General features: G+C 47.1%; 2 protein-coding genes across 2 annotated transcripts; both read left to right on the top strand.

The window, feature by feature from the left end:
* Positions 1–36,455: 36,455 nt before the first annotated feature.
* On the top strand, positions 36,456–101,519 carry RFX8 (regulatory factor X8; the record flags this gene model as incomplete). Its single annotated transcript, XM_082851239.1, is given in 20 exon segments — positions 36,456–36,506; positions 36,508–36,539; positions 43,282–43,405; positions 52,616–52,677; positions 54,123–54,209; positions 77,165–77,228; positions 81,254–81,349; positions 81,351–81,365; positions 81,973–82,055; positions 84,857–84,995; positions 86,040–86,165; positions 86,167–86,191; positions 88,266–88,282; positions 88,286–88,324; positions 89,930–89,933; positions 89,936–90,085; positions 93,430–93,524; positions 97,093–97,167; positions 97,169–97,208; positions 101,413–101,519. Coding segments are annotated over 20 exon segments (1,431 nt in total).
* Positions 101,520–106,405: 4,886 nt separating this feature from the next.
* CREG2 (cellular repressor of E1A stimulated genes 2) lies at positions 106,406–143,713 on the top strand (the record flags this gene model as incomplete). The annotated part of the gene is made up of 4 exons (XM_082851305.1): positions 106,406–106,813; positions 109,882–110,051; positions 140,552–140,665; positions 143,566–143,713. 4 exons carry the CDS (start codon positions 106,406–106,408, stop codon positions 143,711–143,713), a joined length of 840 nt encoding a protein of 279 aa, XP_082707431.1.
* Between the last annotated feature and the right edge of the window lie 466 nt (positions 143,714–144,179).

Genomic DNA, 144,179 nt, shown 5'->3' with positions numbered 1-144,179 from the left:
AAATGAGCAGATAAGCAAGTGTTTCCTTCGCCAGCGAGGGCCTCGTCCCCGCCACAGTGTTCATCGAAGGCCATCTAGTGGATCCACGTGGGAAAAAGGCTCAGAGCGGCGGCGGGGAGACCTGCCCCCAGGCACCTCGGGAGGGGAGCAGGCCCTTCAGGCCTCAGAGTCCTGTTTCCCCGCAGGAGGGAGAGCTGTAAGTCTCCCCAACTCCCGTCAGCTCCCACGGACTATCATTTCTCATTTCCTGGAGGAGGCGATAGGACTGATGCGGGTGTGTGGAAACCGGAAGGGAGCGAAAGAGTTGTTAGGCCTACTAGACTGCACAAAGTTGGGGACTCGGTTAAAGGTATGAATTTCGAACACACACACAACTACGATTCCCATAAATGGAGGTGCCAACGTTGTGAGTTTTTATTCATTCACCAAATATTGCTCGAGTTCCCGGCGTGTGAGCAGTGCCGTGCACGTTGATGCTGCTGAGACCTACCATCTAAAGGAAGGGAAGAGACTTCCCCATGGAAAGTTAGCTAATGGGAGAAGGCTGTGAGGTGTCAGGGGCGTGAGGTCCCCCTGCAATAGAGAATCAGAGAAGAAGCTTCCACGGGGAGGTGGAATTTTTTTCCTCATGGGTTTATTTTTGGTTATAGTTAAACAAAATAATACATACTTATAAAACTTGAAAAAAGCAAAAGTGGACGTTCCTCTCACTCCCCATGTACTTCCATTCTCAGCAGGTAACCACTGTTTAGGGTTTGCTTTGTGTAATTCCAGGAGATTTTTTCTGCACTGGGTCTTCCTTGCGGCATGCAGGTTTTCTCTAGTTGTGGCAAGTAGGGTGTACTCTTCACTGCAATGCACGGGCTCCTCATTGTGGTGGCTTCTCTTGTTGTGGTGGTTTCTCTTGTTGCAGAGCACGGGCTCTAGGCACGTGGGCTTCAGTAGTTGTGGCAAACGGTCTCAGTAGTTGTGGCTCGCGGGCTCTAGAGCACAGGCTCAGTAGTTGTGGCACACGGGCTTAGTTGCTCCGCAGCATGTAGGATCTTCCCGGACCAGGGCTCGAACCTGTGTCCCCTGAATTGACAGGCAGACTCTTAACCACTGCGCCATCAGGGAAGCCCTCCAGGAGATTTTAAACTGCGCCTTAGAGGATGAAAATGTTTGGTCAGTGGAAGAAAATGGGAGAGGGACGGGGTGGTGGGACTCTTTGGAATGGGAAGAGTTAACTCCAGATGGGCACCCACCCCATTATCATTGTGATATACTAATTTTCTGATGGTCTCAGGTCCCTTGAGTTTCTAATAGTACTTATAATTTTTTAAAAAAGAGAGAGAGAGAGAGAGAGAGGAAAAAGAACTAGTTAATTCATTCCAGATACCTGGCTTTTTTCAAATTCCCCAGATTTTTTTTTTTTCTTCCTTGGTTTGACCACAAAGTGAACCTAAGAGTATGAATCATAAGCCTTCACCTCATGAATGTTTTATTCCAAGAACGTTGACTTACAGAACTTTTTATGTTGCATTCAAATCCACAGGCAACTCAGTATTTTCCTGCTGCAGCTGGCCCTTGGAAAGAAGGGCTGTGTTTATCTGTAAGTGGGGCGGGAGGTTGTTCCCTCTGCAGCAGCAAGAACCTAACTCCCAATTCGGTTACCAGCAGCCTTGGTCTTTGCAGACCTCCTGGACTAGTTTCTGTGCCCTTCTTCTGGACAACCGGTACTTACCTCTGTCAGAGGACTTAAGAAGCCACGGTACATTGCTGTTAATTATTGGGCTATATGCAGCCCGTAATATCCGCGCAGCCTGTCTACCTCAGTGGTGGTCTCAGCGCCTCGGACCTCTGATATTTGCAGAAGGAATGTATGAGTGATGACCATAGAAGTTCTCTATTCAAGAAGGGGCCACAGGGCCAAGTGCATCAGTCACCAGCCACGTGGGATAAAGTGACAGCTCACCTGGGCATACTCCCCACACAGGAAGTCGGATTTAGCCTCCTTTGGGGGTATCCCAGCTTACTCACCCTGGAGGAGACTTAGAACTTTCCAGGCTCCAATTGTCCAGTGCATGACACACTCTCCCTGACCCTTTCCCAGCCACCACTTCTCCAGGCAGCGGTGACCCACAGTCAGGGTGTGCCACAAAATCCTCATTAGCATACCTCCTGGGTTGTGTCACCCCACGGCCTGTGTTTCCCTTCCCCAACCCCCCGGACCTTCAGAGGGACCCAGCCCGCCGTACAGAGTGTGGACAGCCCAGCATTCATGTCTCCCCAGACCCCCTTGCCACCAGCCTCTTGGTCCACATTTCCTGTCTCTTTCCCTTAACTCTTCAGCCCCTTGAAGTCCTTCTCAGCATCCTCGGGTTCTCTGTGTTACTAGGTGCTGCTACGAGAACAACCCCTCTAAAAATCTTAGAGACCCACGACAGTAAGAGCTGATTTCTTGCTTAGGCTACACGTCCACTCTGGCTTTTCGGGGGGAGGAGCTCTGCTCACTACGGTCATTAAGCGACCCAGGTGGATGGAGGTTCCCTCCCCACGCACTATCCCATGATCACAGTGGGATGAGGAAGGTGACACAGCAAATTATACACAAGCTCCCTAAGCTTCGGGCCATAGTTCATTGCCCAAACAAGCCACACAGCCATGATCATCCCAGTGGGTGTGCAGTACGGTCCTGCCATGTACAACAGGACAGCAGAACTGGAACATCTGCACGGCTTTGGAGACTGACTACCAGACTCTCCCTGTCCCGACAGTGTGGTTGGACTTGTTTGTCAGCCAGGCTGACATCGGCCATCCTGCCCGACTCTCAGCTTTGCCTGTGTCTGCCGTTTGAATCCACCCATAGTTGCAAGGGAATAAATCTCTCTGGCTGAGGAAACCAGGCCGCTACTTCCTGCCAGAGGAAGGAACTGATCATCATTCACGGGAGATCAAGAGGCGTGTTATTAACAATACTCCCAGAGAGTTTCCAAACACCTTCTCAGCCAGCAGTTTTCACGCAGCCAGCCAAGGAAGTTCCTCCAACATTGCTTAAGCCCATTTTCTGTGCCAAGGACTCTGGGAGGTGCTGGGGTTACACCTACCGACCACACACTGCCCCTGCTGTGAAAGAACTAAGGTACAGCAAGCAGATTCAGAAATATCCAAAGCAAGTCTTATCTCTTTACTATCCCAGAAGCACAGTGGGTAGGGATGGGCAGAGGAAGGCATCCTAGGGGAGCGAGTCTGGAAACCCAGCATCCGTGGGGTCAGCCGTGCTCAGGAATGAAGCTGCCATTGGTGGAGAGGGCTCAGCCCACACCGTTGTCTATGGCAGAGAAGCTGTGTCAGGAAATCGTGTCATTGCCCAACTTGAGGCAGGACAAACAGAACATAAAGTTGTTACTTCCAGCAAACCAAGGCTTTGCCAGTTAGTGAGGTGTCTAATGGCTTTTGTGTGGCTTCAAGTCTCGGCTTCTCCACCTACAGGAGGGCCAGTCTCTGGGCTGTTCTGTCATCTGTAAAGTGAAGTTTTTGTGAGGCTTAAATGAGATACTATATACAAAGCACTTACCGCAGTGCCAGGAAATGTCAGCTTCTGCTAACGTCACTGGAAGCGGGTCCAAGCACCTGCAGTGGGCACCCAGGGCATTTGACATCTGGAGTGGAGGGAAGAGTTTTTATCCCCCTTCCTCTTTTACAACAAAACAGTTTTCAGTAGTAATTAAAAAATGCGGTAAAGTTTTCCTTTTACTGAACTTTCTAGATAATGATGACAGCAAAACATAAAATACAAAAGCAACACCCTGTACCACAAAGGAAATAAATTTCCAGTACAACAAAGGAAAGAAGCAATGGATTAGTGCTTTTTAATTACATTAATGTATTTTTTTTATAAAGGAGGAAAAGGTATACCTAAAAATTAGTCCATTATGGTAATGAACAATACTATAGTTCCAGAGCAATTGAATAAAAAAGGAAGGCAAATACAAAAAATAAATTTGAACTTTAAATAGTCACATTTTCAAATATCACTTACATTTAATCACATATTTCATGTATGGAAAATTTGCACATAACAATTATACCTGGCAGTTTGCACGGCGTCATGGTTTTAAATTTTAAAAATAAACCCCCATGTGATCATACAGAACGCCAGAATAGCAGTCATATTCCATTTCGCCTCCACAACTGCTCTCATACTTTATTTCACATCTGCTGCTTCAACGCAGGAATATGCCGTTCCACAGAGGATTAGACATAAACTCAGAGTGAACTCGCTCAAAAGGGACGCAAGGGTGTAGCTGAGCCCAGGCTACTCCAGGGCCAACGGCATAACTGGAATCTTCTGATTCGCTTTCCCCTAGTGGACAAAGTTTACTCAGGATGGGGGTGGGCAGAATTCTAAGACAGCCCCGAGGTTTCCAGCCCCTGTGTCCAGGCACCATCTCCCATTAGTCAAACACTCATTGAGGCACTGCTGGGAAGGACTTTGCCGATGGAAGGACGGTCTCCAATCAGTTGGCCTTTTAGGAAGATTATGGAGGCGGACTTGGCCTGATCACAGGAGCCCTTCCAACCTGGGTGAAAAGAGACCTGAAACCCAGGAAATCAGAGGTTTGAAGCAGGAGAAAGACTGGACTCACTGGGGCTGGTTTGAGGATGGAGGGGCCGAGAGCAGGCCCCAGCTGGCCATCAGCAAGGACGTGGGAACCTCAGTCCCGCCACAACGAGGAACGGAATTCTGCCTCAAGAATGAGCTTGGAGACAGGTTATTTGTCCCCCGGAGCCTCCAGGTGAGGACTCAGGTTGGCTGACACTGAGCGGAGACCTGTCTGAGCATCACTGCGCCCGATGCTAAGTATCACAGCTGTGAGCTAAAGAGCAGGTGATGGGGTTGGTTTGTTTAGTCGGTTTTCAGTTTTCCTGAAATATAATCGAGGAGCAAAAGTCTGTATTTAAGATGTACAACTTGATGTTTTGAGATATGTATACATTTTGATGTGACCACCACCATCAAGCTAATTAACCTGTCGAGCACTTCACAGGGTTACTTTCTGTGTGTGCGGAGAACACTTCAAGTTTACCCTCTCAGCAAATTTCACGTATACAATATAGTATCGTTCACTATAGTCACCAAGCTGTACGTTAGATCCCAGAACACATTCATGCTGCATAATGGAAACTTTGTACCCTTTGACCAACATCTCTCTGTTTCCCTGACCCCCCAGCCCCTGACAACCACTGTTCTACTCTGTGCTTCTGAGATTGACTTTTTCTTAGTCTACATGTCAGTGAGCTCATGCAGTATTTGTCTTTCTGGGTCCGGCTTCTTTCATTATCTTAGCATAATGATCCTCTGGTTCATCCATGTTGTCACAGATGAATTGCTTTCTTTTTTATGGCTGAATAATGTCTATATATAGATATATAGATGAATATTTTCTCCGTCCATTCATCCTTCAAGGACCTGAGGTGGTTTCCATGTCTTAACTCTTGTGAGTAGTGCTGCAGTGAACAGGGGAGTGCAGGTGTGTCTTCTATGATGTCTTCTGATGTGTCTTCTAATCAGTCTATCTATACTGATTTCAGTTTTTTGAATGTATGTCCAGAAGCGAGAGTTGTTTTAAGCCACCACGTTTGTGGCCACGTGTTATACAGAAATAGAAAAACTAATATAATGGATAAGTAATACAAATGTGCTAAGGGTTACATAAATATTATTTAAAAATCTACAGTAATTGCGCCAATCATTTAGAACATAAACCAAAAAAGATTCTTGGGGGGAAGGAGTATTTTAACACTGATTTCATTTAGAATTGCTCAAGTATGGTGATAATAAAAAGATGATGGACTTCTAGTCAGTCTTATTATTATTTTACAATTATTTGCAGGTGGGGCATCCCCTTACTGCCGCTCCCTTTGCTCTGCTCTTGGTAAGCTACTGAGTACCTGGGACCCAAAGGGAGGAAGAACCTTCCAGATCAGGCAGCTACTCTGCAGTAGAGCAGAAACCCAACCCTGGGCTCCTTGACTCCCAACCCTCCCTCTTATTAAGGGGCCCTTCATTAAATTAAGGCTGCAGATGTGCTGGGCACAACTGTGCCAAGTCTTTTACAAGTTTTCTGGTAAAATTCTTAGTAAGATAACCAGCTAGGATCCATCAGTAATCACCAGCAAAAGAATGCAAACTTTTGTCCAAAATGAACACTTAATTGATTTAATACTACTTATACCAAATAGGGCTGCTTAGATTGCCATCTGTCTTAGTCTGCTCCAGCTGCTGTAACAAAATACCATAGACTGGGTGGCTTAAACAACAGACATTTGTTTCTCACAGTTCTAGAGGCTGGAAAGTCCAAAATCAAGGTGCCAGTCCATCTGTTCCTGGCGCGAGCCCCCTTCCTGGCTTGCAGACGTCCATCTTCTTGATGTGTTCTCATCTGGCAGAGAGAGGGACCTCTGGTCTCTCTTCCTCATCTTACAAGGGCACTAATCCCATCAAGGGTGTCCCACCCTCATGACCTCAGCTAAATCTCCAAATACCACCTCGAAATACCATCACCCTGGGGATTAGGACCTTGACATATGCATTTTGGAGGAACATTCATAACATCAGTCCCTAATACCATCATATTCCTCTCTGCTGTGATATGATTTCATACCCTCTGAAGGATGTGCTATTTCGGAATTATACAGCTGGAAAGGGCCCTGGAGATCTTACACTCCAGGTTTCCAGTTATGAGTACATTGTCCCTCACCGTGGCTTCTTTCCACTAAATCATCAGTCACACTGGCCACGTGAGGGTCCTTTATTCCACACTTGCTTCAGGGACCCAGAACAATGTCCAGAGAGCCAGGGGCCCAGGGCAGGCTGGTCACCACTCACACAGATCTTGGCCATAATTCCTTTACATTTAGAGACACCATGGCCACATTTATTGATATTTATGTCACAACTCATTGTCAAGGGGCAGCTGTGGCTTGGCAGTCATATGTAGTTCGTTGCCCATTTAGTATATGGCAGCATTTCTCAAATCTGTGAGCCTGGTGACACCTGTGGATATATCCCTGGCTCCTAGTTTGAGAAACCCTATAGTAAAAGTTAGGTACCATATCTTCCAGTAATAACTGTACTAATATGTTTCAGCCACAAACAAAAATGTGGCCAGTCACAGTACACGGCTTCCCACATTGAGTCATGGGGGGGCGCCACTGTTACTAATAATAGAAATCACTTGTGACCTGCTCACTGCGCGTTGTTGACTGTCTCATGTGCTCCTCATGGCAGCTCTAATTTGGTACTTTTCTTTCAATACTTCCCATGGGGAAGGTCTAGACAACAAAATGATTTGCTGTCATCACACAGCTAGGAAAGGGCAGGGCCAGGATTTTTTTTTTTTTTTTTTTTTTTTTTTTTTTTTTTTTTTTTGCGGTACACGGGCCTCTCACTGTTGTGGTCTCTCCCGTTGCGGAGCACAGGCTCCAGATGCACAGGCTCAGCGGCCATGGCTCACGGGCCCAGCCGCTCCGCGGCATGTGGGATCCTCCCGGACCGGAGCACAAACCCATGTCCCCTGCATCAGCAGGCGGACCCTCAACCACTGCGCCACCAGGGAAGCCCTAGGGCCAGGATTTGAACCCAAGGAGAGAGCAATGTCATGGGAGATAAATCTGCATGGGTGCAAGTGGGGAGGGTTCCTTATGACCTGGTGAACCCCAAGATTATACTTGTGGGAGAGGTGGAATGGTGGGGGGTAGAGAGAACCCCAAAAGGTGAGAGGGGGTTGAAGAGAAGGAAGTTGAGCTACCACACACATTTGCCAAGAGCAGGTACTAATTGCTTAAGATTCAAAGAAACAAATTGAAGATACTACATCCAAGAGGAAGTGAGAGGGGCAGGCCAGGCAGGGTGGGGATCCGGCTAGATGAGCATCCCAACTCCTCCAGGAGTTTTGTGTCTGGCCTTTCTCACTTAGCCCCATGTTTTTGAGGATCACTCTGTTGTAGCGTGTGTCAGACTTCATCCCTCTTCATGGCTGAGTAATATTCCACTGAGTGGTTGGGTGGATGGACGATGGATGGATGGATGGATGAGTGAGTGAATGGATGAGTGGATGGATGGGTGGATGGATGGATGGATGAGTGGGTGGATGGATGGACGAATGGATGGCATTGCTAGTTCTTTCTAAGCCTATGCCTGGCCCTTCCTGCCTGCTTGCCTGCCTTCCTATCTTCCTATCTCTCTCCTCCTCAAGGGCAGGTTTTCACTGCCCTGTTATCAGCACCTAAACAAACACCCAGGAGATAGTGATCCCTCTTAAGCATCTGCATCCTGACCAGCTGACTGATTTGTTTCCATCCCCTCCCACCTTTGTTGTTCAGCTTCCAGCCTTATTCAGCAACAAGTAATTAACCACCATCCCATCTTGGGAGGAGACTTGGGCCCCATTCAGTCTCCCAACAGCCTGCAGTGCAGTGTGGGGCACTTTCGTTCTATAGCTCTGTCACCATCCTTGGACTCAGAGGTATTTGCAGGCCCATCCGGAGTTCTGGCAGCAGGAGAGCTGCCCACATGGGGAGGCTGCCCGGGGAGCCAGCTAACCCTCAAGGCACCCTGGGCGGACTCGTGTGTGTGTGTGTGTGTGTGTGTGTGTGTGTGTGTGTGTGTGTGTGTGTGTGTGTGTGTGTGTGTGTGTGTGTGTGTGTGGCTGGCGGTGGAGGGGGGTGGACCAGGGGGACCGGGAAGGTATTGGGAACTGTCTGCGGTGAGCACCCCTCCCTGGCCACCCTCGACAGGCAGTGTTTCCATCCATCAGTGGAGCAAATTCAGATCCTCTCCATCTTCTGGGCTCTGTGCCTCTCAGACCTGGAGCACCCTCTCCTGATGTGGGGCACAGAACCTAGTCTCGTTCTTGCCACTTCTCCCAAGTATTTTTTCTGTGCCCAAAGCCAGGAAACCCCTTTGTCACCTGCTGACCAATCATGTACATCCCAAGGAAGTGAGCACAGGACAGCGTCTGTTTGAAGTTTGTGCATATAGTGAACTGCTTCAGGGGCCTTTTGTGAATGATATTCTGGAAAAAAAATGGTGACTAGGATCAAGTCCCCGCCCTTAGGAACCTCGGGAGCTGGGCGGAGTGTCTCTCTCGTGACCACCCATCTGCCCAGCTTTTCCATCCCATCCACCTGGCCAGGAGCCTGGCTGTTTGGCTCTGATGACTGAATTAGGCTTTCTTCAGAGGTGGGAGTAGCTTAGCCTCCCAGCTCCGATAACTGTTTCCAAACTTACCTCAAGTAACATTATTTCGATAGATGTAGCACAAAAGTGTCTAAAGTGCACTTTATAAAATAACGTGAAAGCTACTTCTACAAACAAACTAAAAAGAATTCTTTTTTTTTTTTAAAGCCAAAGTGTTCTCATTTTGCCATTCACAAGATGCCTGAGAATGACTTGCAGAAATATTTTTCCCAAAGGTTACAAAACGCCTTGCATCATAGGTGGCTCTTTGCTTTGGTAATAAAAAGTGATCACAGGGGCTTCCCTGGTGGCGCAGTGGTTGAGAGTCCGCCTGCCGATGCAGGGGACACGGATTCGTGCCCCGGTCCGGAAGGATCCCACATGCCACGGAGCGGCTGGGCCCGTGAGCCATGGCCGCTGAGCCTGTGTGTCCGGAGCCTGTGCTCCGCAACAGGAGAGGCCACAACAGTGAGAGGCCCGCGTACCGCAAAAAAAAAAAAAAAAAAAAAAGTGATCACAGTAGCCTATTCACTTACAGAGATACTTCAAGCCTGGGGATACAGTCTAGAATTTTGTAGGCAGTTACTAACAGCTGCAGAAAAAAACACCGTGAATCCTGGGGCGGAGAAGAATCATCATAAAAATTATAGCAATGGAATCTGCAAGGATGAAAGAGCAGCAACAATATAGTAGCAATCAGACTAATTTTAGCTTAGAAAACACATCATATAGCTGACCGGCCTCCCTGGATTTAACCTCAACTCAGGTGAGCTCAATTGTGAGCACCTATCATGTGCCAGGGATGTGCATGGGCCATAAAGACCAAGCAGCTGTGATAAGCTCCATCACTGAAAAAGTACCTTCCTTCTAGAAACACAGTGGAGGGAATAACTAATTTTCACCAGGAGTTGGGAAGATTCCTAGGAAGAAATCCCTTCTGTCCACCGTTTGGATCTAAGGCAGGGAAACAAGAAAGGAGGAACCCAAAATATCTCGAGGCTTTCTAGCCTGGCTATCAGGACAGGTGAGGCTAACTAGCCAGGGTAGGCTTGGAAGGGCATTGGGGCTGAGTCTGCACACCTGACATGGGAGGTGCCTGCGGGATTTTCACGTGGCTCTTGGGGAATTCAGGCAACAAGAGCAACAATATATTGTTATTTTCTCTTTTTTTAAGACTACAAACACAGTCCATTTCGTACTTTTTAAAAGGCGGGCTGCTAATCTTTAAAGGCCGAGGTTCTTAAATTATTCTTGGCTCTATGCTTGGATGTGTGTGAACTCAGAGCTCTCCTTCGTTTTCTCATCTCATGCCGGGGGAACCCAGATAATTTCTGGTCACAGCTGCAGATCTGGGGTTGTAAGTGATCTCCTGGAAAACCGCCGTAAAGTTGCTGAAATTATCCTTTAAAATTTTTTATTTCATCTCATGACATAAAATCCTTGAGCTTTGTTCTTGCGGCTCAATCTTGATTCCTGACATTTCCCCAGCCACGCTGTATTATCAAAGGGCTTCATGCATTTTTAAACAAAATGATCCTACTTCCCGGAGTCTTTCATTTCTTTTTTCAAGGCCTTCAACTTTTTAAAGATCAATTACACTTGCAAAAAATTCCAAAACATTACTAATGGTGGCTTCTATTACCCACATGTGAACTTTTAAACTTCTCCTTTAAATACATTCTTGGAAATTATTCAATCTTTTGTTTTTCTAGTAAAGTCATCTTTTTCTTAGTGTGCCATTGTTTATGACTATGCAGTTAATTTTTCCTTGCCTACCTAAATTTGTCGATGCTTAGAAATAACCCAACTTCCACAGCACCCAGAATATGGATAAGGATGTAGAATCAATCCCTACCTTCTAAGAAATTCTAAGCTGCAAAAGTATATATATTATTTGATCTTGATACTAGGATCACAAATTATATTTTTAAAGGTTAACTATGTAAAATATAAAACTTGCACATGGCAAAAATTCACCCAAACAATAAATTAATTAGCTATTTAACAAAGCAAAAGAAAGGTACAGGGAAATGTTTGCAAAATATCCAACTGAAATGATTAACATCCAAATTACATACTTACTATGTAAGAGGTCTTACGAATCAATAAGAAAAAACCAAAAACCCTAATAGAAAAACCGGTAAAGAATACAATGACTCTTTTCACAAAAGAAATTCAAAAGGCATGAACTGTGAAAAAGGACAACAACTTTAGTAATAATCAAGGAAATAAATATTAAAGTAGAAATGAGGAAAAACACATTGATTAGATTAACAACTATTTTTTTTTTTTGAATTGGCTTCCAAGACAAACCATAAACATCTGATGTTGACCGGGAAACAAAGACATGGGCAGGCGTTCTGAAGCATTGTGTGTTTCAGGAAAAGTAGGGACAACTTTTCCAAAAAGCAATTTGATGGTATCTATTAAAACTTTAAACATGCTTCTTAACCCAACAATTCCATGTCTAAGAAAACATACTAAGAAAAGAATCATCCACTTGTAGAGAGAACTCTGCAGAATTTTATTCATTGCTCTATTGTTTAAAATGAGGGGAGGGGATAAGATTTCCTATTTGTTTAATGACAAAAAATATTGCCTATTAAATAACAAAAATGAAGCCAGTATTACTGAGGGAGAAATAAAGCAAGTCTTTGAAGTTTTTCCAGAAATGAGAATTCTTTATTATATATACTGTGGAGAGCAGCAATAATTCCTCATTCACTTGACACAATTTGGGGAATCTGGAGGTGGCTGAGTGCTGGGGAGTGTCTATCAAACATTAAAATAAGGCAAAGGTCAATTTAAACCAGCATAATGTTAATAGCTAAGAATGCTCAGTTGGATCTATCATCATTTATGACAGAATCATTTGTAATAGATACATTAATTATTCATGTGAAAATAGCTCTTATAAAGTAAATTTAAGCATCTATGGAAAAAATTAATTTAGGTTTCTTAAATCCGTTTTTCCCACAATACAATGGTTTGATTTAAACCAGTGACTAAATTAATTAATGAATACTTACAAATTTATTATGAGTTTTGTTGTGACTTTTCAATCTATATATAAATTGAAAGAAGCAATAAGAGTTTCAGTGTTATTATTAAGTGGATTTTGCCAATAACCTAATCTTGGAGAAATTCCATTGAGTTTCTCTGACAGACTGACAATTTTCCCAATACCTACTGTATATTACTTATTTTCCTAACCTCTTGCATTGTCTCTTGTCTGTTTTTACATTTTTGTTGTATTTGTTATACGTGTGGGAAAAAAAAAACTATGCCAAATTGGGATTACGATAAAAGAGTGACTGCATTTCCTTTCACTATTATTTTGGGACATTGTTGAACAGGCCTGCTCAAAGTTTATTTGATTCTCTAGGGAACATACCTTTGTTTGAGTTATTAATTACTACTAACTATGGCCCAGATTCTTAATTACAGGTTTGTGTCCAGTAGATTTGCAAAGATTTCTGTCTGGTGAAGAAAGTTACACCAAAGGTTACAGTTTTCTTGCCCTATTAGGATAGTAACTAGTTTTGTCTCTGACACTGAGTCTTAGGGACTGAATTTTGTACCTCTCCCCCAAATTCATATGTTGAAGTCCTAACCCTCAGTACCTCAGAATGTACTTGGAGATAGAGTTTTAAAGAGGAAATTAAGTTAAAATGAGGTCATTGGGGTGGACCCTAATTCAATAGGACTGGTGTCCTTAGGAGAAGAGGAGATTAGGACACAGACACACACAGAGAGCAGCCACGTGAGGACACAGGGAGAAGATGGCCGTCTATCAGCCAATCAGAGAGGGCATAGAAGAAACTACACTGCCGACACCTTGATCTCTGACCTCTAGCCTCCAGGATCATGAACAACTAAATTTCTTTTGTTTAGGCCCGCAGTCTGTGGTACTTTGTTATGGTAGCCTTAGTAAACTAATACACTTAGCAAAATCATTTCAGCATGCCTTTCCGAACTGAATAAATAAATTCTTGAATTCTCTAAAGCAGCTTTAACGTCTTGCTGAATCTCTCACTAATGTGTTAAATAAACCTCCTATATTTGTATGAAATTCATGTTTTTAACCTTTTGAACATTATACTTTGACATAAAGCAATGAAATTACCTCCCTATTCTCCTATTGGACATTGATTCCAACTGAGTACTCATTTCCAAATGTCCTATTGTTAATTCTTTTGATATCTGATAACATATCAACCAGTATGTTGTGAGCCAGTATTTTCATCAGCTTTTATTTTTTGTTTTTGTATTTTATTTTTAGCATCCCACAGGGACTTCAGTTAGAATGCCCTGTGCCAGCCTTTTTCCAGTTCATCCAGAGAGTTCTCTTCCTTCTTTGTGTTATCTTAGGTCAATGGTTGCTGAAGGATTTTGGCCACTGAAAGGTCCAAGCCCTGAAAGGCTTTTTACAGAGGACAAGCAGGTGAGGGAAACTGAGGCTTTTCAGGCTTAAGAAAGCTGTTAGGGAGCAGTGCATCTGGCCTGTCACGGGGGAGGGGAGGCTGCTCTGTGGGGAGCATGACATTGGAGATTCTGTATCAGCTCCATTTCAGTGATGTTAGCAGACATACAGTCTAAGAGAGCCCTTTTGCCATTCATCTGGGACCTTATCTTCAATCTCACCCATCAGAATCTGACACTTTATTCACAGCAGGACACCCTCTATTTATATTACAAAAACAGCTATGCCACATCTCGAGGGTGGATTAAATTGGGGCCATTTACCAAAGACAGGGAACAGGCCTGATTCCTCACAATGTAATGGGAGGTAGTTTTTTCTATTTAGAAAGATACTCAGTAATTTTCAATTAGGAAAACATGTTTTAGCTTATTCACGGGACTTGGAAGCCACGAGGAAGCCCTTAGCCCAGGGTGGAAAATGGTATCAGGGTGTCTGGAATAATTAGTTATTAAACAACTATGTAATTACATAATTCACTTAAAATTAATGATTCACATAAAAATAAATAAGAAAAATTACATTTCAATTATAATTATAAATTTAGCAAAACTAGTGAGCACTAACGTAGAGGCCTGCTGGGTTGGGGAGGGCACAGGGAAGTAGAAGTCAGTTTGGAGGCTGGGGACCCTGGCCCTGAGTGAGTAGAGGCCCTGGGACAGGAGACAGAGAAACTACCACACTTATTTTCTTTCATCCCCAAGAGGAAAAAGCAGTAAATATTTTAAGTGTCTGTTTTCTGGAAAGTGCTGTGCCGTCCGCTGTCGGGGCCAGGGATGTACATGCTGGACCTGCCACTGAGCTCAGGGCTAGGATAACAAGAGTAAACACTGTCCACTTCAGGCACCTGGTGGTCACTGTCCTCACAACCAACCCTGAAGAGGAGCTAGTCTCCTCCCCTTTACAGATGAGTGAATAAAGATCACAGAGTTAGGATCCTCGCTCACAATCACATGGTGGCCAAGCTGGGCACTAAATTCTGAACTCTGGTCTAATCAATTCCCAAAATTCATCCCCTTTTAGGACACATGGGCACCAATAATTCCAATGTGAGTCATCAAATGAATTAGGCGTGACCTGGAACCAATAAGCATCTTTCTTAAATGTTTTATCTCGTCAGCCATAGTGTAACAATGTTACATAGCATTTTTAAAAGAAAATAATCATAATCAACAAAACCCTGTTCATCAACATTTGAAGGGTAACCAATGCATCCCTACCTCATTACCTTACAGCTTATGCCTTCTTCCTGTCTGTTTTGCCCATGGTTTGATTTTTTTCATTTGCCCTACTTTGGTATTTTTTTGCGTAGTTGTTTTATTATCTGACTCTGATCATGTCCCTAAAGTCTACCTTTGCTGTATTGTACAAATTTGATTTTGACATTACACAAGAGTTCTTCTGATATCTTCCTCCAGATCAGGAGAATGAACCCACTCCAAGAATGCATTCAATCAACAAATATTTAGTAAAAGCTCCTAAAAACTATGTCAGGCACTGACAGTAAGTGCCAGGTTCTGAGGATACAAAGAATGAAAACAAGGCAGCCCCTGACCTCAATACACCTTAGACCTGGAGGAAAGAGAAGTGAACACTTGCAGTACAGCTGATAGCAACTAGACCATTCAGACCAACCCACCTGCTAAAGACAATACACCTTAGACCTGGAGGAAAGAGAAGTGAACACTTGCAATACAGCTGATAGCAACTAGACCATTCAGACCAACCCACCTGCTAAAGACAACTTTAAAAGGTGAAGAAAACATTTTTTAAAGAAAACTGAAGCGCATCAAGGAGCTGATAATGTGACAGTGAAATGCTACCAGGCCAAGATCCAGGAAAGGTAAAAAAATCCAGAGGGATGAGCGATGCAGTTGGAGTTGCCTTGGTGTGGGGGTATTTTTGAGCTGGAATAAGTGGCTCAGAGGTTCCGCTGCATGTTTAGAGCCTCCTGAACATGTAGGGACAAAAGTCAGAGTCCAGAGCCTGCTAAGGGTGGGTACCCTGCTAAATTAATTCCCTACCTCAAGAAGGGACCACAAAGGTCTGATTTTGAGAAATAAGGGTAAGTCGAAAGAAAATCGGCCCTAGCATGGAAGAAAACCAGATTTTGAGTCCTTTTGGTGACTCAGAAAATCTCTACTACTGAAGATAGTTTAAGGTCATACCCTATTGCTAGAGTACCCACACATCTGACAGACAGAAATGAAAACCTTTTGTAAGGGAAGACAACATTATTCTAAACTTCAGATTATTTCTACATATCATTTCTCAAACATAATGTCAACACGTAATAAAAAATAATCAGGCACCACCTCACACCCACTAGGATGGTTATCAGAAAACAGAAAATAACAAGTATTGATGAGGACAGGATAAATTGGAACCCTTGTGCTCTGTTGGTGTGAATGTAAAATGGTATAGCCGCTGTGGAAAACGTTGTGCTGGTTCCTCAAAAAATTAAATGTGGAATCTTCACGTGATCTAGCAATTCCACTTCTGGGTATATAGCCCAAAGTTGAAAGTACCATCTCGAAGAGATATTTCTATACCCGTTTTCATAGCAGCATTATTCACAACAGCTAAAATGTAGAAATAACCTAAGTGTTCATCAGTGGATGAATGGATAAGCAAACTGTGGTCTATACACACAGTGGAATATTATTCAGCCTTAAAAAGGAAGGAAATTCTGACATACGCTACAATGTGGATGAAACTTGCGGTCATGATGCTGAGTGAAATAAGCCAGTAGCAAAAATACAAATACTAAATGGTTCCAGTTACATGAGGTACCTAGAGGAGTCAAATTCATAGAGACATGGAAAGTAAAATGGTGGTTTCAAAGGACTAGAGGGAAGGAGAAATGGGAGAGTTATCATTTAATGAGTGTATAGTTTCCATTTTGCAAGATAAAAAGTGTTCTGGAAATGGGTGGTGATGAAGGTTGCACAACAATATGAATGTACTTATTAGCACTGAATTGTACACTTAAAAATTGTTAACATGGTAAATTTTATGTTAGGTGTATTTCACCACAATAAAAAACATTGAGAAAATATTTGAAACAAACAAAAAAAATTACCAGGCATTCAAGAGACAGATAATATTAATGAGAATTTTCAAGAACAACAAGAATTGATGATCTTATTAAATTACACCCAGAAAGCAAAGATGATAGGCATGGAGGTTGTGAAGATGCTGTTCACTCTGGAGCCTTTGATGACTGATCTGATTTCTTTTATTTATGACAATGTTAGAGGCAGTTTTCTTGTACCTTGAGTATTACACATGAAAGTGCAAAAAGCTGTCAAAAAAAAAAAAACACCAAAACAGTAGAAACAAGGACTCCAGACATGGGAATTGCCAGATTATAAAACAACCATTCTCACTATGCTCAAAGAAATAAAAGCTTGAAAACTTTGGCAGGGAATCAGAAGGTGTAAACAAACAGAACCAAGTGTTTGTTAGGCATTCAGGGAAAGGGAGTGGAGGAATAAAAAGATGAAGCCCTGGGATTTTTAGGACAGTGAAATTATTCTGTATGATACTGTAGTGATGGGTACAGGGTGTCATGCATTTGTCAAAACCCATTGAACTGTACAACACAGTGAACCTTACAGTAAACATGGGACTTTAGTTAATAATAATGTATCAATATTGGTTCATTAATTGTAATAAATGTACCACACTGATGCAAGATGTTAATAATAGGGGAGTGGGGAGGGAGGAGGTATATGGTATAGTGTCTATACTATTGGCTTAATCTTTCTGCAAACCTGAAACTATTCTAAAAAATGAAGTCTATTATTTAAAAAAAAAAAGGAGAATCACCAATATTTTAAAAACCAAACAGAAATTTTGGAAATGAAAATTACAATAACAAAAATAATTCCACAGATGGGTTTAACAGCTAATTAGAAACAGATGGAGTGAAAACTGAATGAATTGGAAGATAGGTCAGAAAAAAAAGCTATTGAGAATGAAGCACAGAATGTGAAAGGGATGAAAAATACAAAAGAAGAGGATTAGTGGCATAAAGAATAGAGTGAGGGACTTCCCTGGTAGTTCAGTGGTTAAGAACCTGGCTGCCAATGCAGGGGACATGGGTTCGATCCCTGGTCCAGGAAGATCCCACAAGCCACAGAGCAACTAAGCCCGTGTACCACAACTACTGAGCCTGCACTCTAGAGCCCACGAGCCACAACTACTGAGCCTGCGTGCCGCAACTACTGAAGCCTGCATGCCTAGAACCCATGCTCCACAACAAAAGAAGCCACCACAATAAGAAGTCCATGCACCGCAACGAAGAGTAGCCCCAGCTCGCTGCAACTAGAGAAAGGCTGCGTGCAGCAATGAAGACCTGATGCAGCCAAAACAAAAAAAAGAATAGAGTAAGAAGATGTTACGTACATGCAAGTGGCATCCTAGAAGGAAAGGAGAAAGAAAATGGGGCAAAAATCAACATCTAAAGAGATTAAGATAATAGCTAATAATTTTCTAATACTGATGAAAGATATTAATTCCCAAATTCAAAATCTCATAAATTCCAAATAAGGTAAATGAAAAGAAATCTATCCCTAGACACCTCATAGTAAAATTTAACCCTAAAGACAATGAGAAAAACTTAAAAGCAGCCAGAGAATTAGAAATAGATTACCTTCAAAAGTTAGACAGCTGACTTCTCAGAAGTGCAGAAGTATGGACCAGAGGGTATGTTTTCAATGTGAAGAAGCGTATCTGCCAACTTAGCATCCTATAAGCATCTTCAAGAAAGAAGAACATTTCCAAATGAAAACTGAGAGTCTACCAGCAGCAGAATTACACTACAGAAAACTTGAAAATACTCATTAGACAAAAGAAGAATAATGGCAAATGGGTGGTAAAGAGGCAGAGGGAAAGAAGTACAATGCAAATGATAAATACATAGGCCAAGTTAAATGAATATCAACTCAAAAAGCAATGTAGATTAAAAAACACATAGAATAATTATGTATGACATCTAGGGCGTACAAGTTGGGAGGAGGACAGATGAGATTAAATTTTCAAGGTTAAATTGTATTGTTCAGGAGGATAAACGTACCAGTTATCATTAGACTCCGATAATCATGGCTGCCTGTCATAATTTCTGGAGTAACTACCGCAAGAATGACCAAAATTTGAATATCTTTCAAACTAACACTAGGAAATATGTAATAATAAAATAATAAATCAAAAGTTAGCAACGAAACAGAAAAGAGAAAGGGAGGAAAGATAAAGTACTAAGAGAGTAGATTTCAACTAAATTATATGAGTAATTACACTAAATGTAAATTTTAACTTTTTGAAATTAAATTTTAAATTAAATGTAAAAATTTAACATTTTAACCAAACGTTACAGTTAAAAAATAAACATTGAATTTCTTTAAAATACCCCAAGCATGTACTCTTCGCAGGAAGCGCAAGTAAAATATAAAGATGCTGGCAGGTAGAAAGTGAGCTGTAATTTACCTAGCACATCTTTTTTTAATCCACCCATTTTCTCTATTGATTGATTTACCAGGAAGATAAAAGACTTTAAGATCTCTACACCTAACACCATGGCATCAAAATATATAAGAAACAATTGAATAAGTACAGGGAGAAATAAATAAGTACACAGTGGTAGTGTGAGATCTTATGAAGAAGGAGATAGGAAGAACCTGCAGAATTCATGTCCTTTACAAGCACCCATGATTTACTATGCTATCAAGTAAGTCTCATCAAATTTCAAAGGATTGAGATGATTCATAGTGTATTCTCTGACACAGTGCGATTATACTTGAAAGAAATCACAAAAACACAGTCTCCATGTGTTTGGAATAAGAAACATATTTCTCATAAATCAAAATACAGATCATAACGTACGGTAGAAAATTATTTGAGCTATATGATAAAAAATACTACAAAAATAATAAAATTTGCTGAATGCAACTAAAGCAGTAATTAGATGGAAATTTCTAGTCTTGAATTCAAATATAAGAAAAGCCTGAATTTAGGGAGCTAAGGGTCAGTGTCAGGAAGATAAAGATAACCCTCTTAAAAGGTACAAAAAAGAAAATTATTTTGAAGTAGAAAATAAAAGATGAAAAATAGAAAAATACGATTAGAGAAGATCAACAAAGCTAAAAGTTGGTTCTTTGAAAGAGAAATAAAACTAATAAACATCTGGCAAGAGTTATTAAGAGAAAAATGAACAGGCACAAGTAACTACTATCAGGAATGATATAGTTCTCATAGTTATAGATTATTAATAGATCTTATAAATATTAAAATGATAAGAGAATATTTTGAAGCACCTTATAATTTAAAAATTACTAGGAAAATTCAATTTACCAAATTGGCCCAAGGGAAAAGAAAAACTAAATAACCTATAAGTATTTTAAAGTTGGACCTATAATTAAAACTCAAAAAAAAAAAAAGTCCAGGTTCAAGTGACTTCTAGAGTGAGTTCTATTAAGCTAAAGCCAGTATTGCACAAATGTTTAGGAGAATCCAAAATAAGGCAATATTCCCCAACTCAGTGTATGGCAAGCAGAACTTCATATCCCAATCCAGCAAGTATAGTACAAGAAAGGAAAAACATAGGGAATTCCCAGTGAAGAACATAGAAGAAAAAAAATCCTAAACAGAGTATTAGCAATTCAAGTTCAACAATATTACAAACTACCATATGAAAAGGATAATAGATCATGACCAAGTTGAGTTTATTCCAAGAATAACAATCATGATTCGCTACATTAACCAATTTAAAGGAGAGACATCATATGATCATCTCAATAATGCAGAAAAAGTGTTTGATAAAATACAACATCAGTGCATGATAAAACAAAAAAAATTATCTCAGTAAGTTAGGTAAAGAAAGAAACTTGTGTAATCTGGTAAGTATTATCTATTTTAAAACCACAGTAAGTATATTTAATAGCTAAAGCATTGAAATCTTTCCCTTTGAGATGGGAACAAGACAAGGATACTTGCTATCATCTGTTTTATTCAATATGGTATTGAGGTAACAGTGATGTAAGGCAGGAAATAAACATATAAAGGCAGTAAAGGAAGAAACAAAAACTGTCATTATCCTTAATATAATTTTATCATAGAAAATACAAAATAATCTATAGAGGAGATCTTAGAATTATAAACCAAGTTTAGCAGTATTGCTGGATAGAAAGTCAGCACATAGCATATGATCCAGCAATTCCAACTTCCAGGTAAATACACAAGAGAAATAAAAAAACATGTCCATACATTGGGAGACTGGGATTGACATATATATACTAATATGTATAAAATAGTTAACTAGTAAGAACCTGCTGTATAGCACAGGGAACTCCACTTCACTGTATAGTAGAAACTAACAGAACATTGTAAAACAACTATTTTTTATCAATAAAAAAAATGTCCATACAAAAACTTGCACAAGAATGTCCATAGCAGCATTATTCGTAATATCCCAAAGGTAGAAACAACCCAAATGTCCATCAAGTAATGAAGGATAAATAGAACATGATGTATCCATACAAAGGAATAGTATTCAGCAATAAAAAGGAAAGAAGTACTGATACATGCAACCACAGGGATGCTCCTTGAAAACACTGAGCTAAGTGAAAGAAGCCAGATGCAGAGAACCATATATCGTATGATTCCACTCATATTTGAAATATACAGACTGGGTAAATCCGTAGAGACAGACAGTAGATTAGTGGTTGCCTAGGGTTGGGGAGGATGGAGGAGGTGGGGGGTGACTACCAAGGGGTGCAGGTTTTCTTTTGGGAGTGATAAAAATGTTCTGAAGTTAATTGTGGTGATGGGTACAAAACTCTGGGTATACTATACTAAAAGCCATTGAATTTTACGCTTTACATTCTCTGCTGGATTGAATTTCCTGCCCGAGAGAGTGGGGGAAGTGTCCACTCAGGCTAGAATCTTTTATCTTTGACCACGTGGAGAAGCAGGAACCCTCCTCCGCTGCTGCTGGCGGTGAACACTGCTACAACCCCTTTGAAAATAATTTAGTATGCTGAATAAAAGCGACGAAATACATACCTTGTGACCTAGCAGTCCTACTGCTAGGCATTTCTGGTAGAACAGAAATGCTTGCACATGTGTACCTGAAGACGTTTCATAGGAACATTATTCAAGATAGTCCCAAACTGGAAGCAACCCAAATATCCATGAGGAGTAGAAAGGATAAATAAATTGTAGTATAGTCATACAACCATGTGGAATGCTATACAGCAAAGACAATGAATTAACTACAACTGGATGCAGCCACATGGACGAATCCTAAAAACATAACTTAAAAATGTCCTGATGCAAAAAATTAAGTGATTTCATATATAATATTCAAAACAGGTAAATCTATATTGTTTAAGGATGCACATTACTAAGGTGGTAAGGCTGTTTATAAAAGCAAAGATGGGGCTTCCCTGGTGGCACAGTGGTTGAGAGTCTGCCTGCCGATGCAGGGGACACGGGTTCGTGCCCCGGTCTGGGAAGATCCCATATGCCGTGGAGCGGCTAGGCCCGTGAGCCATGGCTGCTGAGCCTGCGCGTCTGGAGCCTGTGCTGCACAACGGGAGAGGCCACAGCAGTGAGAGGCCCGCATACCACAAAAAAAAAAAAAAAAAAAGCAAAGATGGGATCATCATAAAAGTAAATATAGTGATTCTGTTTGTGGGAGAAATTATGATTGAGAAGAGCCAAGAAAGGCAATATTTCATTTCTTAACTTGGTTGATGGTCACAGGAATGTTTTCATATTAGTATAAATTACTATAGAGTCAGCAAACTATGACCTGTGGGCTAAATTCTGCCTGCCACATGTTCTTGTAAATAAAGTTTTGTTGGAACACAGCCTCACTCATTTGTTTACATATTATAAACATATGGCTGTTTTTGCACTATAGTGGCAGAGTTCAGTAGTTGTGACAGAGACCACCATATGACCACAAAGCCTAAAGTATTTACTATCTTGTCCTTTACAGAAAACATTTGCCAACTCTTGGTTCATACTAATTTGTTAAGCTGTATTTTATATTTAATGTACTTTTTGTAGGTGCAGTATATCTCACCAAAAAAAAAAGATTAAAAAAGAATGTAGTGTGATAAGTACAATGATGGCAGTATACTCACGTGGACAGGCTTTGGGGTCACGGGGACAGGGCTTGGAGTCTCATGAGAAGAGCTAGGAGTGTAAGGAAGTACTCTGGGGATTTGATGCCTGAATGTGTCTTGATGGGTGAATCAGCCTCAGTCTTAAGAAAATGACAGAGGAACTTCTAATTTCTGGGAATACAATGGGCTAGGTTACTTGGAATAATACTCCTGCTATAAATCAATGAAAAATAATATATGAAATATTTTTAGATACATTAAAAGTACCAAAGAGCTGACAAGATAATAAGGAATTACCAAGACAAACATCTACATGGAAACCTGGACAGTCAAGTGAAGCTCTGTTGTTCCTTCCACCCTGGAAGCTTCTGCCAATCTGCTCAAAACTGAGCTTGGATTTTCTTGGCTTCATAGGACAATGGCAGAAAAATCAACACCCAGGGCATGATCAGGGTGGAGCTGGTCTTAGGGGAGACCCTCCCTCCATAAAGGTGGGACCAACAAAAGGCTATTACTTCAGTAAACATCCCATGAGAGAACAGATTATAAGGAAAATTTAATCGATACTGAGCAGAGTATAGGAAATAAAAATTTCCTTAGAGTCATAACCACAAGCCAGCCCTTGTGTGGATTTGCAGTCCATGACCATATCACCCAGTGGCCCAATAATACTCAAGCCTTGAGGTTAGTTTAAACATATCCTGCACTAGTAGTGTCCAAGACTGCTGACAAAAATAAGCAAAAACTTCTCTCTAGAAGAAAGCGCTTTCAGCCTAGGGCAGATAAAACTCCAAAGATAATTTTTCAAGAACAGTGGCCAACACATAGCCAGAGCAAACAAGCATGCAGAGTAACCAGACACCTTGAGTGAGAACTAGTGCAGTAGTAGATTAGAGAAACGGAACTGCCGAGATTTCAGATAATCAACTGTCAGATAGAATATATAGCAAATGCTTGCTATCTTTTTAAAAAGAAAAGCTCATAAAAATCTAAAAAGTTATGTTTGCAAGAAATACAAAAGTATAAATGTGATATAGCAGATATTAATAATAACCAAGCAGAACTTCTAGAAATGAAAAATACAATAATTGAAGTAGAAATTCAGTAAATGAATTAAACCAAAGAAGAAAAAAATCCATAAAGAGAAATTTAAAGACTTAGAAAATAGACTGTGAGAATCTAATGTCCATTTCATCAGAGTTCCAGAAGGAGAGAAGAGAATCAGATGGAAGAAATGTTTGAGGAGATAATAGCTGAAATGTATTCACAACTGATGGAAGACACTGATCCGTAGATTCCAGAAGCACCACAAATTCCCTAGAAGGGTAAAATATAAGAAATTCACATCTAAGCCCATTGCAGTGAAGCTGAAGAACACTAAAATCAAAGAGAACTTAAAGGAAGACAGAGAAAAAAGACAAACTTCCTTCAAAGAAAGAACAGGCTTACAACTGATTATTCGCTGTCAACAATGGAAGCTAGAAGGTGGTGGAATATCTTCAACATGCTTAAGGCAGTAAACACCTATCAAGAATTCCAAAACCAGTGTAAACATCTTTCAAGAAAGTGAGCAAAATGAAGATATTAAAAAAAAAATTTGAGAGAATTTTCCAAGAGCAGATCTTCAATAAAGATAATTCTAAAAGACAATCTTTAGGTAGAAGGGAAATGATGCCAGATGGGAGTAGGGTGATGAAAGAAGGAACAAAACAAACAACAAAAGAAAATGGAGAATATATTGGTAAACCAAGCAAAATTGGCTGTATAAAAAATATTAACACTGGGAAGTGGTAAAAAGATAGAATTCAAATAAATGACATCTATATATAAGTAGAAAGGTAAAAGGAATTAAGCATTTTAAAGTTTCTTTTAGGCTAAACAAATCGACTGATTTCGACTTTGAGAAGTTAAATATTTATGTTGTAATTTCCAGGGTAAGCATTAAAAAAAAAATAGAAGATATTACTTCCAAACTACTAAAGAATAAAATATGGAGTGACGAAAATAGTAAATCCAAGAAAGGAGAGAAAATGATTTTTAAATTTATCATGATAGGTGACGCTCAACAGATAATGAAACTAGTAACACAGACATCATGACAGGAGGTCACTATTAAATGAAAGGAAAGCAGGCATTCTTTCTCAGCAATTATCAGAGGGAGGCATAAGATAAGATCACAGACAGAATCTCTGTTTCACCACCTACACAAGCATGTGGGGGACTCAACCGCACCTAGCTTCCTCTAAAACATTTGATGACTTCATGGTGTGTGTTTAAACATGTGTATTGTCCAAAGATGCTATAACTCGTATTTGTTGTCCATCCCATCCTTAAAACTAAGTGAATCCATTCTCCAGTGGGGCCCTGACAGCCCCTCGTCCCTTGACCAGCCTATGGGTTTGCAAAGTCACTTGACCATCAACCTGTATTATGAATATTCCTCTCATTCCCGGCAAAGCTGCTTTATCCAGGAAGAAGAGTTGCCTTTCTTGGGTTTGAGGAACTCTCTTCCTTGTAAAAGACAAATAGTTTTTTCAGCTACACGAGAGCTGAGTTTGGGGGCCATTGTTTAAGCTTTCCTGTGCTGCATTTCGTGATAAATGGAGACTTTTGTTTTGTTTTGTTTTGTTTCCTTGCAGAGGAAATCAAATGCAGCAGAACTCTTTATGGTGGGCTGTGTCTGAGGCGGCAAAGGCAACCAACTCGGGAAGTTCCAATGATTCTCCTAGGATGGGCCCAAACGAAACAACACCACCCCCATCTAACAAGATAGAAAATATTATGCTGGAGCCAAAGATGCAAGAATGGTCCTTTAGAGAAACACAAAACTCATCTCTTCTTAGAGGACATTTCTCATTAGTCATTCAACAAACATTGCCAGTATCTGTCCACCACTATGCTAGGTACTCCCTGCCTTAGGGAACTCACTTTACAGAGGAGGGACTGCCCAGCAGGAGCAATGCTGGATGGGTATGGGAGGGCACTGGGAACACCCACTTAAGCCGGACAAGGGGAGATTAAGCTGAACTAGTCTGGACACCATTTAGCCAGGAGAAGATGAGAAGAAGTCCTGAGATTCCAGGCAGTGAGAGCAGCTTGTGCAAAGGCCCTGAGCCATACACATGTGCAACTCCTCACGGAACTGCTAGTTCTGTGCTTCGGGGAGGTGGGTGAGATGAGGCTAGAGCAGCAGTTGTTCAAATCTGAATAATTTCTGTAAGAATATTTGGAACTATAGGTTTCTCTCTGTGGAGAAGAAAAGAAATCCTCAGGTGTGTGGTCATGGACTTGTCACCATTTTTGGTAAACTGAGGATCCAGAGTACGACAGAAATGTGAACGACCAGGGCACAGATTTAGTTGCAATAAAAATTGGAACTGTATGATCTTGACCTAAATGCCCCACTTCTCTAAGACCTCAGTTGATTTACCTACAAAACAATAAACATATCTATTCCACAGATGGATGGACATGAAACTGTTTTGTGAGCAAATGTGATATGATGGTAACAATGATTGCATTAAGGGTCACTGGGTTTACCGTCAGTGTTATTACGATCGCAATCTTCATAATTATCATATGACTACCATAATCATCATCACGGCAAGTTTAATGACTAACTTCCCGGCATGATGAGTGATGGAAAGGAAGAAGCACAGAGAAGATAAAGTGAAGGGGGGAAGGAGGGGAGGTGCGGGGACTCCAGACCCCAGAGGCCCTGGGAGTGTCGGCAGAGGGAAGCCAGCATGGAGGGCCGGGAGGAAGGCTGTGGCTGTGGCGCTTGGGCTGCACAAGGGGAAGCGGCTCATTGTGCGGCAGGCAGATAAATTAAAAAGCGAGTCTGTGAATCGACATTCTGTGACTCTCAGCATATTTCTTGAGCAGTTATGACCACACTCTTTTTATCTGTTTTTAAATAAAATTTCCAGGGCAAGGAAATCCTAAACCGGTGGGTCTATTCAGGTTCCACGGGGCCTTCCAGTACACAGTCAACACGTGAGTTCAAGTGCTGACTAGCGGAAAATAGGAGAAAGTCTGTTTGTATCATAGCAGAACACCGAATGTATAAAACGTGACTCCATGTGTGTTTTCGACTCCACAGGTTACCTCTCCTTGGCTAGAGCCAACAGCTGACTTAAATCCTGCCACAGAAGCAGACTGAGCCATGTGCGATCGTGGAGGGCAGGGTGGGAGACAGGCCTTCACCCCAATCCCCAAGGAGAGGAAATGTTTCTAGCGCTTCTGGTTCACACTGCTCCTGTGGAAGGGGTGGGTGCGATGAGCTCAAGAGGTACCCCGCCCATCTCTGGGTGTGGAGTGGGTCCTGGGGAAGGAGAGATGGGAGCAGAGAGGTGGACACAGGAAGCAGGAGACAATGACCATTCGTTTAAACCAATCTACGCTCCTGGGACAGCCCACAAGATCTGACTTATTCTGCACCGCAGTTCATACCAGTGTTTCCCAAACTCGGTTCCGTGGAACCCCAGTACCCTTTAAGAGGTTCATCCAGGGTATCAGTGTCAACAGACAAGTAAGCCAAAAAATGGGGGAGGGGTGGGATTCTATAGACAATTAAACTTGGAAACACTAAGTCAAAGGGACTGAGTGAAACAGACTTATTTCCCACAGGACCTCTCAGATCCTGTAATATGATAATACACCCGGGAATCACCAAGCCAGAGATAGTATTTGGGAGTTTCAAAAAAAGAACCTTGTTTTTTTTTTCTGCAGAACATTAAACCATAGTCCTCATAATGCCATATTGATAGAACACTAGTGCTCATTATACTGTTAATAATGTATCATATTTGAGTATCTGACATGTTGCAGAGAGTTTTGAGGCAGATCTGAAAGTAGTGTGCGTGTATAAATGTCTTTCATGCATGATCCCCCAGAACACTGATTATATATATATATATATATAAGAAATAACTGAAATCATTTTATTAATTTTTTTTTTTACTTACTTATTTTTGGCTGCTTTGCGTCTTTGTTGCTGCACATGGGCTTTCTCTAGTTGGGGTGAGCAGGGGCTACCCTTCGTTGCGGTGCGCGGGCTTCTCATTGCAGTGGCTTCTCTTGCTGTGGAGCACAGGCTCTAGGCGCGCGGGCTTCAGTAGTTGTGGCTCACGGGCTCTAGAGTGTTGGCTCAGTAGTTGTGGCACACAGGCTTAGTTGCTCTGCGGCATGTGGGATCTTCCCAGACCAGGGCTCGCACCCGTGTCCCCTGCATAGGCAGGCGGACCCTCGACCACCGCGCCACCAGGGAAGCCCCCTGAAATCATTTTAACAATTCCTTTTCAAGGGCAGCTGGACATAGGCAACAGTCACAAGTTTATTGAGCACTTACTATGTGCCAGGCTCCATGCTCAAAGCTTTATCCACTTTCTTTTGGCCTCACAGCTACACTCGGTGGTAGCTACTATAGTGGCCCATTTCACAAACGAGGAAACTGCCACTTAGACCTCCCCCAAGAGTGGTTAAGCCTGTGAACCTGTGCGTGCGGCCACTTATACACTGTGTGGCTTTGGACATGGTTTCTATGAGCCTTCTTTTCCTCCCTGTAAAATGAGGCAAACAAGAAAATTCAACTCGAGTGGACTTACAGCCTCATGTATGAGACCCTAAGGGTGCTGTGTTCTCCTGCGTGTGCAGGGTGCCGGGGGAGAAATCTAAATTTTAGTGTGATCTTCTACAGTGAGCCCATGTAATGATTCATTCAGCCCTCTGAGATCATGCCTGGTCTCCTTAGGTAAACAGGATTTATCTCTCAGGTTCATTTCCTTCCCCTGCCTTTCCCCAGGATGGCCCTCGGCCACAGGGGGAGGGAGGTGGCTTGTGTGTGGGAGGATCACGTTATGTACAGTTTAGGCCAGGCCACTCTTGAGAACGGCAGAGAGCTAGAAACAGTTGCACAGGGCTGCAGGCGTACACCCACCTGACGTGGATCCCGTCAGGCCTTGCCCTCTTCCCTGGCCGCTGGGACTCAGAGACCATGGCCTTGTCCTCTGGTGGCAGCAGGGCCAATGTCTGCGGCTGGGCATGGCTGGACCTCAGTCACCCTCCGTGGGGACTTGCTGCCTCCCCCTAGTGAGGGCCCCGGAGGTCTGGCTGTATCTCCCCAACGCTCCCTGCCAAGAGCCCACCCTGGGACCCTGAGCTACGTGCCCGCTCGCTAGACCTTCAACCACTGTCTAATGTGCTCTCTTATACAGAATATTTGGGGGTAGTTCTGTTTTCATTCCTGTGGCTTTGTTAGGGGCAGTGATTGCTGTGGGTACCACCAGGGCAGGTACCATCGCAATGTGTCCTTCCTGAGGTCTCCACAGCCCCGAGTACGCATAGCTCATGTAAGTGCTTCATAAACATTTGTTGAGTGATGGCTCAAACCTAGCCGTCCCTCTGCTGAGCCATGATACACTTTGAAATGCTCACCTCCAGGATGGTGTGTGATCGACCTGCTCCTCCCAGAATCCTCCCTGAGAAGATAAAATACCTGACAAGTATTAGAAACGCATCCATTGGCCACAAGGAAATCTGCTCAAAGGAGCTCAAGTGTAAAGGTAGTTTGTTGGAGAACACAGAGGAATCCTGCGGGACTCAACTTCAGGAGGGACCGCTGAGCCACCTGGGGACTAGAAGGTTCTCACACATCCGCCCTCTCCAGCTCTCCCCACCTGCGTCCACGGCCTCTCACCTCAGCTCCCCTCGGCTCATCTGCTTCCTGGTCAAGGTTCTAAGAAGTGTTGCCCAGCTGAGCGGTCTGGGCGAGGGCGGGGTTGCCGGGGGTGGGAATTATCAGAGGCAGGTGGGCGGTGGATCTCCCTGGATGGCTCAACTGCACGTAGATGAGGCTGAGAGGCACTGAGCAAGCTTCTAAGCTTCTGGAACAGCGACGACACATGAAAATTATATTTGATGATGATCTTGACAAGCTGTTTAGGCCTGGGCCTGGCTCTTTGGGGTCTTAATGTTAGTGGTTTTTTAACCCAGGTGAAGACATGCTTCTTTTCATCAAACAGACTTTAACAATCTTTTGGCACGCATTGGGATGTTTACCTTTGTTCGGTAACAAAGCATCCAGGCAGATGTTCTTTATAAAGCAGCTTCTTGCCTCTCCCTGCTGGGGAATTCCAACTGTGAATTAGCAGGAGGGGGTCACACAACCCATTGAAAGGTGTCTACCATCCTTTAGCAGCTTTCAGAAAGATAAGTCAAACATCGACTTTGTTTGGGGATGCTTTAGTGAAATTCATTTCATGGTAAGGAGATCATGAGATAATTCCATGCAGAGCAGTGAGGACCAAGCAGCTGTCAGAGTATGTTTTTACCAAAGAATAATGTGAACTGTTAGGAAAGATGAAGGTTCGTCACGTCAGAAAGTCAGCTCATGCTACCATTTTTAAACTGCCTTAAAAAATGAATTCCTCCATGCTCATGAAAACCTTTAAAATAGTATTTCCAGAAGCCCAAAGTAATTACTTAATGTGCCTTTGCCCGTTCTCTTGGAAAGTTATTAAATGAATCAGGGTATGATTTATGATTTTGCACACCACCATGATTTGGACAAGTGCCTTTTGAGGCTATGTGACAGCCTAACAAGAGGACTTATTAAGTTCCTACTGTTCCTTTGCAAACAAGGAAACCACTTTGCATTTTTGTTTTCGCTTGGTTTTCTATCAGACTTCCAGAAAAAAAAAAATCCCACTTTTAATGTAACAGAAGAGTGCAAACGTGTTACTCTACAAGCATTCAGTGATGAATGAAGTCTGTTCTTTCTTATTCCACAAGTTCTCAGAGTTCCCAGTAGATAATACTGTCCGTCACATACCATGTGGCCCGCCTTTCACGTGACCTCTGCGCAATGGGAGGAAGGAAAACCGTGGATCGGTGGAAAACACGTTGTGCAGAAGGGGTGCATCCCTGCGGTGCTCCAAATCATGGATCTCAGATCAGGAAATGGCAGAGATGTGCTTGATGTGAAGCTGGATTTGCCCATCACTCACATGCCTGTAAATGTCGTGTCCCCGTCAATTTCAACTAGAACGTGAGCCAGACACTCGGAAGGCGAATCTAGACCAAGGAAAATTTTAACATATGATAGTGATTTGGAATCTCCCCAATGAGATCGTTTTGCTCCGGCATAGTCTGAAAGTCTCCACGGCTTATTAGTTCAGAGCCCAGTGATCTTAATAGGTCTCTTCCAAGCAAAAGTGGAACACACAGCTGTCTGTTCTCTGTAATTCCCTGTGCATACAGATGCTAACTACACTCTACATTCTTGACTAGATGCATCAGACTCATTAGCTGTATTTTAAAAAATACATCTATTGCCTGGAGACACCTGGTACATCCACAGAAAGTGACTAATTGCAAGGATTGAATGAAATTAAGCACCGCCGATCGAGATGGTTTTGTGTGAGGATAAGGCCCAGCTGGTGCCCTTTTAAAAGGTGAAATGAGGCTAATTGGATCATCTAGAAACCAAGTAGACTGAAGTAGGCGAAAGAAATTGATGTTCAGCTAAAAGAGATATATTCTCTGGAAGAGGGAGAAAAAGCTTTGTGTGTGCACAAAATGTGACATCAGGAATTGGAAACCTTTTGATAGAAACTTTAAGATTTCTTCTCCCTTGTAATGATATAGGACCTTTTGAGTGAAGATGCTGAATGTGAATTAGAGGGAGGCTGGACTTTTCAGGTACAAAAGAGCATATACCTGTGTCTGGCTGTCTCATGAAAATTCTTGTTAGGTCAGTTGCAATGAAACATGCTTTGAAAAGAAAATGGATTTTATACCTAATTCTACTTAGTAGTCTATGTGGCTATATGCTCAACCCAAATGAAAGCCTTAATTATGCTGCTAGTAGAAGAATCACGTGCAGAGGTAAACGTCCTTTGCACACCCAGCACATTAGGAAGGCAGAAGTTGTGAATAAATCTGAGAGTGTTATTGTGCTAGTATGTACCTACTCGGAGGCTGCATCTGTAAGAGGGCTGGTTAAACTAGGGACACCAGCTGTTACCTGCTACGGATGAAATTAACCAGTCCTTCAGGTGGAGGGTGTGAAATTGACCCAGTGGCCTCATTCTTATAGTCCTCTAACCACCAGACCTCAACAGCTCTGGAGCAAGGTGAGGTAATGTTTGCGTTTCATAGCATCTTATATTTGATGCAGTGAACAGCAGAGAGACCAGTGGTCAGCCAGAGGGTCCTGGTGTCCCACTGTATTTCCAGGGTCTGTCCCAGTGCCTCGTGCTGACTGGGGCTCAGTAAACATGCAAATTTTACATAATCAGCAGTGACATAACAGGACCACAGGTTGGCCTTAAATAACGGTAAGCGCTTCTCTTGTTTATTTCCAATCCCTGTGGAAATGGGTAGGCATCTTGGGGAGTTTCTTGGGTGGCAGGGAATTGCTGCAGGACCAGCAAGAGGGATGGAAGGAGCCATGCTTTCGGCTTCCACAGGCTACTGAGAAGGACGCCCACTGCTGGGGGGTGAGCACTCAGGCCAAAGCAAAGCCCATGAAGGGGCCTCACAGGGCTTCTGCCCAAGGCCCTGAGGACCCCGCCACCTCTTCTAGAAACAGCCAGAGAAGGGCTGGTCTCAAGAGAGCTGCCTTGGAGGACCTGCCGTACCATTTTACCTTGTGGCCTCCTTTCTCCATCACTGCGGGTCCTCCGTCACTGTGGCCTCTCTGCTTTCCGCAGCAGAGATCACTGCGGGTCCTCCGTCACTGTGGCCTCTCTGCTTTCCGCAGCAGAGATCACTGCGGGTCCTCCGTCACTGTGGCCTCTCTGCTTTCCCCAGCAGAGATCACTGCGGGTCCTCCGTCACTGTGGCCTCTCTGCTTTCCGCAGCAGAGATCACTGCGGGTCCTCCGTCACTGTGGCCTCTCTGCTTTCCCCAGCAGAGTCTCCTGGCACTGCCTGAAACTGGCTGCTGCTAACCTGTTTCTTACCCACGCAGTTGGCGTCCCATCCTTGCCGGTTATGAAGGAGTCTCTCCAGACATCGTTACCCTTGGTTCCTGGCTTGAGAGGGGCTGACGTGGGGTCAGCTGTCCCCTACTGGATGGCTTTTTAAAGCAGCCAGCCCTAAAATATAGGACATTCAGCTGAGAAGAGAAATAGGGCAGAGAGCAGCCGCCATCGCTTGTTAATTACAAGTCCTTCCCAAGTACCCGCCCATCCCACCACCACCCGCCCCCAGAAAAACCTCCCCAAGTTTCAGGACCAGGGTGATCCCTGGCACAGCTCCCCAGAGGAGAGCCAGGTACCATCTAGGGTTGGCTCCAGTGACCTGTCAAAACTCAAGCCTCAGGCTCTGCAGTGAACGTCCTGTGATGTCTCCTCTGGGACTGCCCTTGGAGCCTAACCCCTGATGCCCTGATGCTGGGGTGGACCTCTGGGGTCCTCCCTGACAACTACATCCCAGTGCTGTCACATGGAAGGCAGTCAACACTATTTGTGGACTGAATCTCTGCCCTGCTTCCAGAAGTGGTTGTCAGATGTGCATATGGTATTATTGGTGGCGGCTGGATTTTTGTTTTGTTCTGAGATTTTTTTTAATTTTGGTAAAATACACATAGAACATAAAATTTGAGATTTTAACCATTTTTTAAGTGTACAATTCAGTGGCATTAAGTACTTTTACATCGTGATGCAACTATTGCCACTATTAATCTCCAGAACTTTTTCATCATCCCCAACTGAAACTCTGTACCCATTAAACAACTCTCCATTCTCTCCTCCCCCCGCCCCTGGTAACCACCATTCCTTCTGCCTCTATGAGTTTGACAAGCCCGGGTACCGCATATAACGGAATCATCCTTTTGTATCTGCCTTGCTGCACTTAGCATAATGTCTTTGAGGTTGCATGTTGCAGTCTGTATCAGATTATCAGAATTTCCTTCCTTCCTAAGAGTGGATAATAACCCATTGTGTGTATCTACCACATTTTGTCTATCCAGACATTGGTTGATGGACAAGTGGGTTGCTTTCATCTTTTGGTTATTGTGACTAATGCTGCTATGAACTTGTGGGTACAAATTACAAGTATCTATTCAAGTCCCGGCTTTCAATTCTTTAGGGTACATACCCAGAAGTGGAATTGGTGGATCGTATGGTAATTCTATTTTAAATTTTTTTAGAAACTGCCTGTTTTTATAGCAGCTGCACCATTTTACGTTCCCACCAGCAATGAACACCATTCCAATTTCTTCACATCCTCATCAACACTTACTTTTTTGTTTTTCTTTTTCTTCCAACTTTCTTGACCCATAATTAACATACAGCACTGTATAACTTTGTGTCCAGCATAATGACTTGACTTACGTACATCATGAAATGATGACCACAAATGTAGTGAGTATCCATCATCTTATACAGATAACAAAATTAAAGAAATGAAAAAAAACCCTTTTTCCTTGTGATGAGAACTCTTTGGATTTGCTGTCTTAACTTTCATATATAACGAAGAGCAGTGTTAATTATATTAATCATGTTGTACATTACATCCCTAGTACTTATTTGTCTTATAACTGGAAACTTGTACCTTTTGACCACCTTCATCCAGTCCCCACCCCTCCACCGCCGGCCTCTGGGACCCACAACTCTGATTGACGAGTTTGTTTGTTCGTTTTTGAAGTATAATTGACTTTGAAGTACAATATAATTGTTAAGTATAACATAACAGCACTATGTTAGCTCCTGGTACAAAACATAGTGATTCGATATTTCTATACATTTCAAAATGATCACCATGATAAGCCCAACTACCATCTGTCAGCATACAAAGATATTACATAACGATCGACCACATTCCCCACACTACATTTCATACCCATGAAGTTCCAGTTATTTTGTAACTGGAACTTTGTACCTCTTAATCCCCCTCACTTATTTCTCTCCTCCCCCCAGTACCCTTCCCTCTGGCAAGCACCCATTTGTTCTCTGTATCTATGACTGTTTCTGTTTAGTTGTGTTTGTTCATTTGTTTTTAGATTCCATATACAAGCAAAATCATACAGTATTTCTCTTTGTCTGACTTATGTCACTTAGCATAACACCCTGTAGGTCCACCCACGTTGTCGCAAGCAAGATTTAATTTTCATGGCAGAGTAATATTCCAGTGTGTGTGTGTGTGTGTGTGTGTGTGTGTATTCCACATCTTCTTTATCATTACTCTTTAAAAAAAATTGCAACCTCAATGAATGTGGAATAGTATCTCATTGTGGTTTTGATCTGCATTTCCCTAATGACTAATGACATTGAGCATCTTTTCATGTGCTTATTGGCCGTTTGTATGTCTTCTTCAGGCGAACACATTCATTCGAGTCCCTTGCCCAAATTTTAAGTGGGCTGTTGTTGTTCAGTTGTCGAATGTGTTGTTGTTGTTTTTTTTAACATCTTTATTGGAGTATAACTGCTTTACAATGGTGTGTTAGTTTCTGCTTTATAACAAAGTGAATCAGTTATACATATGTCCCCATGTCTCTTCCCTCTTGCATCTCCCTCCCTCCCACCCGTGTTTTTAATCTAGATGAAGAAATCCTTACCAGAGGCTCTCAACCAGTCAGCAGTCCAAGTAACAGTGGCCCGACAGCTCGTGCTCACGCCACTTGCCTGTGTGTGAACAATCACATACCCCGCCAGAGAAGGGCGGTTAGGAGAGAATAAGCAGCTCAGTCTCACAGCAACGCATTAACTAAATAGCTCTTGAAGGCAAGGACCACCAAGGCCGGGCTGCAGACCTGGGGACTCATCTAGGGCAGGAGCTCTCACCCCGGCTCAGCCTCTCAGAAGTCCTGACCCAGCCACGCTGAAACTCCCAAGACCAGTGGGTCTCACCACCGGGCGCACATTAGCATCACTAACCTCCAGGGCAGCTTATAAACACGGGGTTTGGGACTTCCCTGGTGGTTCAGTGGTTAGGCCTCCGTACTCCCAATTTAGACGGCCCGGGTTGGATCCCTGGTCAGGGAACTAGATCCCGCATGCCGCAACTAAGACCCAGTGCAGCCAAATAAATAATTTTTTTAAAAAAAATCAGGTTTGTATAGGCCAAACCCCTCAGACCTCAGACCCTCTAGGGGTGGCGCTGGGGCAGTGATGTTTTTGAAAGGTGCCCAAGTGATTCCGAAGTGCAGTCAGGTTGGCGACCACCGCTCACCGAACACCGCGACCTGACTTAAAATGTGTGCGCCCGTTGGTTTTTCTTCGTTGTTTCCCTGTTGGACTGCTTGTAAGAGCGGCACTTGTGTTTCTGTCCTATGAGCTTTTGACCCTGTGAGAGAGGACGCCGCCTCCCAAACCCGCACGGCAGGTGCAGGGCGTGGCCCGACGCCATCCCGAGGCCCGCGTGGCCCCCAGGCTGCCCCGCACGCGCCCTAGCTCCGCCCCCAAACGAGCTCTGCCGCCCCCCTCCGACCCCGCGCCCCACGCCGCCACGTGGCCCTGCCCCGCCCCGCTCACGTTCGCGGCCGGTCCCCTACGCCCCCGTGCGCTCCCTAGGCCCCAGCACGCCCGGCTCTAAAGTAAACACCCAGGAGCGGCGGCGGCCGGACGGTGCGGCGCCTCCGCCCGTTCGCCGCCTCGGTGCCGCGGGCGGGTCCAGCCATGGCCGAGGGCGTGCCGGCCTCCGCATCGGGCGGCGCGGGCTGCCGGGCGTGGCCGGGGCCTGCACGGCGGCATCGTCCAGTGGTGAGCGGGACCGCGGCGGGACCGGGACCGCCCCGGAGGATGGGAGGGGCGAGGGGGGCGGGGGGGGCGGGGGGGCGAGGAAGGGGAGCGTGGCTCCCTCGGCTGCTGTCCCCAGGACCTCGGACCAAGTGCCAGGGGCGACCGCCTGCGCCCCCGGGGCCCTGGTAAAAGGTTCAAAAGGACAGCCGTTCACACGCAGGACCAGCGCTTCTTCATGCCGCCTGGGATGGGACTGGACACGCACACACACGCACACACGATGGGGCAGTGTGGGTTTCCCACCTTGGGGCCTCCCCTGTTGGTCACGCTTCCCGTGGGAAGCAATCCAGCCTGCCCTCCACCGAGGGGCTTGTTGGTGGGCCTGGGTTTACATATACATCTGAAAGCACGAGGGCTAGGCCAGGAGAGGAAATGTTTTCTCTCAGTGTGCGATCCAGAATGGGATGTTTCCTAACTTAAAGCAAAGCAGTTTTTAGCTCTAACAACGCATTCCACATTTGAGAAATTCACTTCTGGCCATTTAAATAGAGGAAGAAAAAGCTGGAAAGAAAACTATCATCAGCCCTTGGGACTGATGAACTCATGGGTTTGTAGCGCTTCATAAATAGGAAAATAATTGAAACCAGTCCTAAAACATTTCGTTTTAGAAGGTGAATAACTAGTAGATAGCTGATTACTTCCTTTTTTAAGTTTTAAGGAGTATTTCTCAAGAAAGAAATACTTTCTGAAAAAGTTCAATGAGTGAAATAGAAAAATGAAGGGGGAGTGTTTGTGATTAGAACCCAAGAAGGCCTAAATGGTCACCCCTTTCCTCCGAAAGAAAATTTTTGATGTATTTTCCCTTGCATAAGAGAAAAAAATCAAAATAAATATTTTTAAATAATTCTAAAAATACTTTTTTAAAAAAACAAAACACCACAGCACACACAGTGTTTTTAGAGCGTTGCACAGCAGGACTCTATTTCTTTCTCACTTATACCCCTCAGCATATCTGCACCTTCAAGTTTCAGGTCACCATTTAGTAAATTAGAGTTTCTAGGACTTGAATAAGTCGAGAGACTCGTAAGAATGGTTAGGGTTTCAGAAAACACCTAGATGTTCTCCTCAGGTCATTTGTGAACTGACGGTGCAGGCTGCCCGCAAAGCAGGTGCCCTCAATCACTTAGGATGGTACTCAAGCCCTGTGTCACAAACTCCTGTCCCTGCAGGCCTCGGACCCAGGGGGCCAGGTTATGTTCTTCAGGTGGGGGGGAGGCGGGGCCACGGAGGTGAGGAGGGGCAGAGTTTCCCTTGGAAGACTGCTCTTTAGGCATCCCATCTACGAGGTGCGATGCTTGAGAGGTCATTGTGCAACCCACCTGGGTCCCTGGACTCTTTAATCAATAGAAGTTGATAAGACTCCAGAGGAGGAATTCAGGCAAGGCTCTATTGGGACTCGAGCTACAGCAAGAGGAAGCGAAAACAAGTGACAGGTCTCCTGGCTTGCTCTCCGAGGAGGGCGGGCTGTCGGGCTGGGGGGGCGGGGCTTAGGCGGCGTGCCCACCCCCTTGGCGGTGCCGTGCGCAGGGGTCGTGCGCAGGACCCTGCTTTTGCTCCTAGCTCCTCAGAAGTGGCAGTTGGGTTTTGGCGGTTTTGAATCTTCTTGTTCATAGTTTGCCCCAGCTGCATGTGCATGCAGTTACGTGTAGTCCCTTATGTCAATAGTTTCTTTGTATTGATGCTCTGGGAGACGCTTGTCTGGGGCAAGCACTCTGGTAAAGGGTCCCAGGTCCCAGCCTGTCTCAATTGGTGCTGGTGGTTTGAACATTGGCATTAAAAATGCAACTGCAACCACTCCACGCTGGTTAGGATGGCCATTATCTGGTTAGGATGGCCATTATCAAACAAACAAAAATAGAAGATAACGAGCGTTTGTGAGGATGTGAAGAAGTTAGAACCCTTGGGCACTCTTGGTGGGAACGTAAATTGGTGTAGCCACTGTGGAAAATAGGATAGTGGTTCCTCAAAAAATTGAAACTGGAACCACCATGTGATCCAGCAATTCCCCCTCTGGGCATATGCCCCAAAGACTTGAAAGCAAGGATTGGAACAGACATTCGCATCCCCGTGTTCAGAGCAGCGTTATGCACAATAGCCAAAGATGGAAGTAACCCAAGTGTCCATCAGCAGATGAATGGATAAACAAAACGTGGTCTATACGTACAACGCACTATTATTCAGATATAAAAAGGAAGGAAATTGTGATACAGACTGCAACGTGGACGAACCTTGAAGACATTATGCGAAATGAAATGAGCCAGTCACAAAAGGACAAATAATATGTGATTTCACTTATACGAGGCACCAAGAGGAGTCAGCTTCATAGAGACAGAAAGGAGAGTGGTGGTTGCGGGGGGCTGGAGGAGAGGGAACGGGCAGTAGCGTTTCTGGCCGGTACAGAGTTTCGGTTTTGCGAGACAACCAGAATTCTTTGGTTGGGTGGTGATGCACCAGCAATTGCACAACAGTGAGAAGGTACTTAATGCCACTGAACTCTGCATTTAAAAATGGTGCATTTTATGTTACGTATATTTTACCAGAATTAAAACATGAACAATTTTTTAAAAACCAAACACAGCAGAGCCCCTCGGTTTGTAACAGAGCTTGGCGTCCTGGAAGGTGTTAGAGGATGGCCAAGGAGACCAGCTTCCTGGAAGAGTGGTGGTGGGTACCGGCGCGTGAGGTGTCCAGGTGCCCAGAAACAGCTCAGGCTTCCGAGTGAAAGCCCAGGGAGGGGCTGATTGTTGTGGCGTGAAAGAAACGCTCCGTTTTTAGCATATTCATTGTTTCATCTCCCAGTCAGTCCTGGTTGGGCTTCCCATGTTCCTTAGAGACTTCAGTGCCTCTGCCACCAACTTGTGATAAGTTCTCCAAGGACAAAGAAAGGTCCCGCAAGGAGAAAGAAAGACCCCGCCCCTGGAAACCGAAGGACTAGAAGTTTTCTGTTTCATGGACAGGAAGGATTGTAGAAATGGGGAGAGAAGTGGTCAGACCTCTGAGGAGCGCAGAAGGATGAAGTGACCTGATTTCCTCTGCTGCGGGTACAGATCCGGCAGGTCGGACAGGTGGGCCCCCTGGCTCAGACCTCAGGCAAAAAATCTAAATGTCACCTAAACCCTACGCACGCAGAGCCTGGCTGTAGACCAAGTAACTGTCTCCTGCATATAAGTACGGCTTTCGGATTTCTGCAGACTCTTGCGGTTCATAAGGTGGAAATTTACTTTGAAAGGTACAGAATTCGTAATAGCCTTTGATCAGGCTGAATCAAAGGGTACAGTCACTCCCAGTGTTACATTTTTCTTTATGAGGAAAAGGAGCCCTCAGAAATGTGAGAGCTGCAGGACCCGGTGTGGGTGCTCTGAAGTTGGCAATGATCAGATTGTCCATCACTTAAAACGAGGAGAGCATCATGAGGTTCTCAAGACCTTAGCTGTCAGCTTCGTCTGATAGTGAGACCTGGGGAAGGTGATTATGCACCCAAGCAAGGAACTGAGTGATCTGATCGAATCCAGCCTTGGACAGGCTTTATAATCATGTATCGCCAAAAACCGTATTGGTGGCTCCGTGTGAAAGCAAGCCTTGGCCCGTCTCACCTGCCAGGAGTCCTGGCCAGCCCTACTGCCTGCATATCCTCATCGCACCCCCCACCGGACCCACGTATAGTTCAAAGTCAGGCTCACCTGCAGTAGGTGCTTCTGTGCTGCCGGTCTGCCAACGTGGACACCTTTCTTGCTTCCATTCAGGATTTTGGAGGTGGACGTAAAAATGATAACAGTAAGAGCCGCCTGTGCTAGCCAGTGTACCAGCCACATCCCATGCCTGGATTTCTCATCACAAAAACTCCAAGAGATGTCTCAGAGTCAGAACCTACACCTGGGTCTGTGAGCTTTGAAGCCCTGGGTCAGAGTCATGGTCGTAAGTTCCTCTGGGCATGGAGACTAAATGCAAAAGCACGTACTCTTTAAGCCGAAGTAAAGGCACCATCTGAACATAGATGCTCTTACAGGACCTTCCACTTGTCCACTTAGTGTGTGCTGCCTCCTCCCACGGGCCATCCGTGAGATCTGGCTGTGAACTTTGGGGAGAAGATGAAAGGCCCTGGGCTGAATCTCCTGGAGCAGCAAACGCACCAAGCGTTGGCGCTGGGCTCGCGACCAGGAGGCAGCCCTTTCTCTGAGTGTGGGCGGAGAAGACTCTGCTCCTGGACCTTGGGGGGATATCACTGATGGTATAATTTGGTCTTAATTGTCCACTCAGATGGCCGTCAGACTCAGCAGTGTCATTTTGAAATAGGAGGACAAGAGGCCCGGAGCACATGAATTTCAGTGACAAGGAAGAACAACTGGCGAAAGTTCATGCCCAGCTCATTTTGGAGGGTATTTTGGGCATTTCTCTTCGAAGGAGGCCATTCCATGGCTACACCGGAAGTAGCTATGAATAAGCAAAAGTGAGCTTGTACTTAATGTTGGTCACGTTTTGCTGCCCCTCCCCAAACTTAGCCAGTGTTTCCCTGTGACACTTCACATGCCGGTTTTTTATATGTCAGCAAATGTCTTAATAAAATAAATATCAGTATCTCATGGATCTGTGAATTTGCCACTGCCCCACACACCACCAGTGACATTACCCCGTGTTCAACCGTGAAGCAAATAATTGGTGTCCCAGCAGCTGTAATTAATCCATTGTGAGGTGTCCAAAGTGTCAGGTTCCCACCCTGATGCTATGGGAGAGTCTCAGCAAACGCCCTCCTTGGGCTTGGACTGGGTTGAATGGTGCCCCCCCAAATGCATGTCTGTATGGAATATCAGAACGTGACTTTGTTTGGAAATAGGGTCTTTGCAGATGTAACCAGTTAAGAGGAGGCCCCACTGGATTAGGGTGGGCCCTAAATCCAGTGATGGGCGTCCTTATAAGAAAAGATGAGGAGGGACTTCCCTGGTGGCTCAGTGTTCAGAATCCCCCTGCCAATGCAGGGGACTCGGGTTCGAGCCCTGGTCCGGGAAGATCCCACATGCCGTGGAGCAACTAAGCCCGTGCGCCACAACTACTGAGCCCGCGTTCTAGAGCCCAGAAGCCACAACTACTGAGCCCACGTGCCACAACTACTGAAGCCCACGCGCCTAGAGCCCGTGCTCCGCAACAAGAAAAGCCACCGCACCACAACAGCGAGTAGCCCCCGCTCACTGCAGCTAGAGAAAGCCCGCGCGCAGCAACGAAGCCAAAAACCAACGCAGCCAAAAAAAAAAAAAAGAAGAGGCGAGGAGACAGCCAGGTGAAGGCGAGGGCACTAGAGTGATGCGTCTAGAAGACAAGGAGTGCCAAGGGTTTCTGGCAGCCACTGGCAGCCAGGAGGAAAGCGTGGAGCACATGCTTCCTCAGCGCCTCTGGAAGGAACCAACCTGGCTGACGCCTTGATTTGGACTTTCAGCTTCCAGAACTGTGACAGAATATATTTCTGTTGCTTTAAGCCACCTGGCCTATGGTGATTGGTCACCTGAGGAAACCAATACAGGGCCACAGCTTCCCCTCACCCCGCCGTCCACCATATGTTGACTTTTCCTCCTTCCAGGAAGCAGGTGGGGTTAACAACTGTGGTCTCTTGCTCTCGAGGAAAGTAAATGTAGGCCTCAGCCTGCCTCAGCCCAGAAAATAAGCTGTAGGTCATCAGTAAGAAAGGAGGAGGAGATGCATTGTTGGTGAATTCCCTGCTAAAGAATTCTTCGGTGTTTAAAAACTATGCTGGCTTGCTTTATGTATTTCTTTAAAAGAATGAGGAGAAACCTGCCAGTCTGTCCCCAGCCAGAAAAGGGAAGGCTGTGACTGGGCGTCAGAGTGGACCACACCTTCTGAGCCCAGTCACCTGCCCTACCTGCTCCCTCACTCCCATCCTGCTGCTGGGACAGGCACCTGGCGGTCCCCTCGGGGCTGGACTCTGGGCTGTGAGCCACGGGCACAGCCCCTCGTTGCCAGGGGACCCCACCTGCCCCGGGGCCAAGGAACATTTGGGCCATTGAAGGTCCCACCCCGAGCAGGGCCCTGGGGGCTGCAGATCACATCTGAACGCTACCGAGCTCTGCGCCCACCGGGAAGTAAAGGGCAGGGAAAGTGGCCTGCCTCTCTGTCCCTTGGTGTCTTCCATCTTCCATCTCATTACAATTTAAAGAATCAAAATGTAGTGGCCCCGCCCTAAATCACTCGGGTTTAACAGTTGTGCAAATGACGGCTTCGGGGGTGGGGGGAGGGGGGAGGAGCTGTGCACGCCTGTCCTGGGTCCTAGGAAGCCACATGGGCTCCAGCTGTCACCTGCGGGGGTGATCGACTCTACTAGTGGTGGGCGGGCGGCATTGTTTTGTGTTTTAGCGAGTAAATCTCTGCGTCACAGTGAGAGACCTTGGCTGCCACCTTTGCAAAGTTACATGAAGCAGCGTCTGCTGAGCCCAGTAATTTGGGCTTCTTTTTAATATGCCTGTACGCCAGAAAGATTGAAAAACAACAACAAAACCTCACCATAGTCTAAATCAATATTCGTAACTCTGGCCTGAGCACATTACAGATGCCGACGGGTGAGACCTTGCATTCGATAAAGTAAGCGTGTTTCATTTCGTTGGGCCCCTTGCTTGCGTCTGCCCCTCATCAAAGTGTCCCACTCGAGAAAAACTGAGGCCAACCTTCTCTTCCCGCTCTTCTTCCTCCCCGCCCCCAGGTTGGTTGACACCTTCTGCATCTGCGAAGGGTACAGTGTGCCTCGCTGCCTCACGTATGAGACTTACGTGGAGACCTGCGGGCAGAATGCTCAGAGCCAAGTCAACCCAGCCACGTTTGGGAAGGTAGGTTGTGAAGATACAAATACATGTCCACTGAGTAAAAAAAGCGCGCAAGTTAATGACGAGGAAATGCTGGGATTTATTTGGGTCTGATGGCTTCCCAGTGGATATAGCTGGCTTCACCCTGGGAACCAGCCTCATCTCCATCTGAAAGCCGTTCCGTCCTTTGTCCATACTTCATAGTGAGGGGCCAGGAAAGTTCAAGGGTGGGGTGGCATTCACCCAAGCGAATGCAGCTATGGCAGCCTCAGATACCCCCCATTCTCAGCCAGCTTGCTGGGCCATTATTCCCCGCATAGAAATGCCACAGCTCAGGACCCCACAAGCTCAAAGAGCCACTTTGTGGTGACAAACAGCTTATGCTTCCCACAATTCGGTTGTTCCCAGAGAATTCACGGGCACTCAGGATTCCTCTGGAGGTTAAGAACTCTGTCAGGGGTTTGTTTAGACCACGCGATACACAGCAAACGTTAGCACAAGGGTGGCCTATCTGAGACCCTCCACAGCTAACATATTTATTGAGCAGCTGCTATGTGCTGGCACTGTTTTAGGTGCTGAGTGTACAACAGTGAACAGAACAGAGAAAAATTCCTGCCTTGACTACACTTATTATATTATAGTTGAGGGAGATAAAGAAGATAAAGTATATAGTCTCTTACGTGGTATAAATGCTAAATGGAGCAGAAGGAGGAAAGGACCGTGTGTGTGGTTTGTTTTTTTGGTTTGTTTTTTGGGTTTTTTTGCGGTACGCAGGCCTCTCACTGTTGTGGCCTCTCCCGTTGCGGAGCACAGGCTCCGGATGCGCAGGCTTAGCGGCCATGGCTCACGGGCCCAGCCGCTCCGCGGCATGTGGGATCTTCCCGGACCAGGGCACGAACCGGTGTCCCCTGCATCGGCAGGCGGACTCTCAACTACTGCGCCACCAGGGAAGCCCCGTGTGTGTGTTTTAGGGGAGGCCTTGTAATTTGAGGGAAGGCAAACAGGGAAGGCCTCCCTGAGAAGTAACATTTGAGTCCAGATTTCCAAAAGGTGAGGCAGTGAGTATGGGGCTATATGAGCAAAGAGCAGTGCAGACAGAGCCAGCACAAAGGCCCTGAGGCAGGAGGGGGCTCAGGTAGCAAGGGGGCTGCAGTGGCTGGAGGGCAGAGACCAGGGAGACACGACTCAGGGAGGTGGGAGGAGCCCAGGCGTCCAGGGAGTGGACAGGGATGCAGCAGCGGATGTCGTGAGAAGGGGTCAAATTCTGGGTGTATTTGGAAGACAGAGCCAATAGGATTTGCTGATGGAAAGAATTAATAGAATCACGGGGCTTAATTGTTATTAAATTAACAATAATAACTTTCAGTCGTATATTGCATCGTATTTATTTTCAATCCGGTTTTCAGGAATAGACAGACATCCACTCAAAACAAATTAAAAGGAGAATTTTTTTAAAGGGATATCTCATTTAATCCAACTGCAAGAAGTTGGACTGGGCCTCATAGAATTTAGTCCAGTACTACCCAGTAAAAATGTAATAGAGGCTTCCCTGGTGGCGCAGTGGTTGAGAGTCCGCCTGCCGATGCAGGGGACACGGGCTCGTGCCCCGGTCCGGGAGGATCCCACATGCTGCGGAGCGGCTGGGCCCGTGAGCCATGGCCCTGAGCCTGCGCGTCCGGAGCCTGTGCTCCGCAACGGGAGAGGCCACAACAGTGAGAGGCCCGTGTACCGCAAAAAAAAAAAAAAAAAAAAAAATGTAATAGGAGCTATAGATAGAATTGTAAATATTCTAGATCCTCATTTTATAAGTTTTTTTAGGGTGAAATTAATTTTTTATAACTTTTAAATTCAACCCAAAATATTCAAAATACTGTCGTTCAACATGGAATCAGTATTTAAAAATGAACACGTTGTTTTTTGCATTCTCTTCTTCGTGCTAGATCTCAAAACTCCGACGCGTCATTTCACATGTACAGCCCGTCTCAGTTCACATGTACAGCCCGGCTCAGTTCGGACCAGCCACATTTCAAGTGCTCAGTGGCCACGAGTGGCTGGTGTGTCCCCTCTGAGAAAACCCATGACTAGATTACGTCACCAGGCATCTCCTCTCTCTCCCTCTGGTGTATCCGTATGTAAACCACTGGGACGCTGCTTCTCCGCACTGGGCCGCTCCCGGCCCCTTCCCAGAAGCCTGCTTCTGCCACCACTTCACAGCTTCCCAAGGTGGCTGCTTGTCCTGTGATTCCCGTGATGCTGTCCGTGACCACCTGCCCCAGGGCCCCACACTGTAATGGTCTTTAGGCGAGAGAGGCCCACAGGGAGGACAGGTGGGTGGGAGGAAACAGTTGGCATCTTTGAGGCTTTGTCTTGTGTCACAGCCATCAGCAGAGGCTGGTAGCATTAGAAGTCAAGGAACAAACCAGGAGTGATTACGGTGGAGGGTCCCACAGCCGGTTACAGTGCTTGGGCAGCAAATCTGGTCTCCTTCGTTACGGGTCAGTCCTCTTTCCACCTGCTGTTCCCTCACAAATATCCTGGACTTCCAAGAGAACTTGGAGGTCACTGGTCCAACTCCACATCCAACGCAAGAGCCCTTCAAAAGCACCTCTGGCTGGGAGCTTTTATGAGAACAAAATGCCCCCTCTGGGCAGAGACAGCCATGGGGGCTCGGAGCTGGGAGTGGGCAACGCGTTTCTGCAACAAGGAAGCTGCTCTTCCTCTGGGCAGACGCGGTCCCTCCCCAGGATCCATGCTTGGCAAGCAGAGCACAGGCGGATGGAAAGCCACCCGACTCCTTGCAGGCCTGGGGACAGCTCACAGCCTGCAGATCAGACCCCTGCAGGGGCCACCTGGCCGGTGCTGAAATGACCTGGGGGACAAGCCTGCTCACGGCCTCAGAGATGCCAGTTCAACCTCTTGCTCCCATCTTTCCTCCCTTCCTTCTTGCTCCCTGTTTCTCGGTGGTCATCAGTGGACAGAATGGAATCGGTTCATGACATGCTCTTACCTTAGATCCACTCACAGCCTGATTCCCTCTGGTTCTTTCGTTTTTTTTTTTTTGGCGGTACACGGGCCTCTCACTGTCGTGGCCTCTCCAGTTGCGGGGCGCGCAGGCTCAGCGGCCATGGCTCACAGGCCCAGCCGCTCTGCGGCATGTGGGATCCTCCCGGACCGGGGCACGAACCCGTGTCCCCTGCATCGGCAGGCGGACTCCCAACCACTGCGCCACCAGGGAAGCCCTCTTTCGTTCTTTTTTAACAATGTTATAAGCATCTGTGAACCCACCGCCCTGTATGAACCATATGGCCAGATCCCTGTATCCATCTCCCTGCCTTCCCCGCTGGTGGGAACCATCAACCCCTTCATCGTTATCTTTCCTTTCTAAAAAGAGTTTTAGTGCATTTGTATGTCTTTCTGTTTTTCTTTTTTTTGACCTTTGACCCCCTCCACCCATTTTGACCACCCCCATCCCCTACCTCTGGCAACCATCAATCTGTTCTCTGTTTCAGTGAGATTGGTGGTTTTGTTTTACTGTTGTTTTCTACATTGCATATATAAGCAAGATCATACCATCTTTGGCTTTCTCTGTCTGACTTATTTTATATAATGTATTTCTTTTAAAAGCCCATTTTTTATTTTTGTGGCTTAACTTTTTAAAAAGGAGGGTCATGTTATATGTCATCTTTTGGGACTTGTTCCACTTATTATTATATCAAGATTCCTCTACATTCATTGACTGTTGTGTAGTAGTTCAGTTTACCTACCTTCTCTCCCTTTGATGAGCATTTGGGTCGTTTCCCAATTTTGCTGTCGTGAACATTCACATGTGTGTCTCCTGCTATGCACGTGGAGATGTTCTCTTGGGCGTGTGTGTCCAGGGCTGAACTTGCAGGCTGACGGGCTGTGTGACTATGACGTCTGGGGATGGGACCAGATCGTTTTCTGAAATGATGGCTTCCATTGCCCTCCCACCGACAATTCTGTAGATTCCAATGATGTTTCCAAAACACTGACATTTTTAGACCCATTTCTCTAGCCGCAGTCGTCATCCCTGAAACACAGTCATTGGTGGAAGCTCTGCACTTTGGATAATCATAAAATAAGGAGTAGAATCTTCTAATACGGCAGCTGCTCAAATATCGGAAAGGATTGTTTAAACCTTCGTGTCTTCCCTTCTTCATTGAATACTCTTCAGTCCCAAATTTTTACTTCCCTGACTACTTGTTTCGTTTTGACTTCAATTTATTGGTGTTTCTCTTGAAAGGTAGGTTCCCCAAGGGTACAACCCAGTGTCTCAGGAGGGCTCAGAAGACGGGGCTTTTATTTTTCTTTTTTAACTTTTTGGGCTACTGTTCGCTTTCATGCTTCCATGCCACTCTGCTGGTTTCATTTTAAGCTTGTGATCCAAAAAAAGAAAAAAAAAACCCTTCGGTATTTTTTTCACACGAATTAAAAGTAAGCTAGCCCTCCCCAAACTGCTTTATAAACTGTAAAGCACTCCACGTAGATACAATATGTTGTCCTTGTTATCAGACTGTGGTCACTATGCCCGTGACCGTGGGAACCCAAGAGTGGCTGTTCCCTTATTCCGAGTTGCAGCTTCTTAGTGCCGACCTGCCGTGTCTTCTAGACTCACAGTCATCCAGTCGTCTCAGCCTGCTGAAGCTCACACGTGGGAATAGCACATCTCTTATCCCTCCTTCAATAAATCAAAAGCAATGTGGACACGTGCAAGGTGTTAGGCTCCGGAGCTCGCTGGGTGTCTCTGGAAGGTTTTCCAACCAGCCAGGAATTCCCCCGGCTGTCTTATCGCTCAGCCCACATTTGGTCCTTTCTTCACTAGGCACATTGGGGCACTTCCTCAAGGGCTTTGCTAGTCTGGGTATCCTGGCACTAAGCCGTTTTCTTATCTGGCAGCCTTATCAGATGGGAGTGGGGTGACGAGCTTGACATGTCTTGGTTCTAGATGATCTCTGCTTCCTTTTTTAAGAAATCAAAGGCTCCTTTTCAAAACCTCTCTCAGATTTTCTTCTAAGTGGTTTCCCCTCAAGGGCAGTCCTACTACAGGGTGTTCCAAAAAAAAGAGTTAAAAAGAGCCTCCGGTGCGTGACCATGGGCATTTGTCTAGCATTTTTGATCTTCCTACTTCCCTTCGAATCCATCCCCCAAGACACTGAGGTCCTGGCTTTCAATTCTCGTTGGGAATTTGCCCGAAGAATGAGTCAGTTCAGTGGTGCTGGTCTTGGAAAGGGACCCTGAGCTGCTGAATCTGTGACTCGGTGGAGAAGGGAGAGGAAGGGGAAAAGGATGTGATCCCAAAGCTTGTTTACAAGAGAAACAGCAAAATACCCACTTCTCATTTCCTGGCCCCCCCCTGGGATTGGGGTTGATTCCAGACTCCACACCAAGTTCCTGTGCAGATGTTGGGGTGTTTCATGCTCTGCTCAGCAGTCCCGGGTGTACGACAGGTCATCTCACTCCCAGTGCAAGTGATGCCTTATGTGGATGAGGAAATTTCCCAAAGGCTGACTTCCTTTTTTTAAAGTAACATTTCCTGATGTTTTTCTGATTATGAAAGAACACATTCCCTTTATAGAAAATGTGGGAATTCGAGAGAAGGGTATAAAAGAAGAAGAAGATAAATGCCGGCTACGACCTCACTGTCCAGAGATGCAAGCACGTGTGTGGTTTATTTGCAGGCCCCCGACACACTCACATACACGTGCCAGCAGGAGCGGGGAGTGATCACAGAGGCCTCTCTGTTTCCCACGTCCCTTCGGTCCTGCCCACGCGGTGGTGCTTCCTCCCTCCTGAAGGAGCATCTGAGCAGGCAGCCTGGCCTCTCTAGAACTCCTTGGGTGACACAAAGCCCCATTGTCCTTCTAGTTTACCAAACAGTATCTGTCTGACGCTTCGAATGTCCAGCCCCACATAACGTCCAAACTCTGAGCTGGGTTTGACGTGGAATCGCTTCCGCAGTCCTCCAGCGAGGTTTCTCGCCAGCAGAGAACTAGTTGCGGGGGTCTTCTCTTCCTCCCTCCCTTTCTTCTACCACCTTGCTGGGTGTTGGTTGGACCCTGTGGGAGGGGAAGGTTAAGAGTGGCTGCAAAGTTTCTACTGCACAGCTTCACACTTTGGGAGGCCAGGCAGACCCTTGTCTCCTGGTGCCTTTGTTGACTTCTGCAGGGCAGCCCTTGGGAATGTCCTAGAATGCATCCCTGGCCTTGGTGAATGACTCTGAAGCCTGACTGCCCATCCTGGGGGGCCTTGCTGGGCAGAGTCCAGGCTCTCCCACCTGTCAGCTCTTTATCACGGGTGACCAGTGTCTGGCCATCGAAACTTCTCAGCCACTCTTGGCCTGAACAGGCTGTGGGTGTGCTGAGCCAGGGCAGCAGCCGTGCCCCTCTGCCTTCCCCCCAAGGCCACTGGCTGGCCAGCCGTCTGTCATCCATCCAGAGTCCTCTGCCCAAGCCAGACACTGACTGCGAGGGCCTCACGATCAGCCCTTCAGGCAAATCTGTGAACCCCCTTCCCCTGGGCCCCAGGTGACTGGACCATCCCGTCCTGCACACCCTTCATAGGTCAGGGAGTGGTCTTGCAGCAAGAAACCCCCTTATACATCCTCCGTTTCCTCCTCTCTCTGTCTCATGGTGGGTGATTTGAGTCGAGGACTTTTTAGAGTTTTATAACCAAATTTTAGCTGAAAGCCTGAAGGTGTAAGTCCCCTGGCAGGGCGTGTCTCACAGTTCACCTTGCTGTCTGTCTGTGTCCTCACGCCCCAGCCTCTTGTGTAGACACCACAAGGATGGATGGATTGAAAGATCAATGTGTGGATGGATGGATGGACATGTGGATGGTCAAACAGGTGGTTGGACAGACAGACAGGTAGCCCTAAGCCTAGAATCAGACTAACTAGTTTATAATCCTGGGCAAATTATTTAACTTTTTTGTGCCTCAACTTCGTCATCCGTAAAACGAGAATATTCATAATGTTAATAACAGTACCTCCTTCATAAGAGGCTTTTAAGAAATTAACGCGAAAAGCACACGTAGAGAGAATTGGACAGTGCTGGCACGTAGAAAGCAACCAAAGGCCCTTAACTTTCATAATTATGTACATGCATATTTTCACTTAGAATGTCATGAACATTTTCACATGAAACTATTTCTAAATGCATGGTGTAGAATGGCTATGAAATATTTTTTTGGCTGTTCCAGAATCTATTTAACCGTTTTCCTCATTGGAAATTTATGAAGTTTATAATTTTTCTCTATTCTGAGGAACATGAGTCTCCACCTGTATCTGGTAATTTCCCTCCGAGAGATTCTAGACAATTGTAAGCCCACGTGCTAGTTCTTGATGTTCTTACCCTAATCCGTAATATCCTTGACCTAGGGAACTTGTTGGGTAAGAACTACATTTAGCTGTGTTTCAACTTGCGTTCATTGTATGGTTAGGGAGGGTGAGTCCTTTGACATGTGTTTTGGTTATGTGTATCCTTCGTGTATGTACATTATTATCCGATCACTTTCTCTTGGGGTGTTAGTGTTTTTCCTGTTGATTTATGTGAGCTCTATATACTAGGTAGATATGTTTTTTTTTTTTTACTTATTACATCTTTTGGAAATAATCATCTCAGTTGCTTTTTAAATTTTGACTGTGGTGTTCCCGATTATAAAGTGAAATCACAGGATAGTCTGGGGTTGGAAATACTCAGTAAAATAAGACGTGTGGATTACCGTCCTGCCGGGCAACTAGGAATTTGTTTCTGCTTCTCCCTCCACAACACCAGATGATACGCCAGGGCCCTGAATCTGAGCCTGCTGCGTGCTCGAGGATAATCCTTCTCGGTAGCACTTATTTTACAGCTAGACCTAGAGGGAAGGTTTTAAGCGATGTTCTCGAGAGAAGATGAAGTGGTCAATCTGCGGTTGAAAGTAGGAACTTCTGGCTCCGAATGCTGCCTTTAGACGTGGCTGACGTTTTCTTTTAACTCCTGTTGTCACTTGTTTTCGTCGTACGTTCTGGTTCTCCTTCCCTGAAGGAGCCTCCATTTGGCCTCGTGACCTCGATGTGCCAAGACCTGCCTCTCCATCCCGAACTTGTGCCTTCCCACCTGGGCTTGGGCGGCTTCCTGGAGGAAGAGGTGGGGCCTGGCACCAGCCAAGAGAAACGCTTCAAGACACTGTCAAATCCTGCTGCTTTTGGAAGCTAAGAATAAACAAAGGAGGCTGGCAGAAGCGGAGGCTGAGTGACTACGGAGCAAATTGTAGAAAATCACAGAAATCATTACATGACAGCTTGGCACATCCTGCCTTCCTGCTTTGTAGTTTGTAATTTTACCACAGTCCAGGATTTCCCTTTTCAACAGACACCCACTTGGATACCATGCTTGTCATGGACCTGTGAACGACCTGTAAACCTGTAAAAAAAACAGACTTCTATTTTTTTAAAATGTAATTGGTCATAGACATCATATCAGTGCTGTCTAACAAAACGCACATCAGAAAGATGGTGGGGTTTGGGACTTCCGTGGCGGTCCAGTGGTTAAGACTCCGCGCTCCCAATGGAGGGGGCACGGGTTCGATCCCTGGTCGGGGAACTAAGATCCTGCATGCCGCATGGCACGGCCAAAAAAAAAAAGATAAGATAACGGAGAGATGAAACGTTGAGTCCAGAAGTAGCTCTGTTATTCAATATTTAACAGCATTTGCTAACAAAACCTTTAAAATGAAAAAATTAGGTAAACAAATGAATAATAAAAAGTGAAAATGCCAATCACATTGGAAAAAAGAAACTAGTAAAACCATGGCACACTCACATGCTGGACTATTTTGCAGTGTTCGTATTGATACTTCCCTGTTTTCAGAGGATTTTTAATGACAAGGGGAAGTGTTTATGGTACGAGCTGGAGGGAAGAAAGTGGAAAGCAGAGCTGCAGGCGTGCTAATTGTGCGATGCTGGTATTTCCTATGTAGACCCCCAGAATCCGTGTACACAGTGAGGCTTCGGAAAAAGATGGGAATGAACCCCATTGAGGTCTACACGGCAGTATCCCTCTGAGTGGTGTGTTTCCTTCTTTATACTTGTCCGACTTTTCCAAATTTCAGTTACATATATTTTCTTAACGATCGGAAAAGAGGGAATACAGTTTAAACGTGGCAAGAGACGAAGCTGGAAGTTCTATTCCTAAATTTTCAAATTGCAGCTTTAAATCTGGCTTATTCTTTTAGCTCGTGCGCTTGGTTTTCCCTGATCTTGGCACCCGGAGGTGGGGCACAAGAGGAGGCACCAGGTAGGTTGATCATTTTTGTTTTATTATTTTTTTCAATGACACTTATTTCTTAAAAGTTCACATGTGCATAATAGGAAACCAAAAAACAAAAGAAGCAAAACACAAAGTCATCCATAATCACAAGCAGTTTGTTTTATTTTAAATGTTAAAAACACACATTTTGAAAAAAATCACAAAATGGGTGACCAGAGAAATGCAAAACTAAACAAACGATAAATATCACCTCTTACCAAAGAGTTCCTACAATTATATGAAATTCCCAGTGCCTGGTGTAATTCAGGTGATGCCAGGACCAAGTACGAGTCTCTACCTTCTTGAGAGATTTTGTTTAAATACAAAAGTCACAGTGTATTTTTCTGTTTCTGACACTTCCAACGTTTAGACATGTAAATGTCCAACTGTTGAAATAGTTAAGCAACTATATCCCTAGAACAATAAAACTGTTTTAGTTACTCCTTGAACTAAAATTTCTAAGCATTCATCTAATTCGCATATTTGGATTCTATTCTGGAGACAGAAGGTACCCGGGTGATATTTTTAACTTGGAAGGAAATTCCAGTGTTATCGGGTGCATCCTGTTATAATTGTCACTCAGTTATCATTGTTATTTGTTGTTTGTTTTAAATCAAGAAAAATCAGGAGAAATCAGTGAGATCAGGAAATCGGTAAGAAGGGATGGAAGCCAAACTAGGGAAGGAGCCTGCCACCCTTGAAGGAGTGGAAGGCATGGAAGAGTTTGCCAAGCTAAACACTGGGCAGCAGTTAACTTGAAAAAATTGTGTTGGGCTGCTAGGAGCCCATACGAGCTGCTGCCTTTCCCCAGCTCAGCAGAGGAGGAACCAGCCTTCCTACTGGGGGTCTGAGAACCTGAGTCCATTCAGCAGAGGGGACACTGGCATCGGTCCACCTCCCTTTGAGAAAGTCAATGGCGGAGGCAACCGGAGGCTTTCCCTGTGGCATCTCTTTAAGATTCGAGTGTCGTAAGTCGGGAAAGCAGAGGAGAACATCTGCAAGCCCGTTTCAAAGTTGATGCATGTGAAATAGTACAAAATTGTCCACCTGACAGAGCTTGGTCAGGCCGTATGACTGGTTAGCTTTTCCTAATAAATGGAGTCAGTGATGAAACCCAGAGAAGAACTCTGGGGCTTCCCTAGTGGCGCAGTGGTAGAGAGTCTGCCTGCCTGCAGGGGACGTGGGTTCGTGGCCCGGTCCGGGAAGATCCCACATGCCGCGGAGCGGCTGGGCCCGTGAGCCATGGTCACTGAGCCTGCGCGTCCAGAGCCTGTGCTCCGCCACGGGAGAGGCCACAGCAGTGAGAGGCCCGCGTACCGCAAAAAAAAAAAAAACAAAAAGAAACTCTGTCTTCCTTGGCTAGTCTGTTCTGTGTCTTCTCTAAAGCATGCCAGTGGTTTGACATCATCTTGAAGACACCCTTTATTTTTCAGGTATCATTACGACGGGATCCGTATCAAGAAAAGTTCTTTCTTCTATGCCCAGTACTGCTGCCTTCTGGGTGAAAAAAGATACCACAGGTTAGTACCTGTCATTTAGGTATTTTGGTCATAGGTCACAGCCTGATCAGTATTGGGACCGTTCGTACTTTGGTTGAACCTAACTGGCTTTTCGGCTGTTGTGCCATTCATCCTTCTTAAGGATGGAAGGACACACATCACATGACCAAGCCTCTGACACGGGCCACATCGTTGGCCAGAGAAATGCACATCGCGTTCACTTCCTCGGCTACTGTTCATTTTCATCCTCATCTCAGTGGCCAAAGCCGTTTTGCACAAAGTCTTTGTCCTTCTCCATCCCTCTGTCAAATATGACAGAATGAGCCACTTCCTGCACGAAACTTCCTCTAGCCCTCAGGCCTCTGCGTCATCCAGTTCCTTCCCCAGAATGAGCCCTTCTTGGTCTCCTTACCTCTCCCCGCCCCCCGAGGGCATGCATCTCCCTGAGATCCAACCCTTCGTAATCCATGATGCTCTTCCCACACTTCGGCCCCAAGACACCTCATCCCTTTCTGCCTTCCACCTGCCTCTCCGTCCGTGGATGACTCCTTCTCAATCACTCTCCCACCTCCTAGGCTTTTCTGTCTGGCTGTCTACTGGACATTTCCATCCAGAAGACCCACTGGTACCTCACACTGAGGATGCAGAAATTTAACTTCATCCTCTCCCTCCAATCACTTCTGCCTCTTGACGTCCCTATTTCCATCTGCGATCCCAATAGATACAACCTGTGCAGGGCGTCACCCGAAAGCCATCCCTGACTCCCTCGGGTCACAAGTCCTGTTCATTCTTCCCTTTCGGGTCTCCTGACCGCTCTTTATGGTTACTGATGTTTCCTTGAAGCCCTGGTCATCTCATAATAATCGGGATTATTTCCCTGGATCCCACGTGACCTCCCTCTCCTCAGCCTCACCTCTCTGTAAACACAGCCGTGAGTAAAGCAACTACACTCTGGTAAAAATTAATTTAAAAAATTAAATTAAAAGTATAATAATAAATAAATAAATGGAAGGAGTAAGAAAATAATGGATAATCTTGATTTGGCAAAACTTAAAACTTCTTTATCTTAAATAATTACAGGGAAATTCCATGTGTCTATGGGCCACATTCTTAGATATAATTTAACAAATATAATACTTAATAGCAGAATATTCATGTTAATTCATATGAAGGCTGAGAACCCAGCAGGACCAAAACCAAAAAGAGATATTTAAAAAAGAGAAATATGAATTCTGAAACATATCAAGAAACCTTAATACCTTAAGGAATTCTATGAAAACTGTCTTTGTAACACTACTCATTGATATAAATACAAACCCCTAAATTTCAAAAGAAGTAAATAAACAAACACAACTGTGAGAATAACCTCCCCACAATCCTGCATTTTCTTTGTCTCTTCCTTGCCCAGAAACACTCAGGAGCTTGCTCTTACCTCCTGCGTGAAGCCTACGCACCCCCCTTTCCCAGACTGGTGTCCGCCCCCCAGATCCTTCCTACCGCACTTTATGCGACCCTGTTGCCAGTTTCTCCCCCATATAAACTGCCGGTTTCAGCCATACTCACTTTTCTCTGAAAATGTCAAATGCGGTTCTGTCTTTGCTCCTATCATCCTGTCCTTGCATGATGCCATTCCTTCTTCTCTCTGTCTCAGTGGACCTTCCTGAATCCTGTCCCTTCCCTGGGACATACCTCAGGGACCACCTGCTCCAGGGAACCGTCCTCAGCAGCCCCAGCTCTAGGGAAGACCCCCTCCTCCAGTGCCCCACGCCGCTCACTGGCTGTCGACCCAGCCAGCGTCGCCTCTTAATTCATACATTGTTCATGGAGCCTTCATGTGGCATAAATAGAGGACCACATATCCAAGCAGCCAGGGTCAGTTTTACCTTTACTTCTAGCCCAGCATAAGGATTAAGAGGCCCCTTCACTCTCCAAAGGGTTCTAGTATGGACGAGAAACTGTAACGAATTATATGATCACCTTTTGTATAAGGTACCCTGTGTTGTAAGGCAGCGGCCAAGGGGGAGCCACGGGGAACCGCCGGTATGGGTAAGACGCGGACCCGTCTCTCTGATGGCTTCATAGAGGAACTAAATGTATATTTCGCTTGATAGCAAGTATAACGTGATGGGTGTCGGAAGTGTACACAAGGTCCCGCGAGAACTCAGAGATGGAGAGCGCACGTCTTGGGCCAGGGGATCAGAGGGGCCGGGGAGAGAGGCGTGCTTTGAAGGAAGCTGTGAAGGACAGAGCATTGACGGGTGGAGAGGGAGGCGGGAGGGAGAGGATGTCCAGGCTCAGGGAGGGAGGTGAGCATACACAGAGGTGTGACGACCATGCAGGATGCGGAGATAGGGTGGAACACCAGCCTGGGGAAGGGACTTGAATTCGATGCTGGGGGCGGGGAGTCTGTAAGCCTTTGGAGTCGTCCTCTGGGAAACGGGGTGGTGTCATCATGGGAACCTCTGCAAGGCCAGGAACCATGGAGCTTGTTTTATCCCCAACATTGCCTGGAAACAGTGTCAGCCCTGAAAAAGCTGTTGAAGAATGAAGAGCTTGGAATTAAGGTTTAAAGAGACTAGACTGGAAGGAGAGAGTGACAGTGGCCAGGAAATGGTCCTCAGTCGTCGTGATGAGCGCCTGGACCAAAAAGGAGGCAGAGCTGCAGGACCCTTTGGAGGCAGGGTCTTTGGATGATTGAGCCCGTGTCCACAGATGGTGGCAGGGATGACTCAGGCCAGCCCGTCCCACCGAAACCTCGAACTCGACCTCGAGTCGAGTCCATATTACCTTCTTCCCACCAGCTCCCCTCTTACATCTCTTATTCAGCCCTTAGTCACAAAGATGGAAAAATGAGAGCAGCAAAAATAGAGAAGTTAGGGAAGGGAGCCGGAAGGATGAGAGATGTGTTTCAGTCATAGTCGGACCTCTCCTGCGCAAAGGGGATCTGTCACTTGCTGACGTGTGTGTGTCTTTGTTTGCCCAGAGCACCCAGCAGGTGGTGTGGAGAGCCCTGCATGTGCCCCCCCCCACCCCCACACACACACAAGGAAAACAACCAACAGGGCAAGAACTGTGCAGGGGTGAGAGGCCATCAGTGTCCTGAGGCCTCTGCATTGATGTCACAGAGAAGGGGGCTGGAGCTGGTCTTTGTGGGTAAAAAATAGGCTTTACCCTCATCGAGGAAGAGGAGGGCTTCACGGGACAAAGGTCAGAACAAGGATGACATGGGCTTATTCTGGAGATCAGCCCAGCAGCAGGTGCTTTTAATGTCCTGCGCTCCTCACGTGTCTGATAATAGATAAACTCTAAAGTCTTGGCCAATTAAGAGATTTTTTTTTAAAGCATTAAGGTTTTTTTTTTTTGGAATTTTATTTTATTTATTTTTTTATACAGCAGGTCCTTATTAGTCATCAGTTTTATACATATCAGTGTATACATGTCAATCCCAATCTCCCAATTCATCCCACCACCACCACCACCACCACCCCGCCACTTTCCTTGGTGTCCATACGTTTGTTCTCTACATCTGTGTCTCAATTTCTGCCCTGCAAACCGGTTCATCTGTACCATTTTTCTAGGTTCCACATACATGCATTAATATACGATATTTGTTTTTCTCTTTCTGACTTACTTCACTCTGTATGACAGTCTCTAGGTCCATCCACGTCACTACAAATGACCCAATTTCGTTCCTTTTTATGGCTGAGTACTATTCCAGTGTATATATGTACCACGCCTTCTTTATCCATTCATCTGTCCATGGGCATTTAGGTTGCTTCCGTGACCTGGCTATTGTAAATAGTGCTGCAGTGAACACTGGGGTGCATGTGTCTTTTTGAATTATGGTTTTCTCTGGGTATGTGCCCAGTAGTGGGATTGCTGGGTCACATGGTAATTCTATTTTTAGTTTTTTAAGGAACCTCCATGCTATTCTCCATAGTGACTATATCAATTTACATTCCCACCAACAGTGCAAGAGGCTTCCCTTTTCTCCACACCCTCTCCAGCATTTGTTGTTTGTAGATTTTCTGACGATGCCCATTCTAACTGGTGTGAGGAGATACCTCATTGTAGTTTTGATTTGCATTTCTCTAATAATTAGTGATGTTGAGCATCTTTTCATGTGTTTTTTGGTCATCTGTATGTCTTCTTTGGAGAAACGTCTATTTAGGTCTTCTGCCCATTTTGGGATTGGGTTGTTTGTTTTCTTGTTATTGAGCTCCATGAGCTGCTTGTAAATTTTGGAGATTAATCCTTTGTCAGTTGCTTCATTTGCAAATATTTTCTCCCATTCTGAGGGTTGTCTTTTCATCTTGTTTATGGTTTCCTTTGCTGTACAAAAGCTTTGAAGTTTCATTAGGTCCCATTTGTTTATTTTTGTTTTTATTTCCATTTCTCTAGGAGGTGGGTCAAAAAGGACCTTGCTGTGATTTATGTCATAGAGTGTTCTGCCTATGGTTTCCTCTAAGAGTTTTATAGTGTCTGGACTTACATTTAGGTCTTTAATCCATTTTGAGTTTATTTTTGTGTATGGTGTTAGGGAGTGTTCTAATTTCATTCTTTTACATGTAGCTGTCCAGTTTTCCCAGCACCACTCATTGAAGAGGCTGTCTTTTCTCCATTGTATATTCTCGCCTCCTTTATCAAAAATAAGGTGACCATATGTGCGTGGGTTTATCTCTGGGCTTTCTATCCTGTTCCATTGATCTATATTTCTGTTTTTGTGCCAGTACCATACTGTCTTGATTACTGTAGCTTAAAAAGCATTAAGGTTTAAGGGTAAGTTTCTTACCGACACCATGTTTTAAGAAATACAACATGTATATTTTGAAGGCAGAATATAATAAATGTTAATACTGTTGTTAATCTATGAACTATGCTGGTGAAACTGTTTTCTATTTTATTATGTGACATCTTTTACATTAGGACCTCTGTGACCTTTTAAAAATTAGGTCTGAAAATAAAAACTTCATCTCTCTGCTTTCCAGGTAATGAAAACTATATCTCTCATCCATTCATTTATCTGTTCATTCAACAAATATTTAAGTTCCTACCCTAAGTCAGGCCCTGTTCTAGCCACTGGTGATGAAGCAGTAAGCAAGATAAACAAGGCCTTCCCACTGGTCAGGTTTATCTATTTTTTTAATTATTTTTTTTTTTTGCCCCAGCTTTTTTTTTTTTTGTGGCCGTGCCACGTGGCATGCAAGATCTTAGTTCCCCGACGAGGGGGTCGAACCCATGCGCCCTGCAGTGGAAGCGTGGAGTCCTAACCACTGGACTGCCAGGGAATTCCCCCTCTGGTCAGTTTTAGTTGGGGAGAAAGACAGTCAAAAAGGAACGATAGTGAGATTGATCTGAAGACCATAAAATGCAGTCATGGGAGGCCTCCCTGGGAAGATGCCTTTGGAGCAGAAATGTGAAAAAAGCAAGTGGCTAAGTGAAGATCTGGGGGACAAGCATTCCGGGAGGGGAAAGGGCAGGTGCAGAGGGCCTGGGGCAGGGATGAGTGCAAAAAAGAGCGAGGAAGTCTGAGGGTGGAGGTTGGCATGAACAGGAGAGTGGGCGGAGGGGGATCTGAAAACACAGGCAGGGCCCACAGGTCTTGGGAAGGAGGCAGGATGTTATTCCGAGTGTGATGTGAGCCGCTGGGGAGACTCAGGCTGGGGAGTGAAGCAGGCTGATTGGCATGTCAAGTGGAGATCCTCTGGCAGCTGTGCTAATTCTGGGCTGTAGGAGGAGATGGAAGAGGAGGGGGAGGGGCCCGTGAGGAGGCTTAGCAGCAGCCCTGGCAGAAATGCCCACTGAGACTTGTCACTGGAATTCCTTTCATTCTCTGAAAGAGGCAGCAGAATACCAAGCAACACTACACGTGGACAGGAGCAGAGACTCTAGGACAGACTCCCCAGCTCCACCTCTAGAAAGCTGTGTGATCTTAGGCAAGCCACTCAACCTCTCTGTGTCTCAGATTCCTCACCCATTAACAAGGATACTAATATCTACGTCACAGGGCTGTTGTGAAGATTAAATGAATTAATACAAGGAAAATGCTTAGAACAGTACCTGGCACATGGTAAACATTTAATAAGACTCTTCGGCATATTGCCCTTGGCTTTGATGTATTTATTTTAATATATCTGCATGATTTTTATTTTGGCTCTTGTGTTTTTCGATTCTGTCATTCCCACTTGGTTCTGTTGTGTAACTTCTGTTTCCTTGCAGAGGTTTTCTATTTTTTTAATCTGTTTCAAAAGAATTCATAATTACTTGGAACACTATTATAATGACTGTGTGAAAATCTTTGTCGCATAATTCCAACATCTGGTCCATCTCAGTGTTAGCGTCAGTAGATTGTCTCTTCTGATGCAAGTTGTGATTTACCTAACTCTTAGTATTATGGGTGGTTTCCTTCCTCCCTCCCTCCCTTCCCTCCTTCCTTCCTTCCTTCCTTTCTTTCTTTTTTTATTGAGGTATAATTGATATACAACGTAATATTAGCTTCAGGTGTACAACATAATGATTAGATATTTGTGTATATTGCAAAATGATCATCACAATAAGTCTAGCTATCATCTGTCACCACACACAGTGACAGAATTTTTTCTGGTCATGGTAACTTTTAAGATCTACTCTGTTAGCAAATTTCAAATATATGACACAGTATTAGTAACTGTAATCATCCTGCTATACATAACGTTCCCAGGACTTACTGATTTTATACCTGGAAGTTTGTACCTTTTGTCTCCCTTCACCCCTTTTGCCCACCCTCCAGCACCACCAGCCCCTCCATCCCTGGCAGCCACTGTATCTGTGAGCTTGGTTTTTGCTTTGCTGTTTCTTTTTAGATTCCACGTGCAAGTGAGATCATACAATATTTGTCTTTTCCTGTCTGGCTTATTTCACTTAGCATACTGCCCTCAGGGTCCATCCATGTTGTCCCACATGGCAAGATTTCATTCTTTTTTATGGCTGAATATCATTCCACTGTGTATATATACCATAATTGGCTTTATTCATTCACCTGTCAGTGGACACGTAGGTCGTTTTCATATCTCGGCTGGTGTAAATAATGCTGCAGTGATCATGGAGGTACATGTATCTTTGCAAGTTCGTGCTTTTGTTTTCTTCAGATAAATCCCCAGGAGTGGGATTGGTGGATCATATGGTGTTTTTACATTCCCGCCAGCAGTGCACAAGGGCTCCCTTTTCTCCACACCCTCTCCAGCAGTTGTTCTCTCCTGTCTTCTTTTTTTTTTTAACATCTTTATTGGAGTATAATTGCTTTACAATGGTGTGTTAGTTTCTGCTTTATAACAAAGTGAATCAGTTATATATATACATATGTTCCCATATCTCTTCCCTCTTGCGTCTCCTGTCTTCTTGATGACAGCCATTCTAACAGGTGTGAGGTGATACCTCACTGTGAAGGAAGTGATGTGCATTTCCCTGATGATCAGTGATGTTGAGCACCTTTTCATGTACTTGTCGGCCATCTGCATGTCTTCATTGCAAAAACGTCTGTTCAGATATTCTGCCCATTTTTAATTGGATTGTTTGGTGTTTGCTGTTGAGTTGTATGAGCTCTTTCTGTTTTGGATATTAACCCCTTATCAGAGATATGATTTGCAAATATTTTCTCCAGTTCCATAGGTTGACTTTTCACTTTGTTGATGGTTTCCTTTACTGTGCACAAGGTTTTTAGTTTGATGTAATCCCACTTCTTTGTTGCTTTTACTTTTGGGGTCAGATTTCAAAAAATTCGTCACCAGGATCTATGTCAAGGAGCTTACCACCTATGTTTGCTTCTAGAAGTTCTTCTAGGCTCAGGTCTTACATTCAGCTCTAATTCATTTTGAGTTAATTTTGTGTATGGTGTAAGAGAGTGATCTAATTCATTCTTTTGCATGTGTCTGTTCAGTCTTCCCGGTGCCATTATTGAAGAGACTGTCCTTTCCCCGTTGTATACTCTTAGCTCCTTTGTCGTAAGTTAATTGACCATATATGTGTGGGTTTATTTCTGGGCTCTGTATTCTGTTCCACTGGTCTTTGTATTTTAGGGGTGATTTTCTGTCGTATCCTGGGCATTCGGGTTACGTTAGGAGACTTGACCCTGTTTAAACCTTCTCCTTTAGCAGGCAGGCACTGATTTAGGCGTAGCATATAGGATCTGGTCTGCTTTTGTGGGCTCTGGTTCCAGTGACAGTTCAGTTTTCTGATCATGCTGTTCTGATCTGTTTCACTCTTCTGGCCCTGCTGGGGCTTGTGATCAGTTACCTGCTGGGCCACCTGCAGGGGCTGAACCCACCTCCATGGGCCACCTTCTCTGGGGAGCTGGGAGAGCCAGAGTGCTGGGCCTGCATCCCCTTATGCCACCTGGTGTAGGGCAGGGAGACACCAGTCTCTGCTGGTATTACCCCTGTGGGTAGACCGCCTGCCCTGCTGAGCTCCAAGTGTGGACTGGGCGTTGAACTGGCGAGGGGCTTCAATACTGTCCCTACATCGGTGTCCCGGGGGTGGTAGGGGGTGGTCAGCCCACCAGCACTCTAGAGCTGCCGCTGTGGGCATTTGGGGTGGCCAGCTCCTGCTGTCTCTGTCAGGCTTCCCTCTCCTGGTCCTCTTGGGATTCAGGTCTGTGCCTGTTGACAGTTCTGGGCTCCAGGTCCCTCCTGTGCGCAGTCCAGATGCACATGGGCGATCGAAACAAAACAGCGAACTCGTCACGTGGTTGCTTCTCCCGTCCTGTGCTCCCAGGCCGTCCACCATCTTCGTTCCAGCTTTCAGAGCCCTTTTCTCACGGGCGATTGAATCATCTCCAGGGTATCGGTTTGGATTCGAGGGCAGGAGCCAGGAAAAGTGAATCTACAGCCTGTTTCCTGGACATGATTCAAGCTACTCCAGAAACTTTTTGAAAAAGACCATATATACTTTATAAATCAATGTTAGTGGTGAATGAAATGCTTACTTATATGTTTGTTCCTCATCAATTAAAATATGACGATGGGGGACTTGCCTGGCGGTCCAGTGGTTAAGACTCCATGCTGCCAATGCATGGGGCGAGGGTTCGATCCCGGGTTGGGGAATTAAGATCCCACATGCCAAGCGGCCAAAAAAAAAAAAAAAAAAAGTATGAAGTAGAAATCTATAGTCCAGAGATCCACTTTAAGAATGAGACACTGGTTCATTGCAGCTCTATTTACAATAGCCAGGACATGGAAGCAGCCTAAGTGTCCGTCGACAGATGAATGGATAAAGAAGGTGTGGCGCATATATACAATGGAATATTACTCAGCCATAAAAAGAAAGGAAATTGAGTTATTTGTAGTGAGGTGGATGGACCTAGAGTCTGTCATACAGAGTGAAGTAAGTCAGAAAGAGAAAAACAAATACCGTATGCTAACACATATATATATGGAATCTAAAAAAAAAAAAAAAAAAAAAAGGTTCTGAAGAACCTAGGGGCAGGACAGGAATAAAGACACAGACGTAGAGAATGGACTTGAGGACATGGGGAGGGGGAAGGGTAAGCTGGGACGAAGTGAGAGCGTGGCATGGACATATATACGCTACCAAATGTAAAACAGATAGCTAGTGGGAAGCAGCCGCATAGCACAGGGAGATCAGCTCAGTGCTTTGTGACCACCTAGAGGGGTGGGATAGGGAGGGTGGGAGGGAGACGCAGGAGGGAAGAGATACGGGGATATATGTATATGTGTAGCTGATTCACTTTGTTATAAAGCAGAAACTAACACACCATTGTAAAGCAATTATACTCCAATAAAGATGTTAAAGAAGAAAAGAATGAGACACCGTAACATAACACTGTAAATCAACTATACTCCAATAAAACTTTATTTAAAAAAGATGATGGAGCCTTTGGATTGGGACAGAAGGGTGTAGACACATTTCTTTCTGCTTCTCCCTGCTCAGTACAACTGTAAACCCTGGAAATAATGCACGAAGCAACCAGAGGAAAACTCTGAAAGGTGGTAAGAAGAAAGGGAGCAGGTTGGGAACCCCAGGGCTACACACAGCACAGAGACGGGGTATCCCGCAACCCCCGACGCTAGACCCAGTGTTTCCCACCACCCCCCCCTAGCCGAGCAAGAAAAAGCATCCCGGACAGACTCGTTCTTCTAACAATACCACGCAAGGGGAAGCGCCAGGGAGATTCCCACCAAATACAAACAGCCAGAGAAACACTCTCCTTCCTCGCTGGGTCTGAGACATCCCTTTTCCACCAGGAGACACTGGGAATGCGAGCCCACCTGTCAGGGGAGGCCCAGCTACAGCAAGCAGCCTGGTCCAGGAAGCCTCTTTGTCCCCCCAGCCCACCCAAGAAGCAGCCAAGGAGTACAGCTGACGGAATCCCTCCGCTACAGAGGGAAATCCCTGCCCTGCCTGAGAAAAGCTCTCCAGCCCCTCAGGCCACGCCAACAGGGAGCTCTCGGCCCCGGCTAAGACTGACTACAGAGATGCAGTGAGGATACACAGATCAGAAGGGGAAGAGAGGCACTGTCTGGAGGGATCCACGTGCAGCCTTTCTCCTGCTCTCGCCCTCCCCCGAGGGCTCACACAGAGCACAGCCCTCTGTGCAGGAAAAACACAGCAACACGCGTGTGATGTTTCAGCTCCGGGAAGCCCATCGGAGACTGTACACGCAAAGGCTTTACTAAGGGCTGGTCCCATAAGCACCTTCTTCCTAGCATGTGCCAAAACCACCAAGAAAGTTTACTCAGCCTCAACTGCATTGTGTGCAGAAACAGTCCAGGCGCAGTGAACCCCTCTTACTTGTTGCTTGTTGACTGGAAACACTCCAGGAGCCCAGTTCTCAGACGCCAGCCGAGGGCCAGTCTGGCAAGCAGGCCTCTCTGAGGATAGCAGTCTCAGGCCTGCCGTGTTCTGTCTTCTCTGCACAAGTACGTGACCTTGTGAATAAACTAAGAAAACACCAAATTGTGCTTTTTTTTTTTTTTTTTTTTTTTTTTTGTGGTTCGCAGGCCTCTCACTGTTGTGGTCTCTCCCGTTGCGGAGCACAGGCTCTGGACGCGCAGGCTCAGCGGCCATGGCTCACGGGCCCAGCCGCTCTGCGGCACGTGGGATCCTCCCGGACCGGGGCACGAACCCGTGTCCCCTGCCTGCATCGGCAGGCGGACTTTCAGCCACTGCGCCACCAGGGAAGCTCTGTGCTCTTTATTTTTATTGAAGTATAGTTGATTTACAATGTTGTGTTAATTTCTGCTGTACAGTGGAGTGATTCAGTTATACATACACATATATATGTTCTTTTTTTATATATATTCTTTTCCATTGTGGTTTATCACAGGATATTGAAGAGTCCCCTGTGCTATACAGTAGGACCTTGTTGTTTATCCATCCTATGTATACTCGTTCGCATCTGCTAATCCCAAACTCCCAGTCCATCGCTCCCCCACCCCACCCACCTTGGCAACCACAAGTCTGTTTTCTATGTCTGTGAGTCTGTTTCTGTTTCATAGATAAGTTCATTTGTGTTATATTTTAGATTCCACATATAAGTAATATCATATGATATTTGTCTTTCTCTCTCTGACTTACTTCACTTAGTATGATAATCTCTAGTTCTGTCCATGTTGCTGCAAATGGCATTATTTCATTCTTTTTTATGGCTGAGTAATATTCCATTGTATATATGTACCACATCTTCTCTATCCATTCATCTGTCGGTGGACATTTAGGTTGTTTCCCTGTCTTGGCTATTGTGAACAGTGCTGCTATAAACATAGGGATGCATGTATCTTTTTGAATTAGAGTTTCATCTGGATATATGCCCAAGAGTGGGATTGCTGGATCAGATGGCAACTCTATTTTTAGCTTTTTGAGGAACCTCCATACTATTTCCCATAGGGGCTGCACTAACTTACATTCCCACCAACAGTGTGGGAGGGGCCCCTTTTCTCCACACCCTCTCCAGCATTTGTTATTTGTAGACTTTTTAATGATGGTCGTTCTGACTGGTGTAAGGTGGTACCTCACTGCAGTTTTGATTTGCATTACTCTGATAGTTAGCAACGTGAAGCATCTTTTCACGTGCCCGTTGGCCATGTGCACGTCTTCCTTGGAGAAATGTCTATTTAGTTCTTCACCCGTTTTTCGATTGGGTTGTTGGCTTTGTTGTTGTCGAGTTGTACGGGTTGTTTGTGTATTTTGGAGATTAAGCCCTTGTTGGTCGCATCATTTGCAAATATTTTCTCCCATTCCATAGGCCATCTTTTTCATTGTTTACGGTTTCCTTTGCTGCAAATTGCACTCTTTAAAAGGGTGAATTGCATGATGTGTGAATTATCTCTCAATGAAGTTGTTCTTTAAAAAAAATCCCAGCAAGGTTTTTTTGTAGACATAGACGGCTTGTTCTAAAAGTTATATGGAAAGGCAAGGCCCTAAAATAGTTCAGACAACCTTGACAAAAAAGAGTCAAGTGGGAGAAAACACTACCTGATATTAAGACTCACTATGCAGCTATGGTAATCAAGACAGTGTGGTTTGGTGGAGGCATAGGCACAGAACAGGGACAGAGTAGAGAACCAGAAATAGACCCGCTCAAATATGCTCACATGATTTTTCACAAAGGTGCAAGAGTAATTCAGTGGAATAGGACTAGCTTTTCAACTAACGGTGCAGGAACAACTAGACGTCCACGTGCAAAAAGTGAACTTCACAACTGATACAAAAATTCACTCAGGATGGATCATACACTTACATTTAAAACATAAAAATATTGGGCTTCCCTGGTGGCGCAGTGGTTGAGAGTCTGCCTGCCGATGCAGGGGACGCGGGTTCGTGCCCCGGTCTGGGAAGGTCCCACCTGTCGCAGAGCGGCTGGGCCCGTGAGCCATGGCCGCTGAGCCTGCGCGTCCGGAACCTGTGCTCCACAGCGGGAGGGTCCACAACATTGAGAGGCCTGCGTACCGCAAAAATAAAATAAAATAAAATAAAATAAAACATAAAAATATTAAATTTAAAAAATAGGAGAAAATCTTTGGGGTGTACCCTAGGGTTAGGCAAAAAGTTCTGAGGCTTGACACCAAAACCATTATCCATAAAAGGAAAAACTAATGAGTTGGACCTCATCAGAATGAAAACTTTTGTTCTGTGTGTGACCTTGTGAAGAGGAGAGAAAGATAAGTTCCACCCTGGAAGAAAATATCTACAAGCCACACATCCGACCAAGGACTAGTACCTGGAATATATAAAGAGCTTTCAAAACTAAACAGTAAAAAAAAGAAGTCCAATTAGAAAATGGGCAAAAGACATACCCATACCTCTCCCTGAAGAGGATCTACAGTTGGCCAGTGAGCACATGGAAGGCTGCTGAGCGCCGTTCATCATTATGGAAATGCAAATTAACACCACAGTGAGCACGCACCTATCAGGGTGATTAAAATAAAAAGTAATGACAGCACGAAATGATGGTGATGATGCAGAGAGACGTCATACATTGCTGATGGGAATGCAAAATGGTCCAACCACTCTGGAAAACAGTTTGGCAGACTCTTCTAAAACTAAACATACAGTTACCATTTCAAACCAGCAAATTCACTCTTGGACATTGACCCCAGAGAGAGGAAAACTTTTGTCCACAGAAGAACCTGTACACAAGGCTTCCCTGGTGGTGCAGTGGTTGGGAGTCCGCCTGCCGATGCAGGGGACGCGGGTTCGTGCCCCGGTCCGGGAAGATCCCACGTGCCGTGGAGCGGCTGGGCCCGTGAGCCATGGCCGCTGAGCCTGCGTGTCCGGAGCCCGTGCTCCGCAATGGGAGAGGCGACAGCAGTGAGAGGCCCGCGTACCGTGAAAAAGAAACAAACCTCTACACAGATGTTCATAGCAGCTTTCTTCGTAATAAGCAAAAACTGGAATCAGCCCTGATGTCCTTCACTGGGGGACTTTAAACAAAAGATGTTATGGCCACGCCGTGGAATACTGTGCAGCAGCGAAGGGAGCAAACTGGTGATACAACCGCTTGGATGAATCCCCAGGGAATTACACGGAGTGAAAAAACTGTCTCAAAAGGTTCCATACTGTATGGTTCCATTTATAAAACATTTTGAAATGACAAAATTTTCTTTCATTGAAGTATAGTTGATTTACAATGTTGTGTTAGTTTCAGGTGTGAGCAAAGTGACTCAGTTACACATGTATGTATGTATGTGTCATATCCCTTCCCATTGTGGTTTATCACAGGATACTGAATACAGTCCCCGGTGCTATACAGTAGGACCTTGTTGTTTATCCATCCTATATGTACTAGTTTGCATCTGCTAAGCCCAAACTCCCAATCCAGGCCTCCCTTGCCCCCTTCCCCCTGGGCAACCACAAGTCTGTTCTCTATGTCTGTGAGTCTGTTTCCGTTTCTTAGAAAGGTTCATTTGTGTCATAAGTGATATATGGTATTTGTGAAATGACCACGTTTTTGAAATGAAGGACAGTTTCCTGGTTGCCAGCAGTTAGGGACCTGGGGGTGAGGGAGCAAGAGATGGGTGTGGTTACAGAGGGGCAGCCCCAGGGACCCTTGCGATGACACGGATGTTCTGTGTCTCGTCTGTGGTATTGAACGCACGAATCTCCATAGGTGACAACATTGTGTTGAACATACGCAAAAAGGAGTTGAAGTGAAACTTGGGAAATTCGAGTAAGATCGGTGAATCTGCATCAGTGTCAAAAGCCAGACTGTGACCTTGTACTGTAGATGGGCAAAACGTTGCCGTCGGGGGAGATGGGGCAGCGGGTAAAAGGGAGCTCTCTGAATCACTTCTCACCGCTGCTACCTCGATTACAAATAATGCATCAAGCCTGACCCTGCAGTCCAGGAAGACACGGGACCGCGGGTCGCCTGAAGTAGCTGGTCTTCCCCTGCCCCTGTCTTCTGCTCGCGCCCAGTCCCCCTTCCCGCAGAGTCGGGCTCATTCCTGTGTCCCAGAGTGCCCTCCTCACTCTGGCCTGTGTAGGGGTGGGACAGGCAGCACAGCTGTTCACGTGGCACCCTAACCAGGGCCCGCCCTGCTGCACGCCTGGGAGCAGGCAGCCCCACGGGCAGGTAGCTGTGTCCACCCAGGGCACACGCTCAGGGCCGGCTTCTGAGAGCACGAGCTCGCCAGTGTTTAGATCCCAGATGAGCATTTCCCTTGTTCCCCGGAGTGATGGCCCCAGTGAGGCAGGCATTTCTCCACGGGTGCAGCCACTGAAGTCTGATTTACTTTCCTGATAATGTTTGCCTAAGGGAGGAGTAGGCATCTGAATTTTTCAAGGGCATCTTGTCTGCTCTTTTTTCTTTTTTCTCGACCGCGTGTTAAGGAAAGAAATGGAGCCACTGATGAGGGCATCAGCATAGAGATTTGGCCAGGAGCCAGGGATGGTGGCTTTAAGGGACTCTGGGGTCTGCTTTCTCATCACCGCCACCACCAGGTGCTGCAAAAAAGCATGTAATCTAATTAAAATCAGTTTAATCTTGAGGTAAGCCCCTGTGGCCCCCACGTTGCCCCTCCGAGCCCCATCAGTGGAGAAATTCTGATGCTCAGCTCTCTGCTACCATCCACCCCTCCCCCTCCCCCTCCCCCATGCCAGCGGAAGCAGCAGGAGGACACGATCCCCAGCCAGGGACCCCCTTTGTTGGACACCTGACAGGTGGCCCAGGAGCAAGCAGACCGGGAGTCCTGGTGTCAACAGCATTTGTTTTCCCTGTGGAGGGCAAGGGGGCAGGTTGTGGTGGATTCCACGGAAAAATGCCGAGGCAGCGCCTGCCCTGAACCCAGGAGAGACCAAGGCTTGATCTTCAAAACCAATGAGAAGCTTGAGGCTGTTTTTTGTGTGTGTGAGGAAAGTGACTATAAATATGCAGTGTGGGGCTTCCCTGGTGGCACAGTGGTTAAGAATCCGCCTGCCAATGCAGGGGACACGGGTTCAAGCCCTGGTCCGGGAAGATCCCACATGCTGCGGAGCAACTAAGCCCGTGCGCCACAACTACTGAGCCTGCGCTCTAGAGCCCGTGAGCCACAACTACTGAGCCCGCGAGCCACAACTCCTGAAGCCCGCGTGCCTAGAGCCTGTGCTCCACAATAAGAGAAGCCACCGCAATGAGAAGCCCACGCACCGCAACGAAGAGTAGCCCCCGCTCGACGCAACTAGAGAAGGCCCGCGCACAGCAATGAAGACCCAGCACAGCCAAAAATAAATAAATTAAAAAATATATATATGCAGTGTGTGCCAGATGAAAAGGACCCCTTCCCAAAATCCAGGACGTTTCCCACCCTGCTCCAGGGTAACATAATTTTACAGGAAACAGGCCTCCCCAGATCCCAGTCTTATTTAGCAGGCATCCAGGCTGAGTCCTGGACCTGAGTCTACGTGCTGACTTAGAACCTACTGGAGAATTGAGACCAAAGTATAAAATGCTCTGTTATCATCAGGGGAGGGGGAGGGGAATGGAGAGAGAGAGAGTGTGTGTGTGTGTGTGTGTGTGTGTGTGTGTGTGTGTGTGTTGTCACATCTCGAGAAACAGCTCTGCTTAACTCAGGTTTATCCTCTATCTCTTAGGCCAAATCCCTGGCTCATATGTTACAAGGAAAACTTTGACAGATGACTCCCCATTCTATCTCACGTGACTTCTGACGTCAGTGGGACAGAGGCTCACGTTCCTCTCAGGATATATGGAAACTAACCGTTGCCCTCATTCCTTCCCCAGCACACCACACATACACGCTCGCTCTCTCTCTCTCTCTCTCTCTCTCTCTCTCTCTCTCTCTCTCTCTCTCTCAGCTTTTGCAGCGTGGCTTGTTAAAGGCCTGTGGAAAGCTGCTAACTTGGGCTTTCCCCAGTCTGCGCCTTTGTTCTCCTGCCAGCTCATGAGCGCAGGGGGCTGCCCGGCGGCCCTGCGCCCGCAGAACCCAGGGCTGTGGGTCCACAGCTGGCTAATGGTGCTGACACAGCAGAAAGGCTCAGGCTTCGTCTTTCAGACTCACCACCCCAGGAGGGTGAGGTGACAGGGAGCCGTCAGCCGGGCGATTGTGGGCACCGAGGACCCAGGGACGCCAGAACGTCAGCAGTTACCTCGGAGCTTTTCTTTCTGTCCGTGCAGCCCTGGTACCTGCAGGAGCTGAACCCTCCTGGGGCCAGGGCTCTATCGAGCCCCGTGCGGCCTCCGTCTCAGGTATAATCAGGGGTCCAAGTTGCAACCCGCATTTGGGCCTTGTCTGCCCTATGCTTTGCTAGGCTGGTTAGAACTTGTTAAGGTTAAAAAAAGTAGGCGTTACCTGATCGTTGTCTAGCAGCTCAGAAAACATAGGTGTAGAGGATCCTGCCCTAGACTGCACCTTTGCTCAGGGAAGGTTTTTTTTAAAAAAAAAAATTATTTATTTATTTATTTTTGGTTGTGTTGGGTCTTCGTTTCTGCGCAAGGGCTTTCTCTAGTTGCGGCGAGCGGGGGCCGCTCTTCATCGCGGTGCGCGGGCCTCTCACTATCGCAGCCTCTCTTGTTGCGGAGCACAGGCTCCAGACGCGCAGGCTCAGTAGTTGTGGCTCACGGGCCCAGTTGCTCCGCGGCACGTGGGATCTTCCTGGACCAGGGTTCGAACCTGTGTCCCCTCGCATTGGCAGGCAGATTCTTAACCACTGCGCCACCAGGGAAGCCCTCAGGGAAGGTTTTAAAAGCCGGTAATGCTCTGAAGCTCCCAAACTAGCTCACGTGTTCAGAGCGTCCCTCGCGTGCTCATCTCCAGCTGAGACGCCGAGACAAGGCAACGGATGTGCTGTCTGCTGAGGAAGCCTGGCATCCAGTTGCTGAGTTTTGTCTCCGGAAGGTGAATGTGAAGAAGTTAGACTTCCAGCACTTTTAAAGGTGTCCCGCCAGGTCATCATTTTGCCGTTATTCCTCATAAAATCTAATGGGAATAGACTTAGGCAGCATAAAAGCAACAGCCCCCAACGCAGAAAATGAGAGAAATCCGCGGCGCCCCCCTGGCCCGGCTTCAGAAGAGGGTTGTTCTTCCTAAATGGGAAAAGGGTGAAAAAGAATAGACACGCGCGTACGCATAACCGAATCACTTTGCTGCACACCTGAAGCCAACGCAGCATTGTTAATCAACTGTAGTCCAATATAAAGTAAAATAAAATTTAAAGAAAGAAGGTTGTTCTTTTCCACTTTGTTTCAAAACTCTCGTGTCTCCCTTTGCCCTCCTTGTGTATGTTATTTGTTATCATACACACGTGTGTCTTACAAGACGGAACAGTGGAAGAGGTCATAGAGGTGAAGACGTGAAGTTAGAGCTGGGTTTCTGGCTCTGAATTGTTTCTCGTTGCCCATACGTAAGATGGGAATAATAATGAAGTATTACCCACCACCTAACGGGTTGTTGTGAGGACTAAGGTGACGCATGTAAGGCGCTTAGCAATGGGTAAATGCTCAGCGTATTTCAGTGATTAGCATCATTAGTATAATCAAAATTATATTAAATAAAGCTTTTGCGATCATAACACCCATCCTGATATGAATACCATTACTGACTGTTTAACTTTAGATATAAAAATATCAAGTTGAGGGTATCTTCTCCTAATCAAAACCAAAATAACTAATTCGTGTGCTCTGAGTAAAAATTGAAATTAGCCCCCTCATTGATCAGAAGATGAAGCACCTTCCCTCCGACATCTGACGCTGAACAAGTATGGGAGGTGAATTCAGTTTTATTACATTTTTATCCTCTTACCTTTGTAATCGCTTCACGTTGTTTCACTGCTGTTAGAATGATTTGCAAGGGCAAATGACGATGCCCAAATGATGTAAATGAAGGTCTGGATTAATGATAACTGATGTCAAAACCTGAGAATGTGGATGCAAATTGCAGTTAGAACTAAAAGAAAGTTAAATGCCAGAAGACATATTAAGACAAAGGATTAATTTCCATAATTTATAAGCAGCTCATGCAGCTCAATAACAAAAAAACAAACAACCCAATCCAAAAATGGGCAGAAGATCTAAACAGACATTTCTCCAAAGAAGATATACAGATTGCCAACAAACACATGAAAGAATGCTCAACATCATTAGTCATTAGAGAAATGCAAATCAGAACTACAATGAGATATCATCTCACACCAGTCAGAATGGCCATCATCAAAAAATCTAGAAACAATAAATGCTGCAGAGGGTGTGGAGAAAAGGGAACCCTCCTGCACGGTTGGTGGGAATGTAAATTGATACAGTCACTGTGGAGAACAGTATGGAGGTTCCTTAAAAAACTACAAAAAGCTAACACGACATTTGAAAGATTTTCTAGGGAAAACAAAGGATGAGTCGTGTGGCATACAATCACGTCTCAGCCCTCTTTATGTCGGACCCTTCTTAGCCAAATTGATGGTAAAAACTAATTAAAGCAAAATGTGGTTTTTACGTGTCTACGCCTTTAAAGCATCTCAAGAAAAAAAAAAAGGTGGGGGGGAATTCCCTGGTGGTCCAGTGGTTAGGAACTGGGCAATTCACTGCCAGGGCCCGGGTTCGATCCCTGGTTGGGGAACTAAGATCCCACAAGCTGTGCGGCCAAAAAAAATAATTTAAAAAATGTTTAAAATAAAGCATCTCAGGCCTCAGAGGATGATGGAAGAAGACGTCCTTTTGAGCTGGAAGCACTTGCTTCCCAGCAAGGTCAGCTCTGGGTGTTTGCTGTGGTTTTCTTAGAGCCCTGTTTTCACAATGACTGTGCTTTGGATCACAACCTAATAAATGGCCCGAAGGACTGAATCGGAACCACACACGGGAAATGACACAGGGACAGTGACCGCCCCCCCTTCCAGAACACGAGGCCATCCTGGCTGGACCCTGAGAGCTAAAACTATTCCCTCCAGTCCTGCTTCAGCCCCTCACCCTGAGGGCCCCTGCTCTCGGGTGGAAGACCCCTCGGTGGGGAACCTGGCTGCCACGGTCGCCCCTTCTAGCCTAGCCCAGCCTGACCTGCAAGATCAGAGCACAGTCAGCGCTGCCAGATGCTGTGGGCGCCGACGCCCTTGACCTGGACCTCCACGGGCCTTCTCTGGTAGTAGGGCTGGTCTCCGGCAGCTGTTCTCTGCTCAGCTGATGTGTAGCCTGGCTCTAACGTTGCCACCCTCTGTCTCCTGCAGGTTTAATGCCTCTTGGCTTGCATGGGACCTCTGCAACTAGGTAGTTTTTAAAATAGATAATTAAGATCTTACTGAACCTACATGTTGACCCATGTGATGAGCCATTTATTGAATGAGGATCTTCCAAAGGTGGGAAGAGACAGCCTCTCCGTTCCTTTGCACAAGAGAGCTGTCATCGTCTGGCTACGTGGAGATGAGGACTTTGTAACAGGTGACAAAATCTCTCCGTGAGGTTGACAAATTTCTGTTTCCCATTATTGTCGTCTCAGTGCATAAAATCCCCCAATTAAGTGCTACAAAACTTGCATATCTCCCCAGTGAGGATAGCAGCATTGCGTCCCCTTGTCGGCCTCACACAGGCTTCTGCATGGCGAGGAGTCCCCTGGTAACACTACCCTCCTCTCAATGGCTGTTGAGTTCAACTCATACTCTACATTGAACCGATGGCAGCAACTTGGGAGTTTCACTTACAAATCCCAAATTACTGAGTATCGCTCTCAGTGGCTTAGCCTCCAAAGCTGCCTGAGTCAGGGCTGGGGGAGGGGTGAGCCATAAGGTGGAGGGTTTCCCTCGTCCTTCCTTTAAGTCAGAAACCAGACCTTCTAGCTTCCAGATTCCTGAGTATCCAAAGGAATGTCCCAGGAAGATGGCTGTTACCATCCAAAGACTTTAGTAAGCGCTCTCCAAGTGCAGGGTTGTGATAAGTACCAACCAAAGCACACTGACCAGTCACAGGGGAAGCTCCCCTGAGCTGATCAAGCTGCCAGTTTATAGGCCCCTAAACTGTTGAACTAATAAGAGAAGAGGACGGGCCCTCTGACGTAGATTCCCCTGACAGCCTGTACTTTAGCTGTCATAACAATGACTTGGCATTATTCGTGTTAACAGCTTTTCTCCTCCACGGGCTGTAACCTCTCAGAGGGCAGACCTTGTCCATCACGACCACAGCTGTATCCCCCAGGGCCTAGCGTGATGCCCGCATATAGTAGGTACGCAGTAAATAACGGACGCATGAATGAGAAATGGATGGACGGAGCGGAATACATTCATGGTCTTGCATTCATTTTCCAAAGAAGACATATTAGGGGCAGCAGGAGAACAGACGTGGATCGTAGAGAAACTGCTCTCCCTCCAATTCAGCCAAGGGAAGCCTCACAAGTGATTCTTAAGCATCTCTTAAAGGCTGGTGATCCTGTGTTCCTACTTGGATTCCTTTGCTATTAGCCCTTTATCCAACGAGCTTTGGTTTCTGACATCCCTTGTCTTCCTTCACTCTAGGTTTTATGCTTTCAGGCGGTGATTGCCGCTTGTTGTTTTCGTTGCTGGAATGTCTCAGAATCTTTGTGGCCGTGGGCTGTTCACAGATGTTACCTGGAGAAACTCCGTCGTCGTCCACACCTACCCAAGATGTCATTGAGACATGACAGATGGAACTCCCGAGACATTTCAGATTCTCCGTCAATCCACCATCCTGGATCTCCTCCAGGTTGAACAGATTCCATGTCCTGAAACCCTCTTGCCAATGAGCAGTCCACAGTACACTTCCTGTTGTGATAACAACTCCTACTGAACAGTGAAGAGGGTGGCTTTCTAGTGGGCATGTAGGCAGACCCTGAATCTCTCTGCCCTGTTTTGAAATAGAATATCATGCAGAAACATTGATCACGTGGGTATCAAGTGTTCTGTCCAGATTTCCATGGAGAATGGACTGACCCAAACGTTCAGAAGAGAGCTCCCAGGGCTGTAGAGAGGCTGGGAGGGGATGTAGGATCTTCCTGTGTGAGATGAAAGCCATTTTCCTCCACTCCCCTCTGACTCCCACCCTGCCCCAGGCCACCCCTGCCTTGAAGACCATGGTCTTGCTTCCAGAAGCAGAGCATTCGCCGGCTACCTTCCTCTTTGCATATTTACGTAGAATTCAAACAGTCAGGCATGAGGACATGTGCGGGAGTGGAAGGCGCAGCCACAGCTCTGGGCAGGGCGTGGAGAAGCCACCACCTCCGGCATCTGGAGGATGCACATTTCCTGTGCAAAGTGGGGGGCCCTGGGCTCCCAGTTTCTCGATGCCCACAATTAAAGGGGAAATGCCCCACACCACATGGATAGAACTGAATCTGTTCTCTGCGACATATAAATAAACGTCTCCAGTACGATGTGTGAACCCAAGAGACATGGTGACATGGAACTTACATCTTATTATTCATTCTCAGTTTCCTTGTTCTGGGAAGCTGCCCTGCTCCATCCACCAGCTCAGAGGATGTTATCATTTCTGAGTACATCATTTTCAAAGCCCCAAATCAGAAAATAGAAGACTTCATTTCCGTGATAATTTTTCTTTTCTCACTGGAGCAAGTCCTACCCATGATGACATCATATTCTTGTTTCTGAAGGGAATAAACCTATAAAAATAAATATGTGGTTGTCCCAGTTACAGAAATGGATTAAAAAAAAAAAACTAAGCGAGTGATAATCAGCAGCTGTGGAAAGAAACTTGGAGGAGGGTTTCGAAATCAAAGTTACCCCCCAACAAATAACTCACTGCAAAAGAAACTTTATGCGGGCTTCCCTGGTGGCGCAGTGGTTGGGAGTCCGCCTGCCGATGCAGGGGACGTGGGTTCGTGCCCCGGTCCGGGAAGATCCCACATGCCGCGGAGCAGCTGGGTCCGTGAGCCATGGCCACTGAGCCTGCGCGTCCGGAGCCTGTGCTCCGCAACGGGAGAGGCCACAGCAGTGAGAGGCCCGCGTACCACACAAAAAAAAAGGAAAGAAAAGAAACTATGCTTATGCTCAGAAATGGGTGTCTGACTGAAATTATTTCTTTGTTATCTGTTATGTCACAGTGGAGACGTCGTTGCCTTTGACAAATCTACTAATTATAACAGCATTCTCCAAGAAGAAGGAGCAGTGAGTGTTGAATACAATAGATTTGTATGATAGACCCTGGAATATTCAGAAATTGCTGAATTAGATGCAACTGTTTTCCTGTGTGTCACATTCTTATTATGGGCAGCCCTCAACCACTCACCCCTCCAGCCAGGACTGTTACGTGTCCACTGTGTACACACGACGTGAAGGGACAGAGGAGGTCCCTGTCCTCAGGAACAAACTACCTAGCTACTCATCAGCTGTTTAACAGTGTTTCTTCTGCTATAATTAGAAAAGAAGCATAGGTTATTAGCAACAGATCTGTGTGAAAGTGTCTCCAGTTACATTTATAACTCTTTGAATTAGGACACCAGAACTATGAATAGCTAATCTGTGACATCACGAGGTGAACTTTTCTTTGGTTGCCCAGGATGACAGGATAGCACTTTGATATGACAAGTGGCATTGAGTAGACACCCTTTGAAAAGCCTGTTTTGTGACCAACCCTCTTGAGAGCTGAATGGGGTGTGAAAGAAAAGTAAAAACAAAGAAACAAAAAGCATATTCCCTAAACTTGAATAGAATACAGTTTCGTAGCTCGGGAGCTAAGACAGACATAAAACTATGGGTGTGCTGTGAGGGGCCCGTGCCTGCTACAGGGGGATTGGGAACTCCACAGGGAGGGAGAGAGGAAGGATGTGGGCCAGGAGTAATTAGGGAAGGCTTCATGGAAGAGGTGGCCTGTGTTTGTTTCCTGTTGCGGCTGTAACATACTAGCACAAATTTCATGACTTAACACAAGCTTATTATCTAAAATTTCTAGAAGTTATGAGTCTGACTAGTTCTCACCAGGCTAAGGGCAAGGGGTTGACAGGGCTACATTCCTTCTGGGGGACCTGGAGGGGAGAATCTATTCCCGGCCTTTTCCAGCTTCTAGAGGCTGCCCACATTCCTTGGCTTGTGGCCACTTCCTCAGCCAGCAAAGGCAGGCTGAGTCCTTCTCATGACACCATCTCTCTGGCTCTCTGCAACTGGGAAAGGCTCTCTGCTTTTAAGGACCCTCGTGATTACATTGGGGCCACCTGGAGGATCCAGGATCATCTCCCCATCTCGGGGTCCTTAACCGTAATCACATCTGCAAAGCCCCTTCGCCATGTAAGGTTCCAGGGACTAGGATGTGGGCGTTTTCGAGGGGCTGTTATTCCACGCATCTTGCTGCCCTTGAGCTGGTCCTGGACAGAGTTGCTGAGGTCCTCTTTTTAGGAGGTGTTGACCTTGAGGGTATATGTAGCTTGCATTCATGCTGGGGGGTGTGCGGGCAGTGAGAACCGGAAGTGAGGATGTCGGGGAGAAGTAGACTCAACACGAGGTCCAGGTGGTGGACAGCTTGCCAGTGCCAGGCTGGGGAATTTGGGTGTCGCCCAGGAGACTGTGGGAAAACCACTGAGGCATCTTCAGAAGCAGAATGACAGGATACATTTGCTTTGGGGGTGATAATTCTGGGAGCAGTGTCTTCAAGAGTGCAGGAAGGACAAAAGGCATCAAGAGAATCAATAGAGTAACTCAGGGGTGGCAGGTGGTGCCTAAAGGGACAGCTGATGACAGGAAGGTCCTCCAGCGTTTCTCCAGGGGTTGACACTTAGTACGTGCTCACTAAAGGTGGGCGGAATAAATGAATGGTAATAACCCCAATGGCTTTTCTTGGATCTCCTGAAGATCCCAAGCTGTATTTAATACACCTAAAAAAATCTGAATAGAATTTCTCACTTTTTTCTTTGTCATTTTGCTGAATTATTTCTCCAGAACAGGAATCCCCCGATTCTTTCCTGAATGCCTTGTCCCGCAGAGATTCAGACTTTAGTAGTTCTGCGCCAGACACTCGCTCCCTTTAGATTTCGGATTGTTTATACTAGGAAGAAAAGATTTCAATTTATGATTTTTTTTTTTTTTCTGAAAGATCAGTTCTTTTCACAGGAAGAGCCCAAAAGGAATTGACTTCAGGAATGCATTGAATTTACTTATTATTATTTTTGGTCGTAGCTTCCCTTTCCATTCTGACAGTACTGTGTTTTCAGATGACTTCTTCTGCACAGGTGAAACTGTGAAGTATCGGAAATTAGAATTTTGAATTCTAATTAGAAGTCGCCGTGTTTAATGTAGGGGTTTCTGCAGAGTTGGACAACACAGCCTGCCCGGAGCTGCAGTCTCAGCTTGCGATGCATAAGGCTCACCTGGGGAGCTGCTTAAAGCGAGATTTCTGGCTTCATGTGATTCACGAGGGCCCTAGCGATATGAACCTCAAGCACCCCAGGAATCCTGATGTAGTTGGTTTCAGGGCCACCCTTGAGAAACACGGGCTTGGATACTGGCAGAATCAGTGTCAGGAGAGCATTGATGAGCCCGGGAGGTCATGTGTGCTGCGGAGAAAGTGGACGCGGTTAGGATCGTGCAGTGTGAGGGGAGAGAATAGCCCGGGGTTGGAAAGGAGGATCCCTCAATTCTTCTCCAGTAGAAGCACTGGTGGCCAGGCCAGTGAAGTCCATGCAACAGCCCCATCCTTCCTGATGACCAGCCTGAGCATCGTCCCCCCAGCGCACATCCTGGAAGTGTACCCATCAGAGGACTCTGAATGTTGCCAATGTTAATGGTAGGAATGAGGGTGGGACAGCCCCCAGTGGAAACCACTCAGCACCCCATGGAAGGATGCCTCTTGATCTATCACCTTTCTGTGCTACTGCTTTATTTATTTAGACATCTACACCCCTACTTTCTTCCAAGAATATTAACAACGGGAGTTTAACTTGGCATCTTCACAGTATGTAGTGCGTACTGTGCATTTTTCTGGGGAGAAGGTCATTTGTTTTCATCACATGCTCAAAGGGGTTCAGGACCACAAAAGAGTTGGGAAGTAACAGATTTTAAGTCCTTCAGGAGACTGTTGAGTGTGACCCTAAACGCCCCCGGACTTCAATGTGATATTGGCTGGTAACAGGGAAGCATCAGCTCAGGAGAAAGCTGGCGGTGGCTGTTCTCTGTGGGTGCAGCGCGCAGCTGGGGGCACTCCTAGCCCTAAGGATAGGGGCTGGCGGTTCAGAAGGCCGCTCTGGCCTCCAGTGGCTTGTAGACAAGAGCCTACTCAAACCCACATAAACGATCTACTAAGCAAGATGTAAGCGAGTAGCTCGGTAAGGCTCTGAGCGCATAAGAACGGAGAGAGCGAAGGAGGAACTGCTGACCTTGGAACTGTGCTGCCACACAGCGGGCCATTAGGTTGGAGGAAATGAAAGGGAGCCAGCCGCCCCCCCCCCCACCACCACCAGCTGCAGTCCAGCAGGCTTAGCTGCTTAACTTCCAACCCCCAGGGATGCTGTCACCTACTCTATTAAAGTGGAAGCTATTCAAAAGGCGTCTGGGAAAATCCTGAAGAAATCATTTCAAATACAGTTGATGTCCTTCATTCAAACCAGGAGCACGTGCCTCCCCTTGCTCTGGGGGAGGAGGGGGTGGCGAGGGGAGGCGGGGAGAACAGCAGGGATGACAAAGGCAGGAATATTGAATTCGCTTTCCTCATGTTGCCTTTTTCCATCCTTGATGGAAAGGTTTTACGTTCTGTAATCTGTTCTTCTAAAGGAAAGTCTGTGCCCCTCATTTTCCTTGTCCGTTAGGCCCTGAGATTTTCTATATGACTCACCATTTGTGTAATCCAGGCACGGTGACCCAGACAGGATATGGTTGTAGTTCAAGGAGGGACAATAAGATAGACAAGAGTTGTAGAATGTATTTATGGCATCAAATTATCCATAGGTAATATTTTTTATTGTACGTCACTATTCAGTGTTTGTAATACACGGCAGTAAGAGTGCAATATATTAAATCCTAATTCCTCCCTGATGACTGTAGTGCGTAGACTTACAGAGGAAGGTTAGTATTTTTTGCAGTGAAATAAAAGGGAAAATTGCTGGGATCAACAGTGTGTCCAGGGGTGTGGATAAAAGATTACTCCACAGCAGCAGTGTAATTATCACCTGGCTTAAAGAAAGAATCCACGTGTAAGTGGTTTTTAGGGTGACAATCATTCGCCGAATAAGACAGACCCAGTTGGGTCGCCTTTGTCGGAATTCGGGAGAAGTGCATTCTGGGAGCAGGAACTGGCAGAGAAGCTTCTCCTACAGAAGAGTAGGCCTGCACGCATCGGGGAGATTAACGTTCACGCCTTGGCTACCTGGGGGCAGTAACTGGCTTCTTAGTTTGCCTGTGACCATAGTCGTACCAGATGGAGTAATGTTTGCCTTCTCCCAGACCAGGGAGAACCAGCATTCCCTCCTGGGCTTGATGGTGGTCAGGAAACTCAGGGCTTCTCTTCACGTCCTATAGAAAGGCTCCACGTGGGACCACGTTGTCATCTTTTAGAATGAGGGCCTCCCCGTGACAGAGCGGGGAACGCATATGTGCATTTCCTGGAACCTGGGCTGGGTGATGTGGAGGGAGAAATTGGGGTTAGGGGAGACAGTGGTCCAAGACCGGTGGCCTTTAGAGTGGGTGGTGCAGATCCTGGAAATGTACGAGTTATGGCATCAACAATGGAACTCCATCAATTTCAGACCAATAAGTGATGCATGACTCCACAGTAGCTAAAAAACCCGCGGCCCCAGGCAAGAGCCCGGCCGCTGTCATAGCCAAATAGCAACACATGCAGCATCTTAGGGCCTCAGAAAGGTCTTTGAGGAGCAGTTCATTCTGGAAGTGGGCTGCACACTGAAATGATTCTCCATATCCTCCCTAGATGGCCTTTCTCACTGACGAATACTGCAACTATTGTCAAGACATTTTACAGAACGTGAGGAACCAAGAACTCGAGAGAGAAGAGTAGGTTTGAGCTGCAAAATACCAGCATTTATGACTGTTCTTAACCTTTCTACTTGAAAAGACCCCTGGAGGGATGTCTGGTGGGAATTCATTGCCTGAAGTGCTTAGAATGCAGCTGTTTTATAGTCAGTGAGCTCTTGAAGGTGTATTTTTATTCAGTTTAATCATCTGGAAAGGTTGCAAGGTGCTCATACGGATCACTTTACACTTTAAATAAAAATTCAGCTATTTTTAGATCCTAATTCCAGCTGATTTGGAGCACAGTATTGGTAATGCGACTTACCCTGGAATCCTCAGGGATGCTTCAGAGCCGTCATGGGTCCACGCTGACTGAACGAGAAGGGTGCTCTGACATGGGTATCGTGATGGTTGGATTTTATTCTAGAATTGACTGTGGAAGACACGAGCAAATCTCTTAACCATTGTGAATTCTGGCTTTTACTATATAAAATGAAAATCCAGGGAAGCAAGTGCACTCTTAAATGAAAAGTTTTCTGAGGCCTCCGTGTTCTAAGCCCTTCAGCTTTGGGAGATAATATTCACTCAGCATGAACACATTTTGTACCTTGTGTAAAGCATCGGAGTGAGGGAGGGACCACGCTGTCTTCAGAGTGGCCCCGGCCTGTTAATGCTGTGTTATCAACATCCATGCACGTTGGACAGCCAATCCATTCCTTCTTGGAACTTCCCTGGTGGTCCAGTGGTTAAGACTCCACCCTTCCAATGGAGTCCCAGGGGCGTGGGTTTGATCCCTGGTCAGGGAACTAAGATCCCACATGCTCTATGGCGTGGCCAAAAAATTTTTTTAAAAAAGAAATCTATTCCTTCTTGCCTTCATTGCTTCATCAAGTACTAACTGAATTCTTACCCTGTGACCAGCACCGTTTCTGGAACTAGGAAGGTATTCCCCAGGAGGCTGGAGAAGCTTATAGTCTGGTACTGAAAGGAACGATGTACGCCAATGAATATGATACCGTACGGAAAGTTCTAGAACACAGTGTGATGGACTGTTCTGGGTGCCCAAGAGAAGAGGAACAGAGACAGCTGGAGCAGGCTCCCCGGGGGAGGCCACGTTGCTGGCAACTCTCTTAGAAAAGCAGAAGTTCAACAGACTCGAAATGGGGTAGAAAAGGGATTCCAGGCGGAATCAGTGGTGCAGACAAAGGCAGTAGGATGGTCACCGGCATCACAGGACAAGAAGGTCGCTGTGGCCAGATTTATCTCGGAAGGAGAGAAGCCAGAGGGGAGGTGGGAATCGGCCGGTGCCAGGAAGGGCCTCTGGAAGACCCTGACTTACTGAGGAGACGGGTTGGCAGTGACATCCAAGGGCCATATTGGAACAGAGGGTGCGGAGGAGGTTTTGTCGCAGTCAAGGTGAGAAGGAAGGAGGGTTGGATCGGGAGATCCAATGACAGTGACGTCAGAGAGAAAGCGGGACCAATCAGAAATATTTCTGAAGCAGACACACCGGGATTAGACGATTTGGGACATGGGTGCTGGGGGAGTGAGCGGAGGTGGTGCTGTCTCATCCAGACCCGCGAGCCCCAAAAGCCTCCAGCCTGGGAGTTGAAGGATTAACACATCCTGCTCATCCCACTCTTGTCTTTTTCGTTAAGTATCTATGAGTCTCTTGGGAGACGTCTTCTCTAGAAGAGAGTTGAAAATCAGGTGAGTCCAGGGTCGGGCCTCACCCCCTTGACAGCCTGCACAGAAGGAACAGCCTCTTGCCTGGGGTCACTGGAGGGCCCTGGGGTCAGTATTGTGATGTCTCAGAATATCTGAGCTGCAGGAATCCCCAAAGGCAAGAGTCCTCATGAGCTGACAACTCAGGTTGGCCACCTGGTCCAAAGATGGAATCTGAAAAGTCAGCGTGGGGGAAAACAAAACAGAAGTTGTCTGCAGAAGTCCTTAAAGAAGGCTCCTTGGTGCAATGGAATCACACCAGATCCCTTTGGTCTACTCCGTCCTTAGGTGAATCCTGACATGATGTCAAGGAGGAAGTCTTTTTTTTTTTTTTTTTTTTAGTATTTATTTATTTATTTCGGCTGCACTGGGTCTTAGTTGTGGCGTGCGAGCTCTTAGTTACGGCATGCATGCAGGATCTAGTTCCCTGACCAGGGATCAAACCCGGGCCCCGTGCGTTGGGAAGGTGGATTCTTACCCACTGGACCACCAGGGAAGTCCCGAGGTATCTTTTTTTTTTTTTTTTTTTTTTGCGGTACGCGGGCCTCTCACTGCTGTGGCCTCTCCCGTTGCGGAGCACAGGCTCCGGACGCGCAGGCTCAGCGGCCATGGCGCACAGGCCCAGCCGCTCCGCGGCATGTGGGATCTTCCCAGACCGGGGCACGAACCCATGTCCCCTGCATCGGCAGGTGGACTCCCAACCACTGCGCCACCAGGGAAGCCCCCGAGGTATCTTTGATTCCATACGGTTACACTTCTTCCTGAGCTGAAAAATAATTGAGGGGGTCAATCAGTCAATGAAAATTTATTCTAAACTCTGGCTTTTACCCCTGGGCCCTGATCCTCATCCTGTTGTAATCAGTAGGAGCCCCCTTGTGGTCAGAAACAGCCTTCCTTCCCGAAGACGCCTCAGGAAAAGGTGGTCCACGTTCTCCCGCCCACTGGCAGGTGGTCTCTGATGGCTGTAAAATCCCTTCTGAGATGCAGCTTGGAAAAGCCAACAGGCAGAGCTTGACGTGGGTTGGAATGAAATTCATCCTGTTACCATTTGGGGCTGATGAAGAGTCAGGGGCAGGTGGGCTGGACAGGCCTCACCAGGCGCAAAAACGAGCGTTCAGAGATACGTTCTGTTCTTCACATCGGGTGGAGGACTCACTCACGTCCTTCTGGAAATCTCTGCAGCAGGACACGGTCACGCTCGTGTCATTGCCTGACGTGTGCCAGCTCCTTAAATGCTACGACGGACAGCCGTACAAAGTAGGAGGAAGCTCCTTCGAGGTGCCGGTTTGCATCCTTCCCAGAAATTGGTACCAGATGCTGGGGTTAGACCCGCAGCCCTCACTCTCGGCGGTGTCCGTGGACCTCAGACCTTCTGAGGAGGCAGTCGTGGGGCCCATGGACCGTGAGCCTTGGATCTTTCCCTAAGACTCAGCTTTTCTTTCTGAATTCACTGAGAATCTGAGTTAGCTCATGTAGAGAAAAAGCCAGTACACATGGTGACCTGTGGCTCCGGTGACCCGTGAACCCTGAACTGAGTCAGAGTTCTTCCTCTGCTATTTCAGCCAAAAGAGAGCTTTTTAAAAGGAGTAATTGGAGTAGCTGCTTTGCATTATATATAACTGCCAGGCCTTGCGGGTTTGTTTTTGAAGCTCTGGAGTGATTATTGTAGTTTGGGGGTCAATTATATATAATTTCTACAGTGAAAATGTGCTCCCCTTAAGCTAGTCATGAACTTTTACCTTTTATTTTATTATTTTCTTAGGAAAAAAAAAAATCCAGGGCTTCTAAATTTTTACCACAAAGGTTGAAAACTGGAGGCTGGGTCCAGCCCTTAAATATTTTGGTTTGAACTCCCCTCCTGCCCCCCACCCCGTACTGGCCAGCATTTGGGGTGTTTAAATTTTTGAATCAGTTATCAATACTTGGAAATCTTGGGAAGAATTCCGATTCCAGCTTCTCCAGCCTGATATCCTGCCCGATGGGCAGTGGCCAGGGCTGCGAGGCAGCGGAGCCCTCGGCAGGTGGAGACCTGGCCTCTCTCTCTCTGTCTGTGGCTCACGTGAACTGCGGCCACTCGTAACCAGAGGCCGTCCACACCGGCCGGCAGTCACACGTCTTGACACTTTTAGGCTGCGTCGTGTCTTAGTTGCGGCCCGCGGGTTTAATTGCCCCCGCGGCGTGTGGGATCTTAGCTCCCGGACCGGGGTTCCCAGGCCTCGAACCCGCGTCCCCCGCATTAGAAGGCGGATTCTTTACCACTGGAACACCAGGGAGGTCCCTGTTCTGACACTTCTGTCGTAGGGAATTGAGGACGCTCTCCTTCATGACTTTTTGGAAGATGTTTCTAGGCAGCATCTGAACTCTGTCCAGTTGTTCAGTCAGAAGTTTAAGCTGCGGTTGCTCACTGCTTCGGAAGGTTCTCCAGCCCCTCTCACAGACCTCCAAGCTCAGAGGCAGGTTTCGAGGGACAACATAAATGCTGTGAGAGGACAAGAACTTTCCACGTGGGGCAGGCCTCCTCCCCTCTTGTGTTAGCTCTGTCCTCAGGCACTAAACTGCAGTCCACCAGGCCTGGCCGCTTCGGCTGTCCCGGCTTTTCCTGTGGTGCCCACGAGGGATGCTTGTGCTGATACATCAACACCCTCTTACCATTTCCCCCTCGTGAGTCGCAGCGGGGCCAAGGGAACAGGGAGGTGGGAAAGGGCAAGGGGCAGGCGGGCCGTGCCTCCCCTGCCTTGAGCCAGCTCCCGGCGGCAGCTGCAGTCCTCAGCTCTCTGCCCACCCAAGCAGGGCCGGCAAGGGTTCCGACCCCAGCATCCTCCCGCCTCTCCGTGCTCTGGGTGGGCTCCCGCGAGGCTCAGAGATTATCTCGCCCTCCTTAGAAATTCCGCCCACGTGGTCCCAGTCACCCTGGTGACTTTCCCCTCCATCCGGCTGCCAGGGCGCGGTGTCTGAACTCTTCTGCTGTTGCCTGCGACGGCTTCCTCTTGGGAGCCCGAGCTGCTCTGCTGGCTGTCCCCGGCCTCCCTGCATCTGACCCCTTGGTATCCCTCCAGCTCCGTGGCCCTTGCGAACGCCGTCACACACCCACTGTGTGGGTCGCGTGTTTTACGGTCCTGGAAATGCCCGGTTTTCTCCCTCCTGCCTTTGTGAGGTTCTCCATCACTGCCTCTAGCTCTCCCCGCCCGCCAAGCCGTCACCACTTCCTTCCCTTCCCCTCTGCAGGTCTGCCACGCTTGCACCCTGTGCGCTGTCTCCCCCGAGGGTCCGCAGAACAGGCCACGTCTAATCTTCACCCACGCCTGGCATCCCCAGCACGCCGGGCTGTGTTGATCCCTTTCTGACTCACTTGGAAAAGTTCACGTGCCCAGGCTGGGCCCTTGGGCCCATGTGATTGCCAGCCAGGAAGGCAGCAGGAAGCGTCCTGCAGAGAGAAAGTGAGGTCTGGAACTTGCTGGGAAAGGAGGGGCGTGAAAGGGGTCCAGTTTTCCGGTGGCCCCTTCACCACCTGCACTAATCCCAGGCCTCTGGCTCTCCAAACCCCTCTAGGATCTTCAGTAACTTCCTAGTTGATGGGCCTGCCTGCAGCCTTGCCCTGCCTCGGTCACACGCCCTTCCCCTCCCAGCAAGTGCTCTATAACAGCGATTCCATCAGTTAACAACTGTCCACGGCCCCCATTGCCCGGATGGTCCTCTCTCCTTCACTGCTTGGCCTTTGGCCCGACCCTGTCCCCCTGCCCTCCATGACCCACTGGCGTTCCCCAGCACCGCAGACTGGTCGTCCCCAAGAGGCCCTTATTCCTACTGCTGTCTGTGCCTAGTCGCCCCCATCCCGCCATTGCTCCCCGCCAACTCCTACCTACGCGTTAAGGCCCAGGCAGAATGTCCCCTTCCAGATGAAGCCGTCCCTGATACCTTCTTCCGCTAGAACTGCTCACTTCCTTCCTGTGTCTCACGTTGCCGGGAGCACTTACTCTGCTGTTGGGACGCTGTTTGTGCTCCTGGTAACCTACCCTTCGTGGGGAGCCCCTGGAGGGTGGAGGTCATTCCCCTTCATCCACCCGTGCAGCCCGCACCCAGCAGACGCTGCACGAGTGTCCCCAGTAAGTGAATATGTGAATAAATGAATAAATGAGTACATCCAGGAGAGCACCTCCTCTCTCACGTTTTCTCATTTCTGATCGTTTCCCGAGGAGAGCATGTAGAGATGAGAAGCTGGGGGAAGTCAGGGTTCCTGGGCAAAATCCTCAACTTCACGGAGCACACGGCAGACGCTGGAGGACATCACTTTCCTGGCATTGCACGAGTGGGGGGCGGTTTAGGCAGTGCGCCCCTGCCGGGATCTCGGAGCCACTTGGGAGGGGCGAGCGGGCAGGGGGGTGGGGAGGCTGGGGGCCTGGCTGGGTGGGGCAGGTGGACGGCTCTGCCCTCCTGGGCGGGTGGGTGTGCCCCCCATGTGTGCTGCCTTCCTGCGTGCAAACCTGAAGTTAAAGCATCAGTAATGGGCGTGTGTATTGTTCTTCACAGAAGGTACTGTGTTTGTCTAAAGACTAAGAAGAAAGACGTACCTTTCCAACACGGCAAAGGTAGGTTTCAGGCAACCAGACAGGAGGGAACAAAGCAGCTTTCCCAAAGCGAAAAGTGCAGGCTGCCAGTGTCCCTCAGAGCGGGCAGCAGGCCCCGTGCAGGGAGGCCGGCCCACCCACCTGGAGGGCAGAGGACAGCTTGCTGGGCCCCAGGTGCTCAGCTGGAAGCCACCCCTCCTCCCCTCCGGCCTCCAGGCTCTGCCCGCGGAGGAGAGGACGCAGGGCCAGCAGGTCACGGTTCTAAAGTTCCAGAGGGAGGCCCCCCAGGGGTGGCGTCCCGGGCAAGCCAACGTCAGAGGTGGAAGGGCATTGTAGCAGAGCCTAGGACAGACGGACAGGCAGGCAGACCCTGCACCCTGTGCATATGGCCCTGCGGACTCTGTGTGTCGGGGCACCAGGTCCTCGGCTCTGACCTTCTCACTCCTGGGTGTTAGCGGAGGGGAGAGAGGGGCTGAAGGAGACGTTCTAGGATCTGTTCTGAAATCCCAAGGCGGCAGATGGGGACGGAGCCTGGGACCGGCCCTCTGCCCCAAATCAGCCCCGGCCAGGGGGTGCCCAGCCGGGACCGCCCTTTGACCATCTCCATCCCCCACCAGTAGGGTTGTTTCTCCTTCTGAGCTAGAGGCCCATCCGGTTCTGGGCACCTTCACCTTCCCCACTGGGGCGATGGCAACGACCTTGCAACACGACCTCCATTCCCACCCACTGGAGCGGCCGGCTCAGGGTCCAGAGCCTGGCCTGCTGGGAGCTGTCCCTTTACACTCACTGTTCCAGGGGAGTTTACTGAATACCCAAGGGCCCCCTTCCTCTCCTTAAAACAGACATGGCTGTAGTGCCTGCTCTTGGGGCTGGTGTGAGGATGACTCACCGCTCGTCCTGCAGATCCCGAACACGTAAGGGAGAGGTTTGTCCCATTGGACAGCGGAGGCCCAATTCACTGCCCCAGGCTCCCCAGAGGAAGGACAGGAGAGCTTCTGAGTCCCCACAGCCATCCTGTAGAGGCCGCCGCCCTGTTCTCCAGAACCGCACTTGCCTGGCAGAGCCCAGTTACCCACCGTTTCCCTCTCTAGAGAATTTAGGCCCCTTGCTCGGGGTGCAGAGAATAGGGAACTGGGAGGAGGAGCTGCAGGCCCCTGAGACGTCTGCCCGTGAGCAGAAGCGTCCTAACTGCCGACTTTCAGAAAGGCGGTTCTAGAATGTGTGCAGTTTGAACATTTTGATTGTCATTTAGGATTCAGGGTTTGGTTTTTGGTTGTTTTTTTTTTGCGGTACGTGGGCCTCTCACTGTCGTGGCCTCTCCAGTTGCGGAGCACAGGCTCCGGACGCGCAGGCTCAGCGGCCATGGCTCACGGGCCCAGCCGCTCCGCGGCATGTGGGATCCTCCCGGACCGGGGCACGAACCCACGTCCCCTGCATCGGCAGGCGGACTCTCAACCACTGCGCCACCAGGGAAGCCCTAGGATTCAGTTTTAACGGGCAAAACTACCCAAATCCACTTTTCTTTCTCTTCGACAGCAAGAAAGTTTGGGTAATTTGGAGAGGGGGCATTAGGCCAAAGTAAGATGACAAGATTTCACCAAGTGTAGCGTTTGCCGTTGTCTTTAGACCATGAGATGGTGCTGAACAACAGCAGGAGAGTCGGCATCCTGCAGTTGGATCTACACGCCATCATGCGTCAGGGCGCCTTGGGTATTTCCCAGCAAGCCCTGACGAGTAACCCGAGCGGCACTGACGACCTGGAGGGGAACACAGAGATGAAATGTACTCCTCCTTCCTCAGCTGCTTGGTTGCAGTGTTCGGTATATAATCAGGGCTGCTATGGCCATCACTGATTTATAGATTTCCTAATAGAATTAGAACGTTCCTCTTTGACGTTATAATTTACCTGCTCGCACACCTCTTCCTGCAGAAGGTGAGGAGTGCCCCGAGAACCCTCTTCCAGGGCCTGCCCTGGGGTCCATAGTGCCAGGACGTATTTGCCGAGCGAGTGTGGTTGCTGATTGACAATATTTCTTGTCTCCTTTGGAAAACCCTCCTGCACCCCTCTTGCAGATGCACAGATCGCCTCTTCGGGCCTGAGTGGGATTGACCTAGCTCTCTGCCTTGCCAGTTTCTGCTCTAACTGTAGTTTTGTTTGTTTGTTTGTTTGTTTACGCACCCTCGCAGCTTGTGGGATTTTAGTTCCCCGACCAGGGATTGAACCCAAGCCCACGGCAGTGAGAGGACAGAGCCCTAACCACTGGACCGCCAGGGAATTCCTGCACCAAGTGTTATTTTTAACAATGTGAAGTTTAACGGTGGTGCTTTGACGTTATTTCACTACTTTACAAACAAGTGCTATATAAGCCCATGAATATTCGTGCCCTTTGCTATTGTCCGGGGAAGGGGGAATTTCCCCCTCTACCCGTCTTGAGTTCTCCTGGCTGGATTAATAATCAACCTGGCGCAAGACAGGTTCACAGGAGAAAAAGACACAAATTTTAAATCACGTGCACAGAGGTCTTATAGAAATGGGACCTAAGAAGTAGACAAAGAAGCTTAGGTTTTGGGGTGCCCAATTAGTGAAGAAGCTAAACAGAATTGGGGCTTGGGTAGTAAATTAAAGAACTAACATGGTTTGGGACTTCCCTGGCTGTCCAGTGGTTAGGACTCCGTGCTTTCATGGCCGAGGGCCTGGGTTCAATCCCTGCTCGGGGAACTAAGATCCTACAAGTTTGGCGGCGCGGCCAAAAAAAAAAAAAAAAGTAACATGGTTTGCTTATACATGGTTTGTTCTCAGCCTGAATTCCCTTTCTCTGGGGATAAGCGTGTCTCTTTACATCCTGGTGCCGGAAGGGCACCTTTCACACCGGAGATTTATTTCCTGTTTTCAGGGAGACCGAGGGGGAGGGTCAGTGTCCTTCCTGTGTTGGCCGTTTCTCAAGTAACTTTTCAATCAAATTAACCAATATGCCACTGCGGCACATTTTGGAGCCGCGTACTCTGGGCCCCGACACTATCTGACAATTGTAGTTGATCTTAAGGAAGAAAATCTCCATTCTGATGCCAAAATCTGGCCTCCGTACGCTGGTGCCAGATTAAATCTCAGCGTTGTGGGTGAAGTAGAAAGAAACAGCTTTATTGCTTTGCCAGGTAAGCGGGCCACAGCGGGCTCATGCCCTCAAGACGGTGTGTCCTGCCCTGGAGGGGGTCGTGAGGAGTCTTATAGCGGTCAAGGAGCAGGGCGTGGTCAGCTCGTGGACACTCTTCTGATTGGCTGGTGGTGAGGTCATCGGGAGTCGGCATCATCAACCTTCTGGTTCCAACCGGTCTGGGGTCTCTGGGGTCTCCGTGCTCGTGGGCAGCAGACAGTTAACTTCGCCCACCTGGAGGGGGTTTCAGTATCTGCAAAACAGCTCAAGGAAGAGGGCTCAGAATATTCTCTAGAGTCCTTGAGGAGGAACTAAAGGTCCTTGACTGTGTTTAATGGCTAAAGTATTACTATTTTGTCTTGCTTGCCTGTTTTCCTTTCTTTCTGCATTTTCTCACTTCTCTGATTAAATTTCTTCTTTGGCTAAAGTTTTTCTACAGACAAAAGGCAGGCGGAGGACACGGGTGGAGGTCTATTCTGGGAAGGCCCCGTAGGGTCCTCCCTCAGTTACAGTTCCACGAAGAGCTGGCTTACGCGTGGTTACATCACCGAGAGGGGACAGTCACCACAGCAGGAGGCTCCCCACTCGGGGGGAGCCGGGAGCTGCTTCAGGAGGGGCCGCAGACCAGTTACCACCTCCTCCCCCGGTCGCTAGGCTTTGGTCTGAGGGCTGCCAGGAGGGGTCAGCCATGCATAAAGCTGCCTCCCAGTGCCTGAAGCCCCCTCAAGGTGTGGGCTGTGGGCTTCATCACGGCCCGCCCAACACGGGGCTGCACACGGGGCACCTCGGCATTTCACCACCAGATGGCTACGTGGATTCAGCGATGCATTAGAAGCACCGCAAAGTATCCTGTCCTCTTCCTTTGACCTTGAGCGGGGGCTGACTTGGTAGGATTGAACCAGTTATTAAAATAGTGAAATGGGTCCTTACTTGCTGCTAAGTAGCTCCCTCCCCCCACTGCTTGCCTGTCCCTTGATTATATCCCCTGTCCCTACTGCCTGGCTGTCCCAAATCCTCCCCTGGGAGACTCCCCTCCAACCAGACCAGCAGCTGAAAGGTGAACACCTAACCCAGCAGGCTTCAGGGCAATGGAAGCCCCCCTCCCAGGCCACTGGCTTCCCCAGCAATCCCAGCTGGCTGCCCAAACCTTGCTCTCACCCCCAGCCCAAGCCCAGGGAGACCCAGGAGGCATGAGGCCTCTCCCCCAGGTGCCCGCCAGCCTGCCAGGGGCTCCTGGGCTCCTGTTGGCATCCTTGCATGTCCTTTGCAGAGGGTGCAGAGCCGGCAGGGAGACAGCATGACCCCTGGCAGACGAATGCCTGAGATGTGCCTGGAAGATCTTCCAGACGGAGCCTGACCAAATGTGCACCAGGGCCATGGCAGCCCACTGGGTTATCTAAATCTCCTTGGCACATGGGGGCACTCAGACAGATGCGCTTCCACTGTCCTTCCACTCTCAGCGCTGCCTGCGCGGGTGCGGGACCCAAGTCCCAGTGTCGCACACTTGGGCTGCAGCCCTCGGGCCTGTACTGACAGGGTCTGTAGCCCTGGGCAACTCACCTAACATCCCTCAGCGGCTTTGATGTCCACCGTCAGTTAAAGGACTTGAACAAACTACCCCCTTTATAAAAATGGCAGGGATGGGTGAGGTCACGTCTGTACCCTGCAGTGAGCTCACTTGGAGCCCGGTTCTGTGTGATTACAAGGTGTCGTTATGATTTCAAACTCTTTCTTCCCATTTCAACAAGTAGCCGAGGGGATTGCTAGAAGGCGAGACCACAGAGCTCTGAACCAGATGACCTGGGGTGACAGACCCAGCCCAAGGCAGCCTTTGTGTTCAAAATGAGGGCGAGGCCGCGGGGAATTCCTTTGAACTGCAGTGGGATGTTATCCCCTAGGTCACCTGGGATACAAATACCTACGGGGAAATTCTGCTCTACCGCTCACAATCGGGTTTGTTTTGTCTGTTGATAGGTTTGAGCAGTTTAACTTCTTTGCTGGGCTTGTCAACAGACCTCAGTGTATTCCTGAATTGTCTGTCTTCAAGCCTCCAAACATTTGTCTTCCAGGTACAAAACCACGATTTTTTTTTTTTTTTCAGTAGAAGAAGTGGGTGTGGGTCATCCTAGCTACATTATAGCACTGAGTGCCCAGGACCTGGTGCAAAGGAAAAGGTTTTCTCTGGCGCTCTGGACAGAAATGTGTCAAGGCCGGGACGGGGGTCCAGGGTGGGGAAGTGGTGTCTCAGAGGCTGTACATGCAACTCTGTGTGTGTGTTTGCTTGCAAGTGAGCACATGTGTGCATATGTGAGCGTGTCTGTGCGTGGGAGGGCACGTGAGTGGGTGTGGGCAGGTAAGTGTTGGTGTGCAGTTGAGGATGCGTGCACCAAGCGGGAGTGTTCAGGAGGGAGATGGGTTGGTCTGTTTGGGGAGAATGGCGCTCATCTGGGGGTTTTGCAGACAGTCCCAGTAAGGTGTCAGGCTCGGGTTCACAAAAGCCAAGATGAATTGGTTTCGGACGTGGGCGGGTTTGGCCCTTCTGCTGGTCGTGTCACTTGGACTTCTCAGTAGGCCCGTTGGCTTGACTGTCGTCATCACCCTCATCGGCAGTCACGTTACCAAATCAGGTCCAGCTGCTTGCAGCGCAAAAATCAATACTCAAGAGAGGCAGATGTCGGCAGGAAGGGAAACTGCCTTTGAGCAGAATACCGGCAGTCCGGGGAGACGGTGGACTCAGTGTTCTCCAAAACCGTCTCCGAAGGTTCTGCTTGGCCGAGAAAGTTTTTAAAGCGGAAAAGGGAAGTCATCTCAGGTAATCACTGAGATGGGGGGTCAGAGTGGTCACCATGCCCCACTGTGTGCAGGCTTGTCGACTTCCTGTGCTCTTTCTTTAGATGCTGTCGTGTTCACACAGTCCTTGAGATTACTGAAGGGGAAGCTGGGGAAGAGATCGGTCATCATTTCTATTTCTTTGATCTATGGAAAGAACCTACAAGTTAGGCAAAGTATCGTGTGATCAAAAGATTTGAAAGGTGTGCTAGGGCCAGAGATGAGTAGAGCATGGGGGCGCCTGGTTTGAGGTTAGTGACAAGACGAAGGGACCTCCTGCAAAGAGCTCTTTTCTGCCCAAAGCTGCTTACAGTCACCCTGTAAGAGCGGAGGATGCTGTCAGGGGAAGCCCCAGCACCCTGGCCCCAGTGGGCCTGAAACACGGGGCCTCCCGCCCCTCGAGGCGTCATCCTCTGAAGGCCGAGGCAACAGGAAAAGACCTTGACGAGGGAGTTGGGTTCCACTGGGAGGGGTGGGCGTAGGGAAAGTGGGGGACCGGTCTAGGGAAAAGGGGGGCATCTCTGCAGCTCTCTGCAGCAAGGACCTGGAGGGCCTGGGACCAGAACGTGACTCGGGTTTTCTCCTTAAGCCTCCAGCCACATGTCTTCCTGCCCCCTCCATCTCCCCCAGAAAACCCAGGAAGGAGCTTGAAAGCTGGTTCCAAGCCTTGGCAGGTGTCTGTTTCCATTCTTTGCTCCTTGGATATAGTCTTTCCAGATTCTGTGTGGTTTTGATTCCCTCTCCTTGGTCCTCGGCAAAGCTCACTTGTACCAGCAGTAATGCGCGGGTGCATAGCTGCAGAGACAGCGATTCATTCGACAGGATGAAGCTCTCCATCCTCTGGTCCTTGTTTCAGACACTCACGCAGCCTCCACTTCACCCCCGCTGAGCCCCCTGAGACCGTTGGTACCGGTCCTGCATGCAAGACCGTGTAACGCGGTGTTTCTGTCCTCACCCTTGCAGCATCACGAGTGAGGCGTCTTCTTCGAAAAAGGGTGGTTTTGTAACTGCCTGCCTTTGAAGGGCTTGTTTTTGTAAAACAACCTGGCTGATAAAAAAACAAACAAACAAAAAACCCACAGACTGTTGTCAATGAGATACTCAGACTGTTAAAATGTGAAGCCTCGGGCTTGTCCACGATGACTAATGGCCTCAAGTTGTTAGCACCTGGCAGAGCCAGAGGAGAGAAATGCTCAGCTCTGTCCTGCTTCATTTGTTCCCTTGGTCCTCGTGCAGTTTGGGCCCAGGGGTCCTTTCTAAATGTAGGAACCTGAGGTGTCACGCTGCCGGCGAGAGGAGGAAAGCTGGGTAATGTCTGTGTTCACTTGTGAATGTTTGTGCGGAGATCGCCCACAGCTCCTTCTCTGGATGGTTTTAGGAAGCATCCTTGTGTGTGTTGAACACCAGCAGGGCTCCCCCCGAGAGCCCCGTTCCAGGTGGTCCCAAGTCGTGCGGGGAGGATGCCGCTGCCGCAGGGAGTCTGTTCCCAAACCCAAGTTCACGTGCCCGATGCACAGTGAGGCCACACAAACCGAGAGGCTGGAGTTCGGAGCAGAGAAAGGTTTACTGCAGGGCCCAGCAAGGAGACGAGGAAGGAGATGGGTGGCTCGTGCTCAGAATACCCCGGGACTCCCGGAAGGGTTTCAACAAAGCAATTTGAAAGGCCAGGGGAGGGGCGGGGCCGGTCCCGGGGTGTGTGATCAGCTCGTGCACGATCCTCTGATTGGTTGGTGGTGATCAGTCCTTAGGCCCCAGCAGGTCTCATGATCATCAGGTAGTTAATTTCTTCCATTTGGTGGGAGGCGGGTTTTAGCATCTGAAACCCTCAGGAAATATGCGGGAGATACTATTATCCAGGTACTTCAGAGAGGAGCTACAGCAGAGGATATTGGGGTGGGGGGGGGTTCTGTCCTGGGAGGGCCCCATAGGGTCCCGCTTGGTTACAGGTCCACACCCACCCAGAGCCCAGGGTGGGCCTTTGGGGGCTCTCAGCGGGGGCTGAACAGAAACCGAGAGGAAAGGGCATCTCCTTATTCCTGGCCAGTCCCTGCCGTTCTTCCTCAGAGACTTGCGGTTGAGTGTCTGGGTGGTCCTCACACAGTAGAGTCAGGAGAGACTCGGGGGGCTCACTCCAACCTGTGCCGGAAATTACATACGCCTCTGTTGGTTTGTAACTCACCTGAAGTGTGGCCCGAGGCCGCTGTCAATCTAGTGGGGAGTTCCTTAGTCTGCACGTGGAGGCATCTCCCCGGTACCCAGTTTAGTGCCACTCAGGCCATCCGATGACCTTGGCTCCGCTGGACCCACAGGTGGGCCTTCCAGGCCTCAGATAATTCACGCGGCGCAGCGGCCCGCTTTGTGCCTTGCACAGTCGGCACCCGTCCTCCCGTCACTGTGGGACTCTGGGCCCCTTCTTCACGGTGTGAGACTCGCCACGTGTAAGTTAGCCCCCGACCCTCTCAGAGGCAGCTGCCGAGGGGGCTGCAGCAAGGCCGTCCCGCAGGCCTCCCTCCCCTGTTGCTCCCCACAAGTGACCTTTTTCTAAAAAGAATTGTGTGGAAGTCAGCTGCTCTCCCACCTCCTGCCTTCTCCCCGCCCACTTCAAAGGGTTCTGCCTGGGGCCATCCCCACAGGTGATGGTGCAAGACCCGGCCTGGGCCTGGGCCGCCTCACCTCGGCTTTCCTTCTTCCTGCCCCACTTTGACCTCGTGAGACTGTCTGTGCGCCACCCGTGGGTGCATGTGACAACACGCTCGCCTTGATTTTTATCATAAACCCCAGCATTTTCTTCTCTCTAAAATGTCACAGCCGAGCAGAAGCAAAGCGGAGTTTATCAGATTGGCCGCCAGCTTCCAGCTGAGATGGACTTTCCTCCTCACGGCCCGTGAGCAAAGCTATGACCCTCTGGCACAGAGACAGCTTCGGTAAGTCCGAGAACGCACAGCATTTTGTATTCTACCTTTTACAGATGTTATTACAGCCTAAGCGTTTTCCACATTGCTATGTGGAGCCCACTCGTCTTTTTCTCACCTTTTTATGTAAAATATGACACGCAGAGAACCACACACACAAAACCATATTAATCTCATTATTATGGCAAGATGGTAGTTCATCAAACAGCTGGACCACACCTCACTCTCCTGTCAATGAAAATAATCAATGAACAATCTAAAATAAGAATAGAAAAGGGTTTTATGTGAGCCAGACTGAGGACTAGCTTGGAAGCCAGCTTCCCAGATGACTCTGAGAAACTGCTCCGGAGAGCAGCACAGTTTTATATCTTGTCAAAACAAAGAACATTAAACAAGTCAGGGTTTCATTTCTTCAAGGTTATTTAAAAAAAAAAAAAAAAAAAAAGAACAGACCAGCACGTACCCAGCAAGTCAGTATGGCCTTGTCACCTGCGAAGGGGGACTTAACCATCAAAGGAGTAACAAGTATCGGTGTCCCAGGAAGGGAGGCATTTCATCTTTATTTTTAACATGGACATTTTTACTTCTGGTCAGTGTGTCCTTTTCTCTAATAATTAAAGCCGAGGTACAGTGTAAGCTTTGATAGGCCACATACAGGCTATTTTAGTTAGCATCAAACTCAAGTTCACTCATGTATAAGCCAGAATGACTTCCCGGTATCTCAATACGTGGACATGTCTTTTGTCACTCCCCTGCCACCGTTGTCGGATGCGCAGGAAACCTCCCCTGGCTTTTGAATTGTGCGTTTTCAGACATCGTGAGCAAAGCGACAAGCATCCTCTTTTTCTCCATCTCCCGACTGAGCTGGACCAAGAAATGGGTTCTTCGGGGGCACCCAGATTTAACCTTCAGGAATAAGAGTTGATAAAGTCCCCACTGCGTGCAGATGGTGGAAAGAGTAAAGCAGTGTCTGTTTTGCCAACTTTCTGGTCCACTAGAGGGTCTTTCTGGGCCCAGGGGGTCCCATCTGTCACAGCTGTGGTACAGACACAGCACAGGAGAGTCGCGGGGAGGGACAGTCACCACTGAGCCCCCCAGCCCCACGGAGGCGATCAGTCGTTTCAGCAGATGTCGTGCATCCCTGCAAAGTCCCAGGCACCTTCCTGGGCACTGGACACACAGCCGTGGACAGACAGACAGAGCCTCCAGCCCACAAACTCACACACCTATCAGGGCAAAGAATCCCTGCCCCAGGGCTGCCAGATGCCCTTGCAGCGGGTACACAGGACAGGAGGAGTAGACAAGCCCTGTTCTAGACCATTCTGCAAACACTGGGGCCCTTTGGAGGGTTGTGGCTGTACACAGCCATATATGTGACCCCCATTCGTCATGAGGCTGTCCCCGCAGATGAAGGTCAGCACAGAGTTCACGTGCAGCCACAGGAGGAAAGCCAGCTCTGTGGTTAGTGCAGTCGACTGAAAAAATGCACAGCCTGAAAGTTGAGAGTTGTGTTTGATTTGGTGGACAAACCCGAGGACTAAGGTCCGGGACACAGCATCTCAGATCACTCCGGGGGACGGCTCCGAAGAGGCCAGGTGGGGGCCGGGGTAGATAGGAGCCGTTTTTGCAACAAAGACCAGGTAGTCGGAACATCAAAAGATGACTGTTAATTAAAGAAAACCGGACATCTCGAGGTAAAGAGTTTAGCACTTTTCTACGTATGGGAAGACGCAAGAGTCTGGGCTCTCTGGCATCGTTCCTTTGATGTGCTCCTCGGCTATCTGGGGCCAGTATCCTGTGTTTTCTCCTCCTGAGTCTCCTCAGGGTGCACGGCTGGGGGCGGCTGCAGCAGCTCACTGCTAGATGGGGGGCCTCCCGCCCGGATCCTGAGCTCCCTCAGGGCGCACGGTCTCGGGGTGGCTGTCATGTGACGGCCTGATGTCTGCAACACCCTTTGTTTACTGATACGGCCGGTGGCGTCCTCAGTTCACAGTGCTTTCCCCTCGGCCTTCTAGGGCCTTCATGTGAAGTCAGAGTATTCACACCACTAGTTTTTCCCCTTCACGTGGACCATGGTTTCACAAAGTTAAACAAGCCAGGAGTTGTTTGTGGGTCAGGCTTATTCCAGCCCAGGCCATGCCTCTCATGGAGCCAGATTCTCTCACCTGAGATCTAGCAGAGAATAGTGAATATTGTATAAAGCTTTGAAATGGACAGAAAGGGTCAACACACCCTTTTGGTCTTCCGTGGTCTTTTGAGTTATTTTACGAATCTTGTAAGTTGTAGCAGACAGATACTACTGCAGGTGATTCTCCTCCACACAGTGCAAACCAGTGCGCCAGCGGGATGCAGTTGATAACTGCCCTGAGCACAGAGTTGTGTGGCGTCTGTTTGTAGATTACTGTCAGCGGCATTCTTTGTTGTCTACGTATGTATGTATGTTTAGTGTCTTGAATTCTCTCTCCTTTTTAAAAAAAAATTTTTATTTATTTATTTTTGGCTGCGTTGGGTTTTCACTGCTGCACCTGGGCTTTCTCTAGTTGCGGCGAGCTGGGGCTACTCTTCGTTGCGGTGCGTGGGCTTCTCATTGCAGTGGCTTCTCTTGTTGCAGAGCACGGGCTCTAGTCGCGTGGGCTTCAGTAGTTGTGGCATGCAGGCTCAGTAGTTGTGGCACACAGGCTTAGTTGCTCCGCGGCATGTGGGATCTTCCCGGACCAGGGCTCAAACCCGTGTCCCCTGCATCGGCAGGTGGATTCTCAACCACTGCGCCACCAGGGAAGTCCTGAATTCTCTTTTGAATCAGCTGCAACATCTTACTAGTTCCCTCATTAATTGAGTCCCGTGAAATCTTTAACACACATTCACTTTATATCTGTATAAGAGTCGTGGTTTTATCTTCATTAAGTAATTGTCTTTTAACGATTATAATAGGCCAGATTCCTGTGTAGCACAGGGAACTCTACTCAGTGCTCTGTGGTGACCTACATGGGAAGGAAATCCAAAAAAGAGGGGATCTGTGTATACGTACAGCTGATTCACTTTGCTGTACAGCAGAAACTAACAAAATGTTGTAAAAAACTATACTCCAATAAAAATTAAAAAGGAAAGAAAAGCATTAATAGCCAAAAAAGAAAAAGAGAGAGAGAGGCAAGGATGGGAATGTTACTTCTTACAAGATTCACAAGCAAGGTGTAATTTGAAAAGAGATCCAAAGAAAGTAGGAAGAAGGAGAGGTGTGAGAGCCTTCCAGAAGGGAGGGAGAATGAATCAGAGACATGAAGTAGCCCCTGGACCCCCGTGATGTTATTGCCCGTGAGTTTAAAATGATTAAGGAATTTAAAATCCTCATTGGTTTCCAGGAATATGGTAAGCTAGTGTAGTTGACAACTCATCAGGTGAACACAATACTTGTTAGAAAAACTATAAAATATCTTTAAAGCATCAAAAAGCGGGCAAGGGACTTCCCTGTCAGTCCAGTGTTTAGGACCCCTCGCTTCCACCGCAGGGGGTACGCATTCGATCCCTGGTGGGGGAACTAAGATCCCGCAGCCAAAAAACGGCCCAAAAAACCAAAACATAAAAAAAAAAAAAAAAAACAAGCAATATTGTAACAAATTCAATATAGACTTAAAAAATGGTCCCCATCAAAGAAAAAACCTTTAAAACAATAAAAATAAAAAACATAAACACCAAGGCGATGTTTTGCAGTCCACACAACTTGGATGACCTCTTAGTAGAGGGCAGTCATCAAACATCACACCTGCCCAGGGTGGGGAGTCCAGTGGCACAGCTCACACACCAGAACACCCAGAGGGCTGCACTGCAGGTAGGGGTGAGTCAGAAGTAAGGCTGCACTCCTGACCCCTCCTACCTGCCTCCACCCACCCAGGAAACAACAAAGAGACTTGCTGAGTGTCTCAGGGTGGGGAGAGCTGTCCTGAGAAATTGTAACCAAGAGCTTGCCCCAGATCAGATTTTAAAAACATTTTTTTGGAGATATACATACCCTAAATTCTTCTCATTTAAAGTGTACAATTTGTTGATGAAAAAATTAATCAGTAGTCCATCTCAGAAAGGAAAATGTTTATTTGAGCCAACCTGAGGATTATTCAGAAAGCTCTGAGAACAGTTCTGCCTTGACCTGTCAGAGGTCAAAGCATAGTTATATAAGTTTTTGAGACAAAAGGTTATACGTCAAATGGCATATTATTGACAGTTTACACCATCCAGATCTACACGGACAAAGTGAAGAGCTGGTCATGGGTCATCCTGGCCCCTTACAAGATTAAGAAGGAAGGTTATCTCCTAAGGAGATCTGGTTAACGCAGATACACAGTATACACTATAGAGAAGGCAAACAGGCAAAGACAAATTTTATAATTAAATTTTCTTGGCTTGCCATAAAACGTGAATTTCATTTCATCAAATTCAGTGATTTTAGCATATCTAGAGAGCTGTGCAACCATGACCTTGATCTAATTTTAGAACATTTTCATCACCTCAGAGAATCCCCACACACATTCACATTCATTACCTTTTCCGCTTTTTCCTGGCCCCCAGAAACACTCCTTTTATTGAAATGATAATTCCATTGAATGGATATACCACATTTTATTTACCCATTCATCATCTGATGGACACCCAGGTGGTTTTCACTTAATAGAAAACATGAATAAGTTCGTTTCCATTTGAATGATGCCTCTGTAAACATTTGTGTACAAGTTTTTGTGTGGACATATGTTTTCATTTCTCTTAGGTAGATACACCGAGGAGTGGGTTAGAGGGATAAATTAGGAGTTTGGGATTGACATATACACGCGACTATATTTCAGATAGATAACCAACAGGGACCTACTGTAGAGCACAGGGAACTCTGCTCAATATTCTGTAATAACCTAACTGGGAAAAGAATTTGAAAAAGAATAGGTATATGTATATGTGTACCTGAATCACTATGCTGTACACCTGAAACTAAGACAACTTTTTAAATCAACTCTACTCCAATATAAAATAAAATTTTTTTTAATTGTTTAGAATTACCTGAAAAAAATTTTTTTCAGAATAAATTGGATGTCCTAACAACTTCTAGTGATGACTTATGAGGATTTGTTTTTAATTTTGTTTCTAATCATTATTCACTCAGAGAGACCTGTGTACCCTCTACCCAGTTTCCCCTCTACCCAGTTTCCCCTAATACTTATATCTTAACAACTGGATTGTAACATCAAAAGCAGGAATTTTCCATTGATGCAATGTATGTGTAGAGTTCTAGCATTTTCTATCACCTGTGGGTTCATGTAACCACCACCACAGTCAAGATACAGAACTGTTGATCACCACAGAGATCTCCCTCATGCTACCGCTTTATATAGCCACACACCATCACTAATCCTTAGCAGCAACTAATGGCTTCCACCCCTATAATTTTGTCATTTTGTGAATGTTATATAAATGAAATCATAAAATATGTAACCTTTGAGACTAGCTTTTTTTTTCTCAGCAGGATACTCTTAAGATCCACCCAAGTTGTTGCCTTTATTAATAGTTTGTTTCTTTTTAGCGCCGAGGGGTATTCCATGGTATGGATACACTGCTGTTTGTTTATTCACATATTGAGGGACATTCGGGTTGTTTCCACTTTGGGCCTATTATGAATAAAGCTGCTATGAACAATGGTGTCTACAGGTTTTTGTGGGGAACATATGTTTTTATTTCTCGGGGATAAATGCCCAGGAGTGCAATTGCTGGGAAGTATGGTAAGTGTACATTTAGGCCTTTCTTTAACTGCCATCATTTTCCTTTTTGATGCCTAAATTATTCCATCTTTTCCCAGTGGAGGACCTTTCAAGTTGCTTCTTTTGACCTGTTTCATTGGTCTTTTCTAGCTGCTGCTGCTGCTACTTTTTTTTGACTGGAGAAGACATCCCAGGCTCCTCTTGCACATTTCCAGCCCCAAACTTTAAATGGTGCTTTGGTACCTTTGACCATGTGCCTCTTATTGTCCTTGACAAGGTATTTGTTCATGGGAAGTGACAGATCAGCAGCAGATCTGCAATCCGTTTTCTCCCATTACAAGTCAGATCTGCTCGTAAATATACTGAGGACCAATTTCCTGCAGGCAAACCTCATAGTATTTGCCAGTGGGGGAGTCCTTTTCTATAACAGCACACACATGATGGTTCAGGATTGCTTACAATAAAAAATCTGAGATCTATGGGAAATGTTACCAAGCCAAGTAACTGAGCCCCAATTCAGAATAGCTCCTTCTTTGTGAAATCACCTCATGCATCATTTAGAGACCTCCTGAAGTACTCATATATTGCTAGTAGAACTATAAAATGGTCAAAAATCATTTTGGAAAACAGTTTGTCAGTGTTTTCATCTGCTTGGGCTGTCATAACAAAATATCGTAAACTGGGTGGCTTAAAGAAACAGACATTTATTCCCCACGGTTCTGGAGGCTAGAAGTCCAAGATCAAGGTGCCAGGTGATGGGTTCCTGGTGAGAGCTCTCCTCCTTCTTGCAGACATCTGCCTTCTTGCTGTGTCCTTACGTGGGCTTTCCTCGGAGCAGAAACACAGTGGGGAGGGGGGCGCAGGGACTCTCCCTTTTCTCATAAGGCCATTAATCCCCTCATGACCTAATTAACCTTACTTACCTTCCAAGAGCCCCATCTCCAAATACTGTCACATTAGGGGTTAGAAGTTCAACATATGAATTTGGGGGGCACAAACATTCAGTCCATAACAGAAAGTTCTGCATAAAATTAAACATACACCTACGCTATGACCCAATGATTTTATTCCTAGGTATTTACCCAAAGGAAAGAAAACATACATTCACAAAATGAAAAAGCAATTTCATTCCTAACAGATAACACCTGAAAACAATACTGATAACCATCATTAGGAGAATGGATAAGCTAATTTCAGTATGTTTATTGTATTCATCTGCTTGGGCTGCCATAACAATAAACTACAGATCTGGTGGCTTAAACAGCAGAAATTTATTTTCTCATAGTTCTAGAGGCTGGGGAGTCCAAGATCAAGGTTCCAGCTGATCCATTTTCTGGTGAGGGCTCTCAAACCTGACATCTCGAAGGCCTGAGAACCAGGGGGACCAATGCAGTGAGTCCAAAGGCTCCAGAACCAGGAGTGCCGATGTCCAAGGGCAGCAGCACATGGATGTCCCGCTTAGGCAGAAAGCAAATTGGTCCTTCCTCTGCCTTTCTGTCCTATTCAGGCCTTCACTGGATCAGATGACGCCCACTGCATTGGTGAGGGTGATCTTTACTCAGTCTGATTCAAATGCTCATCTCTCCCAGAAACACAGACACGCCCAGAAATAACGTTTTACCAGCTATCTGGGCATCCCTTAGACCAGTCAAGTTAACACATGAAATTAACCATTCAAACAAGCCAAAGACAATCTGTGACATATTTGAACACCCAAAGCCTGGAACATAGGAAATAAAATTAATTCTAATAAATCAATACAAAAAAGTACAGACAACCCAATACAAATGGACAAAAGACATTAACAGGCGTTTCACAAAAGAGGGCATCCAGCTGGCCAATACCTGTATGAAAAGGGGATCAACCACGTGAGCCATTAAACTAAACATGAGTTCTCACTGCTTATCCGCCAGAGTGCTGGGATGGGGGACAGACAGCCTCGCAATAATCTGTGTCGCTGAGAACGTGGAGCAACAGGAACCTCCACGCACTGATGGTAGCAATAAATTGGTCCCATCACTGAGGAAATCAGTGTGATGTTATATAATAAAATGAAACAGACTCGTGCCCCGGAACCCGCAACTCCACTACAAGGTACATACTCGAGAGAGCTCTTGCGTGTGCGCACCTGTACCTGAGCTTGGCATCCTCTCGAGAACTGGGTCTGAGAAGAGGACCTGCACCTAGCTAGTCATTCTGGGATGCAGTCCTACAGAACCAAAGTGGGGGGACTGACTAGAATGACTGGAACATGGAGGATGGAAAGCCATTCTAAGGGTGCATCACTGGGTGAGTAACCGGGGCTCAATCCTGTTGGAGACCCTCCGAGAAATTGTGGAGAGTGGCCTTCGGAATCATCCACTTGTGACTTGGGAGTGGGGAGTATTTATCTTCTGGCTTTTGGACCCATTCGCCAAGGGTCGTGGCAATGGGGGGTTAATGTTCTGCACTCGTGGGTTTTCACATTGCTCAGTGGAACCCTACCTATGTCCCGCGTGGCAGTTGGCACAGAGGCCCTGAGGCAGAAAGCAAGGGACATGCAGATTGGTGAGGTAACCTGCTGCCGTCTGTACCACCATTAGTTGGTTACCACAGCAACAACAGGAGAAAGCAGGAGCCCAGAGAAGTGAGACAGAACATAAAAGATACCAACACATCAGAACACAAGACTGTTCATAAAACTTTATTATTGGAAACAAGCCAGCTTCCCATCGATACGAGAATGTGTTTAAGGGCGGTGCGTTCATACAGTCCTCTGCCACACCATCCTGGCCACGTTCTCGCTGGGTACTGCTGACTCCACTTTATTTTAGTGTATGTGTAGTGAGCAATTTGATTCTGCTTTTAGATGAACTGGAAGCAATGCCCTCCTGTCACAGCGAAGTGTAGGATGGTCACGGTCCTTACAGAGCAAGAGGATGGGCTTTGGCCTCAGACGGACTTGGCGCTAATCTTCATCATTCGCTCGGCTTCCTCCGCCATAAAATGATAACCATCCCTACCTTGTGTCTATTTCACAGCACATAACGCTTACTCCGCACCACACACTGTTCTAAGCCTCTCCAAATATTAACCCGTTCCATCCTCCCATCCCTCACTCCCATGATGTAAATACTGTTTTATGCGTTTCCTAATGAAGGAACCCGGCACAGAGAGCTTACGTAACTCGGCAGGGCCACACAGCTGGTGAGTGGAGGAGTGCGCTGAGCCGGGATTTGAACGCCCCCCTGTCTGGCTGCAGAGCCCGTGCCATCCAGCGGGAAAGAAGCGCATCCTCGGCCCAGCAGCGCAGAGAGGACTGCGCACCGTGCCTGCCGTGCGTGCGGAGCCCCACCTCCCCACGCGGCGCAAGGCTGCGAGGGCGGCCCCGGGGCCCCGCCCCCGGGCGCCTGCGGCGGGGGCAGCGGGTTCTTCTACCGGTCCGCCGTCGGGGGCCGCTGCCCGCGGTCCCCGGGGCCGGGCGCGCCCCGCAAGATGTCCGGGCGCCGCGGCCGGCAGCCCGGGCCCCGCCTGTGCTGGCTACTGTGCTGCAGCGCCCTGCTGTCCCCGGCCACGGGCTACGTGATCGTGAGCTCCGTGTCCTGGGCCGTCACCAACGAGGTGGACGAGGAGCTAGACAGCGCCTCCACCGAGGAGGCGCTGCCCGCGCTGCTGGAAGACTCGGGCAGCATCTGGCAGCGGAGCTTCCCGGCCTCGGCGCACGAGGAGGAGTCTCACCTGCCGCCCGCGGAGGGCACCGCCCGCGCCAGGCCGCCCCCTGCGCCGCCCGGGATGTTCTCCTACCGGCGCGAGGGCAGCGCGAGGCTGCGCCCGGGCACCGCCCGCTTCCTGGCCCACGCCAGCGCCTGGGGCTGTCTGGCCACCGTGTCCGCCCACGAGAAGGTAAGCCACCCAACCGGGAGCGGCGTGCAGGGACAAGGGAGAGCCTGGGGCCACTCCCGCGCTCGGATCCAGGTCTAGCAGACGTGCGCTGGAGGCTGGATCGGCGTGGACAGCGTGTAATTAATGCAGCCAGATTGTGCTTCGGTCACCCTGGCACCCTGGCAAAGGCAGGAGGGGTGGGGGGTGGTGCTGGGGGAGAGGACGACAAGCAGGCTTCCTGCCAGGTGGATGGGGACCGAAGTGCAGTCGAGAAGCGCAGTCTTGAAATGGCCAAAGAGGTGTGCAAATAACCAGCGCCCGACCAGAGATCTGGACAAAAGAAGCCTGAGCCACCTTTGGCATCACCAAGTAGCGCGCCCAGCCCCTGCCCGCCCATAGACCAGAGCTGCCCCATCACTTACTGACCCCGAACCGGGGCTTTGGCGGAAATTTGCATTTTAAAAAATGGAATTCGAGAACTGTTCTGGAAAGGAGATTTATTGTGCGAAGCGTATAAATGTTGGAGTGACAGCGCTGTCGTCAGCTGCAGCTTTCATCGTTCGTTTCACAGATGTTTTACTCACCTGTTAGACATGATTCCACCTGAAGTGAAAATGCCGTGGATACATGGTGAGGATGTAACATCCATACGTGTACACCCTCCAGAAAGCTTTTAGGGCTGTTAAGACAGATGTAAGGGTTTTATTACAGGGCAGTAATTTGAACTCCTATTTATTTCATGCAAAAAAAAAAAAAATACTGTTTTATGGAGTGTGTAAGTCATTGGCCAGGGAAAAGGTTCTGGGCCCAGCTCTGGGTCTCACCAGCTCAGAGACTGTGGCCAAGTCAATGGGTTCTCCACTTTGCTTTCCTCATCTATGAAATTAAGAGGTGGACTAGGTAGTTTTGAACGTCCATTTTTGCTTTGAAAAAAAAAAATATCTAAATGACAACTTTTTTTTTTTTTTTTTTTTTTTTTTTTTTTGCGGTACACGGGCCTCTCATTGTTGTGGCCTCTCCCGTTGCGGAGCACAGGCTCCGGACGCACAGGCCCAGCGGCCATGGCTCACGAGCCCAACCGCTCCGTGGCATGTGGGATCTTCCCGGACCGGGGCACAAACCCATGTCCACTGCATCGGCAGGCGGACTCTCAACCACTGCGCCACCAGGGAAGCCCAACAACTTTATTTTGATGAGAAATGATCATAAGGTCTTTCACAGCTTCCAAATAGTTCTTCACAGCTATATCTTATACTCCTAAGACATACCTTCGGAAGATATAAAGCTTAAATATGAAGCTGATCTTGGTTTAAAACACAGATCACTTCAAGCAATTAAAACTCTATTTTTTTTTCCAGTTACAGTTTTTTATTCAGAGCAATTTTTTAAATCCTACCTTTAAAATCTTTGAAGCTACAAAAATAACTATAATATGTAAAGCTTTTCTTGTTTGCCATTAATATCAAGTGCTGATACAGCGCTCAAAATTGTACAAGCTATAGACAAGCACAACATCTGCCTTTGAAAAACTCTAGTGCCAGTGTATTCAAGGTATTATGACTTTCAACATCCCTTTTCTTAGCTTTGTTAGTAGTTCCCTTTTCCAGTATTGACCTATACTCCAAATGCAATAAATTCAGAGAACATTTACCATGTGCCTGGCACGTGTGCAAAACATGACTCTAGGGCTTCCCTGGTGGTGCAGAGGTTGAGAGTCCGCCTGCCAATGCAGGGGACGCGGGTTCGTGCCCCGGTCCGGGAGGATCCCACATGCCGCAGAGCGGCTGGGCCCGTGAGCCATGGCCGCTGAGCCTGCGGGTCCGGAGCCTGTGCTCCGCAGCAGGAGATGCCACAGCAGTGAGAGGCCCGTGTACCACAAAAAAAAAAAAAAAAAAAAAAAAAAAAAAAAACATGACTCTACTCAGTTTGTGAGTGACCAGCTGAGAAACAGGATCTGGGAATGACATATTAGCATTTTGTAGGATTCCTCAACATTGGGTTTTCTAAAAGATTAAAACCACCCCTTATCACAATTCTACACACTGTTGTCATGCGACACTTCAAAGACAAAGATAGCCCCGAGTTCTGAGCTAAGTAACAATGAGGAACGCTCTGTGAAGGGTAAAGGTCATGATGCTGGACCCAGCAGGGCTTGGGAGAAACCTAAGAAGTATTTGTGTACGTGTCTGAGAATTTCATCTGCTCTACTGGATGATCGTGAGCAAAACATCGGTTTAGCATGTTTATGTGTCTTCCTTGAAGCTAGAAGGATAAGAAACCAAATTCCCATAAGTTGCTGAGTTATCCTATTAAAATATTATTGATTACAATTTTAAAGTGTGACTAATAAGTGAGAAAGTGGTGTGACCCTAAAGGAAACAATACCAGAAAGTTCCTGGAGTCCAAAGACCAGGTAAGATGTTAGGTTAAGACTTAGCTTCTGGGCTTCCCTGGTGGCGCAGTGGTTGGGAGTCCGCCTGCCGATGCAGGGGACATGGGTTCGTGCCCCGATCCGGGAAGATCCCACATGCCGTGGAGCGGCTGGGCCCGTGAGCCATGGCCGCTGAGCCTGCGCGTCCGGAGCCTGTGCTCCGCAACGGGAGAGGCCACAGCAGTGAGAGGCCCGCGTACCGCAAAAAAAAAAAAAAAGACTTAGATTCTATCCCCAAAGTTGCCAAAAATATGGGGGAGGTGGTGAAGGCAGTGGGGCTCCCGAGGGCTAGCTTGTGAGAAAGGTTTTAGTGACCCTCCACCCTTCCATGATTTTCATTGCCTTTACCCCAAATAACTTTCAGTTTAATAGAGTGTGTTTGCTATGTACCTGCAGCTTCAAGAATAATCCCCTCACCATCCCTCCTCTACAGATGCCACTGCTAAGCTCCTCTGTAGAAATTCTGGAGCCATCACTGGGTGAAGTGGGCAGGTGGGGAACCACTTTGCTTTGATTCGTGACCTGTCAAAACCACGGTGATGCCATGCTGCCCTCGCACCCCCAATGCTGTATTTCCTGGTCAGAGACACAGACTAAGCTCCCAGCTCAAGTCAATCCACAACCCTGCATTGAAAAGGCCTTTTTTGGTGTTTGTTAGATCCCAGGACTGCCGTTTGGGAACTGCCTGCCGGTCAGTGACGGCCCCTTCAACAACAGCACGGGGGTTCCTTTCTTCTACGTGACACCCAAGGACCTCCTGGTGGCTGATCTGATGAAGAACCCCACGGCCTCCCTCCTGCTGCCGGAATCCGAAGGAGAATTCTGCAGGTAGGCAAGGGCCCGGCCTCCCCCATCCAGGTCCTCTGCACGAGGCAGGGAGGCTGTGGCTTTAACGGGGCCCTGAGATGCAAAGCATTGCCTTTGCCACTTAGCTAGGGGGCAGGTTCTGGGCCTGGCTCTGGGTCTCACCAGCACCGAGACTGTGGCTAAGTCACTGGGTTCTCCACATTGCTTTCCTCATCTATGAAATTAAGTGGTGGACTGGGTAGTTTTGAAGGTTCTTTTTTGCTTTGAAAAAAATTATTGAAACGACAACTTTATTCTGATAAAGTGATCTTAACTGCTTATGTGGCTTCCAAATGGTTTTTCACCGTTATATCTTAGGCTCCTAAGACACATCTCCAGAAGATACAAAACTTAAATATGAAGCTGATCTTGGTTTAGAATACAAGTCATTTCAAACAGTTAAAAGCTTAGAGCCAATGTGTTCCAGATACATTGGCAACGTATGTTGTAGAAATGTATTTCCACGTGGAAAGAGTATATATAGCCGTGGAATCAGATCAATAGAATTCTACCACTCACCAAGCTGTGTGATTTGGGGCAAGTTATTGAACCTTTGGAGCCTCAGTTTCCTCATCTGTAAAATGGGAATAGTAGTTTCTACCTCCTAGGGTGATGGAGAGAGTTGGAAAGATTTGCAGCGTCTTGCACAACACTGGATGGGTAAATGGCAGCTCTCTTTGTTACGGCAAAGGTGGGGGTGGGGGAGGGGAGGGGAGGGGAGTGAAGGAAGAGCCAGTGGTTTGTCTCCAAGGCACATGCAGCATAGAATACACTTATTGTTTTTCAAATTAATTTCTACCTGCCCCAGTGAGGTGTGTGCAATAAAGACCCAGAGTCCCTTAAATCACTTTCTCAAAAACTCTCTCAAAGAAAGGACAGTTGGGCAAAAATGGAACACTGTATCCAACACCTTTGTCTGAAATCAGAATGTGGAGCTTGAGGTCCAATCCTGCCACTGCCGTGTCTGCGCCGAGCTTGGGGAGGGTGGGGGGCGGGACGCACGTGGGAGGGCACCCCTGCAGTAGTAGCAGAGGCAGCGGGGGACCTTGGGCAAGTCCCTTCACCTGTAATGTAGTGATGCTTTTAGAACTGGGATAAGATACTCCCAGCTCCAAAATGCTATGACTCTTTATGCAAAATATGAAAAACACATTCAGCAAACAAATGTGTCAGTTCTTTGAGGAGGGGAAGTGGTAATAATCAAAGCAACAATGCACCATAAAATGCAGCCTGGATAGGACCCTGTCGCTTACCCCTGGGAACTGGTGGGAGATCCATCCATCAGGGTGGAGGCAGTTCAGCTGACCCAGTGCCCTATCGGGGATGGCAGGAAGCCAGGAAAAGGAGTGCCTCCTCTTTTCATGGAATAGTCTCCTTCTTCTTGACTATTTCATGGAATAGTCTCAACAAGCTTGCTGTTACTAGAAGTATATTCCCAGGTACCTTTCTAGACGTCTGAGGTGTTCCTCATTCAGGCAGCCTAAAGGCAGCCATTGTGCAGGGCACGTTGATCGCAGACCCCAGAGCACACCTGTCCCTGGAGGTGGGCACAGAATACAGAGCAGAGGACGTACCGCAGCACTCAGGTTGTGGAGGGAATTGTCTCCTGGAAGGTCCCAGGCAGCCGTCAGCAGGAGCTTGGGGCCGTGAGAAATCCAGCTTAGAGAGGCCCTCTCTGAGGGCTGGGGCTGGGCACGCTTGGAGCCATGTGTGCGGACCCTCTTCACAGCAGGTCGCGCTTGGAGTTGCAGACCTCCGTGCAGCACACCAGGGTACCTGGATGAGGCAACTCGCGGCCGGAGGGGACCACCCAGCCCCACCCCACCCCCCAGGGCCAAGGGCACCAGTATCCCAGACCCTTGTAACTCTGGCCTGGAGGAGGAGGGATGAGCCACCACCCACTGGTACCCCTCTGTCTAAGCCCTCGTGTGAAACTCTACTCCCTTGCACGGTGCCAGCTTCTGAAGTCTTAAAATACAATGTAAATAAATATCTACACAATTAACTGTGGCCTTAGTAAGCATCGCGCCTCAAAGCAGGGATTGTCAGACAATGAGGCTTGCTGTCCCCCCGGGTCCACTACTTTCCAGGACCTGCTTCAGCCCAGGTGTGATTCACCTGCATGAAACTCACATTCCAAGTGCAGCATCACCCTGTAGGTTTTGCCTCCAGAATCTTGGTAATGTTGAGCACAGAGACTTAACAAGTCAAAGGCGGGCAAAGAGCAGAGCCCTGAATTGAACAGCGCCCCTCGGGCCACGGGAGCCTAGGGAAGCATCAGCTGGAAACGTCCGTGGCTAAGAACTTCCCTGACAAGCGCCTGCGTGAAGTTCAAGGGGCCGCCTGCAAGGCTGCGGGAAGCTGCCCCTCCTGCCTGATCCCGGCCTGCAGAGATTCCCACAGAGCGGGGAGACCCAGAAAAGCACCCACTTCTCACGATGATGACGGTAAATCAAGGACACCTGATGCTTTGACCTTTGGAAAGCATGAGAATCGCCTCCGTTCTGTGAAGCAGGTGTTCTTTGAACTGCAAACTTTCAGCACCATTTTTACCCTCAGATCTGGTGCATTCTGTGCGCTCATGTCCCTCTGCCTGTCTGTGCACTGGGGTAGAGGTGGATTTTCCCTAAGCGGGAAGACAAAGCCAGGACCCGGCCTGTCTACACGATGCCTCCTGAGACTCCTGTAGGCCTGGGGGGCCATGTTTGTCTGAGGAGCCCTTAGAGCCTGAACCATAAACCAAGGTCGGACAGAGAGGAAGCAGCGTGGCCACTGATGCTCTGAGAGGAGGAAAGAGGTGCCTTCCCAGCCGTTTCCTGCAGGGTCCACTGGGCATCTCAGCTGCAGGCCTGCTTCTGCATCCGTCAGGGTTAGCCCTGGTTCCTGCAGAGTCTGGACTGGGGCAGTCTGGTGAGCTCGGCCTCCACCGACAGGACATAGCTTGAGAAGGAAGCCGTCCAACAAACAGAAGCGAATGTGAGTCTGATTCCACTGCAAGGGCAGTCTGAGCTGGCCCTCTGTACTTTAGAGCTCTGTTGGATGTACAGGACAATTGTATGTATAATGTGTATGTGTTTAATAAGCAGATGGATGGACAAGACAGAGAGAGAGAGGGAGAGAGGGATGATGATAGATAGATAGATGTGTGTGTGTGGCTTCCCATATGCAACTATTTGTTCTGAGAACATATACCACAGTTGCCCCCAACTGGTCTCCCCAGTTCACTCTCTCTCACCTTGACTTCATCCTCAATCCAATATCTGAAGTAATATTTCAAAACCCATATAAGACCCTGGGATTCTCCTGCTTAAACTCTTTCACTAGGAGAAATAGCAAACTCCTGAATATGGCCTAGGAGGCCCTGCCTGGAGGACACCTGCCTCCCTCTCGGAATAAATAATAGTGGCCAATCCTTTGCTGATTGACTTAGTATGTGACCTATACCCTAGTTTTATTAAATGGAGAGGTTTAACCTGAACACTTGTAATCTAAACTGATGTGTGTGTCTGGCATACAGCTAAGAAATGCTTTTTTAAAAAATTGAGATATAATTTATGTATAACGTTGTACATGGTGTTCATTTGATACATGTATGTATTGCAATGTGGTTATCCCTGAAGTCTTAGCCAACGTCTCTGTCACATCACATAATTATCATTTCTTTTTTGGGGTGAGAACATTTAAGATCTAGTCTTTTAGCAACTTTGAAGTTTATAATACAGTATTGGGGGCTTTTTTGTTGGGTTTTGTTGTTGTTGTTTTTTTAAATTTTTTTTTTTTTGGCTGCGTTGGGTCTTAGTTGCGACACACGAGACCTTAGCTGCTGCGCTCGGGCTTCTCTTTAGTTGTGGTGTGCGGATTTTCTCTTCTCTAGTTGAGGCACGTGAGCTCAATAGCTGTGGCACTCGGGCTTAGTTGCCCAGCAGCATGTGGGATCTTAGTTGCTTGACCAGGGATCCAACCCACGTCCTCTGCATTGGAAGGCAGATTCTTTACCACTGGACCACCAGGGAAGTCCCTGTAACACAGTACTGTTGAATATACTCACTGTGTTGTGCGTTAGATCTCCAGGACTTATTCGTCTTCTAACTGCGCGTTTGTGCATTTTGACCACCATCTCCCCAGTTCCCGAACCCCCAGGCACTGGTAACCTGGTAACCATTAAATCTCTGTTTCTATGAGTCTGGCTTTTTTAGTTTCCACATATAAGGGATATCGTGCAGTATTTGTCTTTGTCTGATTTATCTCAGCATAATGTCCTCAAAGTCCATCCGTGTATTGCAAATGGCATTATTTCACCCTTTCTTATGGCTGAGTAGTATTCAATGGTATATATAGGTACCACATCTTCTTTATCCATTCATCTGTTGATGGACATTTAGGTTTTTTCCACATCTAGGCTATTGTAAATAGTGCTGCTATGAACATTGGGGTGCATGTATCTTTTCGAATTAGAGTTTTCATCTTTTCTGGATATATGCCCAGGAGTGGGATTGCTGGATCATATGGTAGCTCTATTTTTAGTTTTTTAAGGAACATCCATACTGTTCTCTATAGTGGCTATACCAATTTACATTCCCACCAACAGTGTAGGAAGGTTCCCTTTTCTCCACACCCTCTCCAGCATTTATTACTTGTAGACGTTTTGATGATGGCCATTCTAACCAGTGTGAGGCGATACCTCATTGTAGTTTTGATTTGCATTTCTCTAGTAATTAGCGATGTTGAGCATCTTTTCATGTACCTGTTGGCCATATGTATGTCTTCTTTGGAGAAATGTCTATTCAGATCTTCTGCCCAGTTTTTGATTGGGTTGTTTATTCTTTTGATATTGAGTTGTATGAGCTGTTTGTATATTTTGGAGATTAACCCCTTGTCAGTCGCATCATTTGCACATATTTTCTCCCAGTCCATAGGTTGTCTTTTTGTTTTGTTGATTGTTTCCTTTGCTGTACAAAAGCTTTTAAGTTTGATTACGTCCCGTTTGTTTATGTTTGCTTTTATTTCTTTTGCCTTTGGAGACTGATCTAAGAAAATATGCCTATGATTTATGTCTGAGAATGCTTTACCTATGTTCTCTTCTAGGAGTTTTATTTAGGTCTTTAAACCATTTTGAGTTTAGTTTTGTGTATGGTGTGTGCGGGTGTTCTAACTCCATTGATTTATGTGTAGCTGTCCAGCTTTTCCCAACACCATTTGTTGAAGAGACTGTCTTTCCTCCATTGTTGTTCTTGCCTTCTTTGTCGAAGGTTAATTGGCCATAGGTGTGTGGGCTTATTTCTGGGCTCTCGATTCTGTTCCCTTGATCTACTTGTCCATTTTGCGGGGGCACAGTCGTCTTGACTCCCATCTCAGGACATATTGAATTAGGTGCTATTACCCTGTCCTTCTTCCTAGAGGAGAAAATTTGGAAAATGAATCAGACAGGATGATAAGTAGAGAATGACTTTCAGTACTGAAAAAGGACAGAGTAACCAAGGAAAGTTTCTGGAGTATCTTACCTATTCAGCACCTCACTTTGTGCTGGAGAGGGAAGGGGAAATCTGCAGGCCTTCTGGCTTCATGGGTAGCTGGAGTCAAGATAGTCCAAGAGTGGAAAAGACAGAATAAGTGAGAACAGCGTCTAGATTGCTACAGGGAGGCTATAAAGAGCAAACTCTCACAAATTAGAGTAGTAGAGTGACTTTCAATTCCATGGAGACAGAGTGAGGGTGACAGCCTTGCCCCTCCCCCAGCCCAAAGATGAGAACCACTTGGGGGACGAGGCTTCATAGTTTGAAGGAGCTCGGAGGTGAGTTCTGACACTTCTTTAGGTTAGTTAGGACGTGGGGTGGGTCTGATAGGCGTTTCCTGGGTTTCCAGTGAAGGCTGCTGAGAACCGATGTCCAGCCCCCGGATGACTCACATCATTTATAAAACAAAGTCAAGTCTGAGAATGGTAGGAAGGGAAGTGGCTTTTCCACCCCATCATTCATTACATCCATCCAAACCAGAACCTACAAACATGTCTTGCCTAATTATTGTTCGTTTGTTTACAGTTTGTTTTATTCACTTATTCCGTTTACCCCTTTGTGCTGTGATTTCTTCATTTAATTCATTAGATGAATTAGGGATGTGAATCTGTTTCCTAGCTCAGGTGAAGATGACGAGTTGAGAATAAGATTCCAGTTTGCAAAATTCACCAGCAATCAGCAGCCTCTTCTTTCCCATTTCCTCTCCCTTCAACACATCAGCCTGTACAGATGCTCCTGGGACGCAGTGAATTTATGCTCAGACCGGGGGCCCAGTTGTCTGGAGATTCACTAAAAATTGACTTGACAAAGAAAGCCCACTTGAGAAATTTCTCTTCCATTGAAACGTCTTTCCTTCCCGAGCACGCAGGCCTGAATGCCGTGGGCCTACGTTTTGCATCTTCTTAGCCAAAGCAAAGCAAGCCCTCAGGACCAGAATGAACCGCATTCTGCTGGCATAGGCTCGTCTTTCGTGTTGAAGATCTGGAAATAAATGGAATCCGGAGGCTTCTCCTAAAATGAAAAAATGTTTTCATTTGATAGTTTGGACAAATGCTAGGTTTCTAGAAAGACAGAGTTGATTATCAAGAAAGGAAGATCTGAAGACGCTTTTTTTCCTTTTCCCCAAAAGGCTTTTAACAACAGGTGGTCGTGGCCATTGCCATGGGTCACAGCCCCTATCCTGTCCCAGGCCGAAAGCATCCCTGCCCAAACAGTGGTCAGAGCTCTAACTGACCAGGCCTCTGTGATTTGGCATCAGAGGAGATGCTAAGATTCTAGTTTTTAAAGGTATCTAGTTTCTGAAGGAGGGGTGCCAGACCATGACTAGATTGAAGCCCTGTGGGCTTATTGGACCAAGAATGGGAGCCTTTCAGAATGATGACCCATAAGGGGTGCCTATTACAGGGGCAATTCAGCGCTGCAGAATCGCACATCAAAAGGTGTTGCCCACATACAGTTTCGGGCAATGTGCTTGAGCGTAGATTCCTGCCCTAGCCTAGGAGCAGGTCCTGCATTTTATAGGCATGTTGACAGGAGAAGAAACTGCTTTGGTGAAACAGCATAAATAAGAGGAGGCTGTTGGTGGAAGGGTGGGCCTGCCTTTATGTGCCGCTATGTGCCGTGGGCACCGGATGAACACTTAGCACAGACAACCAAATTGTATGCACTGAGTTTAATCCTTTTTTTCTGTGCTGAAAATAAAAAGAGATTCCAGAAATCTAAATGCCCGTTAGCCATCTCTATGTTTTTAACTGTTTTTGTCAGAAGAAAAGATATTGTTGAATGATAGCTGAAAGCCTCAGCCCAGCCTAATTCCAAACGCAGGCTCTGCGAGTTGCTGCCTAGAACTGCGGAGAGGGCGCGCTTCCATGGTTCTTTAGATGAGCCCCGTCAAATGAGCTTACAGAATAAGCCTGTGCTTGCAGTAGCTTGCCTTCTAATAGCCAAGATGTGTCTCACGTCCACCTGGGACATGACGAGCATTTCAAAGTACAGGGCCCAGCCCTAATCAGATAAAGACGCTGAGTTCCAGTTCTCTTCTCTGAATTGTGTTCATTCTCCTTGAAGGCAACATATAAATCTTCTAAATAAATTGCTCTCTGGCCAGATTCATGTCACCTCTTCTCCTATGCCCACACATTCCTGTAATCAGAAAGTTAACATTAACTCAAGTAACTTTTATTTATTTATTTATTTGTTTTATTTTATTTATTTATTTTTGGCTGTGTTGGGTTTTTGTTGCTGCGTGCGGGCTTTCTCTAGTTGCGGCGGGGGCTACTCTTTGTTGCGGTGCGCAGGCTTCTCATTGCAGTGGCTTCTCCTGTCGTGGAGCATGGGATCTAGACACACGGGCTTCAGTAGTTGTGGCACGTGGGCTTAGTTGCTCCGAGGCATGTGGGATCTTCCCGGACCAGGGCTTGGACCCGTGTCCCCTGCATTGGCAGGCGGATTCTTAACCACTGTGCCACCAGGGAAGCCCTCAAGTAGCTTTTAAAAGAGCTGTCTGGGGACTTCCCTGGCGGTGCGTGTTCGAGCCCTGGTCCGGGAAGATCCCACGTGCCCCAGAGCAACTAAGTTCGTGCGCCACAACTACTGAGCCTGCACTCTAGAGCCTGCGAGCCACAACTACTGAGCCTGCGTGCCACAAATACTGAGCCCACGTGCCACAACTACTGAAGCCCGTGCACCTAGAGCCCGTGCTCCGGAACAAGAGAAGCCACTGCGATGAGAAGCCCATGCACTGCAACGAAGAGTAGCCCCTGCTCGCCACAACTAGAGAAAGCCCAGGTGCAGCAACAAAGACCCAATGCAGCCAAAAATAAATAAATAAATAAATAAAATTAAAAATAAAATAAAATAAACGAGGTGTCTGGGAAGAGTCAGAGAACCCCACAGAGAGAAAGCTTAGTGAGCAGATGTTTGAGTATTCTCTTCCTTCTTCTACTCATTTCTCTGGCCAGCTCACCTAGCAACCTGCAACCGCTTCTCTCTCCCTTATTTTGTTTCAGCTCCATGAATTTTTGTCCCCATGGTTCCCAGGGGATCCATTTCCTGAAGCCACTGATGATTCCAGTTTCTCTGTCCTTATGTTACCATTTTCCTGCACCTTCCAGCTACTTCTTGCCATCCGGTTCACAAATGTTCTACTTACCTGTTAGACATGATTCCACTGTGAGCTGAAATGACATGAATTGACAATGAGGTTGTAAGTCCCATACATATACACCCGCCAGAACGCTTTTAGGGTTGTTAAGGTAGATGTAAGCATCTTATTACAAGGCCCCTAGCCTCTGGCAGTCACCAGTTTATCTTCTGTCTCCGTGGACTTGCCTATTCTGGACATTTCATATAAATGGAATTATATAATACGTGGCTTTTTAAACTTAACTATAGTTGACTTACAATATTGTGTTAGTTGCAGGTGTACATCTTCAGGTTTTCCATTATTATGGTTTTCCAGGTTTTCCAGGTTATTATTAAGATACTGAATATACTTCCCCGTGCAGTACAGTAAATCCTTGTTGCTTACCTGTTTTATATGTAGTGGTGTGTATCTGTTAATACCATACTCCTAATTTATCCCTCCCCTTCCCTTTCCTTTTTGGTAACCATAAGTTTGTTTTCTACGTCTGTGAGTCTGTTTCTGTTTTGTAAATAAGTTGTATTTTGGGGGGGGATTCCACATGTAAGTGATGTCATATAATATTTGTCTTTCTCTGTCTGACTTCACTTAGTATGATAATCTCTAGATCTGTCCATGTTGCTGCAAATGGCAATATTTCATTCCTTTTTTTACGGCTGAGTGATGGTTCGTTGTATATATGTACCACATCTTCTTTATCCATTCATCTGTTGACGGACACAAGTTACTTCCATGTCCTGGCTATTGTAAATAGTCTGCTAGGAACATTGGTGTGTATTATGTGGGTTTTGTGACTACTTTCTTTCACTTAGCACAATGTTTTCTGGGTTCGTTATGTTGTAACATGTATCAGTACTTCATTCCTTTTTCTAGACAAATACTATTCCATTGTACGAATATGCCACATCTTCTTTATCCAGCCATCAGTTGATGGAAATTTGTTTCCACATTTTGGCTGTTAGAATGCGGCTGTGAGTATTTGTGTGTAAGTTTTGTATGGACATATGTTTTCCATTCTCTTTGGTATGTATCTAGGTGTGGAATTGCTGGATCACATGGTAACTGTGTTTAACGTTTTGCAGAACTGTCTTCCTCAGTGGCTGCACCGCTTTACGTTCCCACCAGCAATGTATGAGGGCTCCAGCTCGTCCACCTTCTCGCCAACACTTGTTATTGTCTGCCTTTTTTTTTTTTTGCAGTATGCAGGCCTCTCACGTTGTGGCCTCTCCCGTTGCGGAGCACAGGCTCCGGACGTGCAGGCTCAGCAGCCATGGCTCACGGGCCCAGCCGCTCTGCGGCATATGGGATCTTCCCGGACCGGGGCACGAACCCGTGTCCCCTGCATCGGCAGGCGGACTCTCAACCACTGTGCCACCAGGGAAGCCCTTGCCTGCCTTTCTTATTATAGCTATCCTAATGGGTGCAAAGTGGTGTCGCACTGTGGTTTTGTTATGCATTTCCCTAATGACTAATGATGCTGAGTGTCTTCTTATGTGTTTATTGGCTATTTGTAAATCTTCTTTGGAGAACTGTCTATTCAAAGCCTTTACCTATTTTTAAATTGGATTATTTGTCTTTTTATATTAGATTGTAAGAGTTCTTTATACATTCTGGATATGACCCTTATCAGACATATAATCTGCAAGTATTTTCCTAATGCATTTTTATCTAATTTTCTCTTCTTTTGTCATTGGAAGAAACAGAAAAACTAAAGATTCAATATGACATTCCAATTGTACATATTCTTGGTCAATGTCCTTTTGCTTCTTCCTTTTTTTTTTTTTTTTTCTTTCCCTAACTTTTAAATTTGGGCTTTTTTTAAAAAAAAAAAAAAGATTTTTTAAAATTGAAGTATCTTTTGCTTCTATAAGCTGGGCCTTCCCCATGAGAAAAACACACAATTGAAGTAACTTTCCTGAGATAATACAGAAGTGTACCTAAATTATCTAGTGTGTAGAAATACTAAGAAAATGTCTGACCAAGGAAAGAAAAAGATTTTAATTAATCGGCTTACGAAGGGATTTGAGAAGGAAAGCTGATACTCTAATAATGTACAGACAAAGTAGGAGATACTGATAATGAATTCAATTGAACATTAATGGAATTAGGCATCCTTTGTACAAAGGAACATACTAAATATGGCATTGAGAATGAGAATTTGTCCTTCCAATGATATTCATTGAGCACTTCACTAATGCCAGGCGTGCATAGGTAAGACCTAAGAGACACAGGCTCCTCCCTGCTTACTTGTCATCAGTCATTTGAATCCAGAGAGTGAGATCTAACACATGACCACATATATAAAGGGCCCCCCTTTGTTAAAACCATGCCCTTCCACAACAGGGGAGGAGTAGAATTCCACATTGTAGCTGTGATTTCCACCAGCTCAGCATCTTTACTTCCTGTCTATCCATCCACTTCTCCATCCTTTCCGTTTCATCCAACTCAACCTGACTTGGCCTTCAAATGTAAGATACTAACCTCCTGAAAGTTCCTTCCATTCTTTACTGCTCTATTCCCATCTTAAGGCTGTGTTCAAATTTTCTAGTCCCAGTAATTGTTCCCCAGGATGCATTTCATTTTCTGTCTGACTTTCTTTCTTTTCACTCGTGAGGACTGCCTGGGTCTCAGTCCCTGGGCCCAGACCCAGACCCCTCCCTCCGAGAAGACCACTCGGCCGCCTTAGTCTGCCAGGACAGGGGGTGTTTGCACGCGCACCCGGCCCCTTGCTGATCCTGCTTCACTCGCTTCCTTTCCGCCTTTTTCTCCTGGTTGACTGAGCTGCAGGCAAATGTGACTCATGCAGCAGCAAAGCTTTCCCTGGAAAATGGGACAAGACTCCAGTGTACTTAGAAGTGCTTTCAGCCTGGCAGAGCCCTGTCCATCCACTCCTGCCTTTCATTTTCCAGGTTAGGAAACTGAGGGCCTGAAAGCTGGAAGACAGACGAATGGATGATACGGTATTCAGTTTCCGTAACATCCCCTGTCTCCACCGCACCATCTCTGCAGCTGGCTCTCCTCCTGGCCCAGCACCCCCTGCCACCCGGCTTCTGCTCTCCCTGTCGACCCCGTCTTTCCTTTCAAGTGAATGAAGTGGTCTAGCACCAGGCAGCTTCCCCTCTTCTAGTTCATCGTTTGCTGCACACCTCTCAGCAAGGTAGACAATAGGATTTTGGAAAAGAACAGCTGAACCTTCAGTGCAGGGATGGGGATGCTAGGTAATGTGTGTGTTACACGTTAGACTAGAGAGACAGCCCCTGGAGGTGCCGTGATGCGGGATAAGGAAGAAAGCTGAGCGCACTCTGAGGGTTCCTGACTCTGTGGGGGCTGCTGTCCTATTTCTTTCTTTCTTTCTTTTTTTTGGGGGGCGGGGCTGTGCCTCACGGTATGCGGGATCTTAGTTCCCGGATCAGGGATCAAATCCATGTCCCCAGCAGTGGAAGTGCAGAGTCTTAACCAGTGACCCACCAGGGAATTCCCTGCTGTCCTATTCCAACATCATCCAGGCTGAGGCCAGGGGGACCATGGTGGAGTTAAGATTCTCAGGTGGCTGCAGCTGAGCACTGTGCCCTGCCGGCCCTGGCGGGGTCTCAGCTGAGCCGGCAGATGGCAGAGGGAGCTTGGCTGGATCACGGAAGTGGTTGATTCTGACCAGGTTTGATTCTGGAACCCTGTGGCCTATGAACATGACTGAGGTTTGGTCCTGCAACCCTCTGGCCTGGGAACATGACTGAGGTTTGATTCTGGAATCATCTGGCCTAGGAACATGACTGAGGTTTTATTCTGTAGCCCTCTGGCCTGGGAACATGAGTTAGGTTTAATTTTGGAACCGTCTGGCATGGGAATATGACTGAGGTTTTATTCTGGAACCCTCTGGCCTGGGAACGTGACTGAAGTTTGATTCTGGAAACTTGTTGCCTAGGAACATGACTGAGGTTTCATTGTGGAACCTTCTGGCCAGGTTTGGTTCTGGAACCCTCTGGCCTGGGATCATGACGGAGATTTGATTCTCCAACCCTCTGCCCTGGGAACATGACTGCGGTTTTATTCTGGAACCCTGTGGCCTGGGAACATAACTGAGGTTTGACTCCGGAAACCTCTATCCTGGGAACATGACTGAGGTTTGATTCTGGAACCCTGTGGCCCGGGAACATGACTGTCATTTGATTCTGGAACCTTCTGGTCTGGGAACAGGACCAGGTTTGAATTTGGAACTGCCTGGCAGGCTGCAGCGTAACTAAGCCATGCTTGGGGAGCAGCCTGAGACCAGGAGAGACGCCAGGTTTGCTTGTAAAATGCAGACTCCTGGGCTCCAGCTGTCTCTGATGAAGGGAGCTTAGAATCTGCGTCTTCACGGAGCCACTCAGGAATTCTTAACTCATACTTAAATTTGATTGCTTCAACATTAGAAGAAAGCTTCTGATTTGAGGTTCATCGATCTGACTCCTAAACCCACCAAGTGATACCTACCTGGGCGCTTTCCTGGTGGTGCTGTGCCGTTAAGAGTCCGTGCTCCTAATGCAGGGGCCCCAGGTTCGATCCCTGGTCAGGGGACTGTTATAGATCCCACATGCCTCAACTAAAGATCCTGCAGGTGGCAATGAAGATCCCGCGTGCCGCAACTGAGACCCAGCGCAGCCAAATAAATGAATGAATGAATGAATGAATAAATAAATAAAAATACGTGACTGCCCTGAACAACCTACTTAACTTATCTAGGCCTCAATTTCCTTAAACCCTAAAATGGGAACAACAGTACTCCCGTGTGCTGTGGGAATGAAATGTTTCAGTGAGTGTAAAGTTTCCAGTGCGTGGTCAGTACTAATAAGTGGTAGCTATCGTCATGAGCAGCTGTCTCCTCTGTGCAGGAGTCGGGGTGACAGAGATGGGCAGAGGAGGAGAACATTGACCGCGCCCTGTCTCCACTGCATCCCTCAGAGGCATAAGAGCAATCGTGTAGCTGGTACTTCTTCTGTGCCAAGCACTGTTCTAAGCAACAGAGACGTGTGACCCTTTCAAGATGCTCATGAGAGAGGTGCTATTGTTAGCCCCTTTTTACAGATGAGGAAACTGAGGCCCAGAGAGAATGAGGAACTTGGACAAGGGCCCACAGTCCAAGTTCTAATGGGGGCTGAGATTCAATCCCAGACACCTGGGCTGCTCAGCCCCGCTGCTCCGCCGTACCCCCTGCCCCCTCACAGCAGCTGCCGCCTGAAAGCAGGGAACCTCCCCACCTACCTCTCAGAGAGAACTGAGTCAGAAGCTGCAAAATCTACAAAAATACAGAAATGTTGTCTGTTTTAAGTTGTTCAAATATCACTTCCATCGTGTGAGTTGCACTGAGATAGAAGCAAGACATGAAATCTGTTTTAAATGCATACAGGTGCAGGCTGCCCGTCTGTTGCAATGAAACATCCATTTCAGCATCTACTGTGCAGTGAACTGTGCTAAGCAGTGTTAGGCACAGAGATGACAGGTAATAGTACCCCCCACACCTTTGAGAGGAGGAAAAGGTTGTAAGACACACGTGGAAATCCTTCTAGAACAAGCTGAGCGTGGTAAATCGTCCAGGAGACATTGGCCTGGAAATGGTTGATGGAGAGAGTGTCTCATGAAGGAGGCTTGGCATCTTCACTCTCTGCTCTCCCTGCTGTACCCCCATCCGCTCCCAAACACTGCACTTACATGCCAGTGACTCCCAGACTTATATTCCCATCTGAGACCTCCCATCTGAGTTCCAGACCCCAACTCCAGCTGCTTCCTGGACATCTCCACTTGGACATCTCAAGGACCCCTCGAGCTCAGCCTCTTCCTCCTTCCCCAGAGAGCTCCTCTTCCTGGGCTCCCCATCCATTTGGCTGTTCAGAGCAGACCCTTGGGTACCACCATTCGCTGCTTCTTCTTCTTAGACAACCAGTCAGCTACGTCCAACTGGTCTACCTCCCAGACCTCTCCCTCAGTTGACTACTTCTCTTCAGCTTGCTTCTCCCCACCACCTGGCCCAAGACTCTACTGTTGCTCACCTGGACTCTTTAAATGCTCCTGACCAGTGTCCCTGGATGCCTGTTTGCCCCTTTCCAACCCACTTTCCATCCTAAAACTGGAGGGATCTTTTCAAAAAGCACATCTCATCATTCCATTACCCTGCTTACAATTCTTCAATGTTTTCCCATTGCTCTTAGGATGAAATTTTAACATCTTAACATGGCCTCTGCGTCCTCTGTGGTCCACCCCTGGCAGTGCCAGTGTCTGTGGCATCACCCTTCCCCTTTGTGCTGGCCCCAGTGGTCTTATGGCTCTTTTCTGCCTAGGGACCTTTGCCCTTGCTCTTCCTTCTATCTACACTGATTTCCCTGCCTTTACCTAATTCCCACTCATTTCCTAGGTTTCTGGGTTGATGTTATAGCATGGAAGCCTGCCTATGATTTTTGTTGTTGTTTTTTTTAAATAAATTTATTTATTTATTTTTGGCTGTGTTGGGTGGGTTTACGTTGCTGTGTGTGGGCTTTCTCTAGTTGCGGCGAGCGGGGGCTACTCTTTGTTGCGGTGTGCGGGCTTCTCATTGCAGTGGCTTCTCTTGTCGTGGAGCACAGGCTCTAGGTGCGCGGCCTTCAGGAATTGTGGATGCGGGCTCTAGAGCGCAGGCTCAGTAGTTGTGGCGCATGGGCTTAGTTGCTCCACGGCATGTGGAATCTTCCCATACCAGGGATCGAACCCGTGTCCCTTGCATTGGCAGACGGATTCTTATCCACTGCGCCACCAGAGAAGCCCCCTGCCTATGTTTTGAGGGTCAGGAAACATAGGCAAGTTTCCATGTTATAGTAGCAAGTGAATAAATCATTAATTGTACAGCAGGCTGTCTGACGTCTGCCCCTCCTGCTAGAACGTAAGTCTCATGAGAGCCAGGACTGTGTCCTTCTGACTCTCCACCAGCCCCAGAGCCTTGAACGTAATGAGGCTATGTTCAACTAATGTTTACTGAGTGAATATATGGAATATTTGAGTTAGGCCTTGAGGGATGGTGTATAGTTTTCTATTGCTGCTGTGATAAATTGCCTCAAATTTGCGGTTCAAAACCACACAGATTTATTCTCTTACAGTCCTGGAGGTCAGAAATCTGAAATGAGTCTTATGGAACTACAATCAAGGTGTTGGCAGGGCTGGTTCCCCCTGGAGACTCTGAGAGGAGAATTTGTTTCCTTGCCGTTTTCAGCTCCTAGAGGCCACCCGCATTTCTTGGCATCTGGCCCCTTCCTTGCATCATCTAACCTGTCGATCCCGTTTCCTGGATCCTACAGCTCTGATTTTCCACCTCCCTGTCTAAGGACCCTTGTGATTTCATTGGGCCCACCAGATAATCCAGGATAATCTTCCCATATCAAGTTCCTTAACTTAATCATATCTGTAAAGTCCATGTTGCCATACAAGGTAACAGTCACATGGTTCTGGGCACTAGGACGTGGACATCTTTGTGGGGAGACCTTATTCAACCCACCGCAGATGGATGTACCAGTCTCAATGCATTTGCAAGTGTAGATAGAGACATGGTAATTTATTCTAACGTATGCTAAGGCACTCATTGGTATTTTGGGGGGGGTCATGATCGTTCTTATTTATAATATACATGCTTTTCAAATATAGATATTAAAGTGACTCAAACACGTGTGATAGTCAATCAACGAATGTTAATTTTAATATATTCTTAGCATGGTGAAATGATAGAGAAAGGTGAAAACTGCAGAGAAAAGGGTTATAAATTGAGCAGTCTGTTTAATCGTGACCTGTCAGAGTGAACTGTTTTTAGCATCCCTGCTCCTCTCCTGCCTGGAAGTGGACCTAGTTCCCCCTTTTGCATGTCTTGTCCCTTTGTGTATGACTGCCTGGGGTTTATTGAATCATAAGATTTGATGCTGCATAAGAGAAAATCCTAGCCCAAGATGCTTACAGAAATGTAGCACTCTGTCCTTTAAAGACATATGGCCAAGGCTTCCAAATAACACAAATTTCATTCCAAGAAACTCAGAGAAGCCATGGATAAGAGCATTGAACTGAAGGGTGGAAAAGGCGTCAACACAGCATGAAAATGGACCAATTTGTTCAGAGTCTCAAAAAAACAGAGGCTGGGAGGGTCTGCAGATGAACCCCAAATAACTTTCATAGTTATTCCAGAACAGACCATTTTTTTAAATGGTTGTGCACCCAAAACTGGGAAGAAGAAACCACCTCCAGGCAGTAGTAGTTGGGGAAGCTGGCACGACGAAAAGGCCATCCCTTTCTTCGGTAGGGGTATTACTAGGTGATAAGTCAGTAGACGATTGTCTACTCACTGTATGTGGATTTCCCTGAGGCCCTTGACAGAAAGCCTGAGTGATGTTCTTATCGACAAGACAGAATAATATGAACAAGGGATCGTCGTGCTGGGTAGGCTTCTTTCTCTCGCGTGTAATACATTTGTTTCTCTTACACCTAATTTCACGAAGATGTGAAACTGTGCATGGATGGATGACTGGCGGGAGCCCCGAAGGTGTTGATTAATAGGAGGGGGTTTCACCTGAGTGCTGAGGGGAGGATGTTTCTGGTTCCTTGGCCATTTACAGCCCCTGGAAAGTGGTGGGAACCTGGGAGCCAGTGGAAGGGTCCTGGGTTGAACCAAGTGGGAGCTTGAGACACTGAATCCTGTTGGAGAGACACAGAAAAATTGTCAGGAGAAGCTGAAGCCACAGCCAGGAAAATGGTGCCAAGAAGGAAGGAGAAAACTGGGGGGGGGGGGGGGGGGTGGAATTTAACTGGGACAGTGAGGCATTATACTGGTATGCCATAAAATTAGAATTAAATCAAATTTAATATAAAAATTTAGATGAAGTAACATAATATAACATAACACGACATGTACACGCTTCCCTGGAAGGATGGAGTAGGGAGTGGCGGACGTGACCTACTCCTCTACCTCGTGAACCTTCTGCTCAAGCAATGAGGTCCATCCTGGACACTAAAGTTTAACAAGAATATTGACAAACTAGCAAGTCTAAAAGCAGCCAGACTGAAACAAGTCTTGAGAAATAGGTAAGTGCTTTCGGCAGATGTCTGAAAGGCCAGGCCAGAAAATGGCAGCTCTGTTGTTCTGATGTCGCCCTGGAGGCGCGAGCAGAACAGGTGGGTGGAAGCCACAGAGGCCTCGCGGTTTCCTCTCCACTGCCACCCTCTTCTTACCCTCAGCATCGTGAGGATGGTCGATCCTACACCCGCGCTTCTCCAGCAAGGTTTTCACTTCCTCGGCCACATCCAGATCTGGTAGCACACGCCCCACATCCGAATCTCCGTTCTGAGCATCCTACCCCAGGCCCTTCTTGCCTGTCACCGCATGGAGCCCAGCAGTCCTCTGCCCCATCACCATCTCATCTCACCACGGTCAGCGCCTCCTGGCTCCCCTTCCCCTTTGCCCAGCTCAGACTCCATGGTCTGTCTTTATAACCGCCCCCCAAGACCACCTGCAAGTTCTCTGCCCCTCCCCCTCTGAAGCACCCCTGGCTACATCCAACCCCGTTCAACCCTGATCCCTCCTCCTCTACTCCTGCACCCAGGAGGCTCCGAGTTACAGGAACAAACCACATGGCCAGGCTGACTCTCCCACTTTAAATTCATGAACAGAATCCTCCCATGCATTCCAACATCACTGGAAGATTCTCCATCTCCCACCAAGGCTCCTTTCCCACCCTCAGGTTCACGCCTACTCCCTGTTTTTCAGACCAAATCTACTCATCCCCTCCAGTCTCTCTGGGCTGCAGGTGACACCCACGTTTCTTTGACAAAATGCAAACTCCTCTCAGCCTCTCTCCTCTCCCTCCACTAGTCTGTAAATGTACCTGTGTCTGTGCCAGTGGGTCTCAAACAGAAGTGGGGGGACCCCTCCCCAGGGACATTTGGCAATGTCTGGAGATGGTTTTGGTTGTTACAACTTGGGGAAGGAGGGTGCTACTGCAATCCCGTGGGTAGAACCCAGAGACGCTCCTAAATATTCTACAATGCACAGGACACCCCCAGCCCGATGAGCTGCCCAGCCTCAAGTGTCAATAGCACCAAAGCGAGAAACTGCTCTACACCAGCTGTCCTTCACTTACTAAGCGAAAGCGGCACATCGCTGTGTGTTCCCAAGTCAGGTCCGGCTGCTCGGCGCTCGAAAATCAATACTCGAGAGAGACAAATGTTGGTAGAAAGGAAAGTTGCTTCTCAGCAGAACGCCAGCAATCTGGGGAGATGGTGGACTCAGGGTCCCCCAAAAACCATCTCCGAAGATTCTGCTCGGCCATGAAAGTTTTTAAAGGGAAAAAAGGGAAGTCATCTCAGTTAATCATAGAGCTGGGGGATCCGAGTGGTGCTGCGCCCCACTGTGTGCAGGCTTGTCGACTTCCTGTGCTCTTTCTTTAGATGCTATCTCGTTCGCACAGTTTGCTTTTGAGATCACTGCAGGGGAAGCTGGGGAAGAGATCTGGTCATCTGTTCATTACTTCTTCATTTCCACTTCTTTGACCTAGGGAAAGAGCCAACAGATTAGGCGAGGCGTTGTGTGATCAAAAGGTTTGAAAGGTGTGCTGGGGCCGGAGATGAGTAGAGCGTGGGGGCGCCTGGTTTGAGGTTCGTGACTAGATAAAAGGGGCCTCCTGCAAAGAGCTCTTTCCTGCAGAGCTGCTTACATGGGGGTTCTGCTGTGTTTTGGGTGGCACAGTTCATTGTGCAAGAAAGTCCCATGCATCACAGGACATTTCGGATTCCCCGTCCCTGCCCACTAAATGCAAGTAGAGCCCCCAGCCCAGTCACTGGGGCAAAGGTGCTCCACAGATTTCCCAGCTTCCCTTATGGGAAGAAACACTTCCTGGCTGAGAACCACTGTACATGGATCGGATGGTGATTGACGTTGTATCCCTGTCACTCGGGGACTGCATGAAACAAATTTTTTTTCTCTATTTTAAAGAATTGAAACAAAGTTGAATATTTTAATGTCATTCACCCAGTATGTCTATGCGTATTGGCTTAACTTCCTAAATCCAAAAAGAACATACTGTCTGCTTTTCTCTAACATTTTTCTTTACCACTGAACACAAATACATCAAAATAAGACAGGCCTTTAAATGTATCGTACTAACCAACAAGACATAAAGTGTTTGGGAAGGTTGAATGTAAATTTATTAGAAAAATGCATCCCTTGTGAAGCTCTTAGAAAATTGTAGCTCATAAAAATGTGAGTATAAAAAAAACTGTAGCAAAAGGAGGATTACTTATCTTAAAGGATTGCTCAAAGAAAGCAATCTTCTCATGTAATTGGAAGTCATTTAAGCGCTCAACCGCGGTCTCATTGTTTCCTTTATAGCCCCTGGGTCATCTAATCCACTTTTTTACCCACAGGTTCTAGAGCTGACTGTTCTTTCTATTTAATAGCATTCTGGAACCCGGGTATGGATGGGCCCATGCTTTGACACAGTATTGCCTTTTGGATCTCTGCCTGTGGGCGTGAAGGCGTCTCCCTGTGAAAGAACAGACTCTTTTTATCTTTTGGTCCCTGAGTTCCCTGGCTTAAACTATCAAATTCTATATTAGATTCTGTTGGAGGAGGGACTTCCCCGTGGTGGTCCAGGGGCTAAGACTCCATGCTCCCAATGCAGGGGGCCCGGGTTCGATCCTGGTCAGGGTACTAGATCCCTTGTGGAATGTTTTACAAGTATTACATGTGTTATGATAGAAATATATATAGGGCACAAGTTTATATGAGTGGTGGAACAAGTTACTTGGAATGAGCTAAGTTTTAATATGTTTATTAGGCAGCCAGTGATAGGTGAGTGTGTGCGTGCACACACACGTGAACATGCATATGTGTGTTCATGCATGTGGAGGGTTCATCATTCTAGGAAGATAGAATGGTGTGAGAAAGGCTGGGAGGTTTGAATCTTGGTGTAAAAGTAATTATTTATGTCCAGAGAGCTGCAAAGGTTAAGGCCAGGAAAAAAGACAAATACCTGACCATTAGGAACATTTTGTACCGTATTTTCAGATTTTGGTTGTGCTTGTATAAGTAGAGGGGTATTAAAAGTACATGAAATTAGAAGGTGACAATTTTTTATTTTAGAAAGATTACTCTAGCAATAATGTAAAGGAAACCATGCCATCAATGTATGAATAATAAATTAATAATAACCAAAAAAGATGATTCTGTTGGAGGAAAAATTAAAATAAAAAGGTTAAAAATAAGTTCCAGGCTGGGGTGTGCGAGCATTCCCCCTAGCAGAGGCCACACAGAGCAGTAGCACAACGTAATGAACACAGCCAGGGACCAGGGCAGGCAGAGGGCAGTTCCTAGACAGCTTCTGCCACTTTCTAGAGGGTCCTCAAGCTGGTAAGTCATCCTCTGGGTTCTCCAGGTGACCACCTGAGCAGACCAGGCTTTTCTGGTCCTGCCCTTGAGACAGAAGTCCTTTTGGGTCACTCGCTGCCCATCTGGCAGAGTACGGGTGGCAGGCTCCGAGGACAAGTGGAAAGGAGAGCGATGCCCAAAAGAACGTCCCCTAACCTGAAAGAGAAACGGAAACAGTGCAGCCCAAGGCCCTCAGCCCCGAGGGGCAGCCCTGCCCGCAGCACACAGATAAATTAACCAAATTCTCACCAACTGCGGAAGGCAGAAAGCCCGCCCGGACATTTCCAAGGAACCCAGAGAGGTGCTGATGACGCAGGTGGGGACCATCACCGCCCCCCGCCCCGTTCTCCCTGCCCCCTCCTCAGCCACATCTGGATGTCTTATCACCACACCTGGTGGCTTCTCTCCTTTGCCATGCAGGGACACTGGGTATAACAGACTTTTACTAGGGTCCGGGGGAATAGTGGGAGGGGTGACTAGGGTTGTCGGGTGAAATACAGGATTCCCAATCAAATGTGAATTTCAGATAAACAAATACACTTTTAGTATAAGCATGTCCCAAATATTGTCTGGGACATCTTATACTGAAAAAAAAAATTGTTGTTTATCTAAAATTCAAAGGTGACTGGGCATCTGTATTGATACCTCCTACGTCTGGCAACTCCAGGTACAGCACTGGACAGCAGCCACGTCGTGGGGCATCCCTGCACCATCACTGGCCACCCCTCATCACAAGGATGGAGGACACCCCTGCCACATGGCTGGGTATCCCCTCCAAATTCCAGGCCTCCTCCCACTGCCTTTCTTTTCTTCTCTGAGTCTCAGCGACCTCCCCAAACAAACACAGCAAGACAAAACCTTCTGTGTCTTCTGCCGAACCGGAATTCAGAACGCAGTAACCTCGGGGAGGCGTCAGCTCCCTTTCTCTCCCTGCAAACACTGGCCTGGGTGCCCTGAGGAGGGGGGCCTGGCCTTGTCCTGATAACCAAGACCCACTAATACACTTTCCTAAACAGAAGAGCAGCCCGTCCTGAGATGAATTTGCTTCCCTCCGTTACCATCCCCACTTCAACCCCAGTCACACAGAGATGCACAAATTCAGAATCAGCTGCTGTCATTGTTTCCTGAATAGTGATTTTTGTCTTGCCCCGTTAGAAGTCAAGGAATGGAGTTCAGCTAGAAGCAGAGGCCAGGAAATAGCAGATGGTGTCTCAGACTAGGGGGACTGTGCACATGCTAAACAGGAAACAAGAAGAATACAGACGGACTCAGGAGGAGATGGAGTGGGACTTCCTTTGTGCCAGGGCTTCTCACATCCCCAGGCTGCAGATGGGCCCCTAAAGGCCCTGGGCTAGTCCAGGGAGAGCAAGGCCACACAAGGGTTCCAGACTTTGCACCAGCAAGAGCTCTTTCATTACCTTACTCTATAACCCATGTAATATGAAACCCTTTTGTCTGAAGAACAGATGACATTTTAAAATAATTTATTTCACCATCTTTATTTTTTTATATTTTAATAAATTTATTTACGTATTTATTTATTTTTGGTTGCGTTGGGTCTTCGTTGCTGCACGCGGGCTTTCTCTAGTTGCAGGGAGCAGGGGCTACTCTTCGTTGCGGTGCACAGGCTCCTCATTGCAGTGGTTTCTCTTGTTGTGGAGCACGGGCTCTAGGCACGCAGCCTCAGTAGTTATGGCGCGCAGGCTCAGTAGTTGTGGTTCGCGAGCTCTAGAGTGCAGGCTCAGCAGTTGTAGCTCGCGGGTTCTAGAGTGCAAGCTCAGTAGGTGTGGCGCATGGGCTTAGTTGCTCCGCGGCATGTGGGATCTTCCCGGACCAGGGCTCAAACCCGTGTCCCCTGCATTGGCAGGTGGATTCTTAACCCCTCAGCATCTTTATTACTCAAAGATACACATATGCAAATCAGAGCTTCTGATCAGCATGTTATAATTATTTTCCCCTTGCTGTTTCCAAAGTGATTCAATTCCAACCAAAAACAGAGAAACTGAATATTTTTACATGGGTCAAAGACTGTGAAGACTCTAAGGTTTTACCCTATTTGCAGGCAAGCTCACCTGGTTCATTCTAAGTAACGAGTTAGCCTGCCGTGGTTCACGGATGGTGGCAGAAGACACAAGCCTCCTGGGTCAGAGGCAAAGGACTTTGGTTCCCCAGCAATGGCAGCAGCCAGTGCGTTAGCAGTTTGTAGTGGGATTTCCCCCGGGCCCTAGTTCCCCTGGGGGGATGTGAAGAGGGCCAGGGGTCATCTGCACACACGGTGGGGCGCATTGCAGGAGAGGAACCCTGAGCCTAGAGAACCAGAATCTGTACAGTGGAGGCAAGCCTGCCGCCCCCAGAGGGAGCCCATTCTGCACCCCTCTGGACAGGCCACCACCCCATGGGGTGATGCTCTGTCTTCCAAAGCTGTTGGCTCTGTAAACATCTTTGTGAAAAGATAGTTCAGAGCCAAGGGAGCTAGTCCTATGCTTACAAGACGTTCAGAAACACGAGAGACCATGGAAAACTGCTTCCTAATACATGGTAGATACAGTCTTATCTCAAGGAAATATATAAATGTGCAAATATTTTAAAAATACAGGCCAGGGACTTCCCTGGTGGTGCAGTGGTTAAGAATCCGCCTGCCAATGCAGGGGACACGGGTTCGAGCCCTGGTCTGGGAAGATCCCACATGCCGCAGAGCAACTAAGCCCACGAGCCACAACTACTGAGCCTGCACGCACCTAGAGCCCGTGCTCCACAACAAAAGAAGCCACCACAATGAGAAGCCCACGCACTGCAACGAAGAGTAGCCCCCGCTCGCCACAACTAGAGAAAGCTTACGCGCAGCAACGAAGACCCAATGCAGCCACAAATAAATAAGTAAGTAAGTAAGTAATTTTAAAAAAATACAGGCCAGGACTTCCCTGGCAGTCCAGCGGTTAAGACTCCAGGCTTCCAATGCAGTGGGTGCAGGTTCGATCCTGGTCAGGGAACTAAGATCCCACCTGCGGCTTGGCAAAAAAAACAAAAAAAACAGGCCGTCTTTGCTCCTCATGGATTGTTACTAATACCATCCAACGTTAGCTGGACATGCCTCAAGCGTATGATCCAGGCCAAGAACAGAGACAGAGTTCCTGAAACTCGAAGCCCTTCTATAGCGAGGAACCTCTCAGTTGCAAGAAGTAGAAAAGTAAGCTCAGATGTGCCTGGAGAATTAAGGAAGCTGATTAGTTGACATCTTTGAAAAGTCCAGAGGTAGGCTTTTCTTAGGAGCTCTGCAAGGTCAGCCCAAATGAGATTTTCCCATCCCTCCTCACTGCCTTCTCCAGTGTCTGCTGCATTTTAAGGGCCGCACCCTCCCACCCCTGCCCGTCCCCCACCTGTGATCCCCTGTGGCTGCCAGCCACTTCCGGGTACACGTGCTCCGTTTATGTCCAGCAACAGCGAGCATCTCTCCAGTTAGACTCCAAAGGAGAGGGAGGGGTTGCCATTCCAGAAGTCCCCAGCAAGTAGCTCCTCGAGCTTTAATGAGCAGACTTGCTCTTGTGCCCATCCCTGAGTCCGTCACTATGGCCAGAGGATGGAATTGACTGGTTGGCTTGGGCAATCCCAGCTCTCAGGATCTAGGGACGGAACAGGGTTCCCTGAAGCCGTGTGAGGGAGAAGTGGATGCCTAAACAATATTCCCCGTGCATTGCCAAGAGGAGGGGGAATGTTTTTTGTTTTTTACTTTAAGTATAGTTGATTTACAATATTATGTTAGTTTCAGGTGTACAGCAAAGTGATACAGTTATACGTATATATGTATATATCTATATTCTTTTTTTTCAATTCTTTTTCATTATAGCTTATTACAAGATATTGGGGAATGTCTTCTACAGCAGCTGTTCATCAAAGCACGCTCCCATAAATCAAAAGCCGTGGATCAGGGTCCTGGGGTACACAGCATCCTCCTACCTGGTTGCTGTGCACTGGCTGGCCATTTGGGAGCAGCAGGTGCGGTAACCTCAGGTGTGTTGCACTCACATGGCTCAGGATAGGATTGGAGTCCAACTCCCTTCCGATGGTGTATTAGTTTTTTTGTTAGTTTGTTTTTTTGTTTTGAGGAGGGTTTAACTTATTTATTTATATTTATTTTTGGCTGCGTTGTGTCTTCGTTGCTGCATACGGGCTTTCTCTAGTTGCGGCGAGCAGGGGCTACTCTTCGTTGCGGTGCACAGGCTGCACATTGCGGTGGCTTCTATTGTTGCGGAGCACGGGCTTCAGCATGCGGGCTTCAGTAGTTGCGGCACGCGGGCTCAGTAGTTGTGGCGCATGGGCCTAGTCGCTCTGCGGCATGTGGGATCTTCCGGGACCAGGGCTCGAACCCTCATCCCCTGCATTGGCAGGTGGATTCTTAACCACTGTGCCACCAGGGAAGCCCCGGTGTATTAGTTTTCTAATGCTGCTGTACCAAACCACCACAACTTAGTGGCCCAGAACAACACAAATGTATTATGTCATAGTTTCGGAGGGCAGAAGTCCAAACAGGTCTTCCTGGGCTAAAACCAAGGTGTCCTTTGTGGAGGCTCTAGGGGAAAATCCATTCTCTTGCCTTTTCTTGCTTCTAGAGGCTGCCTGCACTCCTGGGCTCTAGCCCCCTCCCCTGTGCAAAGCCAGCTATGGCCAGGAGAGTCTTTTTCCCATCATATCACCCCAACGCTTTCTTTTGCCTCCCTCTTCCACTTTTAAGGACCTTTATGATCGCATTGAGACCAGGTGCGTAATCCAGGCCAGCTGACTGGCAACCTTAATTCCCCTTGGCCGTGAAAGGTAACACAGTCACAAGTTCCAGAGGTTAGTACGTGGACATCTTTGAGGGGCTGTTATCCTCCAAAAGGATAAAGCTTTCTGTTTACCTATTTAAATACATCATCTTCTTTCTAGTCTTTGTAATCTCCACCCCTGGAGAAGCAAACTGCTCCCTTCTTAAATGTAATGTGTTCTTCTATCATGACTGGAGAAGCAAACTGCTCCCTTCTTAAATGTAATGTGTTCTTCTATCATGACTTACTTATGAATCCTAATTTCATTGCTTTCATGATGGAACAATTTTGTGAAAAAAATTGGCTTTAATAGCAAACAAATGGGGTGCAACTGATGACAGTCTCGTCTGGTTATCTGTATGTTCAGTTCCCATTTACTATTTTTATTTATTTTCTCCAATCCATCTCAGGTTTTTTACAAAATTCGGTGTTGATTCAGTGTTTACAGTTGTGTAGCATGCCTCCCGTCATTCTTTCGTCTTTGAAAACTCCACAATTCAGCAACCACATTTTTGCAGTGTCAAAACCTCAGCCGCCTGTAACAGTTTCAAATGGTACACGGTGTTCTGACGTGGAGCATTTCACCTGAGTATGTGGGCGTGTCCACTCTTTCTCTTATTATGACTCAACGGAGTGTATAATAAAGAAAAACTTGTAGGCAGGTGAAAACAAGTCCCTTAAGTATAACAAAACATATGTTTTGCTTAACAAATGTACCTTTCTTTAACGTTATAATGGACGGGAATGAGCTCTGATGAGTCATGCCTCCTGGAAGCGGCCGTTCTGTGATACACACCATCTGTGAAAAGAACATGTGCAGAGTCTGCTTGGTCAACTGTGTGGGAGTCCCAAGACCGCCCTCAGGCTCAGTGATTCGCTGGAAGGACTCATAGGACTCAAGAGCTCATGGTCTATTCCAGTGAGAGGATACGGATCAAAGTCATCAAGGGCAAAATGCACACGGGGCGCCGTCCAGGAACATCCAGGCCCAAGCTTCTAGGAGACCCTTCCCACTGGAAATATACAGGGACACACTTAGTTCCCCCAGAAATGATGTGTGACCACAGGTGCAAGGTATTGCCAACCAGAGAAGCTCACCTGAGCCTTGGTATCCAGGGTTCTTACTGGAGTCCAATCACATGGCAATTACAGCATCTGCATGATTGATCTTAGCTACGCAGACGCAGGGCCCAAGAGGTTAGGCTGACCCAGCGTGGCCCAGGGTCTCAGACGCAAAAGCACTCTGGTGAAGCAGGACATTTCAAGGGCTCGGTGGTATCTTCTGGGAGCCAGCCAAGGGCCAGTCCTCCTGAAGACAGGCCCTCCTTTGGAATGTGCAGGGTTTGGACAGCCCCGGTCTGCTGCGTTGCCCCTTGACTGCCCACCAGGAGATAGTGTTATGTGACCATTATTTTTTTGTCTTTTTTCAGCTTTATTGGGGTATAATTGGCAAATAAAATTATAAGATATTTAAAGCACACACCATGATAATTGGATATACGTATACATGATGGAAAGATTCCCACCATCTAGTTAATTGACGCATCCATCTGCTTGCCCGTTCCCTTTTGTGCGAGAACATTTAAGTTCTCTCCTCTTCAAAAATTTCAACTCTACAATATAGCGTTATTAACAAGAGTCACCATGTTACGCAGTAGATTCTCAGACTTTTTCATCTTTTAGCTGCAAGTTTGTACCTTTTTACCAAACTCTCCCTATCTGCCCCCCAGCCCCTGCTGGAAACCACTTTTCTGCATTACATATGTAATATTCAAAATATAGAAATATATAAAATAAAAAGGGGCTTCTCCCCCTACACACCTCGAGCCCCTCAAACCCCCTTCTTGAAATAACCAAAGTTATATCTTGGAATCTATCCTTCCAAGAACCTTTGCTAAGCATATATAAACATTATATATATATATACATACATACACACACACACACACACATACACACACACGCACACACACACATAGTTTTAGGATTTCTTTTTTTAATGGGGTCCTACTGCATGTCTTCAGCTAACTTTTTACTTACATCTTTCTTATGGCCACCTATAGCTCTATCTCATTCTTTTTAAAGGTTGTATTTCATGCTGTTGATAAAACAATTTATTTATGTTCTCCCACTGCGGAGCATTTTGGTTACTTCCCATTTTTTGTTGTTTTCTTTTTTTTAAATTTTTATTTATTTTATTTATTTATTTTTGGCTGCGTTGGGTCTTCGTTGCTGCACGCGGGCTTTCCCTAGTTGCGGCGAGCAGGGGCTACTCTTCGTTGCGGTGCGCGGGCTTCTCATTGCGGTGGCTTCTCTTGTTGTGAAAAATGGGCTCTAGGCACGCAGGCTTCAGTAGCTGTGGAACATAGGCTCAGTAGTTGCGGCTTGCGGGCTCTAGAGCGCAGGCTCAGTAGTTGTGGTGCACGGGCTTAGTTGCTCCGCGGCATGTGGGATCTTCCCGGACCAGGGCTCGAAACCGTGTCCCCTGCATTGGCAGGCAGATTCTTAACCGCTGCACCACCAGGGAAGCCTGGTTACTTCCCATTTTTGCCATCACAAATGATGCTGTAACAGATATCTCTGCACACACTCTGTTTTTGTCATGTGATACTTTTTTTTTTTACCCCTAAGGTGAACTTTTTTCTTCCCCCTAAGCTGAGCTTTTGAGAAAGCATTCACCAAAAATTAAAATGTAATTAAACATGATATCTAAGAGTCCACAATCAGATAATAAGAGAGAGAATCCATAAACATTGAGGGCGCATAGGATCCAGGAGGTGAAGGAGATGGTCAGTCTGGGATACGCCCAGATACGAGTGCTAGGCTCCCAGGCAGCTGCCTTCCTGCTTGAGTCCAGAGGACCTGGGCTCCGACAGGCGCTGCAAGCCCCACGGCCCAGGACAAGTCACGTAGCCCACCTGAGTCGCATTCCCCTCATCTCTAAAACAAGGTCAGTAATCACACCTACCTCCTGGGGTCGTCATGAAGATGAAACAGAACGAGGCAATGTACAGGCACACACAAAACAAGGCAGTGTACAGACACATCTTGTTGCCCCATCCTGGAACCACCTTCCCAAGCACATATGGAGAGATTGTGAAATGCGTAAGGCACCAGCTGTCACCTGGGGGAGGTGTCTCTCCTGACTTAAGATGAAGCCACGATCTGAAACATGAAGATTCAGATTCTCCCATTTATGCTTCTTCCAGAAATAGGCAGCCTCGCATGATGAGAGGTGGGTGGGAGCTCTACGTTGCCCTCCCACACTTTCAGTGCCAGGTGACTCTTACAAGGAAAGCAAGCGTTTATAGAAGAATCCTGCCACCATGGAAACGCTTGGCACACAATGTTATTTCTAACATCCCTTACGTTCAGTAAGGGACCTCTGTGTCTGACGACGGTGATGCCTGAAAGCCTTTACCGTGGCCGCTGCTGGATCCAGGCAGATGCACTGCGTTGCTCCAGGGGTGCCATTCATAGTATCTCGAGGGAGTGGCACTCCCTAGAGTCATGCAGAGCAACAACCTGACTCTGCATAGTGGCTCCCTATGGGGGTGTTGCAGAGCCTTGCCCTGGCCTGTGCCCTCTCGACTAGGGTACTTCCGGGGTTGTCTGCCACCCGCGAGGATGCACACTGACGTCCAGCCTACACAGACACACCTGCCACACTGCCTGTACCAAAGTATCTTAATTTTTTCATAGTTTATTGAAGTATAGTTGATTTACAATATTGTGTTAATTTCTGCTGTACAGTAAAGTGATTCAGGTACACATATGTATACATTCTTGTTCATATTCTTTTTCATTATGGTTTACCACAGGATACTGAATACTGTTCCCTGTGCTCTACAGTAGGACCTGTTGTTTATCCAGCCTATATATACTAGTTTGCCTCTGCTAATCCCACACTCCCAATCCATCCTCCCCCACCCGCCCTCCCCCTTGGCAACCACAAGTCTGTTCTCTATGTCTGTGAGTCTGTTTCTGTTTCGTAGATAAGTTCATTTGTGTCATATTTTAGATTCCACATATAAGGGATATCACATGGTATTTGTCTTTCTCTTTCTGACTTACTTCACTTAGTACGATAATCTCTAGATCCATCCATGTTGCTGCAAATGGCATTATTTCATTCTTTTTTGTGGCTGAGTAATATTCCATTGCATATATGTACCACATCTTCTTTATCCATTCATCTGTCGATGGACATTTAGGTTGTTTCCATGTCCTGGCTATTGTGAATAGTACTGCTATGAATATAGGGGTTCACGTCTCTTTATGAATTAGAGTTTTGTCTGGATATATGCCCAGGAGTGGGATTTCAGGATCCTATATGCTAAAGTATTTTCAAGTAATTCCAGAAAATGTAAAAACCTGAACAATATAACCAGCAATGTGATCACTATTTTCTTTTCTTTTCTTTTCTTTTTCTGTCATGGTGCGCAACTTGTGGGATCTCAGTTCCCCGACCAGGGATCAAACCTGGGCCCTCGGCAGTGAAAGCGCGGAGTCCTAACCACTGGCTCTCCAGGGAACTCCCTCTATTTTTAATAAAATCCTTAGTATGTCCAGCTGTCATTCTATCATCATTTTAATATCTGAAAAATGTCCTTCAAATGCAGAAAAAATATCGTCGACCCAGAAGATCCCCGCTGTGCCCGGTTAACGCTCACTGGCCAGATGGTCGCGGTGTCTCCAGAAGAAGTGGAATTTGCCAAGCAAGCCATGTTTTCAAGGTTGGTATCTGCTTTAAGGTTGGTTTGCCCAGAAACATACAGTGTGAGAAGCAGAGGTTGGGGCTATGCCATTTGATGCCTCTGAGGTGATGACAGTAATGGTCTGAGCTGTCCTTTGGTGGCAACACTGCCATCTGACGCTGAAAGTCTTGGTCGCCTGAGGTGGCAGCAGAGGCCACGCATGTGACCTTGCAGTGGGCTGTCCGTGCCTTTGGAGAGCGCCCCATGCTGGGGTTGCAGGCACTGTTCCCTGCATACTTCCAGCCTTTCACAACGGCCCTGCCTTGGAATGGAGAAAAAGGGGGCTTTGTAGTCCGGTCAATACAGCAGACATTTGCAAATGTCCACTCTAAGCAGAGCTCGGCGCCAGAAGTGACAGCAGTGTTCCTTCTTGTGGGCCCCTCACCCCTTTTATAGCCGAACCACTTAGGATGCAGCTTTCGAACTGCCCCCCACCACCTGCTTCCCGAATTGGATGCCCTGGAGGTTACACTCAATCAAAAATTTAAAACGACATCCCAGGAAATCGGCATGCGTGCTGCTAGGGTCAAAATGAGTGACACAGGAGCCCCGGGAAGCGGGGGAGGAGATCAGCGTTTGCAAAAAGTGAGAAGGGTGGGCCTGCAGGGGTGCTGGAGTCTGTCTCCATGGGTGAGGAGAGGGTCTGTGCAGGGGGAGGCCTGAGGTGGAAGGTCAGAGCTGGAGTGAGGAGGGGCGGGTACCCACATGGAGTGTGGGCTGGCAGATTGGTACTTGTCTAAGTTAGTGGGAGAGTAACGTGAAAGCAGGTGGTAAATTAGACAAGCCATCCGCCTCCCTGTGGAGATGGGATGATTGTACATACAGGGGAATCGTGAAATAAGTAAACATACAGCAAGTCCCCGACATACGAACGAGTTCCCTTCCGAGAGTGCGATCCTAAGTCCAATTTGTTTGTTAAGTCCGACACAGTTAGCCCAGGTACCCAACTAATACAATTGGCTCTACAGTACTGTACTGTAATAGGTTTATAATACTTTTCACACAAATAATACATTAAAAAAACAGACACACAAAAGAATAAAGAAAACATTTTTACACTTACAGTACAGTGCCTTGAAAAGTACAGTAGTGCAGTACAGCAGCTGGCATCCAGGGGCTGGCATTGAGGGAACAGGCAAGAAGGGTTACTGACTGGAGGAGGGAGAGGAGGTGGGAGACGGTAGAGCTGAAGGATCGTCAGCAACAGGAGACGGAGGGCAAGCTGCCATTTCACTCACGCCCGACGCTGACTGCACAGGGTCTGGTTCCCTGCTGGATTCAATTGTTCACATCTTTGAAAGTTCACAACTTGAAGGTTCATATGTAGGGGACTTAGTGTAGTAATAAGTAAACACAGAGAGAGGAAGCCTGGTTTCTCACCGCCATGGAAGAGAGTTAGCAACACGCACAGGAGGACACTAGATCAGCCTGGAATTGGATCCATCCACACGGACTTGTGGTTTTCAATATACAGACAGAGAGATAAATGGAGATGCGTGTGTCTGTGTGCCTGTGCGCATCTCAGCTGTCACTCTTTAGTTCTAATTTCTCCTCTTCCACGTTATGATGGGCAGTGAGATGAAGTCAAAGCCGCAGGAGACATTTGCGTTCATTAAGTTCGTTTCCTATTTTCCACATTACCGCAGGTAAGTGTTGCCAGAATTTCTACTACTGGATAATGTGGGTCCCTTTACCACACGCATCCAACCACCTTGTCTTTACCTTCTTTAAACGCTCATGGTCAGTCTCCTAAGGTCCTTCCAGCATCCTACTGCCTGGACCCCAAGCCAGGGCCTCACGGACTAGAATTTGCTGTACCTACGTTCCCCTTGCAGGGGCCAAAATTTGTTCCGGTTATAAATACAAAACTAGTTGGCTTAAAATAACAACAATCATGTTATCATCTCAGCTGCATGAGTGTTTGGAGTGTTGGGGCCTCAGATCAGCAACTTACTTTCAAATGGTTTAGGAAAAAAAAAAAAAAGTTATTTATACCATACTTTCAACCTCTCTGTCAATTTGCAATGATTCCAAAAACAAAAAAAATTTTTTTTTAAAAAGGCATCAACCTATCACTGCACTGGCATTGTTGCAAATGTTTTTCCCAGTTTGCACTTGGTCTTTGAATTTTGTTTATAACATTTTTAGATGTAAATAAAACTTCTATTTTTATGAAGTTTTAAAAAAGTGAGCGCCAGACCCTGCCGGCAAGGAGGATGCATGTTTTTAGGCCTACGCCTGAGGGAGGAGGAAGTCAGAAACAGAGGGCGGAATGTGAGGGCTGTTCCCTGTCTACACTGGCTGGTTCTCAGGTTGATGCGACCGTTGTAGCCTCTACAGGAATGGAAAGCTTCCCGTGAACACATTTGTTTCCCGGACTTAAAATTCAGCATTTCACATAGAGATGCTTAGAGCCTTTCATGATGCTTCCTGGTAACAATGGCCCCCGTCCCCTGGGCACGTCCTCTATGCAAGTGCTGTATGTGTCTCATCATTTGCTGCCCACACAGCCCTGTGATCTGACCACCATCCCTCTCGCCCCACGTGACTGGGAAGGAGACCGGGCAGGCTTAAGAGAGCAAACGGCCCATGAGGCATCCCAGCAGCTGAACTGGAGTTCGAACAAAGTTGCCTGGCTCGAGACTTGAGCTGTCTGCCCCTCTGTGGTGACAACAGTTTCCTGCCCTCCTAAGGCTGCCCCAGACCTTGACCCTGGCTCCCTGGCTTCTGCCTCTAGCTGGTTTGAGCAGGTCTCAGCCTAAACACGGCCTGGCGTCTGGAGGGCCCTATGACCTGACCAAGGATACATCTGGCACTGTGCTCGGGAGAGCCCACCCTCTGATGAGAACGGCTTTAATGTGACGTCTTTATTTCTGCAGACACCCAGTTATGAGGAAGTGGCCTCGTCAGTATGAATGGTTCTTTATGAAGATGAAGATAGAACATATCTGGCTTCAGAAATGGTATGGAGGAGTAGCTGACATTCCCAGGGAGGAATATTTCAAAGCAGTTCCAAGAAAGGCCTGATGGAGTGAGAAGAAGGTCCTTGATGTTTGCATAAAATGAAAACCTTTCGAGCGATGCTGCCAGACAGCAATTGACTGCTGTCTCTTTGTGAAAGGGTTCATTGCAGCCCTGTCAGTCTTCCAGCAGAGTGAGAGCGGGTCACCAGGGACCCCTGTGCTAGCTGGAGATTGGAGTGGCCATTTGCAAATGGCCAGATCACACAGGGACTTCACAGAGAGAGTCTGTTTACATGTGTTCAGTCCAGACTCACCTATGTGGGATCACTGTTGGTTGTCAAAGTGACATGTTGAGACAGTTGCTGTTCCATTCTTTAAGATAAAAAACAACAACAACAACAAAAAACCCTATGCCTGTATGTACAATGTGATTGCTTTGTATCGTGAGAGTATGTTTGTTGCTTGTTGTACCCAAAGCAGTGTCCTGGTTCTGAGCTCATTGCAACCACAGAAGAACTAAATACGCATCA

The sequence above is a fragment of the Leucopleurus acutus genome (genome assembly GCF_964270905.1).
Source record: "Leucopleurus acutus genome assembly, chromosome: 12".
NCBI classification, from domain to species: Eukaryota; Metazoa; Chordata; class Mammalia; order Artiodactyla; family Delphinidae; genus Leucopleurus; species Leucopleurus acutus.
This window is presented reverse-complemented; position numbering and strand designations above follow the sequence as displayed.